Source organism: Emys orbicularis, chromosome 1 (genome assembly GCF_028017835.1).
Source record: "Emys orbicularis isolate rEmyOrb1 chromosome 1, rEmyOrb1.hap1, whole genome shotgun sequence".
Classification (NCBI taxonomy): Eukaryota; Metazoa; Chordata; order Testudines; family Emydidae; genus Emys; species Emys orbicularis.
Genome location: NC_088683.1, coordinates 68,834,584 through 68,965,251, shown reverse-complemented (window position 1 = coordinate 68,965,251; position 130,668 = coordinate 68,834,584). Strand labels below are relative to the sequence as shown.

The 130,668-nt window shown below is 43.8% G+C and overlaps 1 protein-coding gene across 2 annotated transcripts; it reads left to right on the top strand.

The window, feature by feature from the left end:
• Positions 1–49,967: 49,967 nt before the first annotated feature.
• CPM (carboxypeptidase M) lies at positions 49,968–112,853 on the top strand. 2 transcript variants are annotated; one of them, XM_065423520.1, is made up of 11 exons: positions 49,968–50,120; positions 50,381–50,537; positions 84,486–84,583; positions 95,167–95,339; positions 97,631–97,815; positions 98,077–98,247; positions 101,951–102,103; positions 102,580–102,590; positions 105,720–105,747; positions 107,823–107,971; positions 112,620–112,853. In XM_065423520.1, the coding sequence occupies exons 1-11, from the start codon at positions 49,968–49,970 to the stop codon at positions 112,851–112,853; spliced, it is 1,512 nt and encodes a 503-aa protein (XP_065279592.1). The 2 variants fall into 2 exon arrangements, with proteins under 2 accessions (XP_065279592.1, XP_065279591.1); XM_065423519.1 differs by lacking the exons at positions 102,580–102,590; positions 105,720–105,747.
• The last annotated feature ends 17,815 nt before the right edge of the window (positions 112,854–130,668 follow it).

Here is a 130,668-nt window from a genome sequence, read left to right as displayed (position 1 = left end):
ATGAGGAGTAAATAACACTTCCTTATTTACTTTCTCCACACCAGTCATGATTTTATATTCAATCATATCCCCCTTTAGTCGTCTCTTTTTCAAGCTGAAAAGTCCCAGTCTTATTAATCTCTCCTCATACGGAAGCCATTCCATACCCCTAATCATTTTTGTTGCCCTTTTCTGAACCTTTTCCAATTCCAATATATCTTTTTTGAGATGGGGCGACCACATCTGCATGCAGTATTCAAGATGTGGGCAAACCATGGACTTATATAGAGGCAATATGATATTTTCTATCTTATTATCTATACCTTTCTTAATGATTCCCAACATTCTGTTCACTTTTTTGACTACCGCTGCACATTGAGAGTATGTTTTCAGAGAACTATCCACTATGACTCCAAGATCTCTTTCTTGAGTGGTAACAGTTAATGTAGACCCCGTCATTTTATATGTATACTTGGGATTATGTTTTCCAATGTGCATTACTTTGCATTTATCAACATTGAATTTCATCTGCCATTTTGTTGCCCAGTCACCCAGTTTTGAGTGATCCTTTTGGAGCTCTTCACAGTCTGCCTGGGACTTAACTATCTTGAGTAGTTTTGTATCATCTGCAAATTTTTCCATTTCACTGTTTACCTCTTTTTCCAGATCATTTATGAATATGTTGAATAGGATTGGTCCCAGTACAGACCCCTGGGGGACACCACAATTTGCCTCTCTCCATTCTGAAAACTGACCATTTATCCCTACCCTTTATTTCCTATCTTTTAATCAGTTACCAATCCATGAGAGGACCTTCCCTCTTATCCCATGACAGCTTACTTTGCTTAAGAGCCTTTGGTGAGGGACCTTGTCAAAGGCTTTCTGAAAATCTAAGTACACTATATCCACTGGATCGCCCTTGTCCACATGCTTGTTGACCCCCCTCAAAGAATTCTAGTAGATTGGTGAGGCATGATTTCCCTTTACAAAAACCATGTTGATTCTTCCCCAACAAATTATGTTCATCTATGTGTCTGACAATTTTGTTCTTGACTATAGTTTCAACCAGTTTGCCCAGTACTAAAGTCAGGCTTTGTAATTGCCAGGATCACCTCTGGAGCAGCAGCGGGAGTCCCGGGCCTCCCCTGCCCAGCACCCGCGGCACCCCTGGGCCACCCCTACCCCAAGATTTAGTCAGAGGTATATAGTACAAGTCATGGACAGGTCATGGCCCGTGAATTTTTGTTTACTGCCCATGACTTGTCCATGACTTTTACTAAAAATACCCATGACTAAAATGTAGCCTTACCTATAATACATTAAAAGAGTTGGAGGTCTCATTGTAGTTCCTTTTGGAGAGGTGTCCCAATTACAAAACTATCGCCACTATTGACACTAATTGGCATCCTCAACAGACAGATCAAGGAGAACATAAAGACTGAACAACACACTCACCTCTAGGTCAGGGTTGAGAAGTACTGCCAGTCTCAAGCTTTCAAAAATCTTGAATCAGACCTGACAAATCATGAGATTTATTTGCCTTCTGGATTTTGAGTCCTTAGGATTCACATTTTCAGGCTTTTGTCTACAACCATGAGGGCCAGAAACTTTCAGTTTTCATTTAAAATAAAGTGAGTGTCACATAATCTCATGACTCCAGTAGCTGAGCTTTATACTAGTGGGGCAATGTGAGACAGCTCTTATTGTTATGCTGTAGTCTGAAGTCCTTTGGCCTGAATTCTCAGTTACACTAATGTTGCTGTATACTAGTGCTTTGGCTCCTTTATACTGACAGTGTAAAGGTGTAAGTGAGAATCAGGCCCATATATCTCTAGGACTGGCCAAGCAACATCGTTCACAGATGAACGTTACTTGTTTTACAATTCATAGGGCGAGAGTCTGTGCTGCATAATTTAGGGAGCTCTGGGGACCTGTGTCCCTGGGCAGCACTTCCCAGAACTGCGGCAGCACTCTGTGCTGCAGCCCCATTCTTAACATACCCCCACCCACTTCCAGTCCCACCCCCAACATGTCCTCTGCTGAGGCTTGCAAAGGGGTCATCAGAAGGCAGCCTTGCATCTGTCTTCCAAAATGTGTGCACCAGAAGAATCCTTTTAGTTATGGAGCTTTTAGGGCCCTTTTATGCTGCTTCTGCCCTTTTAAACAGCATAAAGAGGCCAGAGATAAGAGTGAGGCTCTCTCCTTGAGCATTATGAACTAAATCCTGAAGTCTTTACTCATTCCTTATTCAGTCAAAACTCCCATTGATTTCAGGGAGAGTTTTGCCTGAGCAAGTATTTCTGGATTTGGCCTCTTCATATTAGCACATTAAAAGCTAGATATAAAAAGCAATCACAGAGTTGAGTCCCAAAGAGCAGCAGCAGAAGAAAACATATTATTTGTCCTAACAAAAAGGACTTCCATTCCATGAGGATTTGATTTTCTGTCCAAGGCCAGAACTAAACTCATTACTCTTCTTTGCACTAGTCTGTGTATCATTCTGTCTACAGTCAAAGCCAAGACACAGCAAAAAACCAGGGAATAATAAAATACTCATATTCAAAACTAGGTTGATTTGCTATGTTAATTTGGCAAAGCCACAGCATGTGCTTTCCATTAGCTTTGGAGTTTGGGATGAAATGTTTAGCATGTCTACATGTATGCTGTTTACTCTAGATGGGGTGAAAAGCTCTGTCCAAAGTTTTAAGCTGTATTCATTTTTATTTGACACCTTCTATTACATGCCATTAATAGCCATCAGGATTTAGATCAAAGTTTACTCTCACGGATAGGAGCAGTGTTGCAGGTGGGGAGCAAAATGATGCCAACTAGAGGTTATTTCCAAGACCTATCTTGCTGGTACAGGCCAGAGATGAAGCTGCACCCATGCTGTGAGTTGCACACTACTGCTCCTTTATAGGGTTCTGATCCAAAACTCATTGAAGTCAATGGAAAGAAATCCCACTGATTTCAATGGGCATTGGATCACGTCCCAGTGGAGCAGTGTGCTACCTTTCCTATCATGTGCTGCCTTTCCTATCATGTGCTGCAGGTATCAGCACACACTTCAGGTGACCGTACACCTCCTAAGCAGACTGCATTGCCTTGAAGCTGTGGTGTGCTGACCAGCCTGGTAGCCAGTCTCCCTCCCCAGTGATGAATAGAACACTAATTTGAAATCCTGTCCAGATGCTGTGGAGGGTGAGCTCCCTAAACCCCATTCTCTCACTAGTGTACTCACTTAGCACCTAATTCCTCCACATATTTCCTTTTTGATCATGTATTCAGAAGTAAATTAATTAAAAACATCTTCCAGGACTTGTCTACATGGGGTAGGTTTACCAATTATACTGGTAAAATTATACAGGTATATTTAAATTGATATAGTTATACCAGTATAACTCCCGTAGGCACTCTTATTCAGAGTGATTCGGGGAGGGGTAGCTTAAACAGCTCCAAAGTAACATAAGATAAACCAACAATCATGGACTAAGAGCATCAGCATGGGCAGTTATATTGGTATAACTATCTCAGTTTAAATTCACATCTTAGCTTATAGCTGTATAACGTTCCCGTGCAGACAAACCCTTGATTGCAATATAAAGCTTATTTTTTAGGACAGTCATCCTCCATTCTTTGCACATTGCAACTTTCATTAATTTCATTTCAAGCTTGGGGTGTGCAATTAAATCAGTATAAGGCCCTTAAGAAGACAAGTATAAAACTTCCTTTCCTCATAGTGTAAACTCCAAATGGCTAATCATTTATGTGATATTATTTTTATCATTCTCACTCTCCCATCCCGCAACCATGGTAACATTTCATCATATAACAGAACACTGTAATGGTATCACAAATTCAGATGGCCAATACAATGCAAAGGAAAAAGTCTTGAATTCTTTGTTGACCCTTGGAGTTGCTAACAATTCACTTTAGTAATGTACAAAAAATAATAGATCAACCTCTTTCTATGAAAGAATGAGATACAGCCTTAATATTTGTAAGCTTCCCTTCAGAGCTGAATCTGGAAAAAATAAAATCTGAGGACACTCTCACTTATATTTTTTCTGCTTAGAGGGCATGTGGCTAATTGTTCCAGTTTTGCCTGTAGTCCAATTTTAAGTGCTAAAATTAACAAAATAACAAACAAAAGAAACAACTATTATTTGTGTAGTTCACCTAATAGTTTTGTTTATTTTCTCATTATACGATATATAATTATATTGTTTTCCTCTTATCTACTCTGATACTGAAACCAGACAAAATATTTTAATCTAAGATAAAAGGATACTGTTAACAATACATCCAACAGAAATTGCATAATAAGAGTTCCCGTGTTCTAGAGATATGCAGGTAGTAACTCAAGAACTCAGAAATTTCAAACCAAATTTGAGTACAAATATCGTATAGTTTATTATTTAACCAGCAAATAGACTAAATAAATGAAAGGCAAAACCAAAATACATGCCTTCCAAACTCTTCAAACACAGAAGGACATCATCTATCTACAATGGCACATGTGCTTCTGTAACAGATCTGTGGCCACAAAGGACTTCATTATTATATATAGCAAAACAGACCTCTGGTCCTTCTGCAAAAGAGCTTGATCTTGCAAGGTGCTGTGTGCCCTCAACTCAGTTGGCTGCATTCTGGTGGAAAAGGTTGGCCTTCTCTTTAGTGATATCAGGATTTATGATATCCCACTCTGTGATTCAGCGACCAAAGAGCACATACCAAGAGGAGGTATAGATTAGAGCAAGACTGAGAGTCAGGTGACTTTCAGGGTAATTTTTGCTGGCAGCCCTGTGAAAAACATAATGAAAGCAACATAATTGATAATCTATGGAAAGATCCTGAGGATATTGTGTGTGTCTCCAAACAGAAATTAAATTAAGTGCAGTAGAGTACACGTGGATGAGATGATCAAAATCATGTATCCTTGATTATTTCTTTTTCTACTACAAGCTTTTTTTTGAAAGGCAGCTGCTATGACCATTTTTGGGACTTTCATTGCTAATCACATTATGACCATACAGTTACTGAGATGACTACAGAAAAGTCACAGGATGCATCAACTCTATCCCAATATTAAATCCCATCCCTGTACAGGAGCGCTATATAGGTGAAACACAGGTGGGGTACAGGTTTGGTTCTAAGTGATTTGGAACACAAATTGGATTTTAATTTATTAAGCATGTAAGTACTTAATTCCTAGCCCCAAACTTCTTATTAGCATATTAAAACCATGAGTGCAGCTAGGTATAGGCCATATATGCATTCCATTTTCTTTGTGATTAATTTTGTACTGATTTTTATAAAGAAATAGTCCATAAAAAGTACAAAAGAAGATGACTTAGAACTTGTATATATTCCTGATTACTGTACACTTCATGGGATCTCCAGCAGAATTATGCAATTTTACAACTCATCAAAGCTGCACAAATACAACAGAATATATTACATAAACATAGCACATCAGTGTGGGAGTGTCAACAGGGTGACTGGCCCCTTTAAGAGGGAGTGAGGTTCAGTGCACCTGACTGATTACCCGCTGCCCACTAGGGCTTAAGGGAAGGTACCTGGGCCTTATGAAGGGGGAAGCAGATGCAGCTGATTGGCAGATGCCTACAAACACTGCAGGGTCTAGGAAGGCTCCTACGGGGCACTGAGTCAGCAGGGGGAAGGCACCAGCAGGGAAGGCCTGTGGAGAAGGCCAAATTCCAGGCAAGAGGTGTTGGGAGAGCAGGAAGACAGACCCTCAGGGAGGAAGGGCTGTGTCCAGATTGGAACTGGAGCAGAAGAGTCACTAGTGTTAAAACTCTGACCCTCAAGTGGGGAGCTGGGCCAATCTGAAATTGGGATGAAGACTTTGTAAATCTGAGTTGGTTTTTTTTCAAGACTTTGTGCAGGGCTAAATAAACTGCATCCCACAAGGGGTAATATTTTGAATATCTGGCCTGGGTGAATTTCTGGAGGGGCCAGGCCTCAACAGAGCCATCCTTGGCCAGCAGATGGTGCTACAGGGCAGACATGCCCTTTGACAGGGGTTACAATAATAAAAGAAGAGAAGATATACATAAAGAAGGGACTAGAGGGGGGGGGGGTTACGTGAAATGGAGGTCTGGCATTCTTCTAACAGTCTCAAAGGCTTTTAGTTTTTTTTTTTATCCAAACATACCTAGAAACAGGATCCACACTTCATATAACTGATCTCTAGCGTGAGAAGCTATTCTTTCATTGGCTGCTGACTCAGACAGGTCTGAATGCCACTGCACTACTCTGGGCATAAGTCTGCTCCTTTATCTTTGTAAAACGAACTTGGTGATCATTGCAGCCCTCAAGAACCAAAGTTTTTGTGGAGGAGTTAAATCCAGTTTACCAGGTAAGTATCCTAGGATATAATTTTCAGCAGAGGTTTGGCTGCTGACGTCAAGTGCAATTTTAACTCTCATGTCTCTCTCTTTTTCACAGCTGCCTGATCATTGGACAGTTCCATAGCATATGCATGTGTCCCATTGTCTGTAGTACAGTACCAACAAACCGAGGAAAAGGCCTTCATCTTGTGCAACCTTTACGGCATCCAGTATATTTTGAATAAAATCTCTTGTTGTATGTAGCATAGCCAGAGAGCCACAGAAGCGTTGGTAACATTGTGTAATATGCTCTGCCATGGGAATACTTTTAAGGGCTGTGATAAATCCCCTTCCCATGCTTTCACAAAGTACTCTAGTCTAACAGAGTTTTTCTTTATTAATAAGCATACATAGCGGACAGGGGCCTGGGGAGTTTATGAAGCATTTATCAAGTTCCCAATAGTTTGAGGCCTCTGACAGTCCTAGTAAGTCTGGGACAAACGGATATGTTAATAAATGTCTTAGTTGTAGGTAATGCCACTCTGCTGAGGGTGGCAGGTTGGAGCACTGCTTTAGCATAAAAGGGACAAAGCTCTCATCACTGACTAATTAGGAGACCCATATGATGTCCTTGCTCAGCAAATTCTTCAAAATTATAGGTTTTTTCCCCAATGTGGAAGTCCGGGTTGCCCCACATAGGCACCTCTGCAGGAAGGAGAGGATGAAGCTGGTACCTCTTAGCTAGGACTGTCCACACCCTTTGTGCAGCCGCCACTGTAAGCACCTTATTGTTCTCTATTGAACAACAAGAAGAGCCAAGCAGAGCCCACTGTGGTAGGCACTGTCCAAACACAGACAAAACCCACAGCGGGAATCCGGTGTTTAGTACACAGTCAACTTTCACCCAGGTGGGGAGGTAGTAGCATGCTGGAAACAGTTTGACAACTGTGTCATGATAAAAGCACAACAGTAATTTTGTAGGTCTGGGAACTTAAATCCCTCCCTTGTCCATAGGGAGGTGTGTGTTTTGTTTTGTTTGCTTTCAAATAATAGTGGTGGCTGTTGACCAGGGCTACCTGGGAAGGCTCCGGTATGGAGGAATATATAGAGGTCAGCTACCTAGCCAGAATATAGAGAAGCTTAGGCAGAATATTCATTTAGTGTTAACCCTTCCCTTAACTCCCCTAGTGGGGTACCTCACATTCAGCCACTGAAGAGAACTGAATTACATGTCACAAAACCTAATAAAGGCTAAACTAGGAGCAGAAGAGAATCCAGAAAAGAAAGTTATCACAGTCACTGGATAGTTTCATATCTGCAAGTAGGGCAGAATTTGATAACGCAGAACAAATACTCAAGACATTCAGAGAACTCTCTGCAGTTTTTACTGAATTTTCTCTGTCCTGTGCTGATTGCAGCAAACAGCCAACCCTTTCTCCCCCCTTCCCAGTCTCTTGACTTCAGCTTCGCTCCACACTTGTCCCTCTTCTGCCCTCCCCTTCACCCTCCTTCCCTTTTCTTTCCATGTAGGTTATCCCATCCTACCTAAACCCACCCCAATAGATAAATAAAATCCTGGCATTAATGGCATGATTTCATCATATTGTTCACTCTGCTTGTATTTCTACTCCTGTGATGTCTTGTCTATTTAGATTATAAACTCTTCAGGGCAGGGATAGTTTACTACTCTGTTTGTAAAGTGTCTAGCACACTGGGGCCCCTTTCTTGGCTGTCCTTTTAGGCTCTACTGTCTGTAATAAACATCATTAATAATAAAGTTTTCTGCAGGCTAGTTAAAAAGACTTTCTGCTTCTTGCGGTTTTTGAAATGGATGCTTGTCCTCACCGATCCGGACATGGAACCAAGCTGGAAACATAATGAAATATTTGAGCCCTTGTTGCTTGGCAAGTTCCCTAGCCCTACTAAAGGCTCTCTCTTCTACCACATCTTTTGCTAAACACTGACAAATTCTCATTGCATAGTGTCCCCCCCAACAGTGTTTTAAATCATGAGCTAGCTGCATTATTTCTGCTTTTAGAGTGACTCAGAAACTTGACAATTAATGCATGAGGTTTGGTATTTGGGGCTTGTATAAGAGCCAGGGACTTATGTGCTTTTTCTAGCAGAAACTCAAAATCATCTGGTAGTCTAAGCCCTTCTGTAAGGAGCTGGGGGACAAATTCTAGGGTTTTACCTTGCTCTGCTCCTTCAGGTACCCCTACAATTCTCAGATTATTATGACAAGTCCTCCCCTTAAGGTCTGCCCATTTAGATTTTACAGAAGATGTCTTTAAGGCTTCTCTGCACCTAGGCAGAGAGCCTTGTACCTGATCCTCCATTACTTATATCTTGCTTCAGCCATCCTGTTGGTGCTTGCAGAGTGGAATCAATTGACATAAGAGTGGATTGCATAGTGGCCATTATGGTCTTGATTTCTAAAGTGTCTGCAGCAGCAACTCTTTTCAGCAGGGCCATCATAGACTCACTTCCCTCGATGTCAGCCATATAATTCAGGAGCTTGGGAGGTGCCTGTTCTCATCTTTCAGCTGCTTGCAGAGCCTGCAGCGGTCAAATAGCTGCTTACAGGCATGTAAACGGTTTCGTGGTACCCGATTCTTTGTTTGGGGAGAGTGCAGGAATCAAGTGGCAGCTCAGGATGGAAGTGGCTATCAGTAAATGGCTCTGAAGCTCAAGGGATCTGCTCTTCCATACCACACAGTGCCCCTGGGGGCCCCAGGGAATACCATTTTTAATATCTGAGTGCATCACTTCTTATAGATTTAGTATACTTATTTTTCTTCTTCTTCATCAAGCTGCTTATTACCACACTGCTTCAGTTCCATATCTAACCACATATGTTGGGCCAGTGATTATATAGGGTCAAGGTCATTCCTGGTGTAACTCCATCTGCTTTAATTCCAAACAAAGAGGTTGGCTATCATCATACATCATAACCACCATTAAGGGCAGACCTAAAAGAAGAACAGAAACCAAAACCAAGGAGGACACTGACTTTCTGTTTCTTGAGGCCCTCCAGAATGCCACTGACAGTTCTCCTGGGTAAACAGAACGAACATACGCCCTCTGAGAGAGAAAAGCATTAGGACCAGCAATCAAAACCTCTGGGTGTCAAACTCACCTCAGTGATTGAACAGGCAACTGCAGAAGGAACTGCTCTGAAAAAAAAGAAGTGGATATGTATGAACAGAAAACCAAGGTTCAGAGTGCCTAGAACCCTGACCAGGGGTATTCTGTTTGCTACCCAAGTTCCATAAACCTGGAAATCCTGGACGCCCCATCATCTCAGGCATTGGCACCCTAACATCAGGCTTGTCTGGTTATGTTGACTCTCTCCTCAGGCCCTACGCTACCAGCACTCCCAGCTATCTTCGAGACACCACTGACTTCCTGAGGAAACTACAATCCATCGGTGATCTTCCAGAAAACACCATCCTAGCCACTGTGGACGTAGAAGCCCTCTACACCAATATTCCACACAAAGATGGACTACAAGCTATCAGGAACAGTATCCCCGATAATGTCACAGCTAACCTGGTGGCGGAACTTTGTGACTTTGTCCTCACCCACAACTATTTCACATTTGGGGACAATATATACCTTCAAGTCAGCGGCACTGCTATGGGTACCCGCATGGCCCCACAGTATGCCAACATTTTTATGGCTGACTTAGAACAACGCTTCCTTAGCTCTCGTCCCCTAATGCCCCTACTCTACTTGCGCTACATTGATGACATCTTCATCATCTGGACCCATGGAAAAGAAGCCCTTGAGGAATTCCACCATGATTTCAATAATTTCCATCCCACCATCAACCTCAGCCTAGATCAATCCACACAAGCGGTCCATTTCCTGGACACTACTGTGCTAATAAGCAATGGTCACATAAATACCACCCTATACCAGAAACCTACTGACCGCTACACTTACCTACATGTTTCCAGCTTCCATCCAGGACACACCACACGTTCCATTGTCTACAGCCAAGCTCCAAGATATAACCGCATTTGCTCCAATCCCTCAGACAGAGACAAGCACCTGCAAGATCTCTATCAAGCATTCTTAAAACTACAGTACCCACCTGCTGAAGTGAAAAAACAGATTGACAGAGCCAGATGAGTACCCAGAAGTCACCTCCTACAAGACAGGCCCAACAAAGAAAATAACAGAACACCACTAGCTGTCACCTTCAGCCCCCAACTAAAACCTCTCCAGCGCATCATCAAAGATCTACAACCTATCCTGAAAGATGATCCCTCACTCTCACAGATCTTGGGAGACAGACCTGTCCTCGCTTACAGACAACCCCCCAACCTAAAGCAAACACTCACCAGCAACCACACATCACTGAACAATAACACTGACCCAGGAACCTATCCTTGTAACAAAGCCCAATGCCAACTCTGTCCACATATCTATTCAAGTGACATCATCATAGGACCTAATCACATCAGCCATACCATCAGGGGCTCGTTCACCTGCACATCTACCAATGTGATATACGCCATCATGTGCCAGCAATGCCCCTCTGCCATGTATATTGGCCAAACCGGACAGTCTCTACGCAAAAGAATTAATGGACACAAATCTGACATCAGGAATCACAATACTCAAAAACCAGTGGGAGAACACTTTAACCTGTCTGGTCATTCAATGACAGACCTGCGGGTGGCTATTTTACAACAGAAAAACTTCAAAAACAGACTCCAACGAGAGACTGCTGAGCTGGAATTGATATGCAAACTAGATACAATCAATTTAGGATTGAATAAGGACTGGGAATGGCTGAGCCATTACAAACATTGAATCTCTCTCCCCTTGAAAGTATTCTCACACTTCTTATCAAACTGTCTGTACTGGGCTATCTTGATTATCACTTCAAAAGTTTTTTTTCTCTTACTTAATTGGCCTCTCAGAGTTGGTAAGACAACTCCCACCTGTTCATGCTCTCTGTATGTGTGTATATATATCTCCTCAATATATGTTCCATTCTATATGCATCCGAAGAAGTGGGCTGTAGCCCATGAAAGCTTATGCTCTAATAAATTTGTTAGTCTCTAAGGTGCCACAAGTACTCCTGTTCTTTTTAAGGTTCAGAGAGTGACTATTGATGGATGTCCCAAAAGAGGCAAAATAACCATCTCATCTGGCAGAAGAGTTCAGGTAATTTATCCTGACCTCCATCCGAGACATGTCCCATTGTTAGTGTTACCTTGTTTGATGTTATATTTTATCTGTATTTCATTAAAAAGGAAAAACCAGTAGTCACTAGTGGATATTGTTCAGTTCAATGGAACATATAGTTGTCACCTCAACATGTGCCCTTGATATAATCCTTTGTAATCCAACCCAGGTCACATTATAATCTAAACCAGAACAACCCCCACCTTTTTCAACTTCCAAAATAAATAAATAAATAAATAAATAAAATTAAGCACCCTGCCGGGGTCTCATTATCTATCCATGTTGACATCCACCTCAGAGTCCAAGCAGGTCTGGAAGTCTCTACTACTTTATGCCCCCTACCCTCAGATTTCCAAAAGGAAGAAAATACCCAAAATTGTTCAGCCTCATCCCCACTTTCAGATTTTTTTTCGACTAAAAATCTATCATAAAGGATACCATGTACTCTTCAGTGCTATGAGTAGTCAGTTCCAAGATGATCAGACACAAAGGGAGAGATCATAAGCAAAAGGTGGGGAGAACATTTTTATCCTCTTCTGCTTTTGTAAATTAAAAGAAAGTCATGGTGAAGAAAAGGCTTGGAGTTTTCTAACAAGAAACATAAACAATACTACTTAGCTCTTACATAGCAACTTTTTGTTGAAAGAACTCACGTAAGTATAGTAATGGCTGTGTAATATCAAGCAAGGGTACAAAAATACCCATTTTTGGTTTAGAAGTAGATCAAATAAACTTGGGCAGACCTAAATGTTGCTGGAACTTAATAAGACTGCCCTAAGGCTATGTTCATTACACATCTACTTTTCTGATGGCTTTAACCTTTTTTCTTTTTTAATAGCTTTCACTTACATATTGCTGAAAGTCCTAATTTAAAGGGAGCTGCGTTCCTGGAAGAGCTGGAAATGAGCTTTATAAATAAAAAATTTATTCACTGTGTGTGGTGTGGGGAAGAATGTTGCATGCTTGTAGTTTTCTGAATATGACCATGTGAACGAGCCATGCAATATCAGAGTTCAGAGAAAGTTTTAGATATTAATGTTACTATTATAATACTGTTATTTCAGTAGTGCTTATATTAAGGGTACACATAGTTTATACAGGGTTAATATATTATTAGATGGTAATAAGCATGTTATAGACATGAGTACTGTGGTACAGATGGTTGTAAGCACATCAGTAGAAAGTGTTATAGATACAAACAACCAATTGATCTGCTGGATTCTAACAGTATAAGAGTTGATCAACCACTTTTAAAACATTTATTAACCCTGTATATTAAGGGCACATTTATATATAATTTATAAAGGATGATGTAGTTGCTGATGAGTGTATGGCTAGGAATTCTCACTTGAGGGATGCAAAGGACTCACCAGAGAACAAAGGCATTCTTTAGATCTAAATAGGGCAGAGTCCTTAGTCAGATGTCCCACCTCAGTGGTAGCACAGGCCATTTACCTAGTTTGACCTCCTGCACATTGCAAGCCACAGAACATCGTCCACCTACTCCTGTAATAGACCTATACCTCTGACTGAGATACTGAAGTCCTCAAATCATGATTTAAAGACTTCGAGTTACAGAGAATGCGCCATTTACACTAGTTTAAACCTGTATGTGACCCTGCCCCATGCTGCAGAAAAAGGCAAAAAAAAAAAACCAGGCCAGTTTGACCCAGGGGGGGAAATCCTTCCCAACCCCAAATATGGAGGTCAGTTGGACTCTGAGCATTTTAGCAAGACCCAACAGCCAGGCACATGGGAAAGAATGCTCGGTTGTAACTCAAAGCCCACCCCATCTAGTGTCCATCACCGCCCATTGGGGATATTTGTTACTAGCAGTCGCAGATCAGCTATATACCATTGTAGGCAGTCTCATCATACCATCCCTTACATAAACTTATCAAGCTCAGTCTTGAAACCAGTTAGGTTTTTTGCCCCTCTGGAAGGCTCTTCCAGACTTTCACTCCTCCGATGGTTTGAAACCTTTGTCTAATTTCGAGCCTACACTTGTTGATGGCCAGTTTATAGCCATTTGTTCTAGTATCAACATTGGTGCTTAACTTAAATAACTTTTCACTCTCCATGGTATTTATCTCTAGGATGTATTTATAGAGAGCAACCATATCTCCCCTCAACCTTCCTTTGGTTAGACTAAACAAGCCAAGCTCTTTGAGTCTCCTCTCATAAGGTAGGTTTTCCATTCTTTGATCATGCTAGCACCCCTTCTCTGCACCCGTTCCAATTTGAATTAATCTTTCTTAAACATGGGAGACCAGAATTGCACACAGTATCCCAGATGAGGTCTCTCCAATGCTTTGTGCAATGGTACTAACACTTCCCTCTCTCTACTGGAAATACCTCTCCTGATGCATCCTAGGACTACATTAGCCTTTTCACACCCGTATCACATTGGTGGCTCATAGTCATCCTCTGATCAATCAGTTAACCCAGGTCTTTTTTCTCCTCAGTTGGTGCTCCTCTGATTAAGTCCCCATCTTATAACAAAAATGGTTGTTGTTAGTCCCTAACCTAAGTGCATGACTTTGCACTATTAAATTTCATCCCATTTCTATTACTCCAGTTTTCAATGTCATCCAGATCTTCTTGTATGATTTTCTGGTCTTCCTCCGTATGGGCAATACATCCCAACTTTGTGTCATCTCCAAATTTTATTAGCATACTCCCACTTTTTCTGACAAGATCATTAATTAAAATGTTAAATAAGATTGGTCCCAAGATTGAGCCCTGAGGAACTCCTCTAGTAACCTCCCTCCAGCTTGACAGTTCACCTTTCCGTATGACTTATTGTAGTCTTCCCTTTAACCAGTTCATTATCCACCTTTCAGTTCTCATATTAATCCCCATCTTCCCCAATTTAACTAATAATTTCCCAAGTGGAACTGTATCAAATGCCTTACTGAAATCCTTAGATCCTTAGATTAGATCTCCTGAATTTCCTTTGTCTAAAAAATCAGTTACCTTCTCAAAGAGATCAGGTTGGTCTGGCACAATCTACCTTTTGTAAAACCATGTTGTATTTTATTCCAGTTACCGTTTACCTCTATGTATTTAACACATTTCTCTTTCAAAATTTGTTTTAGAAACTTGATCCCTTGCTCCCAGTCACCCTGTGTGACTCATTTCTGCCCCACCACACATTGCCAAAACTTCCCAAAAGATAGAACTCTGGATGGTTTTGATTTGCACATCGGGATACCTACCTATGGTGCACCACACTGTGCACTGACACAAGCAATTCTGGTGAATACGCGCAGCGCTGACACAAAAAGCCAAGGATGCATGCGTATGAGTGATATATTAACTGCAGCAGCTTTAAGCTGATGTAACTTTTGTCAGCCAAAGTTTGTAGAGTTGACATGGCCTCAGATGCATTTGGGCACTTAACATTTGCCTACAGGCTACTACAACAGATCAATTTGATACTTTGTTTTTTAATTTGGCATCTAATTTCTTCACAAACATTAAGCAGAACAAATGTGAAATGCCGATAAAACATACTTTTAAACAAACTATGCAAAAAATTGGGTTTCAGTGTTTGGTTACATATGCGAGCGAAAGAGACAAAGATGTGATAGAACTGATGTAAATTCCATTCTGTGCCCCAAAGCAATCTCACACTTAAAGAGTGAAGTAATTCAGTTTTTGCTTGTTAGTTCAATTCAAAGCCTGTCCTGACAAGAAATAATTGGCAATATCTATTCTGTAGTGGAGGGAATGTTTTGTGCTGGAAAATGTTAGTTAAAAAGTCCTTTATGCCATGCCTCTCCTTTTGAAATACTACACAGCATATTTTTCCTATTTTTAAAATCAGTGTATGTGGGTGCATCTAATGCTGCCCTCAATAGTTTATTCTGTGCACTGCGTTAGCTAGAGATGAGAACAAGATTAACATTTTGAGCCCCACCAAAATGCAGGTGTTTGGGTTTGTCCTTTTATAGTGATAGGAATGAGACAAGGAATTCAGATTCAGATGTGATCTTGGACTCCGAGAACTCCTCCTCCACAAAGTTTGGTGTGTCCTGGTCTTGGATTTTGATGCAGGCCCATCTCTAATATTAATATTTCCTCTATGTAAATAAAAATCTACTTTGATTTCTTAAGTTCATGATCCTTTATATTTTTGTACTTACTGTGGAGTAGCATATTTCTTTTCTACACTCTTTGTAATGCTGTTTCAGTGAATCCCACATCTAATCTTCAAAGAACATATATTTAGCACTAAATTGGGCCTCGTATACACGGGTGTAACTCCCATGTAAGTCAAAGGCATTTTTGCCTAGTTATGCCAGGACTGACTTTGGCCCATAGTTTCCCTATGTCTTCACTACTCACCGGGGATCGATTTATCGCGTCTAGAGGCGCAAGCAGAGGCGACGGGGGAGCGGCAGCAGTCGACTCACCGCAGTGAAGACACCACGGTAAGTCGATCTAAGTTGCTTGTCTCACTTTAAGCTCGTGTGTACTCTCATCTAAGTCAATGGAACTATTCATGTGTTTTATCCACAGGTTGTAGGGCTTGATCCTGTGCATTGTTGAGCATCCTTAGCTCCTATTTTCTTGAATAAGACTTGAAGATGCTCATCACCTTGCTAAATACCTAAATAACATGTTGAATTAGACTCTAGGACCCTTGAATTACTAGTTAATTTCTATTGTACTGTCTCCAGCTTCATATTATCTTTATTAACCAGATTTGTGCATATAATCCCAGGATTTGATGCAGGCATTTAAAAAAAGGGCAAATTCACGGAAACATTTAATTTGTGATGTGCTGATTGAGGATATGCACCAACCAGAATCAGAAAATTTGAGTTAAGTATCATCAGTGGACATCTTCAGGGTAAGTTTTCTTCTTATCTAATTTTTTCAGACATTTGTCTTCTTAGTTGATCCTCTCTTCCTCCTCTTCTTCTGCTTTTCATTTCATTATTTTCCCAAGTAATTTTTGTCCTCTTTTAAAGCTTTAGTTCTTTGTGTTCTTTCTCATGATCTGTCATTCCCCCCTTTTAATAATAGATCCTGATTCCTTTCCTCCCACTGCTGCTCTCCATCACTATGGTAATCAGAACTGGCCTCAAGTCAAAGAGCACTCTAGCCAAATCAAAATTCTGTGCTTCTTCCCCCCTTTCTTCCAAGTTATGGAAACAAAGATACTAAAGTGTGAATGGTTTACACGTAACCCTTTATTTTAATTAAAAAAAACCCACCAATATAAGAGTTCAGCAGCAACACTTTTTATTTTAATCACAATAACGCTAAATGACACTTTTAAAAAAAAGTATTCTTTAAAAGAATCATTTTCAATCAAATATTTGTAGGTGGAGTTTTTTCCCCACTGGAACACAGCAAATAAATAAATAAATAAATAAATAAATAAAACATTATTATTTTTGGCCAAAAAATTGCCCATTAATAGTATGCTATGAACATTCCAGTTGATTAACATTGCAAAAATATTTATTCTGTATCAGCAGCATCAAGCAACAAAACTTCTATTTCAATCCACTGCCAAAAGTTTAAAGATTTAATGTGCGATCAAGCATTAACATACTAAGCAGATACAGTGACTGTTACTGAATAAACAGACTGAACAGTTTTACAAATGTCTTTACAACTATTTCAAAAAATCTTCACATACCCTAATTGCCCATGTGTCCTTTTATTTACATAGCTGTACTATTATGTGTTCGCCTTCGTATTTTATTAACAAAATTGCTTGTGTGTGTGAAATAAAAAATAAATTACACCCAAAGGATTGGGAAAAAATATGCCTTGGAGATGAGAATAAAGACACAAAACTTGTTTGCATACACTGTAGCCTATAAAATTATACAACTTTTTTAAAATTAGATTTTAAATTTTGGTTTAACACCCATTATAAAAAAGTAAAAAATCCAATGTGGTCTATTAAACCACTCAACTAGGAATGTGAAAAGCCCATTGTGAATGTTTTATTCCTCTTGAAAGCCCAGCCCAATGGGGGATTTTTCACCCCAGTTTTTTTCCCTAGTATTTCCAGCTTTTATCTATTTTTTAAAAAATTCTATGTCACTCAAATACTTTCAGGAGCATAAACTGCATTTGAAAGTTTTTTATACTGAAGCATTAGACTCCAATTTCAGTCTGTGAATTAAAACTAATTATCCTAAAAAATTAAAAGGGAAGTGAACAAAGCACTTATAATGCCTCTTAGACATATTAGGAGACAATAAACAAGTTACAGAAGCATGACGAAGTCTATTGTTAGTTATTGGGGAAGGTGTGCTAGTGGATAAAAAAAATCAGCTGGCAATGGATACTAAAGAGAAGGGAATGAATTGAGTTGTGACGTGCTAGAGTGGCTTGACTTGCTAGAACCTAAATACTTCTGGATGGTGGGCAGGGCATCAGATTTTCCCTATAGTCAGTCTAGGGTAAGAAACAAATGTTTCTGGCCTGCAAGAAATGCATGGGGGTTGTCCATATTAGCTTTTATAAATGTGAAAGATACCTCAAGTTAATTGGTAACGTCTAGTGAAGACAAGCCCAGTGTAGTTCTATGTAAAGCTGCCTAGCTTGTCTTATTTTTCAGTCTTCACAATGTTGAATTCACTGGGGTTGTTTCTCATTCTACCTGTAGTAAATGTGAAAGCTACTGGTCAATGTTGCAAATGGGTGATCAGTGATTACCAAATATCAATGTAATAATTTATCTGATTCAACATGGGTATGGTGGAAGGAAGTGGTAGGGAACGAGCAAGTGAATTGACTGATGTAATAAAACCATTTTTTCTAAATAAAATGTAAACATTTGTTAAGTAGCAAGCTAGAGAAGACTTGTGCTCATCTCAACTATGCAGAAAATAATTTTCTTTGGATTCTTCAAATGTGCAACTCAACTGAATGATATTGTGTACTGAAATGGAAAAGCAGAACACTGAGTCTGTTGACCCTGCAAATGAGACATTACTGATGTTCTGATCATCATAAAAAAAACAATAGCCACAATGATAATTCAAGTCCCCATTCTAGGCCTTTCAGCAGTTTTTCAATTTCAGCTTCATTCAGAAACTGTTTGTCCTCTATATACGAAAAATGGCAATGATTAGTAGTTAATTATACCATTAAATAAGTGAAAGGAAGATTTGAACTTGATAAGAAAGTTGAAACTTTTTTTATACTAATATCATCCCCCCTCAATGTGGCACAAAATGAGCAGTTTAAAGAAATGGATGAAGCACTCTGTCTTGGCTATACTGCTCTAGCTAGATTTCAGTTCTCAGGTTCACAACTAGATACTACATGTGAAGAAAGAAAAAAGAGTTAAAGGACAGCATGAGAAAAAGCATAAAGATTCCTGAGGGAAAACTGGACTAGCGGGCAATGAGCTGGCATTATTGGCAAGGCACGGGTCAGCAATAGGTTATAAGAGAGGATAGGCAGGGCAAAGCTAGGCAGTGAAAGGTCTTAAAAGTAAAGATAATTAGCTTGTGTTTATACAGAATAGTCGTCCTCTACATTTGCAGCAATTATATATTGAAATTTACAGTGAGCACGAGGAGGAATTTGAGCAAAAGGTAGCTTGCATTTTACACAACAAGGGGGCTTTACAATAATGAACTAAGCTAATATAATAAATTGAAAGAGAAATATGATAGATACCAGACTGACTAAAGTACATTACTGTCAGTGTCTCAATGGAACACTGTTCTGAACTACTTAACAAAGAACTAGTGCCATCAAAGACAAAAAAAACAAACAAACAACAACATTCGAGAGAACAATGGATCTTTTCTATTTCTTAGCCAAATCACTGACCCCAATGCAAAGGTCATAGGTTGAGCCCAGAACAGGAAGAGGCTGAAATGTGGTTGATGGAACGTAATCCTGAGTTCCTTCTTTCTCTTCTAACATTTAAACTGAAGATCTAGATTTCTACTGCAAATCTTTGTTTATGAAGGACGTTAGATCACACTTTGTTGTATCAAAATGATGGAAAACTGTGGAAGCAAAATTATAGACAGGACAATTTAATTCTGAATGTTATCAGTTTTTAAAACATTTGCACTCCTATCTAGCCAGTTCAGCATCATAAATCGTATTTCCACATACAGATTTGCCACTACTAAATCTGTATTGAAAAAAAACTTCATAATTAGTCATTATTAATATTTAAAACATTATATGAAAAGTGTTGACATACCATAATTTAATATGAAAATTGGTTGTTTTACTGTAGTTCCTGCCCTGAGGAAGAGCCTACAATGGGCTCCTGTTGAAAGTTGAGGAAAAGCTTCCCCACTCTAGTATCCCTTACATTAGCGGCCAGAGTGAAAAACAAGGATAGAAATAAAATAACTAAATAAAAGAAGGGACAGATAGAAAGAAAAGAGGGGAGGATGTGAATAATATTTTCTGCCTTTCCCTGCTGGTTAAACAGCATCTGAAGCCAAAGAGGAATAATCTCCACTGAGAATGGTGGCTATGCCATTGCTGGGTCAAAGTAATATTTGCACAAATTTATAGATCATGTCTCCTAATCATAAGAATGTCCCTCAAACACTCCTGTCATGGAAGGCCTGATTTTCCCTCTAAATTTTGGGTGGTGAAGCCTGACTTAGCTCAGACACTTTCTAACCCATGCTCCTCCTTCTGACTGAATCGCTGATGTGTTCCAGCTGGGTAGAATTTAGCGTTATATTGTGCTGCTTTACTTTTGGTGCTCTGTGTTGAATAATGACTGAGCCAGGATGATATTTTTCTGTAGCAGGAAAGGAGTTGAAAAGAGAAGCTACCAGTAGTTCCACTGAGGAATTTTATTCTTGTACATTTTTGAAAAGTGAAGACAAAGAAAGAAAAACCTCAGAGGATCAACAGTAAGATCCTTATGAGATCTTCACATAAAGAATTGTTTTAAGCCTAATTTTGGCAAATCTCTCTGTTTCTTACCTTGAGGCCACAGATGCCTGCTGATTTAAGATCTTAAAGAAACAGTCAGTGTCGTCTATATCTAAATTGCAGCCTCAGAAGTTAAGCTTTAAAAGAAATGTTCCCATTACTTGCATCACTTAGGCTAGGTCTACACTACCCGCCTGAATCGGCGGGTAGAAATCGACCTCTCGGGGATCGAATTATCGCGTCTCGTCGGGACGCGACAATCGATCCCCGAATCGACGCTCTTACTCCACCAGCGGAGGTGGGAGTAAGCGCCGTTGACGGGAAGCCGCGAAGGTCGATTTTGCCGCCGTCCTTACAGCGGGGTAAGTCGGCTGCGATACGTCGAATTCAGCTACGCTATTTGCGTAGCTGAATTTGCGTATCTTAAATCGACCCCCCCCGTAGTGAAGACCTGCCCTTAGTCATGTTATAACATCAACAAATGTGGACGTTTCAAACCACTTGTGTAAATGGCTGTCTAAATTGAATGGAGGGGAGGCTGGAACTGGGAACCATTGAAGGAAATGGGGTGGGGAGAACAGGGAGTCAGACGGTTGGAAGGGAAAAATTCAGATCAGGTGAGAAGCAGGGGGAGATGGCAACTGGGACTGACTGGACAAGGAGATTGGGAGTAGGAACCATCGTGAGGAATGGGTGAAAGGAAGAGCAGAGTCAGATCTCACAAATTGCTTAGGTACAGGTGGGCAGGGGTGGCAAGTTATATTCTCTCGTGGTGCCCGGGCTCCAGCACCCGCCACCCACTCCCAGAGCCCATACCCCCTCTCTGGCCCCCAAACTCCCTCCCAGAGCCTGCACCCCCAGCCTAGAGCCTGCACCCAAACTCTGTCCCATAGCCTGCACCCCACCTCTTCCCACACACCCTCCCCCTGCCCCCAAACTTCCTCCCAGAGCCTGCACCCAAACTCTGTCCCAGAGCCTGCACCCCTCACCCCCTCCTGCACCCACAGGCCCTTCCCCAGCCCAGAGCCTGCACCCAGCACCGAAATTCCCTCCCAGAGCCTGCACCCAGCCCTCCGCACTCCCTCCCAGAGCCTGCACCCTTCCACCCATCCTGCACCCCACCCCGTGCCCCAGCCCGGAGCCTGCACCCAAACTCCGTCCCAGAGCCTGCACCCTCATCCCACACACCCAGTCCTGCACCCAAACTCCCTCCTACACCCCCACTCCTTACCCCAGCCCAGAGCCTACAACCAAACTCCGTTCCAGAGCCTACATCCCCTCCCGCCACAGCCCCTTCCATCCCCAAACTCCCTCCCAGAGCCTGCACCTCTTCATCCATCCTGCACTCCCACCCTGTGCCCCAGCCCGGAGTCTGCACCCAGCACCCAAACTCCATCCCAGAGCCTGCACCCCAGACTCCATCTAAGAGCCCAACTTCTCAACCGTCCTACACCCCAATCCCCTGCCCCAACCCAGGGCCTGCACCCCAGACCTCCTCCCCACACCCAAACTCCCTCGCAGAACCTTAGGCAGGTGGAGGGTAGGCTCTGAGTGTTCTGGGCACCACCAAAATTTCTACAAACCTACCGCCCCTGCAGGTGGGGGAGGGGAGAAATGGGACTTACTTTGCAAAGAGAGTGGAATAAGGAGCTGGAGGAGGAGGGGTAGATATTGAGATTAGATGAGGAGCCTGAGGAGACAAGCTTAGGCTAGGAGCCAGTCCAGTGGAGTGTAGTAGAAAGAGAGCCTGAAACATAAGGCCTTGTATTAGAGGCCTGGTGTGTGGCCTGAGGCCTGAACTAAAATACTGGGCAAGCGCTTTGCTGATAGAAAGCAAGGGTAGCAAAAGTCAGGCTCTGAGCAAATGTCAGGTCCTGCCTGCTTGCAAGTTCGCAGAATCTGGCAAGAACAGGGTTGATATTGCAGAAATACACATTCCTAAGAAGTGCTAGGCACAGAGTATTCACGCAAACACATTCCAGAAGAGTGATACCAGAACATTCCGATATCAAGGATGGTACCAAAAACATTCCCCAAGGATAAGAGGAACACACTGACACCTTCTAAAAGATAAGGTCAGAATAACAGTGTAATGAATAAAGATATTTTGATTGAATCAACATGTACAAGGAGATGGGTGATAACTAGCCATGTCAAGGGGCAGTAACTATGTTAGCGGGGCAGTACATAACTTGTTTGTATCAGGATATAAAGAGGCATCTCTGAGAGTGTGTCTTGGTCCAGCCAAGGGGGGAATGGAAACTCCTGCCGTTCACTGAGATGCATCTATTGTCACGGGCATACATGTCTTAGTATCCTCATAGAGTCTGCCAGGTGCTATTACCGGGCTTTGTCGACAATAAACCTGGCCTGGTGTCTTCATACCTTAACGAATCTTGTGGTCATTGGGCGGTTTGCGCAAAGTCGGCTGTGCCGGCTGTCTGCGCAGAGCTGGGGCAGCATACAGAGAGAACACACACATACCGCCAAACATCTAACAACACTGTTAACACCTGACTACTGATCTGGTAAGTAAGTGAGCTGTCCTCTGTAGGAATCATGATCTAACAGTACTAACTAAACAATACAATTTATATATGAAGGCCTCATTTGTAATGTCACTACTACAAATTTCTGTTTTACTTCTGATATACATAGCACTGTGGAACACACTAGAACAATGCCTATCCCAGTATTTCAAAACACTCAATCTACTATCAATAATGATACAGAGGGTGGAGGAGTCCAATAGAAATTGTTCTGACAAGGAGTGGGGAGAGGGTGTGTCTGGAAAAAGTCTAGTTGGGGAGTGTGGAGTAGACTAACTGGGAGAAACTAAGATCATGTATACACTACAAATTTTGGTTAATACAAGTTAAGTCAGCATAAATCCGCCGCAGTTAGTATATTGCTCATGCACATGCATAATTGGCTCCTTGTGTTGCCACTGCACGTACTCACCAGGAGTGCTTGTGTCAATGCACAGTGCAGTGCACCATGGGTAGGTATCCCAGTGTGCAATCTCTCATTGTCTAGTGCACTTTCTTAGGAGATTTTTGGATTGACCCAGCAAATCACTGGGATTTTGCCGCAGAATATTATAGGAAGAATGAATTCTGAACAAAATTCCATACTTAGGTATAAAGAGGAAAAGAAAGAGATGCTATACTCAGGAACCAAACTCTGATTTTATATATGCTGGTGTAAATCTGTTGTGACACTGGAGAAATTATACATTTACAGAGCACTATGACCCTCAGCTAGCAAAACAGTAGATAAGTTTAAATGTGTCAAGGCAAAGGGAGAAGACTTGCAATATGACACAATGTAAAGTGACACCCATAATTCATCCTCAGTAGATAAATTACACCAACTTAGACACCCTTAAACTCAAAGGGTGAAATTCAAAGGTGATGTCTAAGGGACTCAGATCTAAGACAGCCAATCTAAATTGTAGACTCAGATGCTCCATTAGTGTAGTTTACATATTGAGGCTAAATGAAGATGTATTTACATCTTTGCATTTGGCCCATTATTTTAAATGGTTGAAGGCAAAATGTATATTATAGCTTTCTTCCATTCATTTGGGAACTGCCGACGGGCCCCATCCTGCACAATTTCAGTCAACTGCCATGAGGATAAACTGCAGTCTTAGGCTTTAGGTCTGCAATTATGCTAGAGTTATGTTGTAATAAAACACAATTGTAATTCACCAACTGGAACTAATGCCTGGTTTGTCGTATACTAGGGCAAGATGGAGCAATGAATACTGGGACAAGATGGAACAATCCATATTGGGACATGGTGGATAAGGAAAGTGCTAATTTTGTATAGTTAGTATGCATCTCCAATCCAACAAAAAAGCTATCACCATTTGGAGACAATCCTGTTCTGCAACAATACAACAAAAAACACCCTGTGGCAACATTTTGAATGACTATATCTAATGATGAAATGCAATGCTTTTGCATTAGGTCATATCAAGTACAAAAATAGTTTAAGAGCCAGATAATTCTCTAGCTAAAATTACACCTAAAGAAGGCCCTAAATACAGCTGAAATGGTGCAGGGGGAGGTAGGAAGCCTTTGAAGAGGAGTGCCTTGAATGGGCTCCCTGTACCTCACTGTGCAAGGGTTTTGAGGGCAGGTTGGGGATCAGTAACTATCCACAAGCCCAGAGGTTCTCAACCTTTTTCTTTCTGAGCCCCCCCCCACCCCCCAACATGCTATAAAAACTCCACGGCCCACCTGTGCCACAATAACTGGTTTTCTGCATATAAAAGCCAGGGCTGGTGTTAGGAGATACCAAGCAGGGCAATTGCCTGGGGCCCCATGCCACAGCGGCCCCCATAGAGCTACATTGCTCAGACTTCAGCTTCAGCCCCGTGTGGCGGGGCTCAGGGACCTGAGCTTCAGCCCTATGCGGTGGGGCTTCGGCTTTCTGCCCTGGGCCCCAGCAAGTTTAATGCTGGCCCTGCTTGGAGGCCCCCCTGAAACCTTCTTGAGGCCGCCTAGGGGGCCCCAGGTGAGAACTACTGCACTAGCCAACCCCTTACTCACACAAATCGACTGAAGAGTGCAACAGCCATAGTTCCTATGGCAGGCCAGAGGCTGCCATGGAGCAGTTCCATTTCTCATCATGTCCCATGGGGGTGAGATTCCTTCCCTCCTCATTATCCCTAAATTCTGCTGACCTCTCCTGTAAACAGCCAGTTTACTCAGGCTATGTGCTGGGAAGAGGGGTTGTTCATAAGTGTTAAAGCATATCCAATGTAAAAGGTACCGGAGCTCTGTCATATCCTTGATGTTTGTTTTATATGAACCAGTATGTTCATAGCTAGACAGTAAAATGCTCTAGGTCTGCACATACACCCATGATAGGGGTTGGGGAGAGGAATTTAGCTGTTGGTGGAGTTATGGAAAAGCATGTTCTGATGTCCAAAATGGTTGGAAAACTTTAGTAGTTACCATTATCAGACACGATTGTTGATATTTATCTACTCTAATTTGGTGAATTCTCTGTTATCTTTTATAAAACTAATTAAAAACTTTTTGAAGAATATAGACTATAGCAGGGGTGACCAGATCGTGGCTCGCAAGCTGCATGTGGCTCTTTTACAGTTAAAGTGCAGCTCGCAGAGCCCCCCATGCTCCTTCCCATTCTCCATCTACCAGACCCGGGGGGTGGCCCTCAGGACCTCTGCCTTGCAGTGGGGTGGTAGGGTAGGAGTTTCTTCCCAGCAGAGATGGGAGGGGCGGGGGGGGTCACGGTGCTTCAGCCCCAAACCCCGGCAGGCACCTCCCACAGGGCTGAAGCACCAGCAGGTGCATCCGGCTCTCAAACTTCTGAAAATTGCTGTAGGCGGCTCAGAGAGTCAGTACATTTGGCCGCCTCTGGACTATAGACACTCTTTTACTAGATATAGCTTGTAACCTAATTTTGCACTGCATGCAACATGTGGTGTTATCGTTTTAAGTGATTAACTGAACAGATGATATTTAAAGGACAAACGTAAATCCTTAAAACAGGGACTGCTTGCAAGTTATTGTCACATTTGCTAAACAGTGAGCTCATTCTGATCTCCTTTGCATATGCTCCTTTGGGGAGTTGATTTTTTTTCCTCGTGTATTTTCAGGCTTCCTGTGTGGGAGGCAGTCAAAGAACATTAAAAATAATAATCTGGTTTACATTAGTTAACACTTTAAGATCTTGTTTCCACGTAGCTGTATACATTATTCTGACATATATTGTTATATAATAATAGGATATAATGAATGGTGACAGAAGTAGCCTGACCCCCAAGACAAATGTGTCCAGTTCCCGGGCTGATGCTGAGGAGCACTCCATATGGCTCAGGACAGGAGGCATCCACCTTTGTGCTCCCGCAATCCTGGACCCATTCTGGTTCCTGATGTAAACCTTAAGGCTTCTCTAATTTATGCTGGTTGAAAAAAAACCATTCCAGGGATGAGCCAGGTATACCAGAGTCACAGCCACATCCTCTATGCAGTCCCTTTATCGGGACTGTCCCGATATTTACTTGTTTGTCCCGCGTCCCGACCGATGTTCGGTCGTGACGCGAATTGTCCCGATATTTTGCACTCCAGCGCACAGGCGAAGGGGGCTCGTACACCCCCCCCATCCCCAACTCAGCCCCAGCCCCGCCCCGACACCACCCCCTCCCTGCCCCATTGGATCCCTCCCCAAATCCCCGCCCTGACCCCGCCTCTTTCCCAAGCATGCCGCATTCCTCCTCCTCCCCCCTCCCTCCCAGGCTTGCGCGAATCAGCTGTATGGCGGTGCAAGCGCTGGGAGGGAGGGGGGAGAAGCAGGATGCAGCGGAGGGGAGGCGGGGGTGACCTGGTGCGGTGGGGGGCGGGGAGCTGCTGGTGGGTGCTCAGCCCCCACCAATTTTTTTCCTATGCTCCGGCGGCTCTTTTTTTTTTTTTCTCCGCCGCCGGCTCTCGTCTGTTTTTTTTTTGCTCTGCCGGCGACCCCTCCCCCGTGTCCCGATATTTCATGTCTCTCATCTGGTCACCCTGCTAGCAAGTGGGAGAGAAGTGTCACAGCAGGCACTGTGGCAGTTCTGCACTGACTAAGAATTACCCTGTGCAGGATTAATAATCCAGTGGTGGCTTTAAGGCAGCTTTGCTTTAAGGCAGCAAAGTGGCACAAAACTTCCCTAACGTAGCAGAGATGTCAGTCCAAAACATTATAATGTGTTAAATGCCGACAATGTGCTCTGCCCTGCATGACCCAAAATGAAGTCAGTTTCTATGCTAATTTACAGCATCAATCTCAGACAATGGCCCTACCTAGATGCATACTGAGCTACTTAAAAACATGTTGCATGTGAAAAAGACAAGCTCTAAAAAAGAAGAGTTCAGCCACATCAAGCTGTGAGCTTTAGAAAACCAGAAGCATTAGAAAAGGGTTAACCACACAAATAATTAAATGAAACACGACAAAATTAAGGCTAACTTGGACCTTCTCTCTCCAGCTCAAAGCGCTCATGAACTGCTGCAGTCTTTGAATTGCTCCACTGAGCCCTGGTCAACACTGGGGGGTGGGGGAAATCGATCTAAGTTACGCAACTTCAGCTACATGAATAACATAGCTGAAGTCGACATACTTAGATCTACTCACCGCAGACGTGGCCATATGATTTAGATAAAGAGAGACTATAAATTATACAGTGCAAACTATCTAATCAAAGATATCACCACCTTATGAGGTGAGATAAGTCACATACTGCTTTACTTCAGTGCTAAATATTTGCTTCCAGACTACTGACTGGCAAATGAATAGATTTCTATGTTTCAAACTCTCTTCCTCTATTTCTCTCCCAAAATGAGAGAGTTCACATTATAGCACTATCCTAGAGTGATGTACACTGCTCATTGACAGGACTTTCCTAAGCACACCGTTTACTCAGTTGTCTGCAAAAAGGCCTATCATGCATAATTTGGTGGAACTTCCCAGCAAGTTTTTCTTTGGATTACACAACTAATTTTTCCCTAAAATGTTTTCATTTGTTTGTTCAGGAAAAGCATCATTGTTTACTTGAAACAAATATGTTGATTAAGTGAGATGGAGGAGTTCTGTTGAAACAGATGGAGTAGCATCTACATGTACAGGGCAAAATATTACTCTAAAGCCACCAGATTTGGACTCCTTCTTGCCAATTATCTTAAAGTCAGAATATCTAAAGTAAAAATAAATACTATTGTCAATAACAGAATTATAAACACTCTTACTAACAATAATGATATTTACCAAGTATCTTAAAGATAAAATCCAATCCTTGAACATGGAGCAATTTCTTAAAGCTATTCCGTAATGTCAGCCAGACAACAACACTTTTACATTAGCTGAAATAACCGAGGTTAATGTATTTAATATGCAAATTAGAAAAAGCACCAATATGCTGCAGTCATATCTTGCATTTGTCAAATTTAGTGAAGAAGTTAACCAGATTCTCAACCACTTTATTAAATTCTATTTTTAGAATTCTCAAATGCACATGAGTCTACAAGGTCATATTTCTGATGGTCTCACTTAAGTTCCCAGTGGTCAAGTGTCCACATCACAAAAAATGCAACTACATTTGGCCCCCCTTCTTGATAATCTGAATTGTCTTTGGAGGTTGAAATACCTTTTCATTGGTAGAGGTTGCTCTCACTCTTATTGCTTGTGATATACTCTTTTTGTGGATAAACTCCACACAAAACTGCCAAAGGAGGAGGAGCTCCTTTATAACCATTAGTCTAATGGTTAGGGTACTCACGTGGGATGTGGAAGACCCCCACCTCCAGTAATCCATCTGCCCAATTAGAAAGGATTTGAACAGGAATCTGCCACCTTGCAGGTGAGTGCCCCTCTTTATGCTGGTTGTTCCAATTATAAATACATGCTAATCATCAGTGATTATGTCATCAAGAACTTGCCACGTGCAGGCAGATGACCTGGTGGAGTGATTTAATCTGATACTGAAACCATTGCTGGGAAAAACAAAACAAAAAATAACCAAAAGACTAACAACCCTACCTGAATTTCACTGGGCAGTCTGCTACAAGTGGCTTCTATTTCTCCATTTTCTTATTGCAAAGTTCCCCAAACATCAGCTGCCTTTCAGCTATTCAAATTGCTGAGTGATGGGCGGAAACCGGAACTGCGAGTTCCACACAAAGCAGCTGAGGAAGGAGGGCCTCCCTCCGCGAGAACTGGGAAGAAGCAGCAAAACTCCTGGTGGGTTATGAGCTACCTCCTCTGGATTGCTTAAATTAGTTGTGTGAACTAGCCCAGGAACGTATAGAGGAGCCACCAAAATTAGCCAATGGGAGAGGCGGATTAAAGAAGCATATGCTAAGCCCAGTCCTTCTCAGAATTCAGAGTCTAAGTCTGGGTGGCAGGGAAGTGTCTACTTTTCCTTGTGATTCACAAACCAGGGAAAGACAGGCGATCAACTGCCTAAGTCGCATGTTGGACCCGATCTGGTAGGTCTGCTCAGAGGCCACCCAAAACAGCCAGAGGAGGAGCAGCTCCCTTATAACCTTTAGTTTGGTGGTTAAGGTACTCACCTGGGATGTGGGAGAGACCGGCTTCATATAACCCCTCTGCCTCATGAGAAAGGATTTGAACAGGAATCTGCTACCTCACAGGTGACTGCTCTAACCTCTACGTTATGGAAAAGTTTGATGATGGGCTCCCTCAATCTCTCCTAAAATTGTTCCACTTTTAGTTAAATAATTGGATAATTAAGTATGAATTGGGCCACAGAAAGAGTTAGAATGACTATAGCCCAGCGGCTGGAACACTCACCTGAGAAGTGAAAGAGTCTTGTTCAAATCCCTTCTCCTCATCAGGCAGAGCAGGACTTGAAGCAGGGTGTCTCCCACATCTTGGGCGAGTACCCTAATCACTGGGCTAAAAGGTACTGTATAAGGGAGGCCCTCCTTCCTCAGCTGCTTTGTGTGGAATTCACAGGGTATGTCTACACTACGAGAGTAGTTCGATTTTACTTAAATCGAATATGTGGAATCGATATTACAAAATCGAACGTGTGTGTCCACACTAAGGACAGTAATTCGACTTTGTGAGTCCACACTAACGGGGAAAGCGTCGACATTGGAAGCGGTGCACTGTGGGCAGCTATCCCACAGTTCCCGCAGTCCCCGCTGCCCATTGGAATTCTGGGTCGAGCCGCCAATGCCTTCTGGGTAAAAAAATGTGTCGAGGGTGCTTTTGGGTAACTGTCGTCATTCGTCCGTCACTCCCGCCCTCCCTCCCTGAAAGCGCCGGCGGGAAATCAGTTCGCGCACTTTTCTGGTCAGTGACAGCGCGGACGCCACAGCACTGCGAGCATGGAGCCCGCTGCGACCATCGCTGCAGTTATGGCCGTTGTCAACACCTCGCAGCTTATCATCCACCTTTCCCAGAGGCAGATGCAGAGAAATCAGGCAAGGAGGCTACGGTAGCGCGGTGAGGGCCTGAAGTCTGAGAGTGGCACAGACCTGTCAGAAAGCACGGGACCCAGCGCCGAGGACATCACGGTGACAATGGGTCATGTTGATGTTGTGGAACGGCGTTTCTGGGCCCGGGAAACAAGCACGGACTGGTGGGACCGCATAGTGCTGCAGCTCTGGGATGAATCCCAGTGGCTGCGAAACTTTCGCATGCGGAAGGGGACTTTCATGGAACTTTGTGAGTTGCTGTCCCCTGCCCTGAAGCACAATGACACCCGGATGCGAGCAGCCCTGACTGTCCAGAAGCGAGTGGCCATAGCCCTCTGGAAGCTTGCAACGCCAGATAGCTACCGGTCAGTCGCGAACCACTTTGGCGTGGGCAAATCTACCGTGGGGGTTGTTGTGATGCAAGTAGCCAACGCAATCGTTGAGGTACTGCTCTCAAAGGTAGTGGCCCTGGGAAACGCGCAGGTCATCATAGATGGCTTCGCCGCGATGGGATTCCCAAACTGCGGTGGGGCTATAGATGGAACTCACATCCCTATCCTGGGACCGGACCACCAGGCCAGCCAGTACATTAACAGAAAGGGCTACTTTTCAATGGTGCTGCAAGTACTGATGGACCATAGGGGACGTTTTACAAACATCAACGTCGGATGGCCGGGCAAGGTTCATGACGCTCATGTTTTCAGGAACTCTGGTCTGTTTAGACGGCTGCAGGAAGGTATTTACTTCCCGGACCACAAAATAACTCTTGGGGATGTGGAGATGCCGATAGTCATCCTCAGAGACCCAGCCTACCCGCTAATGCCCTGGCTCATGAAGCCCTATACTGGCGTCCTGGACACTGAAAAAGAACTCTTCAACTACCGGCTGAGCAAGTGCAGAATGGTGGTGGAGTGTGCTTTTGGCCGTCTCAAGGGGAGATGGAGAAGCTTACTGACTCGCTGTGATCTCAGCGAAACCAATATCCCCATTGTTATTGCAGCTTGCTGTGTGCTCCACAATTTGTGTGAGAGCAAGGGGGAGACCTTTATGGCGGGGTGGGAGGTTGAGGCAAATAGCCTGGCTGCTGATTACGCCCAGCCAGACAGCCGGGCGATTAGAAGAGCCCAGCGGGACGAGCTGTGCATCCGGGAGGCTTTGAAAGCTAGGTTCCTGAGTGAGCAGGGTAACCTGTGACTGTTAAATTTGTGTACAGAGAAGCTGAACCTGCCCCCGTTTCTTTACCCAGTTAATGTTGACTATCCTCTCCAGTTACATACCCCCTTCACCCCCTTCCAACACACGTTTAAAAATAAAATCACTTCAATTTTGTTAATGAACACCGTTTTCTTTATTACTGTTTTCGCAGGAATGTTTTAAACCTGGGACGCAGACTGTGGTGGGGAGCGGGTGTAGTGTGGTGATGCAAATGACGCTTCTAAACTCCAGGAATGACAGGCTCCGCAGTGGTGGACTGGTTGTTTCAACGGAGCCTGCCACCCCTCCTGATCGGGACTGTGTGTGTGGGGGGGCTATGTGACTTTGTGGCAGGGGGAGGACGGTTACAGATCCCCTGCTGCGTGGCTCTGTGATCCAGGATAAGGACCGCTGCATAAGATCTGTAACTTCCCTCCCCCGCCACAAAGTCACAGAGCAACCCCCTCCCATAGAACATGAAAACCACCTCCCAGACTGACCAGGGTAACTACTGACTGCACTGTGTATGTGCCCTGCTGCTGAACCTGCCCCCGCCTCTGTACCCTGCTAAAGGTGACTGTCCTGTCCAATTACCAACCCCCTTCCCCCCCTTCAGACAGACTCTCCTCCAAAAGAACATGATGGAAACAGTAATTAACAGAAACGTATTTTTTATTAGCTACTACACATGAAACTGGGGGGTGAAACTTGGACGGGGGCTTGTGTGAGGCGGGAAGGAAAGGACTTGTCAAATTTTGGGGAATGAGAGCCTTCTAGTACTAGAGCAGTCTGCAGGGGTGGAGTGAGAGTTTTCACGGACTCTGCCGCCCCTCCTTCTTTGGACTTTGGGTGAGGGGGGTATGGGACTTGGTGGCGGGGGAGGGCGGTTACAGATAGACTGCAGCGGGGCTCTGTCCTCCTGCCTCCGGTCCTGCAGAACATCCACAAGGTGCCGGAGTGTGTCCGTTTGCTCCCTCATTAGTCCAAGCAGCGTTTGAGTCGCCTGCTGGTCTTCCTGCCGCCACCTCTCCTCCCGTTCCATGTGTGCTCGGTGCATTTGGGACAAGTTATCCCTCCACTGGGTCTGCTGTGCTGCCTGGGCTCGGGAGCAGCCCATAAGTTCCGAGAACATGTCCTCCCGTGTCCTCTTCTTCCTACGCCTAATCTGCGCTAGCCTCTGGGAGTGTGATGCCAGGCTAGGTTGTGAGACAGTCGCAGCTGTGGCTGTGGGAATGGGAAAAAGGGAGTGAATTCCTCAGAAAGATAAATGTAGTTGTGAACAAAGAACATAGTCTTTCTCTGTGAACAAGACCATGCACAGCACCTATCACATGAGCACTCAGGACAAGGTCGAATTTTTGGCCTTCGCATTCAGTGCCTGGGGTCTTGCACTGCAGATCTGAGAAGCGGGGCAGGACACCGGAATTTGTGTAGCAGGCCGACATGGTAAGCCGTAGACTTGTGGCTGCTTAAAACTTTAATAGTAGCACTGGCCTCCTTTCACATTGAAAGCAATGCCAGTCCCTGCTGCCAGCAATCCGGTAAGCATGAACTCTGCCCCTGTCCCACCCCCTCGCGGCTGTCCCAGGGAAAGATCCCTGTATGCTGCCCCTCTCCCGCCTCCACCGCGTGGCTGTAAACCGGCGGTTACAGTTCTGTAAAGGAACGGGCAAGCAGTCCCAATACTAACATTCCCCTACCTAATTCAAAGCAGGTCACCATGAGCGACATCACCCTGATGAGGATCTCAGACACTGATAAAGAAAGAATGCTTCGGGAAAGCCTGCAAAGACCAGGGCCGTATGCCGCCATGCTCTGCAGGGCAATGATCCCGGAGTACTTGATTGTCTCCTGGCACGGAAACGTTTCATACCACGGAGGACCCAATAAGGCCGCTCTCCCCAGGAACCTGATGCAAAGGCTTTCCAATTACCTCCAGGAGAGCTTCGTCGAGATGTCCCAGGAGGATTTCTGCTCTATCCCTGGACATATAGACCGCATTTTACTGTAGCTGCACTGGCAGGGACTAAACAGTAGAGCGGCTTGGGCAGAACAATCATGCGAAACCGGACATTGGTAGATTTTTTTTCAATAGTTGCACTGCCCAGGACTGAAACGTTAAGCGCCTAGGGCAAACTAATCATGAAAAACCCATTGTTGTTATTGTTAATATTCCTGTTCTGTTAAAAATAAATGTTTAGGTGTTTAAAACACTTACTGGCTGATCCTTCCCCTGATTCTGTGTCCGGGTTAACGGCTGGGGACGGTTAGTAGGGGATCTCTGTAAGGGTGATGAAGAGATCCTGGCTGTCGGGGAAATCAGCGTTGCAAGCGCTGTCGACTGCCTCGTCCTCCTCATCTCCTTCCTCATCTTCCCCGTCCGCTAACATGTCCGAGGAACCGGCCGTGGACAATATCCCATCCTCAGAGTCCACGGTCAGTGGTGGGGTAGTGGTGGCGGCCGCACCTAGGATGGAATGCAGTGCCTCGTAGAAACGGGATGTCTGGGGCTGGGATCCGGAGCGTCCGTTTGCCTCTTTGGTCTTCTGGTAGCCTTGTCTCAGCTCCTTGATTTTCACGCGGCACTGCGTTGCATCCCGGCTGTATCCTCTCTCTGCCATGGCTTTAGAGATCTTCTCGTAGATCTTTGCATTCCGTCTTTTGGAGCGCAGCTCGGAAAGCACGGACTCATCGCCCCACACAGCGATCAGATCCAAGACTTCCCGACCAGTCCATGCTGGGGCCCTCTTTCTGTTCTGAGATTGCACGGCCATCTCTGCTGGAGAGCTCTGCATCGTTGCCAGTGCTGCTGAGCTCGCCACGATGTCCAAACAGGAAATGAGATTCAAACTGCCCAGACAGGAAAAGGAATTCAAATTTTCCCGGGGCTTTTCCTGTGTGGCTGGTCAGAGCATCCGAGCTCGGACTGCTGTCCAGAGCGTCAACAGAGTGGTGCACTGTGGGATAGCTCCCGGAGCTATTAGCGTCAATTTCCATCCACACCTAGCCTAATTCGACATGGCCATGTTGAATTTAGCGCTACTCCCCTCGTTGGGGAGGAGTACAGAAGTCGAATTTAAGAGACCTCTATGTCGAACTAAATAGCTTCGTGGTGTGGACGGGTGCAGAGTTAATTCGATGTAACGGCGCTAAATTCGACATAAACTCCTAGTGTAGACCAGGCCACAGTCTCTGAGCTTGTCTACCAGATTGGGCCAGACACACGACTTAGATCTGGTTCATGAATTGCTCTCAATCTTAGGTGGGAGATAGATGTCTGAGTGCCTAGAGTAAGTCAGCAGTGCACATGCTCAGAATCAGAAACATAGGCATCTCAGGAACTTTTACTGCAGAAACATAGGCACCAAGTGACTTTAAACACCTACAGGGCTAAGCAGCAGCCAAGTGGGAGTTTTGTGGATTGTAATGGTGCCTAACAACTGATTTTAGGCACCTAGGTGCCCAAGTATCTTTGTGGATCCCATACTTACCCACCATAAAAATCATAGAAATGTAGGACAGGAAGGGACCTCGATAGGTCATCTAGTCCAGTCCCCTGCACTGAGACAAGACTAAGTATTATCTAGAACGTCCGTGCCAGGTGTTTGTCTAACCTGTTTTTAAAAGCCTCTAATGACAGAGATTCCACAACATCCCTAGGCAATATATTCCAGTGCTTACCTACCCTGACAGTTAGGAAGTTTTTCCTAGTGCCTAACCTAAATCTCCCTTGCTGCAATTTAAGCCCATCACTTGTTATCCATAACCACTGAGGACAGGACAAAAATTTATCACCCTCCTCTTTATAACAACCTATTATGTACTTGAAAACTGTTATGTCCCCCCTCAGTCTTCTCTTCTCCAGACGAAACAAACCCAATTTTTTCAATCTTTCCTCAGTGGTCATGTTTTCTAGACCTCTAATCATTTTTGTTGCTCTTCTCTGGACTTTCTCCAGTTTGTCCACCTCTTTCCTGAAATGTGGTGCCTGGAACTGGACACAATTGAGCCTTTATTAGTGTTGAGTAGAGTAGAAGAATTACTTCTCATGTCTTGCTTACAACACTCCTGCTAATACATCCTAGAATGTTGGTTTTTTTGCAACAGTATACATTGTGGACTCATATTTAATTTGTGATCCGCTATAATCCCCAAATCGTTTTCTGCAGAACTTCTTCCTAGGCAATCATTTCCCATTTTGTATTTGTGCAATTGATTATTCCTTCCTAAGTGTAATACTAGCATTTGTTCTTATTGAATTTCATCCTTTTTATTTCAGACCCTTTCTCCAGTTTGTCAGAGTCATTTTGAATTCTAATCCTGTCCTCGTAAACACTTACAACCCCTCCCAGGCTGGTATCATCCACAAACTTTGTAAGTGTACTCTCTATGCCATTATCCACATCATTTATGAAGATATTGACTAGAACTGGACCCAGAACAGATTCCTGCGGGACCCCACTAGATATGCCCTTCCAGCTTGATTGTAAACCATTGAGAACTACTCTCTGAGTACACTTTTCCAACCAGTTGGGCACCCACCTTATCATAGGTTTGCCTAGGCTATATTTCTCTAGATTGTCATGAGAAGGTCATGTGAGACAGTATCAAAAGCCTTACTTAAGTCAAGATTTATCACATTTACTGCTCCCCCTCCCCATCCACAAGTTTTTTTAACCTGTCAAAGAAGGATATTAGGTTGGCTTGATATAATTTGTTCTTGACAAATGCATGTTGACTATTACTTACAAACTAAGGCTAAGATTTTTTCACGGTTATTTTTAGTAACAGTCATGAACAGGTCATGGGCAATAAACAAAAATTCACGGAGCCCATGTCTTGTCCGTTACTTTACTACAAATAACCAGGGGCAGGGCTAGGTAGGAGGGAGTAATGGAGTCCCATGGCGGAGGAAGACTGACAGGACCAGCCCCCTGCCATGGTGGAGGGCACAGCCCCGACTCCAGTGGCTGCGGGGGGGGGGGGGCGCAGCCACGGGGGACACACAGCCCCTGCTCAAGAGTTGGCCCAGCTGCGGGACAAGGGTGCACGGCCCCCACTGCAGCCCCCGCCAAACCCCAGCCACGGTGGGGGGCAAGGGGGGGTGCACACGGCCCTGGGAAGCCGTAAAGGGGGGTTGAGAGGGTCTGGGCTCAGAGTGAGGCGCAAACCCAGACGGCATCCTGAGGTTTTGTAATGACTTCTGGAAGTTAAACAAGGTATCCCAATTCGATGCCTACCCAATACCACATATCGATGAGCTGGTGGATCAGTTCGGCAAGGCCCGATACTTGACCACCTTGGACTTGACAAAAGGCTACTGGCAGATCCCCCTGGCTGAGGACGCCAAGGAAAAAACCGCTTTCTCCACACCTGACGGCCTCTTCCAATATACTGTCCTCCTTTTCGGGCTCCATGGGGTCCCCATGACTTTCCAATGGTTGATGGACAGATTACTTCAACCCCATGCCAAGTATGCTGCCACCTATTTAGATGATGTAGTAATTCATAGCCCTGACTGGGAAACGCACCTGGGGAAAGTGGAAGCGGTACTAGATGCTCTTAGACATGTCGGCGTCACCGCTAACCCATCCAAACGTGCAATAGGGCTAGCCGAGGCCAGATACCTCGGGTATGTACTCGGAAGGGGCCTGGTGAAACCCCAATGGAACAAAGTGGAGGCAATACAGGAATGGCCCCAATTGAGCCACAAGAAGCAAGTCAGACTGTTCTTAGGGATAGTAGGGTAGTTACTCATCACTCACTTCACCACGAGGGCAGTGCCTCTGACGGACCTGATAAGATCTTGGGGCCCAGAGATCGTTAAGTGGACCGAGGCAGCGGAAAAAGCTTTCACAGACCTGAGGACAGCCTTTGCAGTCATCAAGTGCTCAAAGCCCCAGATTTCAAGACATCATTCATCCTACAAACAGACGCCTCGGAGGTAGGACTTTCACAGACGGTGGGGGATGAGAAGCGCCCGATCCTTTACCCCAGCCGGAAGCTACTTCCCAGGGAGCAACGGTATGCTGTAGTAGAAAAGGAATGCCTAGCGGTTAAATGGGCCATGGAGATTCTATGGTACTACCTACTTGGGCGGTGGTTCACCCTTGTGATGGACCACGCCCAACTCCAATGGATGCACACAAACAAGGAGAGGAATGCACAAGTGACTAGATGGTTCTGTCAGGGTTCCAGAAAGAGATAAAAAATTATTAGTTTTGTTTACTGAAACAAAAGAAACAGCTGTGACAGAACTTAAGCTTGATGGTCTGTGAAGTGAAGAAGACAGAAACAATTATGACACTGAGTACTTAGAGCCAGAGCACAAAAATCTGTCAGAGTTCCAGAAAGATATCACAAATTATTAGCTTTGTTTACTGAATGCCTAAAAAGAACATCAACGGTACAATGTCAGCGTTAAAGAATCCACACCCATCCAGCAGGGACTGAACAGGATCCTGGAAGAGCTGGTGACAGCACTGAACGAGAAGTTAGAGACAATGGAACAAAATGCAGTTGCGGAACCCTCAGAAAATGAGTCACCTAGCCTCACTGTTTTAATGCTCTAGGACAGTGTTTTATAATCCTGTGTGGAATTCCACAAACTAAATGCAGCGTCAGAGTTTGTTTTGTAAAGTTTCCACTTTTTTACATAGGTTTACATTTCCTGCAATGCCAGTGATGAAGACCAAATACTAAAATAGACCTGAAAGTAAGCTCATACTCTTAAGGGTGTGTGATCATAATATTTTCCAAAAGCTGCAATATAGAGGGTCTAGGCTTTTGCTGAGGAAACCACAGCTTGCAAAGTTATCTCCAGTCCAGTCAAACTAGTTTCACTAGTACTCTGAGTCTCCCCTATTTTATTTGCCATCTGTGGAAGAGTAAAGGCAGCCTCAGCAGAGGCCCAGCTGAGATTTCCTTCCTCCATATCACAAGGCCCTGACCAAAGGTACTTGCCTGATGGCTAGTGAGTCTTTGTGTTCTCAGTCATCTTTCCCTCTTTCTTTTAGGGCCACAATACCCTAAAGAAAACCCAATCAGGCAAAATAAATTACACCTCTACCCCGGTATAACGCGACCCAATATAACATGAATTCTGATATAACGTGGTAAAGCAGCGCTCCGGGGGGACGGGGCTGTGCACTCCTGTGGATCAAAACAAGTTTGACATAATGCGGTTTCACCTATAACGCGGTAAGATTTTTTGGCTCCCGAGGACAGCGTTATATCGAGGTAGAGGTGTATAATGATGTGCAGCTGGGAATAGAAAGCCATGGAAAATTAAAAAGTGACAAACTTCCTTGGAAAAAAAAGGCAAGAAAGTGCACTTGGTCAGAGAAAATTTGTTCAGGAGCAGCGGACTGACCGTGCACTGAGATTCCCCTTTTCTCTCAAATTTTTCCAATGGCCTGAAACATCTTCCCTTAAAGATATATCTAGTCTTATTAGATGCTACCTGTCATTTGCACTAAGGTAAGATATGAATTTAATCAATAGAAAAGATAACCATCAAACTCCAGTGGTTGATCCAGAAGCTCATTATTTTATTTAACACTTTCTATTTATGTTAACCTCTCTTTCATGCATCAACAAACCCAGCTAATAAAACAACTTGGTAATCTTTTCCTGCAATTCTGTACATCATAAATCAAACTATTACACCTCAAAAAATTCCATATGTGACTCAACCCTCTAATTCCAACCCACAAAAACATTTCTTCTGGTCCATGTAGCTGAAAAAGAAATAAAAGCTGATTATAGGTAGGTAACTACTTAAGGCACGGCAAAACTCCCAAAATTATTCAAGGGACCAAGAGTATACTTATAAGGGTGAAGTGCTAGGACTTAAGTGCAATACAAGAAAGTCACAAAATAATATTACTGACCATTTCTATGAGTACTAGAAAAAAAATATATGTGTGTGTGTGTGTCTCTCTCTCTCTCTCTCTATATATATATCTTCCTACTGTATTTTCCACTGCATGCATCCGATGAAGTGGGTTTTAGCCCATGAAAGCTTATGCTCAAATAAATTTGTTAGTCTCTAAGGGGCCACAAGTACTCCTCGTTCTTTTTACTGAAACAGACTGACACGGCTACCACTCAGAAAAAAAACTGTATTGTAAAATTTAAACCAAAAATATTGAAAAGTGATTTTTCTCAACAATTCTACTTTGAAATACAGGCACCACTTTTAGCATTCAATAATGCTGCTAGCTAACAAAGAGGAGGCACAATCAAACTAAGAGGTGAGGATCTCAAGGTTTGTTTGTTTGTTTGTTTGTTTGAAATACCGAAAGAGTTTAAACAGTCATCACAGCTGGAGACCAGCACAAACAAGAGAGACTATAGTTATGAATGTTTCAGCATATGTACTAATTTGATTAACAGAATTCAAATATAAAATACTGTGCAATTCCATCACTGCAGCCAACATACTATATTAAAGACATTTGGAGAACAACTAGAACACATTTCTGTGAATTCCAGTATCTAAATACAAAATAATACACCAATCCACTGCAGAGAACAGCATAAACCAATTCCAGAATAAAATTTAAGTGAAGCATTGCCATTATCCAAATTCTCTACTGTATGCAGTTTTTGCTGCATGCAGGGATTGCTGGATGACAGGTTTGTCAGAATCAGGCCAACTCAACGCTAGCCCTGACTGCTCTAAACCAGTGGTTTTCAAACTTTTTTCTGGCAACCCAGTTGAAGAAAATTGTTGATGCCCGTGACCCAACGGAGCTGGGGATGAGGGATTTGAGGTGTGGGAGGGGCTCAGTGCTGGGGCAGAGGCTTGGGGTGAGGGCTGTGGGATGGGACCGGGAATGAGGGGTTCAGGGTGTGGGAGGGAGCTCTGAGCTGGGGCAGGGGGTTGGGGTGCGGGATGGGGTCAGGGCTCTGGGCTGGGGGTGCAGGCTCTGGGGTGGGGCCGGGAATGAGGGGTTTGGGGTGCAGGAGGGGGCTCCAGGTTTGGGGGGGCTCAGGGCTGGGGCAGGGGATTGGGGCACGGGGTTACCTCGGGTGGCTCCCAATCAGCAGTGCAGCGGGGGTGCTAAGGCAGGCTTCCTGCCTGTCCTGGCACTGCGGACAGCCCTGCGCCCTGGAAGCGGCCAACAGCAGGTCTGGCTCCTAGGCAGAGACGCGCAAGCGGCTCCGCACGGCTCTCGCCCGCAGGCACCGCCCCCCCAGTTCCTAGCCAATGGGAGTGCAAAGCCAGTTCTTGGGGCAGGGGTAGCATGTGGAGCCCTATGGCCCCCCGACCTAGGAGCCGGACCTGCTGCTGGCCACTTCCAGGGCGCAGCGCGGTGTTGGAACAGGTAGGGACTAGCCTGCCTTAGCTGGGCAGCACCACTGACGGGACTTTTAACAGCCTGGTCAGCAGTGCTGACCAGAGCCACCACGACCAGTGCCTTACATTCCACGACCCAGTACTGGGTCGCGACCCACAGTTTGAAAACCACTGCTCTAAACTGTGCCAGTTGGTAAAGGACCTTGAGGCCATCCACTAGCTGGGGATTACTAGAGAATAACAGTGATCTGACCACATCCCCTTCTGCCCCTGGCATGTTCCCTATGCTGGGATGTGGGAAGAGGGTGTCATAAAAGTCAGCTATGCTGGTCCTACACCAACTGAGAACTCCCTCATGCCAGGGAAATCTCAGCTGGTGAGTTTTGGTTAGTTGCAGGCATTCTTATGCTCCCTGAATGCATCAGAGAATCTAGCTTGTTATTCCTTCTTTTATTCTTTTGTGCTGCTTTGTGAACACTTGGCCATACCGAGAAAATGGCTCTCGCTACGTCATTGCTATTCTTAGATTCCAAGGTTACAAGAGACCATTGTGATAATCTAGTCCAGGGGTGGCCAACCTGTGCCTGAGAAGGAGCCAGAATTTGCCAATGTACATTGCCAAAGAGCCACAGTATTATGTGAGCAGCCCACATCTGCTCCCCTGCCCCGCCTGCCAGCCATTCCGCCCATCAGTGCCTCCCCTCCCTCCCTGTGCCTCACGCAGGATGCAGGAGTCTCTGGGGGGGTGAGGAGACAAGCGAGGGTGTGGCAGGCTCGGGGAAGCCGGCGGGAAGGGACAGGGACTTGGGGGAAGGAGTGAAGTGGGGGCAAGGCCTGTGGCAGAGGCAGGGGTTGAACAGTGAGCATTGGAAAGTTGGCACCTGTAGCTCCAGCCCTGGAGTCGGTGTCTATGAAAGGAGCCACATATTAACCTCTGAAGAGCCACCTGCAGCTCTGGAGCCACAGGCTGGCCACCCCTGATCTAGTCTGACCTCCTTTATAACACCTGTCATAGAACTTTCCAGAGCATATCTTTTAAAAAACATCCAATCTTGATTTTAAAATGGTCCATGAGTCCACCATAATCCTTGGTAAATTGTTCCAATGTTTAATTACCCTCACTATCAAAAATGTACACCTTATTTCCATGCTGAATTTGTCTAGCTTTAACTTCCAGCCATTGGAATGCGTTATTTTGTCTTTGTCTTCTAGATTGAAGGGTACATTATTAAATCTTTGTTCCCCATGTAGATACTTACAGACTGTAATCAAGCCACCACATTGAACTTTTTGAGTCTATCTACTGAGCTTAACAAAGAGAAGTCTATCACTATAAGGCAGGTTTTCTAATCCTTTAATCATTCTTGTGGCTCTTCTCTGAACCCTCTCCACTTTTATCAACATTCTTCTTGGATTCTGGGCACCAGAACTAGACACAGTATTCCAGCAGTGGTCACACCAGTGTCAAATACAGAGGTAAAATAACCTCTCTATTCCAACTTGAGATTCCCCTGTTTGTGCATCCCAAGACTGCATTAGTTCTTTTGGCTATAGCATCACACTCAGAGGTCATGTTTAACTGATTATCCACCACGACCCCCAAATCTTTTTCAGAGTCACTGCTTCCCAGGATAGGGTCCCCATCCTAAAAGTGTGGCCTACATTTTTTGTTCTTAGATGTTTACATTTAGCCATATTAAAACATATATTGTTTGCTTGCACCCAGTATACTAAACAATCCAGATCACTTTAATCAGTGACCTGTCCTCTTCATTATTTAGCAATCCCCATATTTATGTGTCAGCTGCAAACTGTACCAGTGATTATTTCTTCCAGGTCATTGATAAAAATGCTAAATAGCATAGGGCCAAGAACCAATCCCTGCAGGACCCAACTGGAAACACGCCCATTCAATGACGATTACCCATTCACAATTACATTTTGAGACCTATCAGTTAGTCAGTTTTTAATCCATTTAACATGTGCCATGTTAATTTTATATTGTTCTAGTTCTTTAACTGAGATGTCATGTGGTACCAAGTCAAACACCTTATAGAAGTCTCTAATGTCAACACTATTACCTTTATCAACCAAACTTGTAATCTCACCAAAAAAAAATATTAAGCTAGTTTGACAGGATCTATTTTCCATAAACCGATGTTGATTTGCATTAATTACATTACCCTTCTTTAATACTTTATTAATCAAGTCCTGTATCAGCCACTCCATTATCTTGCCCAGAATTGATGTCAGGCTGACAGGGTTATAGTTACCTGGGTCATCCTGTTTTCCCTTTCTAAAAAAATGGCACTACATTAGCTTTCTTCCAGTCTTCTGAGACTGCTTAAGTGCTTCAAGACTTATTGAAAAAAAATCAATATTAATGGTCCTGTGAGCTCCTCAGCCAGCTCTTTTAAAACTCTTGGATTAAAGTTATCTGGACCTGCTGGTTTTAAAATGTTTAACTTTAATAGCTTCTGTTTAACATCCTCCGGAGATATGAGTGGAATGGAAAGAGTGTTATCATCACCATTTAATTAGACTATATCATCTGTTTTTTCCCAAATACAGAACAGAAATGTATATTGAACACTTCTGCCTTTTCTGAATCATTACTGATAACTCTGCCATTTCCATCTAATAATGGACCAATACCATTGTCAGCATTCTTTTTGTTCCTAGTCTATTTTTAAAAATCCTTCTTATTGTCCTTAACTCTGCTGGCCATAGATTCCTCCTTGTTTCCCTTTGATTCATTTATAATTTATAGCTGAATTTGCGTATCTTAAATCGACCTTCCCTCCCCCGTAGTGAGGACGTAGCCTAAGATTGCAAGATAGAGGAAATTTTCAAATTCAAGGTGAGCTTTGTAAGTGGCTCTTCATTTGCTGCAGTGAAAGCATAATCATCCAATAAGTCATAGGCTATGTCTTCACTTGCAGTGCTGCAGCTGCACTGTTGTAGCGCTTTAGTCTAGATACTCACTTACAGTGACGAGAGGGGTTCTCCCCTGGCTGTAGTTAATCCACCTCCCTGAAAGGCAGAAAGGTTGACGGAAAAATGCTTTGAATTCAGTGGCAGTTTGGCATACACCAAGACTGCAGAGTTACATAGCATTAAGGAAAACAAAGGGAGAAGAGTGTTATGGAAATACTGATCATGATATTTAGAAAAGCCATGTGATTAGTGCCGCTATATTAATGTGATCCATATAACTGCCATTCTTCAGAAAAATTAAGGATTTTGATTAGAGTTCTTTTAAACTCACTATTCCCTTCGTTCTGTGTGTGTATATATATATATATATATATATATATAGTGATAGGGTCGGGCCAGATGGCTACAGGAGAGTGATCCTATTGGGAGCCAGAAAGTGACCGCCCGCCCACTGCTAAAGGACCTCCCCCCAGCCTAAGGGGGGGATCCACAGGACCCGGAAGCTTATTGTTGCTGGGCAGATTAAGCACTCCACATGCAGAAGCTTCTGGAATTGGGTGTGGTAGTTTTGGGTCTGCTCCAATAGGTTCCCTGTTGCTGGAGTCAGACTCCATGAGGGCAAGCAGTCAGGGCAGCTGCAGGCCATGTGCCCTGTGTGAGCTGGGAGAAGCTGAGCCCAGGTGCAGAAAGCAGGCTGTTGTCCCTAACTCTGAAGCATTTTGCAGCAGGCTATTGATACTGTTAACCCTCTAGCAGGGAAGCATGGGCAATGCTAATATAGCAAGGGGAAATTGGGAGGGAAAACTAACTTCTATTTTAATTGTATGCTTTGAATGTTTTGATTTTAGCTAAACTGTTCTAGTTAAATTGTCTCAACTAGTCTGATTCACCAACTTTTCTTTAAATGTAGTAATGGAGAAAGAGTCATTTATATTTTGCTATTCTTAGTTTTGTATTTTCTTGTAACAGGGTTTTCTTTAAATCTATACACTTAACAGAGTGGTTGGTTAATCAGTTAGCTGACTGGCTAGCAGTGATTTCAGCAGAGGAAGAGTCTGCATGGATTCCAACTGAAGATTCTTACAAGCAAGTGGACGGAAGATGTTGTTTTAGACTCAGCAGACTGTATAGATTTGGTGATCAAAGACTCTAACTGAGACTTAGATGAACTAAACCTAAGCTTTTGGGAACTTTCAGTTTCTTCTCACTGTATTTCTGTGGGGACTGGACTGTTTAGATTTTAATTTGTTTTCTTTATGTATAACTGAAGGTAATGTCTGCGGATTATAAAATAGCCATGTCATGCTGTAAAAATTAGATTATTTGTTTATCATAAAATTTTATAAAGTTATTTAATTAAATTCATTTGTTTAGTTCCTTTTGGGACTTGAATGTGGGGAGGTTGACCCTGTGCAATCCTTGCTGAAAATCCTTAGAGACTGAACTCTGGGTCTCCACCTACTTTCTATGGGAGTTTTTTTGTTTTTGTTTTTAAGGCACTGGAGAGGGGAACTGATGTGAACTCTAGCCCACACAAAGGTTACAACTGCATGACATCAGATGTGATTTTATTTGTTCCAATCAAGTTAAGTAATTACACCTGTGTTATTTCACCGTGCTGTTTGCATCCTCCTGCTCTACTTCAGTCATGTATTTTGATTTTTTTTTATGACTGTCAATAGAACTATAACCTACTATGAGCTAGATTCATTACAGGGTGAAGAAATCTGCCTTCCTCCCTCCCTCACTTGAATAGTGCAATTAGGATAATCTTTCAAGCAGCCCTGAAACTAGAAACTTCGCTGTCTTACATCTTCATTTTTTAAATTTAAATGTTTGATAAACTAAATTGCACAATACAAATACTTGCTTAAAATAGTTTTAAACGATTTTTTATAAGATTTGACAGCTTTTTATTTAATCAAAGCAGAGAATTTTCTTCTAATAGAAATGTAGGAATTGCCATTCTAGATCAGACCAATGGTCCATTTAATCCAGTATCAGGTCTCTGACAGTGACCAGTACAAGATACTTCAGAAGAAGGTGCAAAACAGAATCTGGCAAGAACAGGGCAGTGGGCAATTACAAAAGATAGGTTTATGCTACTGCCATTTTACTTTCATTGGAAGGTGTCACAAGATAGAGGCCTTTAAAAAAAATTGGCATATCCCAATTTCTGAAGCATGTTTTAAAAGAAATCTTGTTGCCAGCCTAATTTTTTCTTGGCAGGTTCTTTGACTTTCCTATGTCAGGCTCTTTCAACCTCAGACTTTAACAATCATTATAAAAGGTGTTGAAAATATTGAGGAAATAGATCTTAAGGCTGACATCTCTCTAAATCAAGCAAATTACACTTGGTCCAAAACAGGAGAAGTATTTAATTCTGAAGAAATAATTCAATCCTTTTCAATTTTATAGCCAGAGTTGGTAGCACTGCGTATAGTTGAAGTTGCCTGATACTTTCCACTATAAGATCCCATTTTCACTTGCTCATAGCTTTGCCAAACTTTAAGTGCTTGGGCTGAAAGTTTCCATGCTGGGTGTCTGCCATAGGCTGTTTTTTGTTCAGTTTAGTTTAGTTTTGTTTGTTTTGAATTTTCAGCTAAAATGGGCCAGCTGTTTCCAAGAATGAAAATGGGGGAAACGGAAAATACACCATTTTGCCCACGTTAACAAATATTATTACAACTGCCATGTTGAGAAGCTCTAGCACCTCAATGCTTTTGGAGCAGGGACTTGAAATTTGGCTGGACATTGGGGTGATGGAGAGAGAAAAGAAATCACACTGGTGCCTTGGGAAAATTCAGTCAAATTTGGGTAAATGAGGAGTTTTTGAAAAGTCTCAGTTCACAAATGTTCAGTAGAGATCTGTTGGAGTTGGGCTGCCAAATTCTTTGAGGATTTTTCTGTATGCACTGAACATGCACCATCCCAGGAATGCAGAGGTTGAGCAGGACTTTCCCTGTAATTGCTCCTTCCAGCTCCTGAGGGCTACAGTGGCCCCAGGCACAGGAAGTGAGAGCAGGGAGACTGTCTTTCCTGTGCTGTGCATATTCCCTCTGCTGACACCAGCCTGGAGAGATGGAGGGTTGGATTTTCATTGTTGCCAATTTTTGCAATTTTATTGTAAATCTTTCAATATTTGCTATTTTTCTTAAAGTCCCAGCTCCTGGAGAGATGTGATTGGGTGAGAATCTCAGTTTTCATTTTTTTATTTAAAAAAATAGTACATTTCTAGTCCTCATGGTTGTGGCAAAAAGCCTGAAATGAAAATATGATTCAAATGCACCCAAAGGCTCAGAAACCATATGAGAAATAAAAACATTAAACAAATCTTATGATTTTAAAGCTACTATTGTGATTTTGGGGGTCAGACTTACGATTTTTGAACACTTGGTTGGAAATGCTGTTACTCCTACAGAAAAATATGTATATTTTACAGGGCTATATTGATCACTGTTAAAATACAATGGGCCTTAAAATGTGACTTACATTTGTCTAATAAAGCAGTTAGAGCGTGCATTTGTTGTGCTTTTAAAAGTTGCACACTAAAACTCACACTGACTTCAGTGGATGGAATGAAGGATCGGACCCTTAATTGTAGAATATTTGTAAAGCATTTTAAAGATGAAGTCATAAGCATCAAGTATTCTTCTTCTTGTAATAACCCAGTTATTTGCATGACTATGTTCGGTTCATTCTGCCGATTAAAAATTGTCAGTAAAACTTTATATTACTAACTAAAGTAAATTGTAGTCCCTGCAATTAAAATTTAGGAGATTTCAGAATATAATACTTATATAGAACTTTTCATCGGTAGTGCTCAAAGGCCCAGATCCTCTAAGGTATTTAGGCATCTAATTCCCACTGAAATCAAGGGGCACAGGGCAAATGTTATCCCCATTTTATAGATGGAGAAACAGGACAACTGAGAGATGAAGAGATATGCCAAAGGTCAGTGGCAGTCAGGGACAAAACCCAGGATTCTTGCTGACGTGATGTATGAATTAATTTTAAAAAGGGCTAAATTTTTAGCCAAAAATTACAAACATAAGGATATACATAAGGAATATGCATTCCAGTCCCTGTGCTTTATTTACTATTAACAATAATAAATAATAAACTGAACCCCCAGAGTGTCCCTGGCTACCTTTGCCTTTCCAGTAATCTCAGATGAACCAGATCCTCTGGGAAGCAACAGTGGTAAATTGCAACTTGAGCTGGACAGAGGTAACAAAGGCAGCTTGACTTTACAAGGCGAGGCAGCCCTGTTTCTATATTTGATTCTGTTTGGATGGCCCCTGTGCCTTCAAAAATCTGATTGCAAGATTGAAGGGATGAGGGAAGGCAAGAGAGGGGAAAGCTAATTCATTAGATTTTTAGTTTAATTCTGAAGCAGCTTTTTTTAAGGTGTTTCAGAAGCACAATATGAGAGTTAGGTACACTATAAACTTTTTATTGCTACTTGTTAGGGAGGTTTTTCCAAACAATAGCTTGCAGCACACTGACTTTGACTTTTATAGCACAGCATCATGCCCCCGTGCAAGCATGTACAGTAGCTGATAATTGAATTTTGTGTGCATACACACTGGCCAATCCTTTGTCCACACCCAGATATTGTGTATGTGTTCCTTTATGATTGGGATTAGTGATGATGAGCACAATTCACTTTTTGGGGGTGGGGGTGGGGTGGAAGGCTCTGCCAGGCTATGGGGAGCGTGAGTGCATCTCCCAGTAAACAAGAGTATTTTAAAGTCTTCCTATGGGAATGCCTGTTCCATGTCATTGCAGAGTTGGGGTTGGGATACAGCAAATACTCTGTTCTCTCCTCGCTCCCTCACTTGTGTCTTTACATTGTAAATGCATCAGGCAGGACCCTGACCTATAGCTGTACAATGCCCTGGACATTTACAGAACTAATGATTACCACCAAAATTAGTCTTCAGGTAAGGATTTGTCCATACCAAGTTGCAGGTTTTAAACATCAATTATTTTTACTGTAGCTCTGTTTGTGGATGTATGGGTTTTTGTTTTTTTAACAATGAGAATGGTGTTTACTTTTCATACTTACATAACTCAAATCGCTGAAAAGAATTTGCTCAAATTTAAACAAACAACAAAGCACATTTAGGCAGACCTCAAGCATGGACATGGACAAGTTCAACCCCAAAAGGTAAATGTTATGAGCATGCAAGAACGGGCTTAAATGAAAAATAGCCTGCCATTTTATCTTTAGCAGGCACATACACACATGTTTAATGGGACTACTGGTAGTGTATAAAGTTAAAGGTTTAAGTCTTTGCAGGACTGGGGGCTAATATTGTATTTCAGATACCTGTATGGTGATCATCTGTAAACTGTTAAAACTTAAACAAGTAACTTTTTTAAAGGGCTTCTTATGGGGGAGGGAAGCGAAAGGGGAAGAGGAGAACCTGACATCACACAAATGTTGACTCAAGGACATTTTAAAATGCATGCAGTAATATATAAGACATGTCTATCTACACCAGCTAGCAGGTGTTCGCTTTTATTTTCTCCTCATAGATGTAGCTTGTAATAAAACTTTGTGTGTACACACATACACATTCTATTTTAAAGTTTCATGGTTTATATTCACCCCCTCAACATTTACATTTTTCCATTAAAAATCCTCTTTATTCTTTTTTGTTGTTTAACTAAATCCTTGCCTATTTTTAAGTATATTAAACACCTGTGTCACAGAGGAAGGTGTATTATCCACCTTCTGCAGCTGGAGAAACTGAGGCAGCAGCCACCCCCGACTGCCCCTCTACCTCGTGTGTCTCTCACCAGCCCCCTTCCCGCCCCACCCCATGTGACTGGGGAGTAGCTTTTCCTTTTGAGAAGAGGGATTTGGTGGGGATCACTGGCGTGAAAAGGCTCAGCCATGGGCTTGTCAGAACGTTGCAATCAGCGGGATGTTTCCAGCCCCTGAGCTTCCCATTACCCTGCTCAGCATTTCAGGCTGGTGGCCATGGCAGGGACCCTTTCTGCTGAAGGCTCCGCTGCCCCTTCCAACCAACCTTTCCTAGAGCAGATGAGACCGTCCACGCCGCCCGGCTGCCTCCCGCAGCGCCTCGAGCCCCAGGAGAGGGGGAGACAGACCCGAGCCCTTCTCACCCCCGCCCTCCCATGGGCGGGCCTCGGGGACCTGACTGGACGGCTCCTGCGTCAGTCAGCGGGCAGGGCACGGCCCCTGGGGGGGTTACACCGCCTGCGCCCGGGCTGCAGCGCTTGTGCCGGGAGATGCGGGCGCCGCCGTTGCTCCGAGCCGGAGCCATGCGGGTAGGAGCGCGCTCCGGGATGCTGCTGCCGGTAACAGGGGGGTGGGGACGCCTCTCTCAGCCCGGGCGGGGCAACACCTGCACTGCACCCCTTCCCCGGCTTTGCCTGGCCCCGGCGGGCTAACGGACACCGGCCGGCTTCAGCCCGGCGTCTAGAGCGAGGGGCGGTGGGACAAGGAGGCGCTGAGCCCCTGGAGCCCGCGGGCCGTGGCGAGCGGGGCTCCGTCCCCCGTGTCACACGGCGTCTCTGTTTGCTTCCAGGAGGCGGGCAGCCTGTGCCTGGCGCTCCTGCTCCCGGTGGTGGCCGGGCTGGAGTTCAGCTATCACCACAGCGAGCAGCTGGAGACCTTCCTGAAGGAGGTGCACCAGCAGCATCCCTCCATCACCGCCCTGCGCAGCATCGGGCGGTCCGTGGCAGGTAGGCTGCTGCTGGGCAAGCTCCGGGGCAGTTTGAGAGCTTGGGGGGGGGGGGGGGGGTCTGTCTGTTATAAAGCATTTGAAGAGCAACCAAAATAAAAAGTCAGACAGTGTAAAGATGTTTATCCGTATGTTAATTCATTAACCTATGACGAATGGCTAGTGGGGAAACCCACGTCTGATCTAACTGCACCTCCTTGACTTATGACTTCTAGCCAAACACTAAATAATTCTCAACTCAGTATTTTGTGCCCGGGAGCAGATGCTTTGATATTTGACATACTCAGATAGTTGATTGCAATACAAGTAAAGGGCTTGGCGACTACTCTATTTCTGTAGTTCCTAGCATCTGTCTACTTAAATCTGCCCCTTCAGGGAATTGTGTGTGTGTTTAAATTTAAATTGTTACTACAGCTTGAGAGACGCAAAATTCCTCAATGCAGCATTTAGTACAGTGTATATTAAACCACGATGTAACTTTTCCTTTGAAATATTGCTCTGAAGTTAGACAGTGCCTGGGCTACAACTTCAAAAATAGAGCTGATTCCAATACACCTCTACCCCGATATAACGCTGTCCTCGGGAGCCAAAAAATCTTACCGTGTTATAGGTGAAACCGCATTATGTCAAACTTGCTTTGATCCGCCGGAGTGCACAGCCCCGCCCCCCCAGCACTGCTTTACCTGAATTCGTGTTATATTGGGTCGTGTTATACCGGGGTAAAGGTGTATTTTTAAAATGGGTGTAAGATGTCCAACTTACTAGAAGTCCAAGCCAGTCAGAGCTACAACAATGATATTGTAATGTGTATTTTCTAATTTATGGATAACTTTAAAAGATATATATTCTTCCTGGATTCACTCACTAGTCTAACAAATACAAGACTGACTGTAAAAAATACTTAGGTGCTGAAATCAAGACTATTGTGTCCCTCATGTAACACCGACTCTCAAACTCCATGGGAAAATATAGCCAGTTACAGCTTGAGGCTTCTGCCTTTATGTAGATAGATTAGCTTGATTTATCTTTTAGATTTCAGCACTGTCTAAGGGCAGGTCCACACTGGGGCAGGGGATCGATCTAGGAAACGCAACTTCAGCTACGAGAATAGCGTAGCCGAAGTCGACGTTTCCTAGATCGAACTAAATTTACTTACTTCGGGTCCACGCGGCGCAGGCAGGCTTCCCCGTCGACAGCGCTTCCTCCTCTCGGCGAGCAGGAGTTCCGCAGTCGACGGGGGAGCGCTTCTGGGATCGATCTATCACGTCCAGATGAGACGCGATAAATCGATCCCAGAAGATCGATCTCTACCCGCCGAATCAGGCGGGTAGTGTGGACCAGCCCTAAGATACACATAGCTGTGCCTGGGGGTTTTTATTTAAAGAAATTTAAAATCTCAGTTTAATAAGGACATTACTGCGCACGTACATTTATGCATGTCTTGTCAAGTGTTCTGAAAAGAAATTTATGTACAGTACTTTTCATTTGATCAAGGAACAATGAAATTATTCTAAGAAATACGGTATAAAGTTAGAGATGAGGAATTACATTCTTGAGAAACATCTGTTCACATAATCCTGATGAATCTGTTTTTGCTTAAGCAAGAGCAATTGTAGCAATGATCAAATCTATGATTGTGTTCTAGATAAAGTTGCATCATTATAGGCAGATTAGCATGAAGAATTATAGTAGCTAGAGTTGCTCTTTCATGTATGGTTAAAAATAAAGGTAAATGTGTGACTTCATATTTTCTGAATGCAACAGTACTTGTCTGGAAGAGAATTTGATTTTTAAAGTCCAGTCTCTTCTGTTTTGGCTAGATATCAATCATCATTGGTATTAACTGTGAAAGCAGCTGCCAGACCACTCACTCTTGATTTAAGGAAATAACTGATCAGCAAGTAATGTTAATGCACTTTTAATATTTTTATCTTGAGGGATCTTAACTGTTAAATATAGAGCCAAATCCTGCCTTCATTGCCATCCCGGGACTGCACAGGCTTCTGTGTGGCGAAACTAAAGTTGAATTTGGACCCTCTCACAAGACTAAACTTTTCTAACTTAAGTGCTTAAAATATGGCCCCTAAATAAATATTTAGGCACCTGAAAAATCAGACCTCTTCATTTAGAAGAACTGAGCACCCACAACTCCCATTGACTTAAAACCCTAAACTGGAAATGCACTTATCCTTTGTCAGTGAGCAAAGATTACCAAGGATTTTGGCATCCCTTTTCCCCGCTCTGCTTAAGCACATGGGAGAGATGGGAGCCAAAAGTGTTGTCTCAGGAGCGCCCCCCTGCTAAACTTCCATCATGCAAAGTGAAAAGAGAAGCACTTTGCTCCCTGCCCTTCCTAAGCACTTTAAGCAGAGCAGTGAAAGGAGTAGATAGGCACTGAACAATGTATCAATACCACATAAAGCAGGGTGGGGCAGCCAAATGAAGATGATAGGGAACCCCGCAGGAGAAGACAGCAGTATTGCATTTTTCATCCACCACAAGTATTTGGAGGAGTGGGGGGAAGTGGTATCTGAGGTTTGGGTGGAGAGAGAGCAACAAGGTCCTTTAATTCTCAGCAGCCAGCAGAGGATCTCATCCCACTTCCAGTAACAACAGTTAGAGACCTTCCCACATGACCACTAGCAGAGATAACTGGCTTCCAGAATGCGACAGCAGCAGCAGTGTGTTGCATCACAGCGGGGCTGAGGGATGGGGTGCTGGGGCTCCTGCTGACCAGGAGTGAGCGGACCGGGAGTGAAGCCAGTGCTACCTGACCAGGCCATGGTGGGGACGCTGGCGTGGCCCGAGCTGCTGGACAGGAAGCGGTGTGGTGAGTGAGTGCTCGACAGCCCCAATTCCGGCCTGCCGCCCAGGCCCAGCCACTGGCTGCTGTCCCTGAGCACACTGCACCCCTCAGGCTGCCCGAGCCGGACATCGTGGGCCAGGTGCTGCTGGTGAGCAGAGCCCTGCGCGGTTGTATCCACATCCAATACACTATCTGCAAAAATGGTCTGCGGATATGAAGTGGATATCCATGGATTTGCAGGACTCTACTAATAGTTCTATCTAATCTTGTAGCTACAATGGTGTATAATAAGACCTTATACCAATCTAGTAAAAAATAGGAAAACGAGTTGAGGTAATGGGAGGAGGAGGAAAAGGGAATAATTTTCATGCTGTTTTTCAGATCCTGGGCTAGATAAATTTAACAACTTTTGAAGGTGCACAGACCGCATCAGTCACTGTTAATTCTACCCTCTTCTGTGCAAAATCTACCCTGGTTTACACTTCCTTCAGAGCAGTTTAAGTCAGTAGGTTTACATGAGGTTTAAGTTAGGGGAGAATTTGGTCTTTATGATATGATTTTTAGATCCACATGTGGCATTTTGCATTATTTTAGACATGATGTTTGAACATGTAACTTTATTATTATTACTCTATTTTAATGAATACATGCATAGGGACAGAGTGAGGACCTTATTTTCAGAATGCTGAGCTTCTGAAAATCAGGCCTTAAGATTTACACAGACATCTTTCTGACTGTAAAGTGACAGCTTCCTAATTTTAATTGCTCTGTGGGCCAAATTCTTTCTGCACTTACAGTACCATTAATAATGGGAACTGGTATAACTCAAGGGAGAATTTAACCCATTATCTTTGGTGTCTGTTTACTTTGAATAAAACAAATTCTTCTGCCACACTTAGCTCACTTTTCCAAAGTTATGTAGTGCTAGGTTCTATTCTGCCTCCTGGATCAACAAATTTTATCAGCTAAATTCTGATTGCAGAATTTTTTTACTGGCGATGAGAAAGAACAGAGTTTGTTATTTTAAATCCCAGGATGATTTTGCAGTGCTTGCAGTTGGAAAAATTCTGTCTGACAAATTATATGGCAGTCATCAATAATAAATGCATAACTTCATCATTTCATTTTTAGGATAATATTTTCTACTAACTGCAACTTATTTATTGAATAGTTACACAATTTATTTCTAGAAACCCAGCACTTACTGTTGCACTGAATTAATGTTCTTATATGATCCTTAGATAAGAACATAGAACATAAGAAAGGCCATACTGGGTCAGACCAAAGGTCCGTCTAGCCCAGTATCCTGTCTTCTGACAGTGGCCAATGCCAGGTGCCCCAGAGGAAATGAACAGAACAGGTAATCATCAAGTGATCCATCCCCTGTTGCCCATTCCCAGCTTCTGGCAAACAGAGGCTAGGGACACCATCCCTGCCCATCCTGGCTAATAGCCATTGATGGACTTATCCTCCCTGAATTTATCTAGGTCTTTTTTGAACCCTGTTATAGTCTTGGCCTTCTCAACATCCTCTGGCAAGGAGTTCCACAGGTTGACTGTGTGTTGTGTGAAAAAATACTTCCTTTTGTTTGTTTTAAACCTGCTGCCTATTAATTTCATTTGGTGGCCCCTAGTTCTTGTGTTATGATAAGGAGTAAATGACACTTCCTTATTTACTTTCTCCACACTAGTCATGATTTTATAGACCTCTATCATATCCCCCCTTAGTTGTCTCTTTTCCAAGCTGAAAAGTCCCAGTCTTATTAATCTCTCCTCATATGGCAGCCATTCCATGCCCCTAATCATTTTTGTTGCCCTTTTCTGAACCTTTTCCAAGTCCAATATATCTTTTTTGAGATGGGGCGACCACATCCGCACAGAGTATTCAAGTTGTGGGCATACCATGGAATTATATAGAGGCAATATGATATTTTCTGCCTTATTATCTATCCCTCTTAATAATGCCCAACATTCTGTTTGCTTTTTTGACTGCCGCTGCACATTGAGTGGATGTTTTCAGAGAACTATCCACAATGACTCCAAGATCTCTTTCTTGAGTGGTAACAAAGAATTTAGTGTATAGGTGGGATGACTGAAGAGAGAGAAGCCAAAGTTATAGCTATTATCCTAAGATTATGTACTGCAGCTTTGATTGGGATTATGAAGGATATTTAACTGTAATTGAGGCACCATTCTTAAACAGAATATTGATCAGCCCAAGAAGGCCTCACTGTGTAATGAGTTCCACATGATGGAAGGGTCCATCCTCACTGAGCTCATCGCATGATTGGGGTCATAATGACTAAACAAGCAATGTAGGGACTGATTAGTAAGGTTACACATTGCAGTTCTTTAAAACAGAGATATGTGTAAAGCAGTAATACTGCATTTCACATGCATAATGTGGCCAAAGTAGATATTGTATCTTAAACTTGCAAAATGTACTTCTAAGCATATGTACAAAAAACCCTCCACACTAAAGAGATAATCAAAAAGTTGTCCCAATATCAAGGACTCTACCAAATTAAAGAAATCAGTGAAATTCCCATTCCCTCCCTCTGCAAACAGAGCAGACTCATTGCATGTCCTGAAAGTCAACACCAGCTCTTTTGCAGTGTTGTTGTAGCTGTGTTGGTCCCAGGTATGAGAGAGACAAGGTTGGTGAAGTAATATCTTTTATTGGACCAACTTCTGTTGGTTGAAGGTACAAGCTTTCGAGCTAACAGAACTCTTCTTCAGCTTGTACCTCCCACCAACAGAAGTTGGTCCAATAAAAGATACTTCCTCATTTACCCCATCTCTAACAGCAGCTCTGACAGACCAATGGGAAGAATGAATTCTGGGCTGAGAATGCCCTGTTCCCAGTCCCTAGACATTTAAATCTGAGGGTTGGGCACCTCAGCTGATATGCTGTCAACATGAAACAAGGAGAGGTGGGATCTAAAGAAGATGTACATAGTGGAAACACCAACATTAATTGCATCTGGACATGAACTGGAAGCTAGCAGAGACTATAGTACACAAGTGTCATGCAAGAAACACTTATAAAGGAGCAGGCAGTCATATTCTGTACAGGCTGCAACTTCAGTGTGGTCCTCAGGTGTAGCTCTCCAAGCAGACTGCATTGCATTAATCCAGTCTGAAAGTGACACAGGCATGGATAACTGTGGCAAGACCCACATCAGAGAAGAAAGGTCATAATCTCTTAATCAAGAGCATGTATGTTTTTGGCTGGCCACAGTTTCTTCTTATGAGCCAACAAAGTTACCAGTGATCTAGTAGGAGCCCTAGATAGCTCACCTTACTAACAATGCAGACAAACACCCTATGTTGCATAAGCAGATACCCAGAACAGGTGACAAAATTCATGTTTTCCCCGAGTTGGCCATATAGCCCCAATTCCCAGTTAAGCACTTGGAAAGCTAAAATACTTCACCATCTGGATCTAATGTAAAGGAAACAAAGCTGAGTGCTTTTTGCATATTGATGGTCTAAGACCCAAGTAGTCCCATTTTCTCCCCCCAATGGCTTTACATACATCCAGTAGAGATTTGACAGGACAGAACTTATCATCCCATATGCAGGCTGTGCAGCCAGAAGAGTGGTGGCCCAACACTAGTCTCTGTGTTGTCAAACAGAAAAGTACCACCCCATCTAACCTTGTCAGTATCGGCAAATACGTCAACAAAACACGTCAACCTCTTGATCAATGGTATCAAAGGTAGCCAATAAATTCAAAGAAATCGGCATGGGTACTTGATGCCTATCCATCACCAAAAGGAGAAAATCAACCAATGAGACTTAGGTTGTCTTTATGCCATAGCCAGGTCTAATTCTAGATTTAAAGTGTTGTAGAAGATCTCAGGAATGCAGGTGTTTGTGGTACTGATTTACCTCAGCCTTATCAATGACCTTCCAGAAAAAAACAGGTTAGAATAGGGTGGTGACTGGAGAGATGACCCATGTCAAGATTTCACTTCTTATGCAATTGCTTGTTTAAGAGATATATTGGTACCATTCCTTCCCTGAGAGAGTGTTGACTGTCTCCACCAATAATAGACCTACAGTTTCTTTGCTTAATTTTTAAGCCAGCCATGAAGGGGATACAAGTTGACAGACATTGCATGATGGGAAGCTTATTTTCTCCTGAAGTTCATATAAGACAGGAATATTGAGAAACATCTAGTATTTATTGTTTGGCGTATGTAGTTTGGCAGGGACTGTGTTTTCCTATTTGTTTGAAAAACACCTAAATACATTGTAGGTTGCAATATAAAGTGGTCAGAAACAAAACACTGTTTCATTGTGGTGCTCCTAATGTGTATTGTATCCACCTGTTGTTTCTTGATTTACATTTAGGCTTTGTCTACACTGGCAAGTGAAAGACAAACTTTTGTTATTCAGAGGTGTTTTAAAAACAAAAACACACACACACTCCCGAAAGACAAAAGTTTTGCCGACGACAAGCACCAGTGTGAACAGCGCTTTGTCCTGCCGACAAAGCTAATGCCACTCATTGGGGGTGGAAGTTTTTTGTTGGCATCAGAGCTTTCTCCTGCCAACAAATAACGGCTGCACTGTGTGCCTTTTAGCGGCACGGCTGTAGTGGCACAGCTGTGTCGCTAAAAGCTGCGTAGTATAGACATAGCCTAAGTCCCTCATCCTAAGAGTTTAGTCTTTTTGTTATGCATTGGTCCACTGTCTAGCACAATGGGCTCCTGTTCCATGACTGCGGCTCCTAGTCACGACTGCATTGTACATCGCAATATTATTGGATAGTGGCGAATCAGAGTCATTGCCGCTTTATTCACCTCCATAAATAAATATAACAAAAAAGATAATTTTTTAATTAAAACCAAATCTGTAGTTGGATCCCATGTTACTTTCTACCTCCTGCAAAGCGGAGTGTGCCTATAGCTCTCCAGTGCCAGGCAGCTCTAATTGCCTCATTGAGTAGAGAGTTTGTAAAGAGAGAAATCACCCACACTTCAAAAACAGAGTGGCCCAGACACTGCCCTTAGTTTATAGACTTGTATAACCACCACTCAGTAGAGCAAAGGCCATGTCAATCTGTTTCAGCTGTGTAACATTTTGACTTTAATAGAGGTACTCTGAATTTATGCCAGAGTAACAAGATTTGGAAGACTTTCAGAGTGTAACTGAGGCCCAATGTTGAGGGGAAAATATTCCAGTTTGTTCAGTAGTTTCTAATAAGTAACACAAACGTATTTCTTTCCTGGTAACATACCATAATGGCATAACCCTATATCTTTCCTTAGTATTGTTACTTTGCCATCACTCTAAAAATGTTGCAGACTTGTGGATCTTACAAGGTCTTGATAATAGGTAAATAATCTTTGTATGAATATAGTTAAGATGAGCAAAATTGCAATACCCCTGAGAGAAGTAGTTAAGTCAACCGAAGCCCCAGTATAGACACTAATAGGTCAGTGGAAGAATTCTTCCATCAACTTAGCTACTGCTTTTTGGCGGGAGAGATGGAGGGTATCTATGACAACAGAAAAAATCCCTTTGGTCTCTGTAGCAAGTGTCTACACTACAGTGCAGTGGCATAGCTGCAGCATTGCATCTGTATCTGTATTGCTGTAGCGGTTGTAGTGTAGCCATACCCCCCTCCCCTTAGTTTTAATAGTTTTTATCTTCTCTTTAACTTTGGTGATCAAACCATATCCATTCATAGTACTTTACATCCATTGATGTTCTCCAAATCTTCATCCAGCTGAATATTTTGAGACAATTTATTCAATTAACAAGACGTTCAGGATGTACTTCTGAACATCCCGTTAATTGAATCCAGTTCAGAAACAATCCAATACAGAAACCTATCGTGAGTCTCTGAACATTTTCTTCAGTAGAGAAAATGGTGGTGTTATCAGAATACCCCACTATTCCCCCTCAGTTGCACTAAGGAAGTGCAATTATCTTTTAATAGTGCTTTGCCTTTCTATAGCACCATCCATCTATGAATTTCAAATGCTTTACAAACATTAATTAAACCTTATAACACCACTGAGAGACAGGTTTTATTATCCCTGCACTACAGATGAAGAAGCCAACAAATCGTAAATTTGTTTTCTGTGTGAATTGTTCCAGTTCACACAGAAAAATCTATGGCAGACCTTGTAATAGAACCCAGGGACCGAGTTCAGCCATGGCGTAAGCCAGCGCAAACCCTGCTGGAGTCAATGGGAGTTGTGCCAGAATATGCCAAGAATGAATTTAGCTCTAGATCTCCTGACTCCTTCCAATTCCTCTGCTTTAGCCGCAGTGCTAAATGGCTTTGTTTTAGGCATTTTGGAATCCGCATCTAGGTGGGACCAGCCATTTAGCAAATGAGTTCAAACTTAGAATTTATTTGAATCTAATGAATAAGTGTTCAAAAAGGAAAAAAAACAGGACACAGAGTCTAGTTATTTGTATTACAGTACCACCTAGGAGTCCTAATCTGAAAGTACATCTGCACAGCAGCTGGGAGATGTAATTCTCAGCTTGAATGGATGAACGGGCGCTACTTCTGCTCAAGCTAGCACATAAAAATAGCTGCATGGCCGCGGTGGCTTAGGCTAGTGGTTTGAGTACAATCCTGCCCAACCTCCTGATTATATATTTGGGTGGCTAGCCCAAGCCACTGCCAGTGCCACAGTGGCCACACTGCTATTTTTAGGCACAGGCTAGCATGTGTATGTCTACCCAAGATGTGTATGACTACCTCGCAGCTGCTATGTAGATGTACCCATAGAACGAGACCTTAGTGTGCTAGGCACTGTACAAACACAGAACCAAAAAAACATGTTTCTCTATAGCATCCATTATTAAAAGTAGCTAAATGCTGTGTCTGGTGAAAGCTCCTCATCACACAGCCATCTCAACTATTACCCATATGTGTGTGCCCCATAAAAGCAGTTCTTTAACTTTAAGACTGATCAGTTTGTTAGTGAATTTATGGCTGACTGTTAAGGGTTTTTTTTGTTTGTTTGTTTTTTTTAAGAAAAAAATCCACGGGGAACAATGCCTACTGAGAAAATGATGCAAATATTTTCCCCTTGATACGTGGTGTGAGTCACACTCCTGTATATTAGAAGCTTACCTTCTGTTGTTTCATTTGACTGCTTAATACAGACATGGCTTTCCTCTCCTGTCACTGGTCCTTGCTAGCACATTTCCCCAAAAATTTATCTTGAGCTGGTATTTCACAGAACTAGTTAGACATGACACAAGATGCATGGATTACATAGTTATTCAGGTTTTCAGTGTTCATTCTAAATGGAACATTTTACACATCAATGGGCTCTGAATCAGGCCCTCATAAAAGTGGGGCATTCTAAAAATTGTTATGATGTTTTAGTTGAACTTTTGCCCACTCTCCCCAAGGATAGTGGCTCTCCTGGTACTTCCCCTTTTTCCTGCCTCTTTCCCTCTAGCTTTATCTCCCCTCCCAGCTAGCATTGCTCTGGTCTTTGTCAGTGCCCCTGGCATACAAGTGCATGTTAACAAGATTCCAGATAATGCATAAATGTTAATTTTAAAACCAAATGGGTAGGTGAGTTTGACATATTAACAGCCTTATGAAATCGTGTCATGATGTATTCAGTGTGTGGCGGGAGGGGAAAGGAGTTAAAAACAGAGGAAAAAGACCTTTAAGACTTGCCTAGACTAGACTAAAAGGTGGGTTGTTTTTTGTTTTATTTTAATATATTTATTAGCTCTTTAAAACCATTGGCTCTAGGCTGGAATTCACCTCTACAAGCCATGTTAAAACAAAACTTATCCTGTCTACACCAGACTTTTAAGACATGTTAGTTAAAACATTTTAATGAATACATTTTAAAATACATCTTTTAGACCAATATTGAAATGTACTGAGGGATTTCATTAGACTGATTCTTACATTTGAAACCTGTAGTTTTCTAGGGCCTATACATATCTCCTATACCTATTTGTAGGAAGAAAAAATACAGCAATTTACCTCTGGTAATCATTTAAGTGACTGTGATAACTTGACTCAGACACTTGAGGACTGCTAAGGATAACAGATTGTGAGAAATACAGGGTGTTACCTGGCTGTAATTGTTTCATGATGTTTTATAGGCCGTTTTATAGGCCTTTGTAGCCTATCAGTATGACTGCAATTTTTATGTGCATAATTTATAAAGGTTACATTTTGTTGTTTTGTGTCCCCTGTGATCATGGTGAGTAAAGCTAGTTAGGAAATTCCTCCCCTCTTCACCCCAAACGTAAAACAGTTTTGTTTTCATTTTGTAATGGGGGGGGGGGGGAGTGTAGAAAGCTTTACAAAAATTGATTTGGGGGGGTTTGACAAATGGACTTTTTTCCACAAAATGTGGTGGTGTTTTTTTCCCCAAAAAATCCATTTTCAATTTAAAATGTTGATGGAAGATTTTCATACAGTTCCAGTTGTGAATCTAAACTGGATAATGACTTTATCGAGAATGTTACAATGGGAAGCATGTCCTCTTAAAATGGTACTTACAAGAGGAGACTGTAATTGTTCCCTTCTAAATATGGAAGTGCAGCTTGCGTATCTTTATCCAAACAAAATCAGCCTCTATGGGCCACCCTTTTGTATTTAAGATGAGGGTGACTACAGGCCATATAGTACTCCCTAATCTGCATTTGTCCCACAGACTGCACTTTGGCCATCTGTTATAGTAACATAGAAAAGCAATATTGTTCACTCAAGCATAAGGGAGAGAAAAAACCTAACATGGCAAAAACAAACCGTGCCCTTCTATTTGTGTAGAACCAACATCTATTATAGAAATATTTAGGTTATCAGTTTTTAAATGACCAAGACTGAACCAGTTCAAGCTCTTTAAAAAAAAAAAAAAAAAATCATCCAGATCATGAAAATGGAGTCATTCAAAACTAGCATATGGAAAAATCCCATTATCCCTTTTTGAGATAGAAACAAGCCTGGAGTGGATCTCCTAACTACATCCATGTACAGGCATGTCAGGCTGCCCCTCCTGTCTGCTGTGCTTGGGAGCAGCCAGGGATTTTAAACTTACAAAAGCCTTTTTTCCCCCATAAGCAAGGTCCTTACAGCTTTTTATGTCTTGTTTGCTGATAAGAACAGAATGAGCAGGCAAAGCAAGTGGATAGTACAATTCTCACCTGTGAACCAAAACACAACTGGTGAAATTAACAACCCCAAAAGTCTTGCGAAACTCAAAAACGATAAATTTTATTTTAGCATGCATTTTTATTTGTGCCAATATCCTTAACTGATGCTAGAAAGTAAATATGTAATGTCTGTAAAAGAACTTGGGTTTAACAACATGGAACAAACAAGGCAGGGCAATTTTTTTTCTCTTACAAAGTGCCACTTCCTGGAGTGCTATAGTGGAGTTCCTAGTGACTCAAATAAAAAGTTTGTCATGGAACAATATTTCTTCTTCTTACAGCAGGCAAGTACACTGATAATTCAGTGGGGGTAGAATGAGATAGTCCATTTGTAGGTCACTCCTCACTGGGGGCACATTAGGTCTGTGCTCCATGATCTGCTCTGCCTTTAAACTCATTTCCATGGGAAATTTATGGTGTTGATTTTTCTTATAAAGCCCTGCAAAAGTTATGTTCTGGTTATCTCAGACTGGCTCTCTCCCTGTGCAACACCACAGCATGTGAGATCAGCTGAGACACCAAAGATAAAACAAACACATACACTCTGGTTTAATCATGAAGGAATTTTCAGTGAAGGGTCCTCCACTGTGAAATTAGCTTCAGCCATCACACTGCCAGAGCCTAGATTTGTTGACCTTCAGGTCACACTACAAAGTCCATCTGTTTTTTGTTGTTGTTTTTTCATACCTGGAAGGAGATGGGATGAAAGCAATATGTGGTGACTTTTTTTAAAGCTGTTTGTATGACAGTGATCTTATTTGTGTATTATGTTTTTATAAAGCATGTACATGCACCCATTTAGACACATAAAGTATGTGAGCAGAAACTAAATTAGAACCTGTACCTACACATTGTTTTGTTTCAGATCCTCCTGTTTGTCTTCATTTCTCTTGCCTTTAAGAGGAGAGCACTGTTTTTATAGTTACTGATCAGGGCGATGAGGTGCCTGCTCCAAATGGCTAGAACAGCTGCTTTCTCTCACCCGGTCAAGCAATGGGGGGGAAGAAAACAGCTGCATTTTCTAGACCACTGCCAGAAGCCTCTGTCCATCTCTGGACTGCTCACAAAGCCACAAGGGTTTTCTCTCTGTGGAACGCTAAAAGTGAAGCCGTTGCTCCAGGTGGATTCCCTTGTTAATCCCCAGCTCTGTGTTTAGGCCACTGAGGTCTATATTCATGTGTCTCTCTCTTTCAGTGAGCATGAATTGAATCTATTTTATTATATTACATCACATACAGTTACAATTTGTACTATTCTCCTGGGAGCTCCAGGGCCAGCTCCAGCTTTTTTGCCGCCCCAAGCGGCAAAAAAAAAAATCAGCGGCGGCACTTCGGCGGCAGCTCAATCACACCGCTTCTTCGGCGGCACATCGGCAGCAGGTCCTCCCTCTCTTCCTCTTCGGCGGCAATTTGGCGGCAGCTCAAGGAGGAGGAGAGGGAATGAGGGACCCACTGCCGAATTCCCGCCAAAGACCCGGACGTGCCGCCCCTTTGAATTGGTCGCCCCAAGCACCAGCTTCCTACGCTGGTGCCTGGAGCCGGCCCTGGGGAGCTCACATCTTGCCTGTCTCAATACAAATGGTCCTGAGATGGCTATTCTTGGTAACACAAGTCAGAAGTTGACAAGTCACTGGAGAGTAGAGGCCTAGATTTTTTTTCAAAAGGTTGGTTTCCTTTTTGTGGGTGGAAATAGAGTGATTAGCTGTACAAATGCTGACTGTGATGGATTAGTATGTCTGCATGTACTTATATCTATCTTCAAACTCCATATTGTTTTGTGAGGGATAATTTGATTGTAAACCTGTTCTGTGCCTTCACCTGGGCTTTGTAGCCACCTGAAACACACAGGTAGTGTCAGGAGAAATATTGGACCTAGCAGAGGGCTAACAGTGGAGAGTGGATGACCCTTGGACAAAAGCCATGATCCACAAAAGTACTTAGGGGCCTAAATGCCAGTTTTAGGCTTCACTGCGATGCTCAGAACTCCCCCCAATCCCTGCAGAGGCCTAGCTTACTTGTTGCCTAAGTTTTCCAGGTAAAATTTCTCTCAGCACCTAAGTTTCTGATTCTGGGCTTGCACATTGTTGCTATCTCTAGGCATCTTGGATGCCTGTCTCCTACCTAAGCCCCAGAGTGAGCTACCAATTAACGGGAGATAGCCGGTGTTCATCTGCCTATCTCACCTGTGACACCTGATCATTAGGTGTGCTCGGAGGCTGCCTAGTGGATTATAGTCCATTCAAAATCTGGCCAGAGGAAGAGGAGGTGGCTGTGCTGCCAACCTTATAACTTTTTAGTCCAGTGGCTGGAGCACTCACCTGGGATGTGGGAGACCAAGTTAAATTTCCCCCCGGCCAGAAGGGGAGAAGGGATTTGAACATGGATCTCTCACCTCTTTTCTTCTCTTCAGGCAGGGGGGAAATTGAACCTGGGTCTTCCACCTCCCAGTTGAGTGCTCTTGCCACTGGGCTACAAGTTTTATAAGGTGGGTACCACTTCCTTCTCCCTCAGCTGTTTTGTGTTGAATGAGGCAGGGGCCTAACTCATTCCTGCAAGAAACTGCTTAGGTGAGTCAACTGACTCAGGCTTTCACTCTGGGGCTAAAAATAGCAGGGTAGACAAGTGGGACTGGGCTCTGAAATCCAGGGAGTCTGAGCCCAAATATCTGCACTGCTATTTTTAGCCCCATAGTGCAAGCCTGAGTCAGTTGACCTGGGCTCTGAGACTCTCTGCGGCAGGTCTTTGTTTGCAGTGGAGACATACCCTTAGGCACCTCTCTTTGTGAGAGTGCCTATCTCTCCCCATTCATTGTGTAAGGAGCCTAGGCACCTAACCTCAGGTATTGTGGATCACAGTGATGTTCCTGTTACTTTCTAAGTGCCTAAAAGTTAGGCGTAGTGATGCTCAGTGTTGCAAGACCTAAGTCCCTTTGTGGATCCGGGCAGGGATGCCATTTCAAATTTGGGGGAGGCAACTTTAACCGTGATTCCAGGGGCTACTTAGGCACCTGAAAACTAGTTTTTTTGAAGATGTGGGTGGGGCACAAACAAAAATTATAATGCAAAGGGGGAGTTCAGCTCAAAAAGTTTGAAAACCGCTCAGGCTGCAGGGAGGGACTGTGTCCGGGGAGGGGTGTAGCTCAGTGTCCAGGCAGGGGGTAGCTAGGGGCTGTGTGCTGGGACTCGGGAGGGGCGTAGGTCAGGATGCAGGGAGGGGCTGTGTCTGACGGGGTGCTGCTGCTGAGGGACCAACCATGCACTCAGTCTCTCGTTGACACAGTGGGGGCAGCTCCGAGGTAGGGTTGCCAACTTTCTGATTGCAGAAAACTGTACACCCTTGCCCCACCCCTGGTCACTCCATCCCCCCTCTCTCTCTCACTTGCTCATCTTCACTGGACTGGGGCAGGGAGTTGGGGTGAGGGCTCTGCCTGGGAGTGCAGGCACTGGGGTGGGGCTGAGGATGAGGGGTTTGGGGTGTAGGAGGGAGTTCAGGGTTGGAGTGTGTGAGGGGGTGAGGACTCCCGTTGGGGGTGCAGACTCTGGGGTGGGGCCAGGGATGAGGGGCTTGGGGTGCAGGAGGGGGCTCAGGGCTGGGGCTGGGGGGTTTGGAGTGCGAGGGGGGTGCAGGTTCTGGGAAGGAGTTTGGGTGCAGAAGGGGGCTTAGTGCTGAGGCAGGGAGTGGGGGTGCAGGCTCTGGCTGGTCAGTGCTTATGGGCTCCCGGAAGTGGCCATCATGTACAGCTCCTAGGCTGAGGGGCCAGGGGGATCTGTGCATTGCCCATGCTTACAGGCGCTGCCCCCGGAGCTCCCATTGGCCCAGCTCCCATTGGCACTCAGACCGCCCCTGCATCTAGGAGCTGGATATGCCAACTGCTTCTGGGGAGCTGCGCGGAGCCAGGGCAGGCAGGGAGCCTGCCTTAGCCCTGCTGCGCCACTGACCAGACTTTTAGCGACCCAGTCAGCACTGCTGACAGGAGCTGCCAGGGTCCCTTTTTGACTGGGTGTTCCAGCTGAAAACCGGACGCGTGGCAACCCTCTGGGGGCTGGGGCAAGGGGCATGCTCTGCCCACCCAGGGACACAATGAGCGGTGGGAGGGGGACACCCTGACATCAGCCCCTGCCCAGCTCTGCACAGGGCTCTCAGTCCCAAGTGGCACTCCATGGTGGGGGTGGGGCAGCGGATGCAGATGGGAGCAGAGCATGGCTGCATCTTCCCTCCTGCTGCAAACTTCACCCATATACAGTAGAAAATTTTGGGAGGGGGAGTTCCCCACCTTCCCTGCCACCCCCCAAACTTCCCTAAATGGCACCCTTGATCTGGGCAGAAGATCTGGCCATTGCCAAAGGAAACCAGCTCTTCCAAGTGGGCTGGTAACAAAGCAACAGATCACCTGATGGAGGAACTGAGACTGACCAGGCATATCACTTGGCAGAGGGGATTAGAAACTATAAAAGGACAAGGTCTCTCAATGACTAGAACAAGAAGACAGGATTGAACAGGAGGAATGGGTATGGCAGGGCAGAACCTTGCAGTCTCTGAACAGACACTGACCAAATCCCAAAGGACTGTTGGAGTGGTGAGGAAACTGAGGCAGGGATTTGTGTGCAGGTTTTGTTGTCTTTCCATGTATAGTTCCTTGGCTTTTCTATGAGTAAAGTGTGATTGGTTTAGAATTCTTTTTGCAACATCTCTGGGTTCTTGCTTCAACTACGCATCCCTGAAGAAGTGTTAAACTATAAAGCAGAATACCCATGAGGGTCAAGCTCTGGAAAGGGTGTTCTTGTTCTTGAGTGACTGGGGTGTCTTTGGAGGCTTAGGGCAGTTGAACTGTGGGGTGCCATCAGGGCCGGCTTTAGCAGGTGCGGGGCCCCACGCCGGGACGCGAATTGTCTCGCGACCCCCCCCCCCCGTCTCCGCCTCCTCCCTGCCCCATTGGATCCCTCCCCAAATCCCCGCCCTGGCCCTGCCCCCTCACTGCCCCATTGGATCCCTCCCCAAATCCCTGCCATGGCCCCAGCCCCGCCCCCTCACTGCCCCATTGGATCCCTCCCCAAATCCCCGGCCTGGCCCCGCGTCTTCCCCAAGCACGCCGCATTCCTCCTCCTCACCCCTCCCTCCCTCCCAGGCTTGCGCTGATCAGCTGTATGGCGGCGCAAGCGCTGGAGGGAGGGGGGAGAAGCAGGACGTGGCTTTTTTTTTTTTTTTTTTTTTTTCCCCCCCGCTCCGCCAGCAGCCCTGGATGTTGCGGGGCCCCATTCTGGGAAATCGGCCGAATCGGCTTAAAGCCGGCCCTGGGTGCCATTCCCTGGAAGTAGTATCAGACAGAGCACGTGCTTGAGAGGCCACAGGCTGTGGCTGAAGCCTTCTGAGGTCTAGGGGGATTGTGGAAGCACATAGATCCAGTGTTTGGATACAGCCAGAGCAGCCTGGTGAATATCCATCCGGGAGAGCTCAACCAGGTCTGTGATGGACACTAACATTTGCACCAGAAGTTATTTTTAAGAGAAAATCGCTTTCCTGAAAAGGGAGATCAGGTTGCAGTCCCTCTAAAACAGTGGCTCTCAACCTTTCCAGCCTTTCAGGAGTCTGATTTGTCTTGCATACCCCAAGTTTCACCTCACTTAAAAACAACTTGCTTGCAAATCAGACACAAAAATACCAAAGTGTCACAACACACTACTACCAAAAAATTGCTTACTTTCTCATTTTTACCATATCATTATAAATCAATTGGAATATAAATATTGTACTTACATTTCAGTGTATAGTATATAGAGCCATATAAACAAGTCATTGTCTGTATGAAATTTTAGTTTGTACTGATTTCGCTAGTACTTTTTATGTAGCCTGTTGTAAAACTAGGCAAATATCCAGTTGAGTTGATGTACCCCCTGGAAGACCACTATGTATCCCCAGGGGTATGCATACCCCGGTTGAGAACGACTGCTCTAGAAATCTAGGCTATACTGTCATTCACTAATCCTTTCATCAGTCCTCCACACCAGCCCACTGGGCCTTGAAGTATTCATTCATGACTATTAGTTTGTCTATGGGTGTCTAGAGAGATGGATCTACTTGAATAAAGGTAATCCTAGGGTAACACACCTAGGAACTTCAAGCAAGGCTAATGGATTCTTTCACATGTGCTTTCATCTAGTCGCAGGGATACTCCTGGTACAAGCTCAGACCACAATGGATTGTATATTCATAAAGAATTGACTGGGTGTGGTAGTATTTTGCCAGTTGTGTTTTCCAATCCTGGCAGCACAAAACTAGGTTAAAGTACAAAGCTCACTTTGATACACACTAACTTCAGACTGATATCTCAAAGCCAAAGGGAAACAAAGGACACTAGAATGTGTCTCTGAGTGTGACAAAGAGCTGTGTTATACCATTTGTTATAGGCAGCCATAGTGCTTAGAATTTAGTTACTGTAGAAATTGTTAAAGACAAGTTGTCTTTGCTAAAAGACTGTCATGAATACTCCTTAAAGGATATGAGATCTTGTTTCCCATTTCAATGACCGAATCTAAGAGCAGCTGTTCAAATTAAAATGTTGTTGTTTCTGGTTCATTTAGTTATTTAGGACTATGTTCGTATGGATCAGACTTTTTAAATTCCAATTTAAAAACATCTCTTGTCATTTTCACAAAATTCTGCTAAATAAGGCTAAACAGTGACTGAATTCATAACACCAACATACTTGCGATGATATCTTGAACGTAGTGCTTCCTGTTTTAACAAAACAGGTTGTTCTAGATATTGTTGAGTGCAAACAGCATGGTTGTGTACAGGAAATAAAGAGTCTCTTTCACAGAGAGCTTTAACTATTCATTAGGGCACTGAAATTGTCTGACATGGATCTGTGATGTTTGAGGCATCTGTAGTTTTAGTTCATTTAACTACAAGTATTCCAGGACATGCAGTGCGGTGCAGATGCATGCCTGTGTTACCCATGAAGTAACATTAAACTTCATGTTAATCTATTTGTTAATTCTCATTATGAAGTGCTATGCTCAAACTCATTCTAATCCTGTTGCCCTGGCCAGTGTAGATCACACCAAAAACTCATTTGTTCTTAATGTAATGAGTCTTCGCTTGGCAGCATTTGATCAGTAAATTTCAAACCTGTGTAAATTAAAAAAGTTAATATGGTGGTAACTCTTGCCCTTAGCAATTTTTCTGTACTAATCACAGAGCAATTTCACACTTCTCACAAAAAAGGGCAATAGATTATAACTCCTATTATGTATTGCTAGATACATCATATGTACGTTTAAGAGCTTTTCACTTGTAAAAAGTACGGTGTTGGTTTTTCTTAGCAACTTGCAATCCCAGAAACAGAACTAAGTAAACAGGCGGATTAAAGTAGAGATACAAGGCTTTTTGCTGTACATAACAAGATCCTGTTTAGCCTTAACTTGCCTTTTCTATGTAACTATGGTGTTCTGTTCCCATCACCAACCAGTGCTTAGTGATGGAATTGAGTATTACATGATAGTTGTGTTTTTAAAACACACCTGAATCAAAAAAATCATATTGCAGAGATTGTGCTACATGCAAGCAATTTTTACTGTTGTTATGCATTGAAGGACATACTTGGTACAGGTATAGTAACTGGCATTTGTGCCAGCATTCAAGTTGGCTGTGTGGATATTTGAGGGAATACAGTGCTATTCCTTACTCTAAAGGAGCAGGATTACTCTGGGCCTGGGCACCTCATAATTAAACAGAGGATACAATATATAAAACTATTTAGAACTTTGATGTGCACCGTAGCCCTGAAGCTCATGACTGCCTCTACTTGGAGTCCTAATGGACAGCCCTAAGATGTTACTCTGGTGGATGTGGAGCTGCGGTGTAATAATTTCATGAATGCTGTATGACTTAAACCCAATATAGGTATACAGTAACTAGTGGAGTTTCCCCGGTGAGTGTAATTGGTTTAATGGGGGCTGTTGGAAAAACAAGCAGGAAGGCAACACAAGCTAGATAAGCAGGTCTCAACGCATACTTGGTGGTGATTACAAGACAATGGCTGAGCTATGGGGTAAAGATGCTACTTGCAGGTCCAGCCAAAGTTACACACGCTGTCTTGCCAAGAGTGGGACTGAGAGAATAAAGGGTTGCTAAATGGTTACAAAGAGACTCTGGAGAGAGTGAGGGGTGAGCTGTTCTTTCAGTGAACCGACTGACAAGAACAGAGATCCCCTGCAGGAGTGTCTGAAGCAGTTGTGGCTGCCAGGGGATGGTAAGCCTTAAGGAAGACATAAGTTTTAATATTTTAAGATCTTTTTCTCTGGAATGCTTTGGTTCTAAATAAATAGTACTATGTTTTAAAAAGGCTGTCTGGTCAGCAGGGCCATCCTTAGCTATTCTGGGGCCCTACACAGCCCCCCCACGGGGGGGGAAGCAGGCCTCTGCAGGGGGTGGGGCTGGCTGACTTGGGGGACAGGGGAGAACTGCCCCCCCCAGCACTCACCAGCGGCACCGCTGGGGCTGGGTTGCTGCACTTCACGCCACTGGTGAGTGCAGGCCCGGCCCTGCTTCAGTCCTCGGGAGTGGGGGCGGGGCTGGGGTGGAGCAGGGGTGGGGGCCGTGGGACAGGGGTGGGGGCTGGAGCAGCACGCAGCTGCGCAGCGCACCAGGTAATTTGATGCCCCACATTTCCTGGTGCACTACACAGTTGCATACTTTGCGTATGGGTAGGGACGGCCCTGCTGGTCAGTGAAGGCCGCTGATCATTGTTCTCAAGGAGTAGAACTCCAGCTACCAACCATAACTCAGGCTTGTGAGGTAATCCTAATTAGCACCAGAGGACTGCAGCCTGAGACCCCATCTGAGAGTGAAGAATCAAATGATTCCACCTGGAGCGAGATGACTGCTGGAGGCCTGATACCTGAGAAGGGCTGCACTCAAGATCAGGAGGGGTCAGAGGTGCAGTTATCCTGTTAACTATGGCAGTTATTACAAGCATTTGCAGCATATCAGTCACTGAGATGTTTGGGCCCTTTACATCATAAGATCTAAAACAAGTTGTCTGCACCTGGCAACCATAGATAGTGTCTATCTCAAAGCTATAGCACATATCCGTGAACTTCTATGTTTTATACAAAGCGTTTTATGGACTGCAAAGGTGATAGGACTTCCAACTAGTCTTGTTGTCTTTACCTTTCAACAACCTTTTTCTGCTCAGAGCAAGCAATTTTCACTCAAAAGTGTGTTGGTCTATTTTGAAATAACATAACCCTACTGAGATCTGGTTGTATCACCAATTCTAATGCATTAAATTGTTTGAAATTTCCTGTCAGATGAGTTGTTGCCGCACTCTGAATGTTGGAACTTGTCCTTGCCCCTGTGGTGCTACTTGTTTCATATTTAATTAGTACAGCAAAACCAGGAATAGCTGTAATATCTCCTTGCTGTAATGGAAGCCAGTAAGTACACTTCTAAAAACAATTGTGCAAAAGAATAACATACCAGTCAGAGCAAAATGGAAGATTGTTGCATGCCTCTACTACAGGGGTCGGCAACCTGCGGCACGCGTGCCAAAGGCGGCACGCGAGCTGATTTTTAGTGGCACTCTGCTGCCAGTCGGGATCCCGGCCGCCGGCCCTGCTCAGCCCGCTGCCTGCCTGGATGGACAGAACCCCAGGCTGGAAGTGGGCTGAGTGGGGCCGGCGGCCAGGACCCCAGCTGGCAGGGGCCGGCAGACGGAACCCCAGACTGGCAGTGGGCTAAGCGGCTCAGCCCGCTGCCGGTCTGGGGTTCCGTCTGCCGACCCCTGTAAATGTAAAATGTATTACTGACATGCGAAACCTTAAATTACAGTAAATAAATGAAGACTTGGCACACCACTTCTCAAAGGTTGCCAACCCCTGCTCTACTATCTTATAAATCATGGCTTTAACTGTCATTTATCCTCTATTGCCATGCCCTTTCACTGTTGATATCTAGCCCTTGAATGTGACAAATATATTCCCAGATGCTTTGCAAAGTCCAATATGACTGGCAACAGAACATGGTCCTTACGTTCCAATGGTCTGTCAGAAAATGCTGTTTTTAGTCTGTCTTCTCATTTTCTCTGAATACTACAGGCTGTTTAGAACAACAGTGAACAACTACTAAGAGATTTTTCCCTTGAAACGAAACAAAAAATAAAACCCATGTATTTTTTTTCCTGATGGCCGATCTAAAAGTCTTAGGTTTCTTCATGGGATCTTTCTGGTCACTGTATTCAAGCACATCTCTATTGCATTCTGAATGTCATGTGACATACCTGGTCAATACATGACAGCTCTAGCTGAAGAAGAGTTCACGGAAGTTCATTTTCCAGAAGTTGGTCCAATAAAAGGTATTACCTCACTCATCTTGTAGTGTGTGTGTCTCTCTCTCGCTCTAATCCTTCTGAAATCTTGGATGACTAATGCAGGCATTTTAGCAATTCTTTCCTAACTCCGCCTCGATAACTATTTTGCTATAATCCCCAAATAATCCTTCATGGCCTACTAAAACTGAAGCATCTGGTGGAGTGACCGCCTCAGACAAACATTGGTGGAAGTGACTGTAGCACCTCAGCTTCTTTTGTGGGAGTTCCTCTGATGTCAGTGTCGAGTGTCTGCATTGTTTCTATACTACACTCCCTTTCCCTCCCTCCCTCCACCCACTGTTCTCTGTTCAGGAATGTCTGCTACTGCTATGATTAACTTTACAAGTGGTGAACATCTTTCCATGGGGATATGCATTACTTTTAAAAATCAAACCTTTGTAACTGTAACAAGGTTCTTTATAATCTGGAAGGTGCTTTACCCAACTATTTGGTTAGATTAGAGTCAGGTGTCTGTCTGTCTGCAAAGCCATTTCTTTATCAAACATACTGAAGAAACCCTCTGGCTGCGTAACAACTAGAGAGTTATTGATAGTGGTTTCTTAGTTCTCTCCAGAACTTAAATCTAGCTGAATGTGCTATTGGGCAATCATTTTGCAGAAAACATTCCCCTAAACCATTTCTGATTCACCAGCTTGAATCGTTACTGGGGACTCTGGATCAAGATACGGCAGCACAAGTGCATTGCTAAGTGCTTGCTTCAGAAAAGCAAGAATAGTATACCTTCCAAGTACCAAAATTATCAATATTACTGGTACAACAACCCCACTTAAGTATTTTGCTAGAAGACAGTTAGGTTCCTCCAGTATAACAATGGAGAATCTAAACTATTATCTTTACACTGATTATACTGATTTTCTTAATTATCAGACATTTTAGGTGTTCAGCTACAGCAATGACCATATCAGACCTGGTTGGCCTCTAGTGCTACCACAATATGTGCATTTAATAATCTTAAGAAGGGCAATTTAGCTTCTACATTGGTTACATTTATATATAGCTTCGCTCTCATCTCTTGTTGTTTATATTAGAGTAGCACCCACGGGCCTCAGTCAAGTTTGGGTCACGCTTTGCTAGGCACTGTACAAACCAACAAGACAAGATGATCCCATTCTAATGCAAGACAAAAATATGACAAGTGAGTGTGAACATTGGGAGGATGGATGAGGGTAACAGTAGTTTAGTTTATTAATATAGCGTCTTAGCCATAGGCCATTGCATATAATACAATAACTACAAAATATAAAATAGCATGGTTCAAAGCTTAAGTTTCTTCCATTCTGACACTTAACCAAGCCAGTGTTGTGTTTGTGGCTATCTGAAGAGTAATTAAGGATATGTTTACACTGCAATAAAAGACCCGTGGCACAGTCATGGCTAGCCCAGATCAGCCGACTTTGGCTAGCAGGGTTCAGTCTGTGGGGCTACAAAATTGAAGTGTAGACATCTGGGGATGGGTATCAGAACCCCGGTTCCAGCCTCAGTCTGAATGTCTACATGGCAATTTTATAGCCCCACACCATGAGCCAGCTGACCCAGGTCAGCTGAGTGTCTTTTATTGCAGTGTAGCCAGACCCTAAAGGAGTAGTTGATGTCTGTTTTTGTTTGGCAGCAAGGAAGGTATTCTCTGCATTTGTTCAATGGATTTAAAAGTTAGGAGAAGGTTATGTGGCTTGTTCGTTTTTAAATTTCAGGTGTAAAAACAATAATTTAGATTTTACTGATATAAGAACATTTTGCTTTTTCTGCTGGATTCCTAAATATATCCATAATCCATTGAATATAGAAATAAAAGCCCTATCTGCTTTTCAAGAGTTCATCAAATACAGCAGGCTGAGCAGACCCAGAAAATTAGTCTGAATCTTTAATGGTAAGTTCAGTACGTCGCAGAGCTGTAAATGACAGAAAAAAAGTAATGGCTCAGCTGATGAGTGTTTATCACTTTAGATGGTTCCCCACACAAACTAAACTCTATTCTAGAAGTCTAAACACTGATGCTGAAAAGATGAGTCAAAGAAGATATCCCCATCTATAAGGTACAGGCAGAGTCAGGAGATGGTCCCCTCCGAATTCTTTATGTGGATATGCTAAGACCGTGTGGATATATTTCTGCTCATAAATCAATGGCGGATAATCAGTTAGACTCCTGTTAGTGGTAGAACTAGACAGAAAACCACTAAAGTGGTCATTCAGATGGAGGATGAAGATGAATCTGTACTTGATTCGACTCTGGAGTCTGATTTTAACCTTCTGGCAAGAGAGTTTGATCCAAGCCAAAGTTCATTTTGAGGAAACTGAATTGGAAGAGAGACAGATGGGGAAAATTCACAAAATGGGCTCTCCACAGAAGATGGTGTGAATTCTTCTGTTTCTCCGACCACTACAGAAATGCCGGTGGAACCTCGCAGGACTGGTAGAATTAGAATTTGTCCAGTTAAATATAATGATTATGTTCTTGACTTGTCCACTATTCTAAAAACTAGAGATTCGCAGTTGAGACAGGCCTATTGTACATACCTCTCCTTGTTACTTGACTCTGTAGAACAACAAAGGCAAGATATTGTGGATTGTGTCTCAGGTGCACTGCTGGGACGGCAGTGATTTAAGCAGGGGAGAATGTAACCCGTGTGTCTAATAGGGAGATATGTCTTTAAGAGACCCATTTGGGGGAGATAGGAGTGAGTAGTGTCTGGATCATTGTTGCTGGGCAGATTTAGCACTCCACATCCAGAAGATTCTGGAATTGGGTGTGGTAGTTTCGGGTATGCTCCAATACAGTAACTCCTCACTTAACGTTGTAGTTATGTTCCTGAAAAATGTGACTTTAAGCGAAATGATGTTAAGCGAATCCAATTTCCCCATAAGAATTAATGTAAATGGGGGGGTTACGTTCCAGGGAAATTTTTTTCACCAGACAAAAAACTATATATTATATAGATATACATACAGTATATATTTTAAACAATTTAATACTGTTAACAGCTATGATGATTGTGAAGCTTGGTTGAGGTGGTGAAGTTAGAGCGTGGAAGAGGGAGGGATATTTCCCAGGGAATGCCTTGCTGCTAAATGATGAACTAGCACTCGGCTGAGCCCTCAAGGGTTAACACATTGTTGTTAATGTAGCCTTTCATCAAGGCAGCACGAACAGGAGGGAGGGGAGACAGCATAGCAGACATAGACAGACACACACCCTGTGTGTGGGAGAGAGAGAGAGATGCACACTGCCCCTTTAAGTAAGCTGACCCACTCTTAAGTGCATTGTCTTTTTAAGTGGATCAGGAAGTTGAGACAGCAGCTGCTGCCTCAAGCTCTCTCTGTCTCTCTCTATCCGTGTCCCCTCCCTGCTCTATATGGAGAAGGGGTAAGCGGGGTGCAGGAGCAGCGGGGGAGGGGGACACCCTGACATTAGCTCCCTTCCCCCCCCTGCACAGCAAGCAGGAGTCTCTGGGAGCAGCTCCAAGGCAGAGGGCAGGAGCAGCACATGGCAGTGGGGGGAGGGACAGCTGAACTGCTGATTGATAGCCTGCTGGGTGGCTGCGGCACAGGGAACTTAGGGGAGCGGGGAGCTGATAGGGGGAGCTAATGGGGGGCTGCCGGTCCACCCTGGTTGCAAGCCCCCACCGGCTACCTGCAACGGGCTGCTCTTCCTGCAAGCAGTGGACAAAGCAGGCGACTGCCAAACGATGTTAGAAGGGAGCATTGCACAACTTTAAGTGAGCATGTTCCCTAATTGATCAGCAACGTAACAACAAAACAATGTTAACCGGGACGACTTTAAGTGAGGACTTACTGTATGTACCTTGTGGCTGGGGTCAGACTCCATGAGGGCATGCAGTCAGAGCAGCTGCTTTACTAAGGGCCATGTCTCCTGTGAGTTGGGAGAAGCTGAGCCCAGGAGCGGAAAACAAGCTGTTGTCCCTAACTCTGAAGCATTTTGCAGCAGGGTTTTCTTTACATCTATACATGTGTGACTTCACTGAGTGATCGGTTAATCAGTTAGCTGACTGGCTAGCAGTGATTTCAGCAGAGGAAGAGTCTGCATGGATTCCAGCTGAAGATTCCTACAAGCAAGTGAAGGGAAGATGTTGTTTTAGACTCAGCAAACTGTATAGATTTGGTGATCAAAGACTGAGACTTAAGTGAACTAAACATAAGGTTTTGGGAATTCTTAGGGTACGTCTATACTACCCGCCGATCCGGCTGATAGTGTTCGATGTATCAGGGATCGATTTATCGCGTCTCGTCTAGACGTGATAAATCGATCCCCGAATCGACGCCTGTACTCCACCTCGGCGGAGTCGACGGGGGAGCCACAGCGGTCGACTCGCCCCTGCGAGGACGGCCAGGTAAGTCGAACTAAGATACTTCGACTTCAGCTACGCCAATAGCGTAGCTGAAGTTGCGTTTCTTAGTTCGGAAACACCCTCCCCCCCCAGTGTAGCCCAGGCCTTAGTTTGTGTTTCTGTGGGGACTGACCTGTTCAGATTTTAAGTTGTTTTCTTTATTTAATGTCTGTGGGTTATAAAATAGCCATATTATTCTGTAAAAATTAGATTTTTATCATAAAATTTTATAAAGTTATTTAATTAAATTCATTTCTTTAGTTCCTTTTGGGACTTGAATGTGGGGAGGTTGACCCTGTGCAACTCTTGCTGAAAATCCTTAGAGACTGAACTCTGGGTCTCCAGCTACTTTTCTATGGGAGTTGGGGTTTTTTTAGGCACTGGAGAAGGGCAATGAAGTGAACTCTAGCCCACCCAAAGGTTACACTTCCACTCAAAAAACCCTATTCCTAAAATCCTCTAGTTATTGGTAAAGATGGATCCTTGGGTTAGATCCACAGAGGGATTTAGGCATTAAAATACATTTTAGAGACCCTGCTGCCTAGTGGGAATCCACAGCCCAGAATTAGATGTCCAGGCTCCCTATGCAATGCATAGGGAGTGTTAGGTGCCGAAACAGGGATTTCCCTACACCCACTCCACCCCCCACCCCAGTTTTGTGAACTACTTACATGCAGTGTTGCCAGTTTAGTGATTGTTTGGAAATTTGAATTGAAATTGAAACATTAATACACACTTTAAAAGCATATACAGTGTATGATAAAACACATCTATCTGAAAAAGTATAATAGATTTGAAAAGTATAAACATAGACTAGCTTCTTTATACAGCTGTTTTTTATGACAATGTCAGTACATTCATTTCGGGGACGTTGGCCAACCTAATAATAATTTCAAATTATGATTTGTAAGCAAAGTCTAAATGAGCTCTCCCTGACAGCTAGTGATGAGCGAGGGGGGAAAAGGCTTCAGGACCAGATTTTATTTACATTCACATCTAATCTACCTAGGTATCCAGCAAACAGAGCTGCGTTGCCCAAGTAATAGATTTTGGCTGGGGTTGGGTTACAAATCACTTGAATGCAGGGCGGGGGGTAATGTAATGTTGTTCTTATTGTATGAGTAAAGGGCAGTAGAACTGTTCTTAGCCTGTGCTGATTGAGGGCATCAAGAGAGGGTGAGGACAGGTGTTTTGCTTGATGGTCTGCCTGAGTCACAAGTACTATTTGACCAGCCCCTCTCCACTGTTTAAAGACAGAGCTGATTAGGCTCCATAGGTAGTCTTTTGTTTTGTTAAATGACCACTACAGCTGAAATCAGGTCTAAGTGCTTAGTCCTGCTGTGGGGACAGTGTTTCTGTGGAAGAGACAGCCCAGTCTGCACTAGCAGCGAGGTTCCCCACTGAGAGCTCAGCTGAAATCACTGAGAGCTGAGTGGAACCTCAAGAGACCACCTAGCAGAGGTCACAGTGGCAGGTGGCAGCAGAAGGTGATGGCGCAGGGCCATTGGCAACAGAGCGATGGAGTGAACGGTGGCACAACGAACAACAGTGGCCAGAGTGAACAGTGAGCAGCTGGAGGAACGAGCAAGGTGCCTTCTTGCCCCCCACCTGGGAGGTGAACTCCTGTGAAAGCACCTCTGAACTCTGAGTCTTCGCTGACCAAGGACAACACTAGTAAGCATTAATGAGGCTGTTAAGGATGCTGGAGACACACAGTTCATGCGAACAAACATGGCTGTGGCATCATACTTTCTATTTAAGCAAGAGAGAGATCACACACACTACAAACTGCAGGCCAATGTTAAGTGCATTGTCACTTGTTCATCCTGAAGTTGAACACTGGTTCCGAACAAGACCAGCAAATGCTCATTATATTTCTGCAAGAAACTCAACTGACTGGTTAGAAGCATGCAGTGCAACAGTGAAAGACTCAACAGTTGAAAAAGTGAAGAACTTTCTCACCACAAAAAAGATTTGCATACATGGCTGATGAACGCACTGATGCAAATGGGCATCAAGTATTAAGTCACTGTGTACGTTATCTTGATATCCGTGGTAGGCCAGTAGATGCATTTCTAGATGTTCAAGTTATAGAAGACACATTGGCTGCATCTGTGACAACCCACATCTTAGAGTTAAATGCTTGTCAATTGGACTCCAAATAAATGGCAGCTTGTGAATTTGATGGAGCTGCAAACTTCACTAGAAGACATGGTGGAGTACAAGCTTTGCTCAGAGAAAAGTGTAACCCTAATCTCTCCTATACACACTGCAGAGGCCATCTACTGCAACTAGCGCTAGTACGAGCTGCAGACTCTTCAAAAGACATTAAAAAAAAAAAGCTATAAATGTAATGTCTTCATTATATTCTTTTTTCAGCAAGAGTCCAAAAAGACTGAATATCTTGGAAAACATAGAAGATACACTGGGACTGAAGTTCAAATTAGTCCAACCTGGGAAAACCCGCTGGCTTTCTCATGAGCGATCCTTGGCTGTTGTCTTAAAATTACTCCAGCCATTATTACTGGCTTTGGAAAGTATCTACCAAGATGGGATGGATCTAAGTAGTGAGGCTGGTGGATTACTTTTGCTATTATGTTCAGAGAAGACTATTGCCATTCTCTCTCTTGTAAGTCTACTGTTGAAACCACTTGGGTCATTAAACAATGCCATCCAGGCATCTGCTACAACAGTAGTAGATCTTTTGTCCAGCAATAGAAGCTCCATTTGGATCAGAGAGGTATCCATTGAAAAAGTACTGGAAGAAGCAAAGACTTCAGTCCAGAAGTTGACTAATGAAGGCATTTATATTAAATCCTTAAGTAAAGAGGACAAGAAGTGTTTGTTAAGACAACTGAAAATGTACACAGACTTGATTCTTAAAAATCTACAACAGTGACTTATACATTCTACTCAACCTCTACGTAGCTTTTATAGGTCCCTGTCCTATAAAACACTGTCAGTTGAGTGGAGTGAGGCACTACCAGCAATGGGGCTGCCATGTGCTCAGGACAGAATAGAGAATTAGAACACAGAGTGGAATATCATACGATGAATGAATGAAGATTTGACTTCAACTTCTTTTTTATCATCACTAGTGGCTTGACCCGATCTTTATGCTATGTTTCCTGGGATGAAAGAAGTAGGAATTCATCTCTTGCTACTCCCAGTCACAACAGCTACAATTGAGTGTTCTTTTGCCTCATTGAATTTTGTGTTCTGAAAGAAGTTAACTTCTGCCTGATCATGTGAATGATCTAATGAGCATATCAATTGACGGAATGGAAGTATCGGACACACGAGAAGCCACCAAAGATGAATGCACTGCATTCAAGAAGTTCATTAACAGAGTTGTGCAAAATTATAACAAGAAACCAAGAAGGCTGTAGATGTTGTGCTTCATAGAAGGCTTGAGTAGCCAACTTTAATTTGTGTGATGATTTTAAAACATGAGTTAAATCTAATAAAATGGTCATTAAACATTTTTCATTTTTTACTATGGTGCCATAGAGCCCACCTTCACCCTCACGGTCTCACCCCTCATCGGCCCTGACCGCCCCTACTCCCCCGTAAATTCAAACACTCCCCCTAATTTCAATTCCTGGGGGGAAACACTAGTGCCGAAGCTAGCCAGTAAGACATGCTGAGGAGAGGGGTGGGGCTTAAGTCCCACCCACCTCAGGGAGTTAGGCCTCATCTACACCTAAACATTAGATGACCTAGCTACAGCCCTTAGAGGTGTGAAAAATTTCATGCCCAGTGTGACAGTTAGGTTGACCTAACCCCGACTGTAGATGCAGCTAGGTTGATAAAAGAATTCTTCCATTAACCTAACTACCACCTCTTGAGGAGATGGATTAACTACAGCAATGGAAAAACCCCTTCTGTTGATGTAGGAAGCATCTAAACTACAGCTACAGCAGTGCAGCAGTAGTGCAGACATACCTTTTAGTTTCCTAACTCTTGGCTGTGTGGAGTAAGTGCCTCCCTCTATTTGGGATTCACAACTGAACTCTCTCTCAGAGTAGGTAGACTCATGGATACCCATAAGAGGTCGTCATCTTAGTTTTTATTTAAACTTGATTGCACAACTCTAAGCACTGTGATTTTTAAAAAAAATCCCAAGAGTTTACCAATTGTTTGGATTACAGTAGTTCCTATAGGCCTCTACCAGGTACTAGATGCTGTACAATAATTGTTAGAGAATAGTCCCTGCCTTGATGAGCTTGTTAGTTTAAGCTGTTCCCAGTCAAGAATTCCATAATACCTTGACATTGTGCACTCAAAGTATTATTTGGTCCCATGTGCACATGGCTGAATGCGTAGTCCTGTTATCTGGACTGCACGCTCCGCACCAGGATTTCACCTTGGAATAAAAGTAGCATCTTTGCAGGAGATGATGTTTTCAGGCTTGAGACTTTCTACTACAGCAAGTTTGTCTTTGTGTTTTGAAAGAAGGGATGTGCTTTAAAAGTTTAGTTATTTCATACACCTCTACCCCGATATAACGCTGTCCTCAGGAGTCAAAAAATCTTACCGCGTTATAGGTGAAACCGCGTTGTATCGAACTTGCTTTGATCCACCGGAGTGCGCGGCTTTACCGCATTATATCCAAATTCGTGTTATGTTGGGTCGCGTTGTATTGGGGTAGAGGTGTATTTTGGGTTTCTCCCTTCTGTAACCTGCCTGTGAACTTTTAAAATAAACAGTTCAGTTAATAACTTGTGTATGGAACAGAAGTGGATGTGTCAAAGCTGAGTAAAGTGTATTTTAAAAATCCTGTTTTAAAGTTTTGCATCCTATAGCAAATACTGCTTTTCTAGATTTTAGGCTGAGTAGTAACGGGTCAAGCCCCAGCTACATCAAAGACTAAATTTTGATCTATGAACCACCATGAGGGCTATGCTTCCCTGGGACAATGCAGATCACAAAGATGTGAGAGATGAGGAGAAGGCATTCTCTGGCAAGGGGATCCAGCTGTGAAACAATCTTCCAGAGGTGATCCAGTGAGTCCAGAGTCAGCCCATCTTTAAGAAATGTTGCAAAACCTTCCTCTTTGCAAAAGCCTTCCATCGTAAATGGTTCTGACAATCTAAACATCACTTTTATTTCCAAACCCCTACTAACTCCCCTTCTTTCTTTTCCCCCAACAAACATCCTATCCCAAGCAGAGTTTGACAAAAAGGGATATGTGCTGGAAACTCCATTAAGTCCACTAGGGACTTCACTATTGCTATAGATTTTACACAGAAGGCACTGAGATACTATGATTTATTGGTGGGCATGTGGCGGACGGCTTCTGAGAACTCGGCCAGAGTGAGAGGCAACTCTAGCCGGTCTCAGTCGCCCGCGCTGACCGTCGGGAGTCTGTCCCAGAGCACTCTGCGGGCACTGTGATGGTGGGCAGCAGTATAAAACCCTCAGATAGATAATAGATTTGCATGCTGTTACTATCTCTTGTCTTCCTTATCAAGAATCATCAGATTCTGCTACTCTTCCTCACATTTAGTTACTTATTCTGAAGGTAGTTCCACTGACTTCAGTGGGACTACTTGTATGGTAAGGTATTATTGCTAACTGCGAGTAAGGGTGGCACATACTGGGCTTAAATAGATCTGGCTGAACGATACTAACCAAATGCAAATTTTGGTGAATTCTGGTTTGTTTTTTATTGGGTTGGGGAGGGTTTTTTTTGGGGGGAGGGGGAGGAGAGGAGAGGGGGAGAGATTGTATACTGAAATATTCCCAAAGAAGCCTTGTTGTTTGCAAAGCAGTTTGGTATTGAGTGAATGTCACCCATGGTTGGCTCAGAGTATTTGGTATTCGAACTCACGGACTGATCAGCCAAGTATTTAAAGTATGGAATAAACTCATTTGATTTCTTCAAATGAATCATGCAGACCAGTTTTGAAGATTCACAAATGTAAAGTGGCTCTAATGTGGTAAAACAGAAGCTCTACTAGTCACAAAAAGAAGTCAGATTTAGGGCTAAATGTGTATGTGCATCAGAGTGGTCCATTACATGTGGTCTGCTTTTGGTTTAAAAAAATTGATACGTTTAAAAAAAGATTGGAAAAAGCAGGCCCACAGATCCACTAGGTAAGGCAGATGGGTGACCAGATAGCAAGTGTAAAAATTCGGGACAGGGGGTGGGGGGTAATAGGTGCCTATATAAGAAAAAGCCCCCAAAATCGGGACATCTGGTCACCCTATAAGGCAGTGTTTTCTGTTAGTATGTACCTTTATTTTTGCTATAGTGCAATCCTTTGTATAGAATAGCTACAGATTAGTAATGTTTCAATATATTATCCTTTTAAAAAGGATAATATAGGCTTCCTGTTTTTCTTTAACATTTACAATTTTGACATGCTGCTAATTAGAACAGACACCTACTAGGTCTGTTTATTTACATGTACAAGACGAGTCTTGTCTCCATCCATTAGCTTATTTTACACAAAGTAATGGGTGCTTTGGTTGTGAGTAGTTCCAGGGTCCACTAGGAAGAATATTAATTTCAGCAAATCTATTTTTCCCTTTAACTCTCCCCTTTCAATGAAAGATAAGATGGTAGCTTTGAATAGTGGCAGAGTATCCTACTTCACTTCCTAAATCTGATCACATTGTAGCAGCCAATTTAAATTTGATAATCTAGGGCCTAATCCTGCAGTGAGACTACTCCCATGAGGAAAGGTGGCAAGACGGGTCCCCAACAACAACAAAAGCTATTGCTATAGATAATACATTATAGTTAACTTTATTTTTATGACTCCTTATCCCTGTTTACCTCAGAGAAATTTTGTTATAGTTATTCCAGTGTCTCCAAATGTCTCACCAACAATTCATTACTGTATTTTATTTTGCAAGTTGATGCTCCTACTTTACTTGGTGTTGGAATATTTTGCCTGTTCTTGAGGAAACTGTTTTCTTTTGTTTCCCTGTTGCTTAGTAGCAGATTTTTTTTTTTGGGGTGTGTGTGTGTGTGTGTGTGTGTTCCCCCCAGATGCTCTATCTCTTACTCAATAAACTTGAATTTAAAATAATATCTTAGAAAAACCGTCTAGCTTGAAGACTGGAATATTATACAAAAATACTTCAGTACATTTTTTAACTTGGGCTTTGAAGACAAAATACAGTTCTGAAGTTTATTTTAAAAAAAGCTACTATATTATGCTATACGGAGGGTAGGCTTGTCAAAACATTTGTATTATTTGACACTTAAAATTTCTTTTCCCCTTCCCCTCTTAAAGGTAGAGACCTGTGGGTTCTTGTTGTGGGAAGGTTTCCAACCCAACATACCATTGGCACACCAGAGTTCAAGTATATTGCTAATATGCATGGGGATGAGGTACGTCTACAATTTCAATTTTTGCAATGTCATTTATAGCAAAACATTTACCAGGGATCTTAAAAGGAATTTTGCTTATGCTCATATTACTAATTATTGGGGTTTACTGTACCCCTCCAGTTTCTCCCAAATTCTAAAAGGTGACCTACAAAGGACTTGAAATGGGCTTATGCCCTTTGTGCCTGTTTGAAAAGGCCTGAAATGTTTAAATTTATTTGTTTTTCTTCAATCTAAGAAATCTCAAGTCTGATCTTTCCTGGGTTTGGTGGAGGATCTCTGGAAGGTCTCAGGTGTTTGTGTGAGCTCTTAAGTTAATTGTGTATTAATTTTTAACAAGAAGACTTCCTTTCTCCAAAATTTGTCAACAAAACATTCAAAAAAGCTTTTGAACAGTCAGACTAAAAATCTTTCCCTTTTAATAGCACAACTTTCCCTCCCTTGGGTCTGTGATACTACCATTTTCATTAGTTCACCAGTCTTTTTCCACCCCAGAAAAGACCTGAATTTCTAATGTAAATAAGCATTTATTTTTTGAGGAAAAACAAATCATTTAGGCTTCCTTCATCTATCAAAACGAGAACAAGCTTTCTCTTTTCTCCATTACAGATCACCTGTAAGGTCCACTAGAGAGAAAGCACATTAAACATTCAATGTATGGTATATGGCCCTCGTGCAGAATGTCCACAATAGCTAAATGTAAGGTTGCAGAGTTCAGCACTTTACACAGAGCACATTAGACTTCCTCTTGCATCAGTTGATACCTGTTTGAGATGGCAGACATGGAGTAAACTTTACATGTCCCCTTTCTGGATAATGCCCTGAGACCCTAGCATAACTTGGAATGAGTCTCAAATGTAACAACCTTTCTAGGAAAGTACTACAGCTTTATCAGTGATATTAGGTACAACCCAGTGAGTCCAAAAATGAGTGATAATTGCCCTATCTAGTGCCAGCTGGCTTACTTTTGAAGACAGACTCTGCGTTAGTACCCATCACTAAAATGCATCACCTAATGTGGCTGAGATCAGTTTATTAATACAAAACAGAAACTTGCAGACATCAGCGCATTGTGGAAATAATGTCTTTATTGAAGATACATTGGCTACTACTGTAATCCCATTGTGCAATATCCACTGTACCTGTGAGCACAGATTTCATTTTTTCACTTTTCTGATTTCTCCTTTCTTCAAATATTTTATCTATTTCTTACTCAAGTCCCTTTTAAAACAAAAGCTATAGCTACTTTTAATAGGCATGTACAAGATGCCTTAAATTTTACCTCAAAACCGACTATATCTGACTGATGTAGACTCCCAATATGAGAGGGAGTTCTTGGCAATAATTCTGTAGAATAGCAGCAAAATTCCATACTATACATTCTTGAAATCTAGAAAGAAATATAGATTATATAGCACAAGCTTCCTACTCCTAAAGAATAGCACAAGCTATGCTAGAACAATATTGTGGATGAATTTATTGTGGCACCAGGTGACCTCATCATGGACCAGGCCCCCATTGTGCTAGGTGCCATACAAACAGAACAAAAACAGTCCATGCCCCCAAAAGCTTACAGAGGTAATTATGAGACTGACCTATGACAAATTTTCCCCTAGTTAAACTAGTTTCTTGGATTGTTTGTTAGAATACACAGACTTTGTTCTTTGGGCACTGGTTAGCTAAGCTCAATGCATTGCTCAGAATCTCACTATGTGCATTTGACTGAGTGGACAGAGATAAAGGGTGACACTATGACAGGCTTGTTTGTGGGGGAGTAGTCCTTGACCTGCACAGTGCATTAGCTCAGTTGCCCATCAGCTCCTTCTAACAACCAGTTTCAATCAAATCCTCAAGACGCTGGAACAGCACTCTAGTGCATGTGTAAAAAACAATTGGGAAGCTGGGAGAGATCCTGGAAACAGGGCTGTTCCTGCTTTCCAGGGACACATGGTCACCTTTAGGTCCATGTTCTGTGTATGGAATTAACATGTGTAAAGTTGACCTTTGGTTTTTCTCTCTAGCCATAAACAGATTTTTATAGTACAGGAAGCTAAGTCCTATACAGCAAAACATCAGGGAGTTTGAATGTTCATTCACATAATCTAAAATTCTGCTGAGCTAGTCCCCTGGTGGGGTATTAAACCTCCCCTTTAATATATTCAACTTCCCCTTTAACATATTAAGCCAATAAGTGTTGTGTTATGTGTACAGCGTGCATTGACTTGATTTATTTAGGCTAGCAACTATTACAATGAAGCTGTATATTCAGCATTTGCCTGCTGTATTGCATACCTGATATGTATTGTATATCCCCCTGAGGAGCCAGCTGTCAACAACAAAGAGTTTTAGAAGGACAGTGTTCAGACAGGTAAAGCTAAAATTGGACCTACTTATTTTGTTTGGAATGTTGTGTATTACAGTGGAGACCCTGCTCATAAGAATGGAGGTGATGTGTTTGAGTTGCATGCAGTCCATGCATATCTGCAGCTGGAAGAAAAACACAATATGCTGTGGTTTTGGAAGGTTGCCAACAGAGGAGTTGACATCTTAATGTTGTAGCCCCTGTTCTGGAGAGCAGATAGATTTGTTTGTTTTTCAGAATCAGGACAGTAAAGTCATTTTTAGAATAGGTTAAATTCTTTTAATAGAGACATAACCAAGTCATGTTAATAGTTTGTTTTATACTCTCCACTGTGGTGTGTTTAGAGACCAGAACAAATTTTCATTCTGTTTGGCATAGCCCCATGTCCCTGGGCATGAATGGAGCTCAAATCAACAATGTTAAAGTTATTGTTTTTTATCACTATTAGCTCAGGTCAGATTAGAATTGATCAGAACATTTTTGATTAAATGAAGTTTTGACAAAATATGCTGTTTCAAAGCCAAAAGGTTGTGTGGAGACTGATCTGTTTCTATGAAGTTTTCATCAGGAAGCTTAAGTAAGAGACTCATTCTCTGGTTGGAGATACGGTATTGGCCTGGGATGTGGGAGGCCCAGGTTCAAGGCCCTGCTTTGCCTGATCCAGAGTGATCTGGAATGAAAAACTGCATTGAAAAGCAGGGACTGGAACACGAGTCTCTCCCACCCTTGGTCACTGTTCTAACCATCATGTGTCTCACACACACACCCCAAATACACACCCTTCTGAATTAAAAAGTTTTCAGGTTTTGATCCAAAGCTAGCCATTTCAATAATTCCATTTTCACAAAAACATTTGAAAAGATTTGTTTTTGTTGCAATGCAGAATGAAAACAAATTTTGAAACCTCAACCATTGCTAGGGTGACCAGACAGCAAGTGTGAAAAATCAGGACAGGGGGTGGGAGATAATAGGAGCCTATATAAGAAAAAGCCCCAAATATCGGGACTGTCCCTATAAAATCGGGACATCTGGTCACCCTAACCATTGCTGTGCAGTGGAATTGCTGTTCTCCAGCCAGCTCTAATGACTTAAGCCCCATTTGCACAACTAAACTAGAGATCCCAGTTACACCACAGTATGCAGCTTCCCCCATAGTTTCATTAAAACTTCTAAGTGTTACCTACTTGGACATTTCTATCCCATTCACCAGTTAATCTGAACAGTTGGCTCTCCTAACTTTGTTATCGCTATCAAGTTGCCTGGGCCTCAGGAGAAAGCTCCCCCTTCCCCATTATCTTATTACAACTCACAATAGTTTTCCTTTAATTACAGCTATCTTATCTTTTTTCTGTTGCAAAAAACTGGGCCCATGATCACTGTTGAACCTAGCCTAAGTGAAGGAACGTATCTATCATGTTGACTTCTTGTGACATCACAAAACTTTAACCTCCATGCAGGGCCGGTGCAAGTAAGTTTCGCACCCTAGGCGAAACTTCCACCTTGCGCCCCCTCCCCAGCCCTGCAGCAGCTCCCCGCCCCCCCTCCGCCCTGAGGCGCCCCCATCCCCCCGCGGCAGCTCTCCCCCCCCCCGGGGAGCCGTGCGGCAGCTCCCCACCCCAGCTCACCTCTGCTCCGCCTCCTCCCCAAGCACACCGCCCCTGCTCTAATTCTCCTCCCAGGCTTGCGGCGCCAAACAGCTGATTGGCGCTGCAAGCCTGGGAGGCGGGAGAAGTGGAGCAGCGACGGCGTGCTCAGGGAGGAGGTGGAGCAGAGGTGAGCTGGGGTGGGGAGCCCTGCGGCAGCTCCCCCCCACACCTTGAGGCACACCCGCGGCAGCTCCCCACCCCCCCGGCCCGGGGAGCCGTGTGGCACCTCCCCAGCCCAGCTCACCTCTGCTCCGCCTCCTCCCTGAGCACGCTGCCCCCGCTCTAATTCTCCTCCCCTCCCAGGCTTGCGGCGCCAAACAGCTGATTGGCGTTGCAAGCCTGGGAGGCGGGAGAAGTGGAGCAGCGACCGTGCGCTCGGGGAGGAATGCTGTAAAAAAAAAAAAAAAAATTAAAAAATTGGGGGCACCACTTTTTGGCGCCCCCAAATCTTGCCGCCCTAGGCCACCGCCTAGTTCGCCTTAATGGTAGCAACGGCCCTGCCTCCATGTAATGAAAAGAATTATTACTAAAGAAAGGTTTCTAGATAGGAGGTGGATAATCTGGTGGATAAGTGGGTTGCATTTTGGTTGTTTGTGATCAAATATCAAGTATTATTGAGGTAAAAGACCTGCCAAAGGAAACCTTTCCATCTAGCTACCTCTGCAGTTCCTGTGTTTTGTGTCCCAAGATTTTTTTTTAGACAAGTGTCTTCTTTATATATTTGGATGTTTCCCAGGGATTTTCAGAAGCCTCCTAACTCTAGACAATAGAAATGAGTGAAAGCCACATCTAGATCATCAAAATTCCCAGGAAGAGTCTGGCTAAAGGTGACCTGCTGAGCACCAGGAGATCCTGGCAATACTCTTATCTTCCTCAGAGAAATATGAAGTTACCACAGCCTGGGGTCCTCCTTTCTGAAGGTAGCCCATATGTTGCACATAACCCTCCATATTCAGGAGCGTCAGGTTTGTATAATTTTAGTGGTGCCCAGAATGGGTCCAAGTCCCGCCCCCCCTCCCACACACACCCCTGCCTAAGCCTCTGGGAGGAAGTTTGGGTGCGGGAGGGGGAGGGTTCGGGCTCTGGGAGGGAGTTTGGGTGTGGGCTCTGGGTTGGGGCAGGGGGTTGGGGTGCAGGAGCAGGTGTGGGCTCTGGGCTGGGCCAGGGGGTTAGGGTGCAAGAGGAGATGCGGGGGGGTGGGCACTGGGAGAAAGTTTGGGTGCAGTGCTTACCTCGGGTGGCTCCCGAAAGTGACCCCCCCCCCCGGCAGCAGCTTCAGGCGGTGGGGCCAGAGGGGTCTCCGCGCACCGCTGCCCGGGCCACTGCAGCTCCCATTGGCCGTAGTTGGCAGAATCGGCACTTGGGGCAGGGACAGTGCGCGGAGACACCCCCCCTCAGGGGCTGCAGGGACGTGCCGGCCGCTCCTGGAAGTGGAGCGGGCGGGCGGGAAGCCACCTTAGCCCCGCTGCGCTGCCAGTAGTGGCGACGGGAGCCCCAGGCCCTTTTAAATTGCCCAGGGGTGGCAGGCTGGGCCAGAAGGGATGCTCTGGGGGAGGCATGTGGGGGCAGCATGCAGGGCCGGGGGAGAGACCTGGCCCCAAACTTTGGTGGAACCAGTCTGCCGTGCTCTCATATTGGTGGAGCACGGGCACCACGGGCCCATACAACTCACTGCCCCGTCCATATTCAGTGGCATGTCATAATTTACCACATGCAGGGCATTCAGATCAACAAAGTTGGGATTTCCCAAGAAATAAACTCTTGTACTGTGGCCTCCAAATCTGGAGAGGAGTCCTTCTGGATGCATCTGCATGTACACCCTTCAGAGTTAAAGATCTCTCTATCCAGGTTCAGATCCCTTCCAGGTTTTTTCAAAGACCAGGGACTGTACTGTTTTGCCCACTGCTTTCAATACCTGTCTTAGCAACACCCACTTTTGTTCTTTCCATACCCACACTATTGTGTGGACAACATTCAGCATGTTAGGACCATTTTTAGCTTCCTTTTTCCTCTGAGAAGAGCTCTTCTTTTTAGTATAGGTCTGGTTGTAGCCTTGCTCTGCTGCCACATCAAGATCCTACGGTTTTAGAGCCATAGTCCGGCAGCTCTCTGCTTCAGCAGGCAGATATATGTCCTCGTCCAAATCATCTTCCTTCTGTAGTGGCCTTGGTCCACACAACTCCAGCTCTTCCTCCTTAGCTGAGTTGGACTTTGATCCTGGCTGGGCCTTGAGCAGGTTCTGGAGCTTAGTAAGCTCCTTTTGCAGCAGAAAGCACTGCTGTTCCCCTGTCTCCTTCTCCACTGTGAGGCAGGTCAGCTCTTACTCCCGATTTACTGCTTGCCCTATGATCCTGTCCCATGAAGAGCAGATATCTTCCAGCTCCTGCCGGTATTGCGTGACCTGTGTCTGTAGTTCCAGGATTTCAGCCTGGTTCCGATCAGCAGTAGCAGCTTTCTCTTCTAGCTCACCCCAGTCCCTTATTGTAGAGGTTTGCTCTGTAGATGAGGGGGCTACTGCCATTATTGCAGCCTCTGTTGTGCATGGAATCTTAGTGTTCGTACCACAGGACACCCGCTTCTTTATTAGACTGCTACCTGCTCCTTTGGGGAGGTCTTTCTGCATGTCTAGCTCATCAGCAACGCACTGGTATCCATACAAGCCTCCTGGTACTCTCTGTTCTCACCGTCTTATCATGGGTTTCCAGACATGCCTCTGTGAGTCGGACCTGCACATCTACAGAGGCGGGGATCATTTCTCTGGTCTTAGCCTCTAGCTCAGGGGTGGGCAATAGTTTTCACAGGGGGCCCACTCCACGAATTTTGGTAAGTTGTCACGGGCCACACATTTCTTATTAATGAAATTACCTCACCATCTATTGTAAAAAGACCCCCATTATGTTCTTTACACAAAGTAATTAACTGAATACATGATTATCCAAAACTTAAGGCAATTTATATTGCAAACCGTTTTGTGAACACTTGTAAAATTTATAATAATAACACTAACGCTAAGCTTTTACTTACAACTTATGTTCATTATTAAAATTAAGTGTAAAAGAAGAAATGAAACTCAGTGTGAAGAAGAAAGTCTCTGATGGGCATTAACAAGGGAGGTGAAGTCAGGTGTCATTTCTGTTGTTGCAGTGCGGAGCACTGCTGCAAGGTGGTCATCATTGATCCAAGATCTGTTCTTTGATTTATTGAATTTCATCACAGAAAATGTCTGCTCACAGACACAAATTGATCTGAACAGTACAAGCATCTTTTGGGCACGAGCCTTGATCTTTGGAAAGTTCTGTTCATTGAGAGATGCGTAAAACCTCGGAAGTGACGCTGATTTGAATTGCTCCGCAAGCAGTGCATCACACTGCAAGTCAATAAGCTCAAGTTGGAGGTCACTTGGAGTGTTGTCCACAGACCACATCACATGTGAAAGGGGAGGAGATCAAAGCTATGTCATTTTCTATCCTTCTAAAATCCTTAAAGCGGCAAGAAAATTCAGCATGCATAGCGAGCAATAACGACATATTTCCAGGTGCTGGTCAGATATTGTAATCTGTTGCAAAGTGGGGAAGTGTGTGAACTGCTTGTTTCCAATCTGATGGAAAAAGGAGCAACTTTGTCATGAAAGACTTGACAAGGGAATACATGTCATGAACAAAAAGCCCCCTACCTTAAAGATTCGAATTCAGTTCGTTCCTGTAACCCATAACATCAATGGCAAATGCGAAATCAGAGAGCCAGTTCACATCATTCAATTGAGGGAAATCCACATCTTTTCCATTCATTTTCAAAAACAAATCAATCTCTGCTCTCAGGTCCCACACTCTTTTCAGAACTTCCCCCAACCTAAGCCATCTAACATTTGTATGGTACTGAACATCCCTGAGCTCTGACTCAGACTCTTCCAGCAGAGAGACAAATTGCCTGTGGTTTAATGCTCGTGCTCCAATAAAGTTGACCAATTTTGTAACTGTATCCACGACATTGCTTAATGTCAGAACACTTTTGCAGAGGACCTCTTGGTGAATAATACAATGTAGAAAAATTTATTTTCTGCTCTGGGTTTGTTTCTGTTGCTTGGTCTTGTATTTTTTTCAACAATCCAACATTTTTGCCTGTCAGATTAGGGGTTCCATCAGTGGTCACACTCACCAATTTCTTCCACTCCAATCCCAATTTTGAGACACTGTTATTTACTGCCTCCAGTAGATCTTTTCCAGTAGTCACATTTTTCATTGACTGACTGCATTGATGCCAGTTCTTCTGTGAGTTCAAAATTTATGGTAATACCTTGAATGAAAATTAACAACTGGGCTGTGTCTTTAATGTCACAACTTTTGTTGAGTCCCAGCGCAAAGTATGAAAAATTATTTACCTTGTTTTTCAACTGTTGGTCCAGGTTCTCCGAGATTTCTTCTATACGTCTCACCACTGTTCACCTTGACAATGAAATGTTTTCGAACTGCTTTTTCTTGTCTGGGCACAATATCACAGCAGAGTCAACCAAACATTCCTTGATAAATTCTCCCTCGGAGAATGGTTTGCTGTTTTTGGCGATTTTGTGTGCAATCATGGAGCTTGTTCTTATAATTCCATCTTGTGCTGCTCATTTTTAAATTCTACCCCTCCACTGAAGTGCCATGTAATAAAATAATTTGCGCAAAAACTGAGAGCTATTAAGTATTGTTGATTTTGTGGAATGGGGGGGTAGGGGAATGTGACAAAGTGCATTTACCTTCTTCTCTTTTTTGGCTTTGATCCTGCAATGAGCTCTGTGAGCAGAGGTGAAAGCAAGCCAATCCAGTCCGGTACAGCATACCAGTAAGAAAGTGGGCACCGGTACACAGTCGACTGTACCGGCAGGGCCTCTGGTGGGGGGAGGAGGGGGCAAAAGGGGCATCTGCCCCGGGGCCTAGCGATTTAAAAGGGCCTGGGGCTCCCGGCAGCGGCCGGAGCCCTGGGGCCGCTGCCGCTGCTACCCCAGGGCTCTGGCAGCGATTTAAAGGGCCCGGGGCTCCCAGGCGCCGCTACCGTGCCACTGGCCGGAGCCCTGGGCCTTTTAAATCGCCACCTGAGCCCCGGGCTGGGCAGCACTGAAGGGCTGGCTGGGGGAGTCCGGTCCCAGCCCTGCCCCTTCCGCCCAAGGCCCTGCCCCTTCCAGGGGCCCAGAGCCACCCCTCCACCTTGCCCGGGACCCTGGCCACCCATTTAGTTACTTTCACCCCTGTCTGTGAGAATGGAGGTCTGCACCAAAACAAAGCCCTGTTGACTTTTATTTTGGGTGTTCCCCCTAAGGAGTTTGTTGCAGGGTCAGGGCCTTAGTTATTACTAATTTCTGGCTTCATAACACATCAGAGTTTTTTGTTCATATACCAGACAAGGAAGATAATTATCAACAACTTAAGACAAATCGGCAAACTCATCAGTGACTATTACTGTGGTTCTCTGTATTTTTAAAGAGATTAAGTTTAAAAGAAATTAATTAAAAAAAAACATTTAACATTCATATTATGTTTTAGAATAAATCCTCTCTTGTGGGACTAGTTAAGTTATGTGTTTTGATGCCTAGCAATATGTGAACTGCTGCAAAGATCACATCATATTTCAAGAATCCTGTAATGAATAGTTCTAAATCCCACGTAAAATGCTGGTTAGGAACTAGCCCAAACCAGAATCCTTTATTCCATAGAAGTTTGTGACTAAGTAAGAACTGTAGCAGTTATTGTAAATTGTTATGTTGACAATTTTACAAATGCTGATGTATGACATAAGTCTGTACACCACTACTGGAAGCCACAGTTGTGGTGGTGATTTTGCTGTGTCCGTAATGATGGGAGTGGCAGTGCTGAAAGTCAACAAGTGATGCGTGGAAGCTGTGTATCCATATGGGTGAGCAGTGTTCTGTGGTACAATAAACAGGGCCCAGTGAAAAGATCCGTAGGCAGCGCTGCCGACAGAATTGCCGGGCTCCTGGTCAAGGGCATTATGCACCTGCCCCAGAAAGGTCCAAAGCATTGTGGGATCAGTGCAGAAATCCACAGGCCCACCAGTGGTTGAACAGTGTGTTGTGTGTAGATATGGTGCATGGTGTGCACCCAAACAAGATGGCTAGTAAGAAGATATTGCCCCATGCAACAGTGCAATTCCCTAACACAGACAACCCAACATCATTGATAGGATGGTTTTAATATTCTAACCTGCTAATAATGCATAGTTCTAAGATGGGTCTCAAACAAACAATCCCTATCTGTATACTACTTAAACGTCATTGTAGCTAGCACAGTTCAGTTCCCACTACAGAAGAAACCCTAGTCAATCTGAATTTAAAATCACTTGTTAGAAGTGGCCCCTCTACATTCATTTCTTTCTCTTCTATTAAATTACATTTAATTTTCTAGAGGCCAAGAACTGTAACAAAATAATGTTGACCACAGTGCATTTGTTTTATGATTATAGTTTTGTGTCATGTCTATATCATACAGTATTATCTTTGTCAGATCAAATAAGCACCGTGTTGAGCATCTTCCTTTCTTCACAGTGGACTTGAAAAATAAAAACTGTGCTTCTCAATACAGACAGTTGGGAGGGAGCTGCTGCTCCATTTGATAGACTTCCTGGTGACCAATGATAAGAGCGATCCAGTCGTTACAAGGCTAATCAATAGCACGCGGATTCATATCATGCCATCAATGAACCCGGATGGATTTGAAGCTACAACAGTGCATGATTGTTATTACTCAGAAGGAAGGTAAGGATGTGTGTTTTTTCAGGGTAGGGTAGGGGGCAGAGGAGACAATAAGTAGGGAGGTGGTTGTTTGTTTCGTTAACATTTAGAGATAGCCAAGTGGCTGGGTCATACTTGGTGGATAGAATAGCCTAGGAGCTACACTCGGAATATGTTTTGGGCCACAGTCTTTAGAAGGCATACTAAATGGGGCACAGGGCTTTGCTTTGAAGAAAGCTGTCAGACACTGGGTGTGCGAGAGAGAAAGTGTGCGCATGCATGTGCCCTTGGAGATCTAGGGGCACGGAGAGGAGAGAGAGAACACCAGCTCTGAACTAGAGAGGAAGGATCATCGTTTTTAAGTGGTTTAAACTTGGGTTATTCTGGATTCTGACTCAAAGTACATCTTCTCGGGATCCCCAAGATACCAAAAAATAAAAACAGTCACAAGGACTTAACTTCAACTGAGAATCTCAAATTTTCAGAATCAGGGGCAGGCAGAATGCCCTCTACCCCCAACCCTTCTTTGAGATGAGGTGGAAGATTGAAAACTTAAAATGAATCTGTTTGCTGGGGGGGGGAAGGCATAAACGAATACAACGTTTAACAATACACATGCCGAACTGGGCGAAGCCTCCACTCCTCACCTGCCCCACCAAGAAAGAAAATTTAAGAATTCACATTAAAACCAGACATTTTATGCACTACAAAAGCACAGGTTATTCCACCCCACCCCTACAGCAGAACACTTACGGTGTCTCAGTTGATTTCTACTCTGGGCCAATTTTAGGCAAAGATGGAACAGACTGCTATAGAGAGCTCTACATCGGTGGGGAGGTGCTGTGTAGTGCTTCCTCTAAAGCAGTGATGGTTGTATTCTTACAGCACATCTCCACTGAGAATTTTTGTCAATTCTCTGACGGTTGGTCTAGCACCAATGTTGCTAGCATAGACTGCCCGCAGCATTTTTACACCTCTCTGTCCATATTGCTTTTATCCAGTTAAGACAGGGTAAAAATATTAGCAGGCATGTTCACACTAGCTGCAGTGGTACTAGACCATTGGTAGGAGAACTGTCAAGTTCCCACTGAAGACAAAGCCTTAGGCCCCATCTATGCTAACAAAAGGTAGAATTACAAAGCAGTATTACAAAGCAGTCTCAATAATGTGGATGAGGTTGTGCAAATGGAGCTGGGTTCAAGGGATATTGCACTAATGGCAGCTGGCTCTGTGTGTGTAAAGTATTTGATGCCAAAGAAAACGTAAACGTTGTGCCACTTCTGCAAACCTTTATATGCTCTAGTGTTATTGCTGGTGACCCTGCAGAGACTAAAAAGGGTAGAAAATTTTAAAAAGCCAGAGAAAAAGAGACAGAATGGAAAAGTATAAGGAAGAGAAATGCTAAGTGGCAGAGAACAAATTAACAAAGTTGGGAAGGTAGAGAAGAACAAAGTGCCCAATCCTGCAACTCATATTCATGCAAGTAGTTGTGCTGATTATACCAGGACTACTTGTGTAACTAAGAATTGGGTTCTCTTGGGTCTTTTGCCTTGGCTGTCATACTCACTTTGGCAACCTAGGGGATTTGGCGCCTTATTGAACTAGAGTAAGCCCTGCTTTTGGATAAGGTAGATATTTATTCCTGAAACAAGTGGGCTAAGAATCTTTAAATGGAGGGTGGGATTTTTTTCCCATTGGGTGAAGCATCCAAAGGATTGATGCTAAGCTAATGAGACTTTTAAAAATTAACACCCAAAGCTAAATATTAATCAGATGGGTAGACTGTCCTAGTGGAGAAAAGAAAGGAAGAAATAAGCACTTGGACACAGGTTGGAATTTCAAACACCGTCAGAGGAAAAAAATGCTTTGAATATCTACAGAGTTTTTTTTATAGCCACATGCTTGGGATGACTGCATTACGATTGGCAGTCATGTGTGAGTCATAGTTTCTTTCTAAACAACTGAAAAACACACCCTTTTATTCCATACACTCCCTTATTTGGCTTATGCAACAATCTTACATTTTACTATGTTTTGTGTGATGTTTCAAGCATCACTCCCAACGTCTCCACTTGGAAATATATTAATTACTCTACAGTAATAAGCCCATTGTGGGCAGAGGCTAGTAGCATCCACAATGCAGAATAAAGTCACTATTTCATGATTTGTGAAAACACAGTTTGTGATGCTCATTCTTTCCATGTACCGTTCCAGTAACTCTGTTCCCAACAGTCACGAACAGAGATCCAAAGCATTGTGAATCTACTCAGATTCAACAGATTAACAAATATAGAACTGTATTTTCTCTCTCAAAGGTTCAATAAGAATGGGGAAGATCTGAATAGGAATTTCCCTGATGTCTTCAACAGTAACAATGTCACAATCCAGCCAGAGACTCAAGCAGTGATAAATTGGATACAAAATGAGACATTTGTTCTTTCAGCTAACTTGCATGGTGGAGCACTGGTTGCCAGTTATACATTTGATAATGGTAACCCAGGTAAGCTAATATCCGTGTTTCCTATTTGGGTCCATTTTTTTCTGCCAGCTTCAGTATGAGCAAAATAAAATGCCTGATGTGTTGAAGAGAAGCACCAGACTTACACGAGCTCAGATGTGTTGGGATACACGGATAGTACAGTTTCACTGGATCACACAAACTGATGTGTAGGTTTGGGGGCTTCATATTTTTTATCTAAGACAATATTGTGTGTGTTTTAACATTAACTTGGCTTGTACCATGGCCATCTTTATTATACAGCTACTGGCTTTTTACAAGGCTATAGCAGATCACGAGATGATGATGTTTTCGTACACCTTGCAAGAACCTACTCTTCCAACCATGCCAGCATGTACAAAGGGAATGAATGTGGGAATAAACCAGTCTTTCCATATGGCATTACAAATGGGTATGCTTGGTATCAACTGAAAGGTAAAAATTTCAGTGTTTTCCAATTTTCTCTGATCTCCACTGCTTTTATTTGATTTTCCAACATGTACTTGCTAACACACCTCTGCATTCCTTGACAGCGAAAGTTCTGTGACTTGTCCACACTAGAGTTTAACTCAAGTGAGCTGATTGTTAATTAACATGAGCTATCCATCATGTTTGCACATAGTCTGGGCACTTCAGGACACATGCTTTTGTGGAGCATCCAGACGAGCATGTACAAACATGTTAGCTAACACAAGTTAATGGACCAGCTTCCACTGGCTGGGTCTTCAACTCCTCCCTGCCCTCAAGCCAGGCTCTTTTACTGCTCCATCAGCCAGCATGCCACCTGTCACAGTTGAGGGCAATTGCACCTGTATTCCCCCTCTGTGGTCCAGCAAGGGCACCTGCTCTCAGGCTTTCGGCTATCCTGGCTGTCACCTCTCTTGGGTGCATCTCTCTCCCTTCTGACCAGGGTATCTCCAGGCTGAACAGTTCTCTGCCTTAGAATCATAGGGTTGGAAGGGACCTCAGGAGGTCATCTAGTCCATCCCCCTGCTCAAAGCAGGACCAATCCCCAGACAGATTTTTGCCCCAGATCCCTAAATGGCCCCCACAAGGATTGAGCTCACAACCCTGGGTTTAGCAGGCCAATACTCAAACTACTGAGCTATCCCTCCCCGTGTTGTTATCAGTAAAAGACAGGCACTCAGAGCAAGCTTCTCTTGCCCTCTCTTCAGAGACTAACAGAGGGATCAGTAACAATTGTAAGTTAACCACCTAGCACTTCCTATTTTATTATTAAGATAAAAGCACTACAGAGAAAGCATCAAAAACAATAAAAGAACCTACACACAGACTAATAAATTAACTATCGTTCACCTCAACCCTACCATGAGCTCTTGCAGGAGCAATCTTTCAGAACCCCCACCCAAGGGGTTTCCTGGCAGTTTCAAATTCATCACAGCTTCAGCTCAGAACAAGCACACTCATGACAAGCTTAGTCCACCTCTTATACAGTTCAGGGATCTTTGATCTGGAGTTTCCAGGAGCAGGTAATTAGCAGACACTTGGTTTCTCTGTCCAGGGCATAAGTTCAAAGGGATGGATTCCAATGGGTCATTTGCATTCCCCTTACTCCCAGGTATTTCCTAGGAAATCCACTTTACATGCATTGTTCCAAAAGGTCCTTTGAAGTTCTTCATATTGCATTAATTGCAATTAAATGCAGATTGCATTAATCCTGTCTTCTGGCTAACAAAGTTCCATACAATTCCACAATAGTACATAAACGTGCATTTTTAATACAGTGGCCCCAAAGGTATTATACTTAATGCAGTAAAGTTTATCTTAATTTCATAAAGTTTGTCCAGAACATTGTCAATCTGTCACATCTCTTCAGAGCTCCTCCTTAGCCAGCTGGCACAGCTATCTATCTATTGGCAAGCTGCCACTAAGGTTTCCCCTCCCCTTCTGCTGTCAGGCCAGCTTTTCCCCATTCAAATAACACCACAAGCCCATCTCCTTCATTTGCACTTGCTCCATCACCCCCGCCCCTACAACACACAAATTGAGAGGGAAGGGGTTAATTTTTATGCATTAACATAGGTGCACATACATATACGATGAACTCTGTGCCAAATTCTTATCTCTGCTATGCTTGTGTAAATCAAGTGTAACTCCAGTTATCAGTAGAGTTCATCTGGTGTAGCTGAGATAAAATCTCTCTCCTTTTGTTTAAAAAGGAGAGAACCAATTTCACATTTACATAACATCTATCTTCATGTCTAATCACTGAAACAAATACACCCCTATTTATATCCATGTGTAAATAACCAGATATACACACTTGAATAATCACATTCAATGTACTATAATCACTACGAAAAGTGACACTACACGTGTTTAGTAAACTATTTTCAACTACTCAGCCAGTCTTCTCCCAAGCTTGGCAAAGCCTACATTCCTCCCAGAGTTCTCCACAGTGCAAATGCCAAATCCAGGTTTTTAAAACCAAAGAACTACAGCAGGGTGGATAAAAATCCATATATTAAAATATATGGAATTTTATTTAAATTAAATACCTTTTTATTTTTAAAAATAAACACATAAAATTAAATTTGAAATTATGACAACCTATGTTTAGTCCAAACTTACTATAACCTATTTAAAACATTTAAATAAAAAATATATTCAAACCTGTTTGCTGACAAAGTTTTAAAGAAAGTCAAACCACTGAACTGGTGGAAGTCATTGGCTTAGCACCTGGAACCAGAGATTGTTGTAGTGCTAGTCCAGATTTTGACAGCAGTAACCTCTTCTGAAATTGTAGAGAATATTTTCTTCATTTCAGTTTATTCACATAGTTCAGTTCATTAGCTACTTAATTCAAAGTTAAGAAATCAATTAGGAGTTGAAAAAACATGGAAGCTTGTTTTCCTCTTCCAATCTATGAATAAAAATTCAGTGTGAGAGAGTGAGATCTACTAGTTCTAAAATCTTGAAGGACATAGTGACTAGAAACAATCAGTTCAGTTCAATTCACGAACTACAGATAATACTTCCTTTGTTTAATAAATCAGTTTTAAATGCAGAACATGCTTTGATAAAAATACATATTTTCCTTCTGTGTCCAGCATGTTTAAAGTAAGTTTTATTTAACTAATAAAAACATTTAAATGCTGTTTTTGTGAATTTCTAATTTAATTCCAGTTTCCATTCAAATAATTTGACACGCACAAAAAATAAAAATAAATCTAGTAAATAAGAAATATCATTTGCCATTTTCTAACATATGTGTAAAAACTAAAATACTGAATACATGTATTATAAGCTAAATCATTGCTTAGATAAATATGTGTAAGATATAGTGTATCCTCCCTGTTTAAATTAATTCACTTTGGTTCTCAGCATGCCAAAAAAACCCACACCTGAACAATTTTCTTATTGTAAAAAAAAAAAAAAAAATCACATTTTTCGTACATTCATAATTCAAATGACTAAAAGGATTTTGAGGCACAACTGAGCATGACAAACTTAGTGCCCCCCTTATAGATACAAGTACTTGAAGAGAGGTTTTGAATCAAAGGGTCCCCTTTCTCAACCATTATTATAGCCTCATTCTAGTAATTCCACCGCACTTCGGGATTGGGTTTTTTTAAAGTAATTAAGCAGGTTTTCCACAGGGGATCATAAATCTAACTGACTATGGGATTAAAAAACAATTGTACTTCCCAATTTGTGGTAATTTGTCTAACTGAATTGCCCTTGCATCATGATCTAAGCAGGGGTCGGCAACCTTTCAGAAGTGGTGTGCCGAGTCTTCATTTATTCACTCTAATTTAAGGTTTCGCGTGCCAGTAATACATTTTAACGTTTTTAGAAGGTCTCTTTTTATAAGTGTATAATATATAACTAAACTACTGTTGTATGTAAAGTAAATAAGGTTTTTAAAATGTTTAAGAAGCTTCATTTAAAAATTAAATTAAAATGCAGAGCCCCCCCCGGACCGGTGGCCAGTGTGACTGCCGCTGAAAATCAACTCGTGTGCCGCCTTCGGCACGCATGCCATAGGTTGCCTACCCCTAAGGAAATGCTTTGAGAAGGCTAGAGTTTAGGAAAAGTTGCAAGTCTCCTAGTCCATTTCTAGCTCTTACTCAGAGGCTCTCACTAATAATCAAAGAATTTTTTTTCTTTTTCTTAGGTGGGATGCAGGATTACAACTACATCTGGGGACAATGTTTTGAAATTACGTTGGAGTTGTCATGCTGTAAATATCCACCAGCAAGTCAACTTCAGGCCTTCTGGAATGACAACAAAGCTGCTTTGATTGAATACATTAAACAAGTTCATCTCGGTGGGTAGGCTTTTGTATTTTGAATTTCATCTGCTCAACTTCCAATACAGCTTGTAGGGTCAGCTGCTGTAACAACATGGACATGAACATGTAACAGGCTCTCCAGCAACAGGCTAGAATCAAAAAGAACTACTTCTATAAGGGACTTTGCCTTTCAATATGAAATCCGGTTTTTCTTGATTCTTGCTGAATTAAAAGATGGATGTAGCAGAGAGCTGTGTGCACCATCCTCATTTTAGAAACAATGTTGTGAGCATGATGGTGGCTAAGGGAGGATAGTGAGACAGAGAATGCTGCCCAGAAGCAACTGGGACATCTGGAATATTAGCATTGTGAATGCATTTGTTCATAGACCGTTCTGAAGAAAAATGCAAACATTTTTTTTAAAAACTAAATGATGTAGGTGAACCCCATGTAACTTGAGATTGGGGTTTGAGAAAAGAGAGGAAATCTCCAAACTAAGTGTATGTGAACAGATCCATTTACAGTAAAAGCTGTGTTATCTGGCACTTTACCAAGCAGAAAGCTCTAGAAACTGGCATTTCTAATATCTCCAAGTTCAAATCTTCAGTAGGGTTGCCAGGCTCCCTGCCTGGCTCTGCATAGTTCCCCAGAAGCAGCGACATGTCCCTGCTGCTCCTAGGCAGAGGAACGGCCATGGGGGCTCTGTGTGCTGTCCCTGCCTCACCCCAAGCGCTGGCTCCGCAGCTCCCATTGGCCGGGAACTGTGGCCAATGGGAGCTGCGGAGACAGCGCCCTGTCGTGCCTCCGCCTAGGAACAGCAGGGACATGTCGCCACTTGCAGGGAGCCGGCCGAGGTGAGCGCCGCCCGGATCAGACACCCAAAAACCCTTCCCGTGCCCCAACCCCAAGCCCCACCCACACCCAAACTCCCTCCCAGAGCCCGTGTCCCACACCCCCTCCCTCAGCACAACCCCACAACCCCTCCCACACCCAAACTCCCTCCCTCCATTGGTAAGTATAACTCAGTTAACCGGAATTTTTGACTAACCAGCACCCGCCGTTCCCCCAACATGTTGGATAACAAAGCTTTTACTGTATCTAGCTTTATTCAAGTTGGATAGATACGGTCACAGTAGTGACACATAGCAGTCAAAGCACGTACATCCAGCTTTCACACCTATTAGTGGCAGTGAGCAGCGACTAGCATTGATTAAAATAGAAAGCTGTGAAAAGACGCAGCCATTCTAAGAGACATTTATGAAAAAGCTTTTTTAAATGAAGACTGACAAAACATGTCATTTGTGTCAAATGGGAAAAGGGTGGGGCTTACTTTTTGTGGGTTCGTTTCATTTAGATTCCTGGAGTTATTAAGAGCAGAATTCATCTGCCTTCTTCATTCCTGACAGCCGTCCGGGTTTCAAAGTATCGATTAAAACTTCGTAAGCCACTGACCACACAGAGGGCCCATTTTTGCAGCTGTTATCTGCACAGATCTTCCCATTGACCTCTACGGTGCTTCTATATGCAGAGCAGCTACAGAACTGAAGTCACCTAAAATAGAGACTTGTGTTCAACCATCTCTGGGAAGTTGACACCAGTGGGCAGCGTTCAAAACAGGGTTCTCTGAGGAGTCAGACAAATATCCCAGCCTCTGCCTCCATCCTCCAGGTTCAGGAGGGAAAAGGAGTTAGAGAGATCCTGGGATCTAAAATCTACAGGGGGTCCATGTCTGGTGCAGACACGTGCTGAGGGGGAGAGGGGCATACAGCCAATACTGGGCATAGGAGATTAGAATCTAGAGTAGCTAGGCGCAGGGGGAGAACACACAGGTGAAGGAGCATGGCTCAACTACTTAAGAAATTAATGGCTTCTCCCACTCCTCTGTGGCTTTATCGAGGTATCAGAGCTAAGAGCCAGTGGGAAGCAGCTGGCAACTGGTATTGCCAGTCTCAGGTGTTCAAAACTCATTAGTAAGGTTAAGATTTTGTCACGGTTGTTTTTAGTAAAAGCCGCGGACAGGTCACAAGCACTAAACAAAAATTCACAGAAGCCCAAGACCAGTCTGTGACTTTTACTAAAAATAATTGGCAGGGGAGAGGCTGATGGGGGATGACGATGCCCAAGCCCTGCTGTGAGGGGGGAAAAGGGGTTCAGCAGTCACTGCCAAGATGGCAGCTCCGTGTCCCCTGCCACTCACAGCGGCTGGGAGCTCCGGGTCCCCCCACTGCCCAAGCCAGCTCAGGGCTCTGGGTCCCCACCGGCTGACAGCTTCGGCCCCTGGATCCCATGGCTGAAGCAGAAAATGTCACAGAGATCTCTGAAAGTCATGGAATCTGTGACTTCCGTGACCTCCATAACAATCTTATCCTTATTTGTTAGTCATGCCCCATCTTCCCCCCCCCCACAAAATCCCAAGATATTAGCTTAAATGCAGTAAGATTTAAAAAATAATAATTTGGGTTCTCTCTATTTGCCTTCTGGTTTCTAAGCAATTAGGATGTAGTGAGGTCACGTTTTCAAGCTTTTCTCCACAACCATGTGGGCTGCAATCTTACTTTTCATTTAAAAACAAAACAAAACAAAACATGAATTTGGAAGCTGTCTCTAAGAAAGACATCAAGCATTGCAAGATTTGACAACATTGCAACAGACTTCAGCCTTATGATATTAGCCCTTGGGGAAACTGTCCACCTATGCTCCTCATATGCTCCCTAGTATGAAGGAGAGAGAGGAAAATTTGCCCTGCTTGCCCAGCAAGGACTGAACATAGGGTGACCAGACAGCAAGTGTGAAAAATCGGGACAGGGGGTGAGGGGGTAATAGGCTTCTATATAAGAAAAAGCCTCAAATATCGGGACATCTGGTCACCCTAATGGAGCAGAAGCCTTCGTCACTCAAGGAGTACTGCCTCACGTCACCACAATGGAACCCTCCCAGCCCCTCCCTCAGCCAGGAATAGGACAGAAGTCACAGAACTCACCCTCATTAAACTACTTTCTAAACCTACGAACTGTGGTTTAGTACGAGTTTTCTGCACAGTGTGGTGCACCTAAAAGTGACGGCCACACTTCAAAGGGTGAGGCGATCCTGAGCAATTTACAGTGGGCTGTGTGGGATTAGAGATGGCAGTTTGTATTGGGATGTTCACTAATGAAAGACAGTTGTAGGGTTTCACTTAGAGAAAAGCAGCATGGGGAAGAAGGAATTAGATTTTTTTTAAGTGAAGTGTAGCAACTCTGCCCCCATGTGGGCAAAGGCTGGCAGTGCTAGAGGGCAGCAACTTTTAAATGGAAGAGATTCAGAAGCGAGCAGTGATTTAACAGAGACCGAACCACAGCATACACACACGAGACATTTCCACATTTCACTGTGCAACAGTTTGTTTCAAGTTTTCATATGGGGGTTAATGCCCCTATAGGTCTTATGGGCATACAGTGCTTAAATAGGGGCCTGCTCATGTGGACCCTGATTACATATCCTGGAAGGAAAACGTAGGTGCACATTTCTAGTTAGCATACATATGTATTTTATAGCGTACTATAGAATTAGCGTGTTTGTAACATTTGTTATAAAAAACCTGAGGGCAGGGAATTGTCAGGATTCTCAGGCAGAAATTCACCCTGCTCTTTAAACTTGTCATAGGTCCTTGGAGCCCAGTCATGGACCAAGACCCCATTGTGGTAGGCATTGTATAAACACAAAAAACTGTTCCTGCCCCAAAGAGCTTGCAATCTAAGACTATATCTACACTATGAGCTAGGGGTGCGATTCCCTGCTCATGTACACATACACAGATGAAAGCAAGCATGAGTATGTGTACACAGGCCTGCTGGGAATCACTCCCCTAGCTCGTAGTATAGACATAGTCTAAGTCATTGTTTCTCAACGACCGGTCTATGGACCGGCACCGGTCCCTGAGATCGCCCTAATATGGTTTAGGAAGGCAGCAAATCACTCCCTGGTATCAAAAAGGTTGAGAAACACAGGCCTAAATAATCTTCTCTTTCTGTTTTTTTTTTTTTTTTTTTTTTTTAAAGTTAGATGCCTACAGTTATTTTGCTTTCAAGGAAAAACATAAGCAGTGTGGTAGATGGCCAGGATGGGTTTTCTTCCCTTACAGAATTTATCAGTGGCACATGAGGGGAATCCCGCCGGGTTCTACAGTGTAGTAATATTTTATATGCAAGAATACCTTGCAGCAACTAGCAGTCTCAGCATAAGTGCTTATTTTGGATTTGTTATTCTGCCAAAGTTTATATGCAAAAACATATTCCCAAAAAACCTCCGTTGATGTGCCTTTAGATGCTAATAATATAATAATAATAATACTTGTAATATCAGTTGGAACTGGAAAAGGTTCAGAAAAGGGCAACAAAAATGATTAGGGGTATGGAACGGCTTTCATATGAGGAGAGATTAATAAGACTGGGACTTTTCAGCTTGGAAAAGAGATGACTAAGGGGGGGACATGATAAAGGTCTATAAAATCATGACTGGTGTGGAGAAAGTAAGGAAGTGTTATTTAACACAAGAACTGGGGGGCACCAAATGAAATTAATAGGCAGCAGGTTTAAAACAAACAAAAGGAAGTATTTATTCACACAACGCACAGTCAACCTGGGGAACTCTTTGCCAGAGGATGCCAGACTATAACAGGGTTCAAAAAAAGAACTAGATAAATTCATGGAGGATAAGTCCATCAATGGCTATTAGCCAGGATGGGCAGGAATGGTGTCTCTAGCTTCTGTTTGCCAGAAGCTGGGAATGAGTGACAGGGAATGGATCACTTGATGATTACCTGTTCTGTTCATTCCCTCTGGGGCACCTGGTACTGGTCCCTGTCGGAAGACAGGATACTGGGCTAGATGGACCTTTGGTCTGACCCAGTATGGCCATTCTTATGTTCTATCCACTGGCCATGCTTTTCATATTAAAGATGAAAGAGCCTGAAATTTGCCTAACTGAATGCTGCAGCCATTCTTATTATGGTCCCTCAGCTGAGTAAAAGTTTGGATGGCCCTACTTTATACTGCATCTCTGTCTGAGATGGGACTCTACATATGTAATTAGAATTGATATAACTGTTCTGGGGACCAGAAGGAGGGAAGAGTCAGACCAGTTGAAAGTCTTTGGGTAAAGAAAAAAGGGAAAAAGTGGGCATGATATCATGGTAGGGGTCTACTATAGAGCAAGTAAAGTCCCATAGGACCTTCCTCCACTTCTTCTTCCTGATTTGGTGCTCTATAGTAAACTGCTCATTCTTGGAAATCTGGTGTGTTAGAAGATTTGGGAAGACTAAAATATAAGTAAATATACAATACTACTCTGCCTTTTTGAAACACTAGTCAAGAAGCAATGTTTGATCACACCAACAGGGAAAATGAATTTTTGTTTTGTTTTAAGCTAGGTAAATAAATTCAAGGGCATAAAAGAGATTTAAGCAAGTTCTTTTGTAGAGAACATGTGCAGCAACATCAATGTAAACTACGAAATTGTATCTTTAGAGAATGAGATGGAAAAGCTGATACTGCTGCATTTTAACTTGATGGGAAGGTAAATGATTAAGAACTAAGAATTCTGTGCTGCTGCTATTTATTTTCTTTAGCAATATGTAGGAGACTGGCTCTATTGTCTAGTTTTGGGAGGAAATGAATGAAACAAGCATATGCTGCAATGAATGATGAAAAAACTGGCTTTTCCAGACCAGAAAATGAAACCAAGAGTCACATTTACATACTCTCTCCCTGCCTCATAGGTGTCAAAGGTCAAGTTCTTGACAGGCATGGACAGCCTATACCAAATGTAATAGTGGAAGCCAAAGGAAGGGAACATATCTGTCCGTATAGAACCAATCGACATGGAGAATATTACCTTCTCCTCCTGCCTGGAAGCTATGTGCTTAATGTAAGATGACTACTCTGCTAAACCTTCGTTTCTAAATTATGTTCAGAGAGTTCTTGAAATTGCCAGAGACAGGATCCTATGAAATTAGGGGTTGGGGTTTGGATTTTTGTTTTGTTTTAATAAAATAAATGTGCAGTGTCTACACAGGGCCGGGGGTTCCCCTAATTTCTGAAAACAGCCATTCTCCTCTTGGTAACAACATCAAATCAATATTCATCAATTTAGCATTTAGCAATACCCATTACTTATTGAGAAGTGAGCAGGTGAGAAGTACAAAAGGACACAGTATAAGGGGAGGGGGAATGGCAAGGACTGGCATGACAGAACAAAATCTCTTTCATTCAGAGGCCTTTTAGTAGTTGCATATTTTTAGGGTGAGCAGGATTAGATTTTTTTGGGTAAGTGTCAATAAATGTTGATTTCATCATACACATACAACCCCAACCAAAACTATTTCCATTAATGATCATCAAAATTAGAGACAAAGTAAGAAAAATGTTGCTTAAGAAATTATTAGAGCTTGATTTAAGGATATTTACTTTCTGTGTTTTGACATGTTGACAATTTGTCAAATCTAAAAAAATGCTTAAAAATAAACATCAGTAGTATCCATCAAAAATATAAAAAATGCAGCCAAGCCTGCCTATTTCCAGTGTTTCCAGTTGAGGCATGGTGCTGCTCTGAAAAGTGACTATGTAAAAAATGGCACCTTCTCATTGTGTATGCAGAGCCATAGTTGCCCATTTGAATGAGGAAAAATGAGTACAGAAAATCCTATTTTCTAAAAAGAGTGCAAAGTTGGACAAACTATCAGCATTTTGACAGGTTTCAGAGTAGCAGCCGTGTTAGTCTGTATCCGCAAAAATAACAGGAGTACTTGTGGCACCTTAGAGACTAACAAATTTATTAGAGCATAAGCTTTCGTGGGCTACAACCCACTTCTTCGGATGCATATAGAGTGAAACATATATTGAGGAGATATATATACACACATACAGAGAGCATGAACAGGTGGGAGTTGTCTTACCAAGTCTGAGAGGCCAATTAAGTAAGAGAAAAAAAACTTTTGAAGTGATAATCAAGATAGCCCAGTACAGACAGTTTGATGAGAAGCAAGTGTGAGAATACTTACAAGGGGAGATAGATTCAATGTTTGTAATGGCTCAGCCATTCCCAATCCCTATTTAGCCCTGAGTTGATTGTGTCTAGTTTGCATATCAATTCCAGCTCAGCAGTCTCTCGTTGGAGTCTGTTTTTGAAGTTTTTCTGTTTTAAGATAGCCACCCGCAGGTCTGTCAAAGAATGGCCAGACAGGTTAAAGTGTTCTCCCACTGGTTTTTGAGTATTATGATTCCTGATGTCAGATTTGTGTCCATTAATTCTTTTGCGTAGAGACTGTCCGGTTTGGCCAATGTACATGGCAATGTACATGGCAGAGGGGCATTGCTGGCACATGATGGCATATATCACATTGGTAGATGTGCAGGTGAACGAGCCCCTGATGGTATGGCTGATGTGATTAGGCCCTATGATGGTGTCACTTGAATAGATACGTGGACAGAGTTGGCATCGGGCTTTGTTACAAGGATAGGTTCCTGGGTCAGTGTTTTTGTTCAGTGATGTGTGGTTGCTGGTGAGTATTTGCTTTAGGTTGGGGGGTTGTCTGTAAGCGAGGACAGGTCTGTCTCCCAAGATCTGTGAGAGTAAAGGATCATCTTTCAGGATAGGTTGTAGATCTCTGATGATGCCCGATGCCAACTCTGTCCACATATCTATTCAAGTGACACCATCATAGGGCCTAATCACATCAGCCATACCATCAGGGGCTCGTTCACCTGCACATCTACCAATGTGATATATGCCATCATGTGCCAGCAATGCCCCTCTGCCATGTACATTGGCCAAACCGGACAGTCTCTACGCAAAAGAATTAATGGACACAAATCTGACATCAGGAATCATAATACTCAAAAACCAGTGGGAGAACACTTTAACCTGTCTGGCCATTCTTTGACAGACCTGCGGGTGGCTATCTTAAAACAGAAAAACTTCAAAAACAGACTCCAACGAGAGACTGCTGAGCTGGAATTGATATGCAAACTAGACACAATCAACTCAGGGCTAAATAGGGATTGGGAATGGCTGAGCCATTACAAACATTGAATCTATCTCCCCTTGTAAGTATTCTCACACTTGCTTCTTATCAAACTGTCTGTACTGGGCTATCTTGATTATCACTTCAAAAGTTTTTTTTCTCTTACTTAATTGGCCTCTCAGACTTGGTAAGACAACTCCCACCTGTTCATGCTCTCTGTATGTGTGTATATATATCTCCTCAATATATGTTTCACTCTATATGCATCCGAAGAAGTGGGTTGTAGCCCACGAAAGCTTATGCTCTAATAAATTTGTTAGTCTCTAAGGTGCCACAAGTACTCCTGTTATTTTTATCAGCATTTTCTAAAGCCTGATATCTAGGTGGTAACATGACAGGCCTTCGACTAGTGGCAGGTTTGTCTTAATCAGTCGAATCCCAATACCGCTGATAAGTTAAGATATTGCATTCTAAATGGTAACAATTTTTTTGCAGGGGTTTCAGGATTTCTGTGGCCATAATCAAAAAAGTCATTGTGGTTGATGAGGGAACAAACTTGGAAATTGCTGCTCTGGAAATAACCTAAATAACTAGAGACTGGATGGTAACTTTACATGTACTGGCAGAGGGCAGCAATATTCAGTAGAACGAGACAGAGGGGTGTGGAAGGGGAAAAGTGGTGGCTCCCTTCTGTGCTACCTTTCCTCCAACCTGTGGAAGTCGCTTTGCAGGACTTCTGCTTCCACCTCCAGGAATATTTCACACTGTATAGAAAGTAACTTGTTTGATTTAAGATGGAAGAGTCACATCTTAGAGTTCTCTTTCTAATACTTTGTCTTCGCATCAGTTTCATAAATTTGAAATTCTTCAAGGCCAGCCTTACTCTGAAAAGTGACTGTAAAAAATGCTATTTTGGGGTTCTATGCTTATTGCTAAGACTAAGATTGTGTCATGGATATTTTTAGTAAAAGTCACAGACGGGTCACGGGCAAAAGAGAAAAATTCACGGAAGCCTGTGACCTGTCTGTGACTTTTACTAAAAAATATACCTGCCAAAATGGGGATCTGCAGGTCCCCACACAGCCTGAAGCAGGGCAGCTGTGCAGGGGCTAGGAACTACCTGCAGCAGCTGGGGGCTGTGGGGTACCCCTGCTGCTTGCAGCTCTTGGGGTCCCCTGCTGCCCATGGGGGCCAGGAGCTGCGAGGTACCCCTGGCAATGGCAGCCAGGAGCTGTGGAGGTTCCCCCACCACCTGTGCCGGCTGGGAGCTCTGGGGTCCACCAGAGGCGCTGGGGGTACCCCGCAGCTGCCTGCCCCCGGAGGAGACGGGGGACCCTGCAGCTCCCAACCACCGCAGGCTGAAGTCACGGAGGTCGCTAGAAGTCACAGATTCCATGACATCCATGACTAAATCGTAGCCTTACTTATTGCTTCAGTGGATTTTCGCATCAGATGTCTGTTTACAAGTGAAAAAAAATTTTTTCTACCTACCAGCCCTGTAAACTTATATTGGGGATCTGAAAGTGAAGCTGGGTTTTTCCTTCTAATGCATCACCACAACTGACAGGTTTTGCAGGCCAACTTAGGCCTTTGACTGCATCACTCAGCTCTTCAAAAGAGTTTCATAGATTTAACTAATTGTAAATTAACAGAAATGTGTATTAAGTTACAAGATAGCATAAAAGCCACTGCTCACTCAGTCTTAGCTGTGTTGACTCCGCAGAGTTACATGAGTAAACACATCACTTAAGTTAACAGATATGACTCTGCACCTTGTGAGGGGACTGAGTAAGAAGCTGCCATTTTTATACAGTCACTTTTCAGAAGAATAGAATCTCATTTTAAAAAAGAAATAAATACACTTCCCAACCTACAGCCAGCAAAGTGAATGACAGTTGTTGACTCTAGTTGTTTGGCCTATGCAAGGCAGAGACTCCCATCTAAATGTTAATACATGCAACAAGCAGCAAGGAGAAATCCTGACTGATGTCAGAGTTCATGGTAATATATTTATTATTCCCTGTGGATATTTCCAACCAATATGGACAAGCACATTCTGAGTTCTACCCAGCACTTACTCTTGTCCCTAGCATCTTAATCAAACAAAATATTCTTACTTTGGCTCACTCAATGCAGACTTCATTTCTTTCGCTCTGATAATTTGAGTTATCCAATAGTTAATTGTTCATTCATCATTAGCCAATAAACCAGCTAAAGCAAAATTTACTAAATCCCTTTTGTTCTCTGTGAAAAAATTGCCAAGAGATACCTAGTATGTTTTCTCCTCTGTTATCTAAAATGTTATTGCAAATAGACTTAAACTTGTGTAAAATATTTCTCACCCTTCTCATTTAATGTTCATTCTATATCTTTACTTTATCTTTACTTTCACAATCTACCTAACTAGTTTATACAGGAGGAGCGCTACATCTAATCTCTGCATTAGATGCAAAGAAGCACTCACATAATTTACTTTACAAATATTTTAAACTAAAATGACTAGAGCTAGCATGTTAAACAAGCTAGTAAGAACATTTTCCTGTTTGTCCTTAGGCTACAGCACCCGGATCTGGATCAATACTAAAGACACTGCTAGTACCAAACAGTCCTGAAAACTTCAGTGCTTTGAAATATGACTTTGTTTTCCCAGAGGTCTCCACCCTAGCAAGAGATGCTTCATGCCCTACCAAACCTCTTTATCAGGATTTTGAAAGCATTTCAGCAGCAGTAAAACCTACTTTGCATTTCTTGGCTTTAATGACTGTTTTGTATACAGTTTTCAAATAGAGCCATGGATGAATTAGGTGAGACTTGAAGACATTATCTCTAGCACATCAATGCACAAATGTGTTTTTAAGAGCTAAAAGTTGTATTTGCAAAAGAGTGTATATTGTATAATTGAATAACTAAGATTTTTTTTTAACCAAGTTTACTATATTTTTAAAATGTTGGCTGGACAATCAATAAATGTTTTGACTGGTTAAATATACCAGAATAATGCTGAAATCCATCCCCCTTTCACAAGATCAAGCTTGCAGCAGGTCTGTCTTCACAAGTTGAAGGTAGCTTAGATGTCTGTCTGCACCCCAGATATACCAGACCAAGACCTTTGATCTTCACCTGAAAACAGGGTCATTCCCACACTGTGTAACTCTTCCTGTTAATTGCCTTCTGAAGTCCCTGTAAGCTCTTCATTAACATGACTCACTATGCTTATAGACTTCTGTTGTAAGACCACAATGGTCCACCAGGGATATAAGTGTCTCCCACCTCCATGTCTGGAGAAGTATGTCTCAAGGCACACTATCTTTGAGTGACCTGCCTTTGACTGCAAGGCCTAGTTAGAATAATTTTCAGCATGGATAACCCCTCAGATATTCTCTGTACGGACATCTCACAATCATGATGACCAGTGTAACCCTATAAAACAAAACAAAAAAAGTCTCACTTAAGAAAGTTGAAAGCTGATCTAACAGTGCTCCAGGAACCCCACCTCATTGAGTCTGAGGCTTTTTTAGTAATTACCCAGCCAAGTCTAGGCAGGTGTTAATTCAGTTCAATAAAAAATTGAACCCATAAATCCTATCAACTGATAAAGACATGGAAGGAAGGCTCTTAATACTTAACGCTGGCATCTCCCATGTTACATACACTTTTGTTAACTCTAGGCTCCCAACAAAGATGATTCCTCCTTTTTCAATCAATTATTTTGAGATTGACTCCTCCCTAGGAAATCTGATTATATCAAGGGACTTCAACAAAATGTTAGAACTGCTATTGGACAGATCAAGCAGACTCCACCATTCCTAATCCTCCGTGAGGCAGACCATTATTGCCCAGATGGAGGCGGCAGCACCCTAGAGGTAGAAACACCACCTTTTTCTCACTCCTGCATTCTCTATAATCACAGAGTGAATGCTTTTTGGTATCAGGTGGCTTGGTATTTCATTAACAATGAAATAACACCTGCTATGATCTTTGATCATGCACCTGTGGTGTTGCTACTCATCTCCTGAAATATAGGGGCTACCGGAAGATGGAGGTTAAACTCCTCTTTACTACTAGACACACAATTAAAAACAAAACAAAACACACCTTTGTGGAGGAAGAAAAACAATTTTTCTTTGAGACCAATGACAACCATTTGATCTCCCAAGCAATGTCATTTGGACACTTTCAAGGCATACTTAAGGGGAAGAATAATATCCTACTTCTCTCATAAAAAGAGCTAAGCAGGGTGAGCTGGTGAATTTAATGTAAAGGCTCAAGGAGGCAGATCTTAGCTATGCTGATTCTCCCTTTTCTGATAAACTCCAAGATGACCAATCTCAGATATGAAATTAATACATTAGCCTTGGCTCAGGCTGAATTTGCTTTATTTAGAGTAAAACAGACATACTAGGAATTCAGCAACAAAACTGGGAAACTAATTCACTGAAAGCTAACATCCCCTCAATGCACTCGTCAGAGGCAGATACTCACCAATCAAAAAAGTATTAATGAACAATTCTCTAAATTCTACCAATACTCATATTTAAACAAAAACTCCCGATGATTAATTACTTGAGGAATACACCAAAAAAAAAAAAACGACTCCCCCAGCTAACAGAAGAACAAAACATTTGGCTTGATTCCCCTTTACAAACTTCTGAGAGCATGGCTGTCCTATGCAACAAGAAATTGGGTAAGGCCCCAGCCTCGAAGGCTTTCCTGATGAATTTTATGCCCAATTCAAAGACACTCTGGCTCCCAGACTGGCCAAAGTATACACTGAGGCTTTTTGGTAGAGGCACTCTGCCCTCTTCAATGAATGAAGCCCTAATCTCTGTCAGTTTTAAGCCTGACAAAGATGCCTATGAACATGCTAGCTATTTACTAATATCCATAATCAACTCTGTTAGTCTTTAAGGTGCCATCAGACTCCTTGTTGTTTTCATAATCAACTCTGATATTAAAATATTGTCTAGAATCCTAGCTGGATGATTAGAAAAAGTAATGAGCATAATACACCTGGACCAGGTGGGTTTTATAAAAGAGAGACAAGGGTCAGAAAACACTCATCTTAATGTGCTGTCCTACTATCAAAACCCCTTAAAACTGATGGCTGTTCTATTGGTGGATGTGGAAAAGCCTCCAACAGAACAAATTTGAGGTATTTTTTCCTCATCCTATAAAAATATGGACTTCGTCCCTCTTTCATTTCCTAGGTTAGACTTCCGTGCTCCAATCTCAGGTTGCAACCAATAACTACGTTTCCCCTCTTTTCAGTCTCTAGTCCCACAACAATAGACAGGGTTGTCCCCCCCCTCCCCTCCTATTTGATTTGGCCTTGGAGCTGCATGCAATACAAATCAGAGCATGCTAGGGGATCCAAGGTATTACACATAGGGTCCTAACAGACAAAAATATGCTGATATACTTTTATTCATCACCAACCCCCCTCAGGCCACCCCCAATATATTACAAAACCATTGAATTGTTTGGGAAAATCCCAGGGCACAAAATTAATTGGCACAAGTTGGAGGCTGTCAGTATCTCTCAGAAAGTGCATAATGTCACCCTCTTAGACAAAACTTTTCGCTGGCAACAGGAAGAAATCAGCCAGTGGCTTGGGAGTCTGCTTTTCTAGGAATATAAAAGAAAGTCAAAATTAATTTTAATCCTCTTACCACACCAATAGCTTTGGATTTACATAGATGGCAGGCCCTCCCTCTATCCCTTTGGGGTAGAGTTTAATATATTAAAGATGAATGTCCTCCTAATGCTTCTATTTATGCTTAGCTCCTTGCCAGTTTATAATTACCCTTCTGGTATTTTTTTTTTCTTCAGAATTAACATTTGTAAGATCTTCTTGTGGGGTGTGGACAACAAGCCCAGAATATCCTTTGAGAAAAACCGCGACTGCCTATCAAATCAGGAGGCTTTGGGTCTACCCAACTTGAGGCTTTATTATATTAGCCTCAATCTTGAGACAAGTGGCATAATGATTGGCCCTTCAACGCTCAGGCTCTCCAGCCTGGCTGTACATGGAGGAAGGAAAGGACAGTTACCTGTTCCGTAACTGGCGTTCTTCGAGATGTGTTGCTCCTGTCTATTCCACAATAGGTGTGCGTGCTCACCACGTGTACCAGTGCCGCAAGTTTTTCCCTTAGCAGTACCCATACTGGGGGAGTACCGTGGCGACCCCTGGAGTGGCACCTGTATATCACGCTATAAGGGGAGCTACGGGCTCCCCCCACCCTCGGTTCCTTCTTGCCGGACAACTCCGACAGAGGGGTGTGGAATAGACAGGAGCAACACATCTCGAAGAACGCCAGTTACGGAACAGGTAACTGTCCTTTCTTCTTCAAGTGATTGCTCCTGTGTATTCCACAGTAGGTGATTCCAAGCAATATCTGTTGGAGGTGGGTAGGAGTTCAGGATGGTTCGGGACGAAGTACCGCCCTGCCAAACCCGGCGTCATCCCTAGACTGGGAGACGATCGCGTAATGCGAAGTAAATATGTGAACTGAGGCCCACGTGGCCACCCTACAAATGTCCTGGATGGGAACATGGGCGACGTAGGCAGCTGATGAGGCCTGAGTCCTCGTAGAGTGTGCCCTTACAATCGGTGGTGGGGGAATCCCTGCCAAATCATAACACGTGCGTATGCACGAGGTGATCCAGCGGGAAAGTCGCTGGGTGGAGATGGGTTGCCCCTTAGCCACGGCCGAGGCAATAAAGAGTTGAGAGGATTTCCGGAACGGCTTAGTCCGATCCAGATAAAAAGCCAACACCCTACGCACATCGACCGTGTGGAGGCGGCGTTCCTCACTAGAGGAATGGGGCTTGGGACAGAGCACGGGGGAGGAAGATGCTCTGCTCCATATGGAAGGCGGAGACCACCTTCGGGAGGAACGTTGGGTGTGGGTGGAGCTGCACTTTATCCCTATGGAAAACTGTATTAGGGGGTTCCGAGGTTAAGACCCTGAGCTCCGAGACACGTCGGGCCGACGTGATCGCCACTAGGAAGGCCACCTTCCATGAGAGGTGTGACCAGGAACGCGTGGCCAGGGGTTCAAAGGGGGGTCCCGTGAGACGGGACAAGACCAGGTTGAGGTCCCATTGCGGCACGGGGGGCCTAGCATACGGGAACGAACGGTCAAGGCCCTTCAGGAAACGGGAGGTCGTCGAGTGGGAGAAGACCAAGTGGCCTTGCACTAGCGGGTGGAAAGCCGATATGGCCACCAGGTGCACCCTGACCGAGGCAGGTGCCAGTCCCTTGGCCCTAAAGGATAAGAGGTAGTCCAGGATAAACTGGAGAGGTGCGGCGGAAGGGGACACTCCCGCTCACTTGCCCACCTGGCGAACCTGGACCACTTTGCCACGTACGTCCGACGCGTGGATGGCTTCCTGCTTTCCAGGAGGACTCGCCTTACCTGCTCCGAACACCGATTCTCCTCCTCATTCAGCCACGGAGCAGCCACGCTGTCAGGTGAAGCGCGGCCAGATTGGGATGGAGGAGGCGCCCCACCGTCGTGGGAGAGGAGGTCCGGGCGGAGTGGGGGGGGGGCCGCTAAGAGGCGTAGGAGGGGCCCGTACCAGTGCTGGCGGGCCCACGCCGGGGCTATGAGAATGACTCTCGCATTGTCCACTTTCACCTTGTGAAGGACCTTGGCGATGAGGGGGAACGCATAGAGGAGCTGGCACGACCAGCTCAGGAGGAACAAGTCGGAGATCGCGCCTTCCCCTCCCTCTCCCCTGGAGCAGGACCGGGGGACAATGCCGGTTCTGACGGGTTGCAAACAAGTCGATCTGGGGAGCTCCCCACTCTTGGAAGAGCCGGTGAGTGACTTCCGAGTGGAGCGACCACTTGTTCTGGGGGGAGAGGACCCTGCTGAGGCAGTCCGCTTGCGTATTGCGGATGCCTGGGAGGTGAGCCGCCCACAGGGAGATATCATGGGCTATACAGAACTCCCATAGGTTTAGGGCTTCTCGGCAGAGGGCTAGGGAGCGAGTCCCGCCTTGCCTGTTGATATAGTACATGGCGGCGGTGTTGTCCGTGAGGACTCTGACCACCTTGCCGCGGAGGTACGTGAGGAACGCCACGCACGCCAACCGAACCCCCCTGAGCTCCTTGACGTTTATGTGAAGGGGCAAGTCCGGGGCCGACCATCTTCCCTGAGTTTGAACGTCCCCAGTGTGGGCTCCCTAGCCCAGGTCCGAAGCATCAGACATCAGGTCTATGGACGGGTTGGCTTCCCTGAACGGAACCCCTTACAACACATTGCTCAGGCAGGACCACCATAGGAGGGAAGCAAAGATGGGGGACGGGACCGTGAGAACCTTGTCCAGACCGTCCCGAGCTTGGGAGAACTGGGAGGCCAGCCATAATTGGAGGGGCCTCATACGGAGCCTGGCATGGCGGACCACGTAAGTGCACGCCGCCATGTGTCCCAGAATCCAAAGACACGCCCTTGCCGTGGTCACCGGGAAGGCCGTGACAGAGACGATGAGATCCCTTAGGGTCTCGAACCTGTCTAGGGGGAGGGAGGCTGTGACCCTGGAGGAGTCCAGCAGGGCCCCAATGAACTCTATGTGCTGAACGGGCACTAATGTCAATTTGGTCTCGTTCATGACCAGGCCTAGACTGGCGCATGTCGAGAGAAGCAGCTCTACGTGGGACTCCACTTCGAAACAGGACTCCCCCTTGAGGAGCCAGTCGTCCAGGTAAGGGAAGATTTGTACGCCCTCCCGCCTGAGGTAGGCCGCTACCACAGACATACATTTCATGAAAACCCTGGGAGCCGTGGATAGGCCAAAGGGGAGGACCGTGAATTGGTAGTGGTCCATCCCCACCATGAATCGGAGGAAATGTATGTGTCTCTCGAAAATATGGACATGAAAGTACATGTCCTGGAGATCCAGGACCGCATACCAGTCCCCCGGGTCCAGGGAGGGGATAATAGAGGCCAGGGACACCATGCGGAACTTGGAACGGGTTAGAAACCTGTTCAGGTCGCGCAGGTCCAGAATATGCCTGAGACCCCCTTTCGCCTTCGGGGTCAGGAAGTATCGGGAGTAGAACCCTTTGCCCTGGAACTGAACCGGTACCCTTTCCACCGCCCTTAAGTGGAGCAATTGGTCCATCTCCTGACACAGGAGGTGGACGTGTTCCGGGTCCCCCGGGGCCATCGTGGATGGCGGGTGATTTGGCGGGGGTGAGGTGAACTGCAACACGTAGCCCTTGGAGATGGTACTGAGGACCCATTGGGCCGAAGTACTGCGGGAACACGCCCTGAGGAAGGCCGACAATCGGTTGCAGAACAAAAACTTTGTTAATCGGGGGGTCTCCCTGGCAACAGGCCCGGTGCCCCCCTGCAGACAGTCAAAACCGCCTCTTCCCTTGCCTCTTGCCCTTAGAGGGACCGGGCTGCGGGGCAGAGCGGGTCTGCCTCTGAGACCGACGCTTCTGGTCTCTGGGCCTTTTGTACGGGGGCTCATATCTGCTCCTCGCAGGTTGAGCCGTCGGAACAGATTTGGCCTTGTCCTTAGCCGGGGGGACATAGAGGCCCAAGGTCTGCAAGGTGGTGTGGGAATCCTTCATCCCATGTAGCCTGACGTCCGTCTGGTCCGCAAAGAGCGCCTTGCCATCGAACGGGAGGTCCTGCATCAGCGATTGTGCCTCCGTCGACAGCCCGGACAACAAGAGCCACAACACCCTGCGCATGGTGATCGCGGAAGCCATCAAGCGGGCTGCCGTGTCTGCCACATCGGACGCCGCTTGCAGGGCCACTTTTGCCACTGCCAACCCCTCTTCCACCAGGGCCCTGAAGTCCTTCCTGTCCTGGTCCGGGAGGAGGGGCTCAAATTTTGGCAGGGACGCCCACAGGTTGAAGTCGTACCTGCTCAGTAAGGCCTGGTGGTTGGCTACGCGAAGCTGGAAGCTAGCCGATGAATAAAATTTTCTACTAAAGGAGTCCAGTCTCCTGGCATCTTTATTTTTTGGGGTGGGTGCGGGCTGGCCCTGACGCTCTCTGTGGTTTATCGATTCCCTGACGAGCGAGTTGAGTGCTGGGTGTGAATACAGGTATTCATGGTCCTTCGCCAGCACAAAGTATTTCCTTTCGGCCTTTTTCGAGATTGGGGCCAAGGAGACGGGGGTTTGCTACAGGGAGTTTGAAATGTTGGCAATACCGTGGTGCAGAGGTGACGCGAAGCCCGGTGCCATCACGCCGAGGTACCCCGAGGGGGGTCTCCGGCGTGGCGCCTTGACAAGCGGGAGCTGGAACGGGAGGGGCGACGTCTGTCCCGTCGAGAGCGGCTCCGGTACCCACGTCTAGCAGGTGAGCGTTCCTGGTGCCTTCCTCGGTGCCTCCGCTCGCTGGCAGGGGGCGTGGAGGGACCCCAGGACTCCCGTTCCCACGGTGGCCCTACCGGTCTGGCCGGCGTCAAGGGTGGCCTGGAGCTGTCCGAAGAGCGCCCGCTGCGCGCCAAGCAGTGCGGGGATCGATCTTCGGAGCGGGAACTGTGGCTGCTCGGGGAGGTCTGGTGGGCACCCAAAGGGGGCTTGCCCAGCGACCTAGGGCCCGTACCCGATTGCGAGCTCGGGACAGGCAGGGACATAATGTCCTTCGCAGCCTGCACCTCCTCCGGCGTCGACGGCATCCGTACCGGTGGGGATGCCTGGGTCGACGGTACCGGGCTGCTCCCCTCCACACAAGTCAGAGCCTTAGAGCCGGGGGAGGGGGGGAATCGAGGGCTGCCCAGCGCGGGACCAGCCTCCCTCTTGTCCTTATCGTGGCGCCGTTGCGAGGCCGAGCCCTTCCCTTGCTTTTCGGAGGGAGAATGGCGCCGACTACTCGAAGGGGCCTCGCTAAGTACCGACGACGCGGTGGCCGGTGCCGAGTCCGATCTACGCACCGGCGTCGGAGTCAGTGCCGACTCCATCAGGAGAGCTCGAAGTCAGAAGTCTCTCTCCTTCTTGGTTCTTGTCTTGAACGACCTACAGATCTTGCAACGGTCGCTTATGAGAGTCTCACCCAGGCAGCGAAGACAGTCAGCGTGAGGGTCGCTCCTGGGCATAGAGCGGCGACAGGAGTCGCACGACTTGAAGCCTGGGGCACGGGGCATGCCCCAAGCGCACTCTAACAACTGAAGAACAATGTACAACGGTACCACTGAGGTCGAGAAGAAGGGCTGCAGCAGAGCTGGAGCACAAAAGTTCCGACTACCTTCACTGGCGGCAAGAAGAAACTGAGGGTGGGGGGAGCCCGTAGCTCCCCTTATAGCGCGATATACAGGCGCCACTCCAGGGGTCGCCGCGGTGCTCCCCCAGTACGGGTACTGCTAAGGGAAAAACTTCTGGCACCGGTGCATGTGGCGAGCACGCACACCTACTGTGGAATACACAGGAGCAATCACTCGAAGAAGAACTGTACTCCCACCACCACTAGAATCAATTCTAAAATCAGACTTCTACCATTTTCCAAAGAAGAAATCTGTCACAATTCTGACATCTTGGAAAGCTTGGTATCTGGTTGTGTCTCAGTTTAAATATCATCCCTTATTACATTCAGAGACTTCAATTTGGAGTCATTCAAAAATTTTAATTACATATAGACCCACTCTATGGCCTGACTGAATTTAAAAAAGACATTTTGAGCATTAATCACATAATTGAAAATGATTCCTTCATGCTCCTTCCTCATCTTAGGAAGAAATTCCAACTGGATCCAAAGAAGGAATGGCAATAATTTTATGCTCTGCAACACCAATTTGGTTCAGATGTCTCTGCAGCCCCAGAATCCTTAACTTTGGAGCTTCCTGAAAAAGTTACACTGTCTACCTAAGTCATTGTCTAATCTGTATTCCAAACTATCAGGCAAATTGGCAATCAGCACGGACAATGTTAGAAAGAAATGGGAAGATGAGTGATCAGTTTCCCTTACCAACATTCAGTGGAATCAGATTTGTTCCACTATACAACCCCAAATCTAGCAAGTGGTGTTAAGCTAGGTCCAGTAGAAAATTCTTTGGAGAATGCACTAGTTTCCACATAGACTTTTCAAGTCCAGAGTACCCAGGTTTGACAAATGCTGGCGCTGCAATGCAGCAGGTACTCAACTTACACCATATGCTTAGGGATTGTCCTGCAAACTGTCTTTTCTGGACAGAGGTAAATATATGGACCAATTTCTTTCTGTCCACCAATCTGGAACTGCAGGCTGGCCACACCATCCTAACCAATCCATCTTGGAAACTGAAGGCCTTTGAAACAGTATGGTTGGGTAGAACTTGATCACAGCCAAACATCTAGTTCTACAATAGTGGCAGTCCCAAGTGCACCCACCTAGGGGCCGCAGGGATATGCCAGTCACTTTGGGAAGCCATGTGGAGCCGGGTAGGGAGCCCGCCAGCCCCCTCTTCCCCCCCCCCCCGCACTAGTGGGGTCCTGGGTTGCACACCGCCCCCGCCCCCTCCCAGCACCAATGGGGGTCTCAGGCCGCCCTCCTACCCACCCAGAGCACCTGTGGCACCCCTGGGCCACCTCCTGCCCCGGAGCACCCAAGTGGGTGTGTAGGACAGGTCATGGGCCATGAATTTTAGTTTACTGCCCGTGTCCTGTCCATGACTTTTACTAAAAATACCCGTGACTAAAACATAGCTTTACTTAGAAATAATAACTATATTAGGCTTTATTTTCTTCTTCATTTTTCTACATATACATATATCTGTTAGTCAATTGTGAAGAGGTCAGCAACACTTCAGGGATATTCCCTGAGCACAGAAGGTTGACCTTGAGTCTTAACATATGCAATAATTCAGTCTTTTGGCTGAACAAGTTGCCCCTTCAAAGGGTAAATCTTCAACAGTGACCTGTACCTCCATGGGGAACCCTGAAAAGTGAAGCCAGGATTCCGGTTGCCATCAATCTAGAGGCTACATTGGCCATGTCTACTGCAGCCTGGAGATGATCTGGCCACCAGCCTACCTTCTTCAGTAAGAGCCTGGAAGTGTGTTTTCCCATGGAAGCGTGTCTCAAAAATCTGAAAACTTAGAATAGTTGATAAAATTCTACTTTGCCAGTAATGCTTGATAATTGACTATTTGGAATTTGCAAGCTGGTTGATGTGAATACCTTTCTTCCCAGAAGATCCAGGTGGTTAGCTTCATTATCCAAAGGGGTAAATCGGCTATGCAGTTGTCTCCACTTTTCACCACCCAGTTTGCACCACGAAGGAGTTCGGAACAGGATGAGTGAACAGAAAACTCTGCTCCCTTAGCTAAGAAAATATATATCTTTCTCTGCTTTTAGAAGTAGGTGCACATGGTGCTGGAGTGTGCCGCACCATCTTAGCTGGTACTAGGAGAACCTCATTCACTACACTAGGAGCACCACCCTACCAGGCCTGCACTCTGTAGACTGTCCAGGAGTTGTGTGCTGATTCCTGGACCTTGTCCACAGGGATCTAAAGCACCTTAGCAATGCTCCTGAATAGCTGCTGGAATGGTTTGTGATTATTAGGCACAACATAGTAATGCTGGGGCAACTGCCTTCTCAGGAGATGATGATGATAGATCCAATCCTCATTCCTCCTCTTCCTCGGGCTCTGGGAGAACTCAGCTTGCTCTCTTGAAGAAGAGGGATATAGTGTAATTTTCTACAGGACTGTACAATTCTGGATAATGTGTATAAAGGTCCCACGGTCCTCAATATGGCCAGTGAGAAGGGTCCATTGTAAGGCTTGTTTTGGGGTTTTACCATTTTGTTTAAGTGGTTGTTTGCTTCCATGTTTGACCCCCTGCTTGTTCATCAGTTGCTGCCCTTTTTCAGTAAGAGCAGGAAAATTGTGTCATGTGACTTGGGAATAGCCTGCCTAGTAACAGGAGAGCACAAAAGCCCGGCACACCCTGTGAAGCATGCTGTCTGTCCCACAGGCAGCCCAATGTCTGCGGAATAACATCAAGGAAGATCAACTCACCTGTTCCCAAGTGTGCTCCTGATCCTTGTCCAGTCCACTGTGTTCCTGGTTGCTGTCCTTGTCCGTTCTTGTACCAGCCATGGTCCCGATCCTGTTGTGACGTCCCTGTTCCCCTCCTGGTATCCCTGTGAAATGGTGATGTACAGTTTTACCTATTTATCTTATTGACCCACTTATAGTTTTGAGGTCCTGGCTTTACGCCAATTTGTGCATTAACTATTGAGTTATTTTAATAAATCTTAATGTTGTTAGTACCCATTACTTGCCTAGTGCTTTTTCCTTCCTTTGGTGGGAAGGTCTGGGGGGTGAGGGAAGGGGATTGCTACCAGTGATCAGATACGGATCAAGGGTACCTATAGGAAGGAGGGAGGGGAAATTACTTCCTGGCTTCTCTTCCAACCTATTCGGAGTTTAACACCATTGTGGTTTGAGGGGGTCCACAGAGCATAGGGTACCAATGGTATGCCACCCTATAGGGTTATGGAGGGGCCAGGAGTTTCTGGATTCTGCAGCCAGGCAACTTCCCTTGGTGGGGACCAATGATGGTCCTTCCTCAGTGTCAGATGCTTCAAATGAAAACAGAGTCCAGTTCTAATGGCGACACCCTCAGTGCCATCAATGTCATAGCACCCCTACTGCTGGATGGCAGTGGAGAACAATCACTCTCTTAGTAGTATTCCTGTACCAAATGGTATCAAAATCTCCCAACAGAGAACAGGTTCCAAAAGAATGAGAAGTGCATGGATCAGGGAGGAGAATGATATCCTCACTGGTAGTATACCTCTCCCTGCACAGGGGATGAAGATTGTCTCCTGTACTGATGGAGCTGGCATAAGAAGTGTCTTGGAAGTCATAGCTTATATATGTGAGCATGTCAGTACCACTGGTGCAAATGGCTCTTTGTAACGTCGTCGTCTTCTTTGGTATGGAGGGTAGTGGAAGCCACAGTGTTTCTCCTTGCTCTTGTACCGATGGTGAAGCAGTAGAAGCTGGTCCTGGAACCAAAATAATCTTAGACTTCCAGGCCCGAAACTTGGCACCAGGGCTCTTTTGGGATCTGTGACCAGAGTGCAACAATTCAGCCAACTCAGAGGGAGTTGGGGAGGAAGTCTTCATCTTAGAGGAGGATTCAAAGGGAGACCTCTCTAGATTTTAGTGTGTGCTTTCCCTGTGTTCAGGAGTCTTCAACTGTACTTCTACTCACCCCTGTTAAGGAAGCCACAGTGCTAGGAGGCATGCTTCTTAACACCTCTGACCGATGTACAGGGGAGTTGCCCAGCCTGGATCAGACTGAGGTCTCACCTGCTCCATAAGATGTTTTCTGATCCTCAACTCCCATGCCTGCTGGGTGTGTCTCGGCAAGGAGCAGTATCTGCATCTGGTGGAGATGTGTGCTTTTCCAAGGCAGTACCAGCACTTCCGAAGGTTGTCACTGACTGGCAAGGCATGAGGGCAAGAAACACAGTTTTTGAATCCTGTATCCTTGGGTATAATTCAATGTCCACAACAGGACATGGGCAAGGAGTCCCCAAAGGGGATATATGACTCCTCAGTGCCTAACTGTACTAAATAAAACTATCTAATAAGAACTGTATGTACACTATTTAGTTAAAGTCGAAGGAAGAACTTGGAGGACACTGGATTGTTGCATCTCAGACCATGCAGTGACAAGAAGGAACAGTAAAGGCAATTGGTACACACCACTCCTTACACATTTAGTTCAAAGCACGAGGAGGGGAAGAGCACAGGCACAGACCAATGGACACTCCCAGCGAGACTCTCCTGGTCTCAGGCGCATGGAGCCCATGCATACCTACAATGGAACACACAAGGGCCAGCACGTGAAGAACCCAGTAGTAGAATGGCAAGCGGTAACAAGAATGTATGCAGAGAAACTGGGAGGCAGTGACAAATTCTTAACTCCCATTTTCAGAAAGCTGCTGAAATAATCCACGCTCACTGAGAAGACAGAAGGCAATAATCCGATTTTCTGAAAATGTGATTCCTCTAGGAATTGATTTCTTATTCCTCTGTTCTGTAGAAATGGAATAATTTTGCAGCATTGTAAAGCTGATTTAGTCCACTGAATATTTAATGTTTTGCTAATTTTCTATATAGTATTACTATTGCGTATCAAACTTTTCCAAGGTGAGTAATGATTTAGAGTTACCTTTCCAATAGATCCTTTGATTTTGAGCATATTTTATGTCCTCACTATTCATAATCAATCTTATAATACAGCTGTTTATTTCGCAACATATCTTACAGTACAGAAACTCTATTGGTTATATATATATATATATATATATATATATATGTGGCATAATTGAGTGCAACACAAAGCCTTCTATAAGGTTCAGAAACACTATCAACTACACTATTCCTTAGCAATGTTATTGTATTTGGGATTGCATACATAATGGATATCTGTGCTCAGCACACAAAATGGCAATCATCAGGTTATTTCCATGTCCACTTTTAGGACATTCTGTTTCACGTAACTGTATTTTGGGCTGAATAAATTCTGATGCCAAAGGCTGAGGGGAGTTAATTAGCACACAACTTTTTTTTTTTTTTTTTTTTTTTTTTTTAAACACACAAGTTGTGGGAAGCACTCGTTAGCTATTATTAAAATTTTCAATCAAACATGTTTTTAGCTGGGGGAAATGTGAAGCTGGACAACCATGTTTGTTATTTACACTGGAGGTGAACTGAAGGCAAAGCATTAACAAATCAGAATGCAGAAATTTCAATACAGTATGGTTAAAGATAACTACTGTAAAGTTTATCTGTACAGTTCTCATGTAGATGGCAGAAATAGTCCCATGTCAGTAATACTCTCTAAAATAATTGCTCTCTTAAATAGCTACGACTTCTCTCCTTTCTTCCAGTTCTGTTAGACATCCCCTTTCTACAGCAAAATCAGATAGTTTTTGAGTAATGATTTCTCTCTTATGGATTTTAAGTCACATCTCCCTCAAATCCTACAGAGGTGTCTCCCCCACCCCCACCCCCCGCCTTTTGAATGATCAAATCACAAGAACTTGTTTTTTCTTATATTATATATATAAATGCACATATTATAGTTCAGTTTATTCATTTTGTTTAATGTGATATGTTTTGTATTGGGTTTATTATAGGTACAGATATATATAATTTGTTATAAAAATAATGCAGTTCCATTAATGGAAAAAATCAACTGCAATATTAATAAAAGAACAGCCTTAGTGCAAACTACCATTGCATTATCAAACACTTTATCCACTATGCTATACAACTTTTCAATCTATAGGAAACTACACGTGTTAAATGAGCTACAAGAAACCTCCCTCATTCTTTAGTGACTTAGAAACACATCGAGTTTACAAGGTGAATTGGGAAAAAAGAAAAAAAAAAATCGAATGTCAAGGACAACAGAGATTCACAACAATATCTCTGCAGATGCAAACTACAATTCACTGAATTTTGCTTCTTTGTAAGTTAATCATAAGAATTTTCCTCTATTTGTTAGCTTCTCTATAGCAGGTACTTATTAATTTTTTTCCATGTTATAGTAGGGACTGAGGTAGTGTAAGAACACAAAGATGAGTTACATACCAGTAAACACAGAGCAAGATCATGGACTGTATGAATCCACAAACCTGTAATGCAGCAGGAGCTCAGAACCTTTTAGTTAGCAGTATTCATAGACATTAAGTTCTGATTGTTTTCACCTTAGTTAGTACATGTCCAAAGCCCACTGAAGTCAACGAGAAGCCTTAAGAGCTTCCCACTGACTTCAAATGACTTTGGATCAAGGCTGCATATACATGGATTTACAAAAAGTTAATTAAAAAAAAAAAAAAAAAAATCTATGCTGGCAATGAGGAAAAACAGATCTCATTCTCTAACAAAGAAAATACTGACCTTGAATCCCTCAAATCATTTTGATTATTATATAATACATTCAAGAAGAAAAAAATTAAAAGACAACAAATGTCAGGAGGGATTTCAAACGATTCTTTATTACATGTGCTCTATTTAAAAACAGAAAATAAAACCTTAATTTCCTTGAGAGTTGTGATTTCGTACAACAAAGGACACTAAAATAATTCAAATATATCCGGCATATTTTTTCCAACATTGAAAGATTTGTTTCTTTTAAAGGTACATGCACTTTTTTAATGCTATTTAATTTTAATGGACACTGACAGATAGTATTGATATTTGCTATTACAAATCCTCTCAAAATATTTTGATTAATATTTTGAGCCATTAAAATATTGATGCACCTATGAGTGGTGTCAATATTGCACAGCTGTTTGAAAAGACCACACTGCTTTGTAGTGATATTTTGAATGAGCAAGGGCACAATCCTGTAATCCATATACATTCTCAAAGACCAAAGGAATTCTGCAAGCAGAAAAACTGCCGGATTGAGCAAATATTTTCAGGATTTATTTAATCCACCAGATATAATTCAGTTTGCAAACAAAGTCTGTCCTTTAACAAAACAAAAAACAAACACACACACACACACATAAGGGCAATATTTACAAAGACCAAGGGGAAATATACCAGATGTCTAAAATACTGCTAATAAATATTAACATTTACAATATACTACAAAGATTGAATCACTTGGAATTTTTATAGTGTCAGTGCTATTAGAGTAAAACAGTATAGGTCACTTAGAAGTAGTAACTAAGTAGACAGGCTGCCCTCCCCCCCTTCCAATTTTTCTATATAACTATATATTTGTTACTCAATTGTGAAGAGATCAGCAACATCTCTGGGATTTTCATTAAAAAAAAAAAAAATGTAATATCCTTTCTTTGCCACAATTTTTAAACTGTCAGAACTCTTAACATCCAAGAGTTTAGCTTCAGGTGTGGTGTGGACTGGGGGCTTTATTTCTGGTGAGCTGTGTTAAGTCAATCCTTCTAAGCACAAATAGACGACTGCCAACAAGGAAAGTGTCTCTCTCTCCAAACCAGGGAATGAACCAGGTTTGGAATCATTGCATAAAGACATGCAGTATTTTCTATTTACATAAAATACACAAATATCCCTGCAGTTATTATAATTCACCATGTGATCATCCAAATATACACACCTTGTATCATTCTACACCAGATGAAGGATCACAAAACAGTGTACTAAATATCACACATGCAGTTATAAACCTTTACTGTCATGAGTACACAGTCATTTATTCAAACACACATATATATTTTTTTTAAAAAGATCCTTCTGACAACAACATGCAGGTCGGTGTTAGCAGTAGCAAGAATAACCCTCACCTTGTCTCATGAGTCTATGTATTAAACAAAACATTTGGCCTGGTGGGACAGTTTGAGTGTGCCTACATAGTTGTGAAAGCGTATAGCAGTGTGACAGACTCTACCCCCATGTTCTTCCTTTTTACAAGACTATGATACATTTGGTAAAAAGTGAGGTATTATTTGGACACACAATCTGCTGAACATTATTGTCCTGGTAAAATATGTGTCGTAACATTGTCTGTAAAGTTGTAAGATTCTACACTGTATAACATTGCTATGACATGCTCCAAAGTTAAAAAAGCAGGCCCTAACTGGTTTTTCGGAGACAAAAAACACATTGACACCCCAGGCAGTTATCAGCATAATCAAATGTTTGAGCATTGGCCTGCTAAACCCAGGGTTGTGAGTTCAATCCTTGAGGGGGCCATTTAGGGAACTGGGGTAAAAATCTGTCTCGGGATTGGTCCTGCTTTGAGCAGGGGGTTGGACCTGATGACCTCCTGAGGTCCCTTCCAACCTTGATATTCGGTGGGGGGGGGGGGGAAATGGACATCTGGTTAAGCAGCCGTTATTTGGCAGGGAAAAGGGTGTGGATGAGAACTTTACATATTGGTAATGGAACAGCTGGGGGTCTTCCATGTAAACAGACTGACTGTTGCCTGAACCCCAGCTGAAGGTAATCCTCAAAGAGGGAACAAGGGTATAAGAATGAGAAACAGAGGTTGCTAAACCACCTCTCTCCACTCATCTCTACTCACAACATCAAGAACATTTGAAAGACAAAGGAAGCATCATTGAACTGGAGATGGTTCTGGCTGAAGCAATCCAGCCAGACTGCTGTAAGCTTATGCTGAGACTATTTTGCTTTTAAGTACACTTAGCTTGTTAAGTTAGGTATTAGTTTGCCTTTTATTTTCTTTGTACTCAAGTCTGACTTTTATGCTTCATTACTTGCAATCACTTAAAATCTATATTTCTGTAGTTAATAAACTTGTTTTATTGTTTTATCTAAACCAGTGTGTGTTTGGATCAAGCGTTTGAGAACCTCCACTTGAGATAACAGGGTTTTGCATGCTAGAGTAGGGTTACCATATCTTGAGTGTCCAAAAAGAGGACACTCCACAGGGCCCTGGCCCCGCCCCCAGCCCCGCCCACGCCCCTGCCCCAACTCCACCCCTTCCCCAAAGTCCCCGCCCCAACTCCGCCCCCTCCCCTGCTTCCCGCGAACATTTGATTCGCGGGAAGCCTGAAGCAGGCAGCAGGTAAGCTGGGGGGAGGAGGCGTGGCCCAGTCTGGCCCCCTCCAGCGGCCGGCCCCGGCCCCCTCCAGCGGCCAGCCCCGGCCCCAGCCTCTCCAGCCTGGCTTGGCTTGGCT

Excerpts from the sequence above, each read along its gene's own strand:
- CPM (XM_065423520.1), top strand. The coding sequence starts at position 49,968 with ATGGGCGGGCCTCGGGGACCTGACTGGACGGCTCCTGCGTCAGTCAGC. Across the intron at positions 50,121-50,380 it reads TCCGAGCCGGAGCCATGCGG|GAGGCGGGCAGCCTGTGCCT; the intron begins GTAGGAGCGCGC and ends GTTTGCTTCCAG. Across the intron at positions 84,584-95,166 it reads CTAATATGCATGGGGATGAG|ACAGTTGGGAGGGAGCTGCT; the intron begins GTACGTCTACAA and ends TTCTCAATACAG.